This window comes from Myotis daubentonii, chromosome 14, assembly GCF_963259705.1.
Source record: "Myotis daubentonii chromosome 14, mMyoDau2.1, whole genome shotgun sequence".
In the NCBI taxonomy this organism is placed as follows: domain Eukaryota; kingdom Metazoa; phylum Chordata; class Mammalia; order Chiroptera; family Vespertilionidae; genus Myotis; species Myotis daubentonii.
In genome coordinates, this window is record NC_081853.1 from 32,451,679 (window position 1) to 32,595,857 (window position 144,179).

The window sequence follows — 144,179 nt, forward strand, 5'->3', positions numbered from 1 at the left end:
AAGAAGTGACACGGAGGACCTTACGTCTGAACTCAGTAAGTCCACTTAAATGGCCTCTGCCTCTCTCAAGCTTTGGACAAATCCCATGAGATTTTTAAATCTTTTGCACCTAAAAGGAAACACAGGGAAGGGGACTGAGAGGGCAGCCCTGCCTGGGCAGGATGGGAAAGTGTGCAGTAAAGCAGGGTGGACCCCCAGGAGTCCACAAAGTAGACACACTTCAGTGAGCAGGGTAGAAGGCTACACAACAGAAGGCTGCCTCCTCCTCCTCCTCCTCCTCCTCCTCCTCTTTGACAGGAATCAGACACTCATGAAGCAGGCCAAAACCAAACAAAATCACCCAATTTCAAAATTTGGTTCAGGTTTGAAAATCTGAACCAAATCCCAAAGGATCCAAGTGCCAATGTCTGGCACTAACACAGAACCAGCTACAATCTTCACAAACCCAACGCGTAGGCCCTTGGCCCACAGCCAACGCGGAGAAATGTCAGGACAGGGACGCTGGACTGTTGTCGGCCACACCCCCCAGCGATTTCCAAGCTCTTTCGATCGATCGGCACCTCAGCCTGCAAACAGGTCTTTGCTGGCACCCCTGATATACCACAGAGTCGAACTGTCTCACTCACTACTGCCGCTGATATCAAGGCACGGCTATTTTTTTAAAAATATATTTTATTGGTTTTTTACAGAGAGGAAGGGAGAGGGACAGAGAATCAGAAACACTGATGAGAGAAACATCGATCAGCTGCCTCCTGCACACCCCCCACTGGGGATGTGCCCGCAACCAAAGTACATGTCCCTGACCGGAATCGAACCCGGGACCCTTCAGTCCGCAGGGCAGGCCGACGCTCTATCCACTGACCCAAACTGGTCAGGGCGAGGCACGGCTATTTTTGATATTATAGTGTAAGGCCCATCCTCAATGATAATAGATATAATTTTAAATAGTTCTGACAGGTCTGAGTTTGGGAGTCTGATGTCTTGTCAGATCTGTTTTTATGTCAGAATGCAGCTAAGTGTTCACACAGGAGTGGAAGCGACAGCCCGGCCATTTATCTTCTCTGGTTCAAAAGTGCAGGAACTCTAGGTGTTACCTTCAAACTTTGGTTTCTTCGAAGGAACCCTGAAAAGCTACCTGTCCATGCTGTGAGGATTACTTTGGCTAACCTATGTAATAGACTGTGTAAGTCCAGTCCACGAGGGCACGTCACTGCCGGGTGGGCAAGGCTCCCCATTCCCCTCTTAGGACGCCACGCACGCTTGCTGACACAGGGCTGTCGGGCATACAACCCACATGGGAGAGCCAGCACCAATCTGGATACCAAATATTCATGAAGCCACATTCGCATTTTTAGATTAAAAATATAAATACATAAATAAAAGCATGGTGTTTTCTTCCTGTACCTCCAACAGACCATCTTGCACACCCCAATTTGGAGACCACTGACCTAACCGGAGCCTCCACCCCAGGGGCCCACATCTCTGAAAGCCAGCCTTCCTCTCTCAGGAAGGGGACCCAGCAGTTAGCCAAGCCCCTGCATACCAGGCAGGCAGGCCCCTACAACAGGATCAATGCTGACAGCACAGAAAAATCATGGCCCGGTTCAGATTGCTACTGTGGCATCTGCAATTGCCAAGCTCCCCCATACCCCGTCTTGTCAGGTTGGAGGGCACGCAGACTGAATGAAGACTGTGCTGAGGACCTTGGGAAGATGGGGAGGGCCGCATAGGGTTGGAGGACTCCCTTAGGGTCTCTGGTTCAAGCAGGGGCTGCATTCTCAGAGGGCAGCCAGGTTCCTGGGTTGAGCATGGGGAAACAGCGGCCCCTGGTGGCTCAGACACGTCCTGCCTCAGAACCTCAGCACCCCTTCTGCTTTCAGGGTTTCTGCTTTCTTGCTAGGTTGAAAAATAATAGTGCTACAGTGTTAGAACTCTCCTGCAAAGTCCGGTATAGCTTTTCAGCTTGAGGGTGGGCTGCAGCGGGAGAGAAGGACTGGGAACCACCCACCGTAAAAATAAAGCTTCAGTGGAGACATTGTGAGGTCAGACGACAGACTCCTAAAGTTCCAGTCCCGGATTGCCGTGGACTGTTCTCCCCTTTCCAGGCCCCAGCCTTTTCCTGCCTCTCGTCTCTCCCTGACACCCTGGTCCTGCCTTTCCTGGCTCTGCCCTCAAAACTCAAGAAGGAGAGAAACAAAGGAAGGGGCCAATCCGTGGAAAAGGGCTCTTCCAAATTCAAGTCCTTTAAAATTCCTTTGGGAGCGTTTAGAAGGCCTTTGTTAAAGGTACATATCAATCTAAGTAATAACAACAATAATAATCTCCAGGAAAATCATAATGAACATTTTTTATTGATTGATTTTAGAAAGAGAGGAAGGGGGAGATAGAGAAAGAAACAACAATTTGTTGTCCTACTTACTTTTTCATTCATTGGTTGATTCTTGTATGTGCCCTGACCAGGGATAGAACCCACAACCGTGGCATATCAGTATGATGCTCTAACCATCTGTGCTACCTGGCCAGGGCTCATCATGAACTTTTTGACTCAGCCATGAACTACACTCACATATTAATCCCCCACCCCCAAATAACTAATAATTTAACGGGAAATTGGGACATAACTGCGACAGTAGAATGGAGAGAAGGGCAGTGGGGGCATGGAGGTAGTATTAGTGCTAAATCTTCATCTCCCATAAAAGGAAGTCAAAGATAATGCCTAGTATTAAGAATGACAGAAATTCGCAGCAAAAAAAAGAGAAAAAAGCTAAAAAGTTTAATAATGGGTATCAGGAGTAAGACATTGCAGAACAGTGCTATCTGTAAACCGTATAAACCATACTTTATTCACAATGTCACTCTCATGCACTACTTTGATTTTTTTAAAAACCACAGTCATCTGAAAGTGGTGTAAAAGCAAGAGAAATGTCAGAGGCAGTGTTGAGAAACATTTCCGTTAAGGCAGAGGGAAAAGACCACCAGATGGAAGATGTGAGATAAAAACAAAATGACACGAGGACAAATCCAGATGTCTGGATGCAGGGGAACAGCAGAGGCGAGGGGAGAGGGAACCATTGAGGAAGTGACCGGAGGACATTTTCCTGAGGCAAAGAAAGACACGGGTCATTGGGGAAAGATCCCTTGAGGCCAAGAACAGGAAAAAGAAATCCAGATGGCCAATAAACAGAAGAAACAATACCAAGCCATACATCCAGCTGAAGAAATACACATGAAAACACCAATATTTTCATCTACATTGGCAATACTTAGAAAGCTTGAACCTTTATTATCTGTATTATCTTTTTAAAAAGATTTGCTTTTCATAGATAGTATTCACTATATGCTGGTATAAACATTTTTTCCCCTGGGTGGATGGATAACCAATGAGCCAATGTAGATGGGCAGAGGGACTGACTGTAGGTGAGGACAAAAAAGAGTGATACTTTTCATGTTTCACCCTTTGCGTGATATTGTGTAATTTTATGCTTTAAAAGTGTTAATTGGAATAAAATGTTAATTGGGTGGTGACATTATTGCCATCTTTGTTTTCCTCATAATACATTTTGGTATTAAATCAAATAAATGGTCCTGACCGGTTTGGCTCAGTGGCTAGAGCGTTGGCCTGCGGACTGAAGGGTCCCAGGTTTGATTCTGGTCAAGGACATGTACCTTGGTTGCACACACATCCCCAGTAGGGAGTGTGCAGGAGGCAGCTGATCGATGTTTCTCTCTCATCGATGTTTCTAACTTTCTATCCCTCTTCCTCTCCCTTCCTCTCTATAAAAAAATCAATAAAAATATATTTTTTTAAAAAAGCAATGTTTGGTTTTGGTTTTGTGTTATATTAAGGAACCCACTGAGGGCCAATGAGAATGAGTAAAGAAATACCACATTTAAATGCACTTGGGTAAAATTTCAGAAGTTAAAGCATAAAGGGAAAATCATGTAAGTTTACCAAAAGAAAAAGCAGGTTACATATGAAAAAATGAGATTCAGCCTAACAGCAAATTTTGCAGGAAATTCATTTGAATCTAATTCTATCACCAGCCCAATTACCACTCAAAGTGAAGGCAAAATAAAGACATTTTCTGAAATCCAGGGAGTCAGAAAATACACCAATCAAGCACTGCATATGGAGAAATCACTCAAGGAGATGTCCTACCAAAGTCATTCAACAAAGAACAAGAGAGATTTTTTTAAAAATGGAAGCTGAGTGTAAAAATAAATATAAACATAGAAAAAAAATGAATGACACTAGTTTAGACTTTTATGTCTGGAATATGTATTGTCCTTTGACCTACAGATGTTTAGTAAGCAATATAAAGTTATTTTCTTCTTTTATACTACTTGATTCTGCAGCAAATAATATTTACACAAACATGGTAATTATATGTTATAATAATGTTATTTATGTGCAGTTTACTATCTTAGACTCAATCTGCAGACAAAACATGTAATAAACAGAACAGAATGTAAATGGTTTAAACCTTGACAAAGTAAAGGGGAAAACAAAAGTGCTGAAGGCCAGGGAGCTAGAGCCTCTCAATTCCTTTAGCTGCAATTAGTTTTGAAAAGCCACGCCCGGTGCCCCTCTCCTCAGAGAGAGCAGCAGAGGAACCAGGGGGCCTGGGTGTATGGGGACTCCCCCACCCCAACTTCAGTGGGTACAGTAAGAGCCCTCATATACCCGACAACCAGGGGGCATCTTGGGGAGAGGGAGTGAGAGGGACAGAGCTGAGAAAGGCAGTGAGTTTTCCAACTGTGGGAAACCAGCCACACGAGGGAGTTCATCACCAAATGGACGGAATCCTTTGACTGAAAGGAGACCTGCTCAATGTACAAAGACCAGTCTATTGTTAAAAGGCAAGCCCAGGCTTCCCCACTGCACACCACGGTGAGACTGCCAGGGAAGATCCTAATCTTTGCAAGCCTGGATGTGGTGTGCACATTTGCAAGCCTGCTACCCTGGATCCAAGGCACTTTCTGTCTGAAATACCCTCCTTCCTGCTTTCTCTTCCTTCCCTCCATCCCGTAACCCTTGGACACCTGGCTACCTTCTCACCTTTCCACACTCAGCTCAAGTATCTCCTCCCCTAGGAAACCTTCCCTGGATATCTGGGTAAGTGAGGGTCCTACTGCACCCACTGAAGTTGCCAGGGGAGGGGAGTGGCTTATACACCCAGGCCCCCTGGTTCCTCTGCTGCTCTCATCGCAATCTACACCCACCTAATTTCAGGGCAGCACTTTGAGTGACGGCAGGCATAGGTCCACAGGCCAGGAGCCGAGGCCTTCCTGATACTAACTCACTCTCGTTGAGCCCGTTTCTCCATATGGAAAATAGGGGTAATAATAACAGATTCACCGACCTTACAGGATTTTAAAAATTAGATTATGATCCGGTTGGCAAGGCTTAGTGGTTGAGCATCCACCTATGAACCAGGAGATCACGTTTCGATTCCCAATCAGGGCACATGACCGGGTTGCTGGCTCCATCCCCAGTGTGGGTCGTGCAGGAGGCAGCCAATCAATGATTCTCTCTTGTCACTGATGTTTCTATCTCTCTCCCCCTCTCCCTTCCTCTCTGAAGTCAATAAAGATACATAATTTTTAAAAAACAACAATGAATGATTGTTTTTAAAAAATTAGTTTATGAATGGGTACTGCATACACCTAGTGCCATTCAAAAGGCCTGTAAGGGCAGAGCGTGGGAAGCCACTCTCCTCCCCAGGTCTCTCCGCCAGGGTCTCAGGTCTTCTCCAAAGACAATCCCAGCACCAGTTTCTTTAGATTCCCTCGTAGAGACGCCGTGTGTTTTAGAGCAGTCATATTGCACGTCATCACCTAGGCAGCATTTCAGGGGAGAATGCATAGCCTGAATCTGACTGTGAGGACCCATCGGACAAACCTAAACTGAGGGACCTTCTATTTTTTAAAAAGTGTGGGTTACAACGCGTCAATACCACAGAACACAGTGATAGGCTGCGGATGTGTTTGTTCCAGAATGAAGGAGAATGGTAGATTAGGTAAAAGCATTGTATGCATGTTAAATGTACCAAGGTGGATAAGTGTACTGTGGTTATGAAAGAGAATCCCTTTTAAAGGAAACACACACTGACATATTTAGGGGTAAAGGGTCACGATGTATATAATCTGCCCTCATATTCAGGAACAACAAGTGTGTTTGTGTGTTTGTACATGGGAGGGAGGGTGGCCGCATAATTGATAAAGCAAAGGGGGTGAAATCTGGGTAAACTGTTGATGAATATTCATGTACTATTTTTATTTTTGCAGTTTATGTCTAAGGTTGAGACGATTTCCCCTGTAAAGTTGATGTTCATATTCACAGTTTCATATTTGCACATTTGTCTGCTGCTAACGTTTATTTGGCAGCCCCAAATCAATCCTCGGGGCATTTTCTCAGGCGTAAGTAAGCAAACTCGTGCAGAGCAACGAAAAAACGCGAGCCCCCCAGCCGAGGTCAAATGAGGCCACGCTCTGCCTTCCCCGTTCAGCTCTGGTCCTGTAAGTAAGTGTCCTGTTTGCAGTCTATCTAGTGCCACGTTCTTCACATTTTTGTACTTTATGTTGGTTTCGCTGTTTGGAATGGCCTCCAATCATAGTGCTAAAGTGCTGCCTAGTGTTCCTAACAACACGGGAAAGCTTTGATGTGCCTTCCGAGAAAATACATGCGTTAGGCGAGCCTTGTTCAGGCATGAGTTACGTGCTGCTGGCTCATGAATTCAGTGTTAATGAATCAACCTTATATGTGAAGAAAGATGTCTTTAAAGAAAACACACATAAAATAAGGTTATGGATGCACTGATTGGCTGGTGAAAATACTGTGACCAGAACCTCATGGAAGCCCAACCCTGCATTTCTTCTGGGAGCCATAGTTCAGTATCTGCTAATTCAGTGTTCCTGGCAACTTCATAGAACACAACTACCCTGAATAACAACAAACAACTGTGTGTGTGTGTGTGTGTGTGTGTGTGTGTGTGTGTGTGTGTTTCTGCACAAATGATAGAATACAATACCCACTGTCTGTACCTTATATGTTTTTTTTAAATAATTTTAGAAATCACGCTATTAGTTTATATTTATTCTTTTGAACAGATGCCTGGAGTTCCCTGTGTGGATATATGCTAATGGATCCAATTAGTCCTTTAATGACACACATTTGGATTTTATCTTCTCAAAATGCAAATCTGATCAAGTTGCTGTCCTGCTTAATTTAAAGCACTTCCATGGCATCTTCTGGCTCTTGGGGTGAAAATTAAAGTCCTTCTGCGTGACCTGCCAGACGCTCTCACAGCCTCCTGCCTCTGCATTTCTCCCCTCCAGTCTTCTTTCAGGCCCTGGTGTTACCCACACTCCCCCTCACCACAGAGCGTCTGCACAAGCCTTCCTCGTGGGACACTTTCCCCATCTCTCACCCTTGACCTGGTTAACTACTCTTTTCCTTAAAACCTCAGCTTCACAGTTTAGTCTTGGTCCTCCCATCTATCCCTGGGCCTGGAACAGAACTTGGCATCTAGAAGATGCTCAATGTAATTTTATTGAACAATTGAAGGAATGAGGCAGGAGGCAGGCGAGGAGGCACGCCAGCTGGTAAGGATTATGTGGGTCTCTTCTGACCAAACACGTGGTCTTAAACTCTTAGTGGAATAAAAACGGTACAGCTGCCTTATCTTCTCCTCTCGGCCTCTCAGTTCATCAGCACTGAAGTGCTTTCTGCTGAACTAGACAAGTGATGATGATGGGAAATCAGTGAGTCCTGCACAATGACCCTGAGGAGGTTGCCATATCTTTCTGTGCCAGGTCCTGGTCCATGAAAAGAGTGATAATATCTGGATCTGGCTTATTGTGAGTCACGCACCAGGCACTTAGACATGTTTCGGGGGCTCTTTTCCCTCTCTCCATCGCCAACAATCTGTTAGATGTTGACCCTGTCCTCTGAGAACATCCTCAGTATACTGGCTCCGAACAAAAGATCTGAAAAGAAAGATCCAGTTACAGGTCACCATTCCCCCAACCATTCTCCAGCCAAGAGATGTCTGGTAGCTACAGGGGAAGGAACCAAAAAGGAGGTGCCATAGTGAAGTGTTTTGCCATCTCTCCAGAGGCTGACCCCTGGCCCCTGAGCAGGGAGGGCAGAACTCCTTTGGAGCTGTCACCTGGCCTTCGCCCCTTTCTACCCTTGAGTGACTCAATCTATTCTCATGGGTTCTCTAAAACTACATGAAAATTGTGGTAAAACCCATATCCTACCCACATACCAAAAGGCCCCCAGCCACATCCTCCCAATGACCATCACCCCTTTTCCTCTGTTTTTGGGGCAAAATGAATCAAACTAGCTCACATAAAAGGAGAGGGAGAGGGAGGTGGAGGGAGAGAGAGAGAGTGATTACACAGGGGACATCATATACCCAGAATCCAACCTGCTACTTCTCACCACCTACCATCCACCTCCCTGGTCTGATCCACCCTCATCCCTCACCCGGTTTATGGCCACACCCCTAACTGACCTTCCTGCCTTCACCTTGATGTTCTAAATCTTTCTCCATATATAGATAAAATACAGGACACTCAGTTAAATTTGCATTTCAGATGAAAGACAAATAAATTTTTAGAATAAATATGTCATAAATACATGGGATGTACTTCTACTAAAATATTCATTCCTATAAAATGCCAATTTAACTGGACATAGTGAAGTTTTAATTACTAAATCTGGCAACCCTATCCATGTGGAAACCAGAGTCATTCTTTTAAAATGTAAAGTAGCTCATGACATCCCTTTGCTCAAAATCCACCAAGAGCTTCCTATCGCTGAGCAAAGTCCTTACCATGATCTGCCTTCCTCAGTACTTCCTGGATCTTGTCCCCTCCACTCTCTTCTCCACCTCTGGATCCAGCCATACACATGGCTTCCTTGTTGTTCCTTGCACTTCTCCCAGATAGCTGCGTTGCTAGCTCCTGCTTTAGGTTTTTGCTCAGATATTACTTTCTCAGTGGGGCCTTCTCTGACCGCCCTTTAAAAACTGGAGCCACCCTACCTTCTATCACCTCTCCCTGCTTTTTCTCCATCACGTGTGTCATCTCCTAACATACCACCTTCCACATAGTTATTGGTTTGCTCTCTGACTCCCCACTAAAATGTAGGATCCATGAGGACAGGCACTGCATTTTGTTCAAGCTGAATAGCCACACCAGAACCCCGTTTGGTGCATAGTAGACACTCAATAAATATTTGTTGAACTCATGATGAAACCCATAATTTATGGTTAGACACTTAGATTGTTTCTAATTTTTCAATATTGTAAATGTAATTAGCCCTTCCCGGTTTCATCGTGTTTATAGTTGGGGCCACACTGTCATTGTATTGTCAGAGCTGAGTCACCACCCATTCATGCAGTGCCTCAGCTCCTACCCCCACCCACCCAGATCAGCCCCAACTATTTCCCAGAGTCCTCAGGTGGGTGATGACCACTAAAATTCCTTTACCCATTCAGAAATATGCACTGAGTGCTTGTTGTATGCGAGATGCTATGTCTGACATACATCTGAGGACCCAGCAGAAAATGAGACAGATGTAGTCCCCACCCTCACATACTCCGTTTATGCTGTTCTTCTCCGCCCATAGCACGTCTGCTCCCAGGAACGCTGTGGAACGCTGCTGAGAACTCTGTGCCCCGACAGTCTGCTGCTGGTCTGTGGTAGAGGGAGAGGGGAGGAGATGCTCCTATTGCTCTGCATGGCACTCAACCATTAGGCTCTGCAGCTGCACTGTTTGGATGAGGACTCTCATGGCCCTTTTGTTAATTGTGCTCCTTCTGCTTTTCCCATGAAGCAACACCAGCGAGGCAGCCAGTCCTAGGGTGGAGACTCAAACCCTTCCATCCTCCCTGGTCCTCATCTTTATCCTCCCAAGGGAACTTTCCCCAAAGTTGCCAAGTACCGTCAGCTAATGCAAACACACTCTTGTGGAGAGGAGTGCCCCCAGTACCACCCACAAGAAGCATTGTAGGCTCAGGGCCAGGTCTTTCAGACCCCCTTGAGATGACAGTAACACTCAGTGGACATCACCAAGAAGATTGCTTTCTTTTAGATGATTTCCCTAGGATAAAGTCCCAGATGTGGGTCAAAGTATTAAGATACTTTTTATGGCCCTAGCTGGTGTGGCTCAGTGGATAGAGCATCAGCCCGAGGACTGAGAGTCCCAGGTTCGATTCCGGTCAAGGGCACGCACCTCAGTTGCAGGCTTCTGGCCCTGGTCGGGGGCATGTAGGAAGCAACCAATCAATGTGTCTCTCTCACATCTGTGTTTCTCTCTGTCTCCTTTCCATTCTCTCTAAAAATCAATGGAAAAAATATCCTCGAGTGAGGATTTAAAAAAAAAAATACTTTTTATGACTTTTAAGTCAACAAATTGTTTTCCAAGATTTGCATGGAGGATAAGCGCTATCTACGGTCACAGCAGTTTCTTGCACTGTCACCAGGATTAGAAATTGTCGTTTTAAATTTTGTCACTGTGAATGGGCAGCAATCATTCTTTTTCCTTCAGCCTGTACGTCTGTGATTACCACAGGCTTTAATCTGTGCCACATTTGTTTATGGCAATGTTTCTACTTTGGTTTGTCAGCACAGCTGTTGATTCATTATTTATTCCAGCCTTAATTTCTTAAACCAATTTTTATAAATACTTTTATAAGGAAGATGTTAGTTTTCTGGTCATGGTAATTGCCTCTTAGAGACTCCACCCTACCACCCCCTTTCTGGTCTCTTTGACTTTTTATTTCGGTTGTTTTATTTTCATTGCTTTTGCAGAAGTTTTGCATTATTTGTGCAGAAGTTTTACATTTTTATTTAGTCAAATTCATCAGTCTTTTCCTCTGTGGTTTCTTCTTCTTTTTTCTGTCTTTTTTTAAATTTTCACTTCAATGCTTACAAATACATGTATTTCCTGTCCAGAAAATTGATCAATACTTGATTCTATTTTCTTCTAGTTTGCCTTTTATGATTTGGTTTTTTTGATATTTAATTCTTTAACCCAAATGAAACTTACTTTAGTGTTGTGCCATTTGTTTTTCCAAGTAGGAAATGTAAGAATTCCTACAATTCTTTAAGCCAAATAAATACATTTTTTTTAAAAAAAGCACATTAATAAAAAATAAATAAAAGAGCGAAGTTTAATCAAAAATACCTTGGGACATGTGAGGTCTGGGAATGGGCCTGGTTATAGAAATTTCCCTCCCTCCCCACATTCCCTTGTGTTCCTGATGAATGAGCAGTGTTGGGAATGGCCCATCAATTTAACCCCTTTCCCAGCAGAGCACCTCCAGAGGAATGGAATGAACTCCAATTGGCAAAATCCTTCTTTCTTCTTGAGTGTCACATCTACTAGCCATCTCGAACATCTAGACCTATCAAGCCCTCAGCTGACTCTGGTCCCAGCTGTTAGCTGACTGCAACAGCATGCAAAGCCCTAGAAAGAACCATCCAGCTGAGCTCAGCCAACCCCTAGAACTGTGATCAACACAAATAAATTGTTATTTTAATCCACTACATTTTGAGGCAGGTTGTTACAAAGCAATAGGTGTATAGGGCATACCTACACCTCTGAGGCACCCAGAATAAGTTTAGGCAGGGTGCCAAAAGAGTTTCAGATATTGGTAGAGAAGATAATTAAATGAGTCATCAATAAATAGTAAAGAATAAGTGTCATAGGGTTTGGGAGGAAGGAGAAATCACTTCTGGAGGTCAAGGATGGTTTTCCTGGAGAAAGTGATTCTTGAAGGCTGGGTAGGCTTTCAAAGGTAGAGCATAGGGAGAATATATCTGAAAAACATCACAACAATAGTAAACCCAAAGGATGAAGGGCAGATAGGAACTATGAGTAGAATTTGTTGAAAACACTCATTTTTCAAGATTCAGTGCAAGGGTCCCCTCTACCAGGCACAGATAGCCATTGCCTGCCGCTTTCTTCCATTTGCCTACTTTCTGCTCTACCTAAACTGATTTTTCCACTTTTGTCATAGCACTAGGAGTACTTTGCTAATGTTTTTTGGTTTTGTTTTATGTTCCTGATATGATTAGGGTAAAAATAAGTGTCTATACCAAAAGAGTCCCCAAAATACAATGGCTTAAGTTATTTTTCTGTTATTATGGATGTTTATTTTTATAATGGATATTTATTTTTCCCTCCCATATAACAGTTACGAGATGAGATCTGCCCCTCATTGTCATTCAAGGACCCAGGTCTTTCTAAGTCATTGCTCTGCTATCCCCTTGGGCAACGTCAACAACTGCATGATAGAAACTTGGTCCGCATCAGATACAGACTCCAGCCAATCTGGAAAGTGGAGAAGTGGAGGAGGCGCACCTCATGTCCTGGACCTGGAAGTGGCACCCATCACTTCCAGCACAGACCTTTGTCAGGAACTTGGTCATAGGACCTCTTCTGAGCCCAAGGGAGGTGGGGAAATGTAGACCAGTGGGGTAGCCATAGAGAATAGTAATTCTTTCACTAGGGTTGAGGGGGATTTGGGGTGGGCAGTGGCAATCTGTACACATCTCCTGAGTCTGGGGGTGCCTTGGTGCAGGAACCACATTTTTCTCCATCTCTGGCCCCCAGTACTGAGTTTGCTTCTTGACACAGAATGGTGTCCAATCCACACCTGCTTAATGGATGAAGCTGTTGCAGTGGCCTAGGCTGGCTGTGATAAAGGTATAAACCAGAGTTCGGACCTGAGAAAGAAGAGAGGACAGATGTGGAGGAGTTTACTAGGGAAATGCATGGGGCTTGATGAATCTTGCCAGAAGAGAGAGCTTTTAATGTTATGATCTTTTGTGATCTAAGTTGACAGCTCTTTGGCACAAGTTTAAAGAAGTTGAATTGAATACCTCACTTAACAGAAATTTATTGAACACATTCCAAAGTTAAGAAATTCCTCAACTGTTTCAAAATCACTTTAGGAAAAAGCGTGCCTTGAGCTGGATACTTTTAGGGTTCTTGTTCAATACTTGCCTCTGCTACTGTTAACAGGTTAGAGCACCTAGCTGCACATCTGGGCTCTCACCTGGCGGCCATTCCACACCATGGACCACATCTTCCTGCTGCAACAACACCTTTCTGGAGTGAAAACAAACTCCCCACTAAAGAGAAAATGATGTCCAGACACTATCTACTAGAAATCAGGCCCTGTGGCTAAGCACAGTTTGGATCAGTACAGAATGAGTCTGAATTCTGACTCTGCCATTTTCTACCTATTTTGGTCAAGTTACTTAATTTGTAATGGGGCTCCATCACTTGGTGGGTGAGGGTTTAATGAGGTTCGAGGTATAAAGCACTTGGCCTTTACTAACAATAGCTCTTAAACTATTATGACAACTAGGTTTTCAGGCCTCTGTGGCCTCTTGAGTTAAAGGATATTAACAAGTGCAACAGAAATAATAGCCAGTTATGGCCATTCACAAAACTCAAGTGTGCACATCTGAACCTTAATCCTTTCTCATGCTGGCCTTCACTTCTGGCTCTATGGTTCTGTCCTGGCTTCTGGAGGACAATCTGATCCTGATGTATGCTGTCCCACCCCATGACCAAATTTGGGATAAGTCTCAAATTGGAGCTCAGAGCTCCACTTCTACTTCCTCTATTCCTCCCTGGTCTGGCATAATCTGAGCACTCTGGTCATCAGCATAGTCACCACGTAGAGGGAGAAGTGGGTCCCTTTTTGACCTCCTATGCTTCTGGGACCCATGTTCTTGTCAGCGACTGATGTCCTGTGGTCCGTGGCACTCCCTCAGAGAAGACAGTGTGGCAGCTCTGGTCAGAGACACATTCCGTTCCATCTCAAGGAACCCAACCTCATCCTTCCCTCACTTCTAAGGAACAGGCCTGTCCCTCCCTTACCTCCTGGGGCAGGCCAAGCTCATTCCCCAGTCAGGCCAGCTAACATGTGGCTCCCTATGAGCTCATAGAAGCCCTCCAAGCTACACTTGGACCTGTGAAAAACCGGGGCCCACTCATGTCTAAATGCACCACGCCACCATCCCTCTTGCTTCTCTTGTCAGAAGGTGCAAAACCAATCTGAGCCCCTGCAGCTGGGAAACTGAGCCCAAAACCCTTGCCTTCCTTTCTCTTGGATCCCCCTGTCCTTCCCAGAGCAATGCTTTTCCCCCTTCCCTTTCTCCTCATATCAGAACTAATGTTGAGGGGGAGGAGTTCTTCCTCTAGAGTTCTGGCTCCTCTTTCCCCTCCTCTCCCAGCACAAAGCTCTTTTTATGTAGGTGGAAGGGACACACACACACACACACACACACACACACACACACACGATGATAGAAACCAGTTCTCCAAGTTGGTGCACACTTTCCAGACTGTTTTGTCTCCCATCCACCAGAGAACAGAGCGTCTTTGAAATGATAAGCTAACCAGCCTGCCTTTTTCATTGTTGCAGGCTTTGTGCGGTGGTCGAGGGGAGGGAACTCGCTATTTGATGTCTCGGCTATTATTCTGCTGCAAAATAACACTTCATGTTTGAACCTGTCTCCGGAGGTACGTGGCTTTTTACTAAGTTAACGTCGTTGGAAAGAGGTCTGCCGAGCTGCCTAATTCCTGCAGCGGGCAGAACCCCTTGATTGTGCTCCAGTTGACCCCTCTATATTCCATTCCCATTTTTTAATTTAATTTTTATCAAAGTTGTAGACACATGTAGTTTTAAAAGTCAAACAATTCTCTTAAATACCAGAAAAACGGCAGTCTTCTGGCCCCCTCTCCAGTCCTCCACTCCCAGTCTCACCTTAGCTGATTATTTTGATATTTTCTAATATGTTGCTAGAGAATGGGATTGTACTGCTATTTCTTGATTTTTAAGCACTATTTACTGATTTCAAAGTAGAGGAGATGAAATTTTAGCTCTTTTTAAAGATCCCCACACGCTACCTTCCCCTTCGTCCATCGATATTTAGGGTTTGCATTGTTTGGGCAAGGTGAGCCCAAACCCTAGTCACAGGTGAGCCCTATGGTATCCTTTAATTGCCTTTCATTTCTCAGAACAACTTTTTCTTTTCCTTGGAGTTAATAACTGCCCCTTTCCCCCTTTTCTAAATCTTCTATGTATTTATATCTAAATCATTTCCCTCTTTTTGGAGACTGCTTCTCGATCCTTCTATTTAACCATGCAGACTGGCACTCTTTTGGTCGGCAGCACAGCTCTCATCTCATATTAATTCTCTTTTCTCTCCAATTTTCTATCTTTATATTTTTGTTCTACTTTCTGGGATATTTCTTTAACTTTCTATTTCAACTTTTACATTTTTACTGTCATAGTTTATTTTCTAAAAGTCAACTTTGTTTTCTGACTCTAAAAAATCTGTTTTTATTTCATGAATTTTATATTGTCTCCAATTTCTCTAGGAATATTATTACTATCATCAAATTTTAAATATTTTCTTCTATTCTCGGTATTGTCTATTTATAGTGATTTTTTTTTTCTGTTTATTTGGGTTTTTGCGAGAGAGAGAGAGAGAGAGAGAGAGAGAGAGAGAGAGAAAGAGAAAGGGAAGAAGAGAGAGAAACATCGATTTGTTGGTCCACTTATTTATCTATTCATTGGTTGCTTCTTGTATGTACCCAGACCAGGAATCAAACCCACAACTTTGGTGTATCAATATGATGCTTTAACTAACTGAGTTACCTGGCCAGGGAAGTCTTTGCCTTTCATGTTTAAGAATTACCTCAAATGTCTAGTGGCCTTTAATGTCTGTTGCTTTTCCTTTCACTTTTAGGCGAGAGGCTAAAAATTTGATTCTTCACTGGTAACCTTTACCTTGAGTAATAAAGGTGGAAGGGGTACTAAATATCAGTATCTTTAGATATCTTTTTCTGGACTGATCAGATTCCCTGCAGAAAATCTTCCAGTCTCCCACTTGGCTACCAGCATCCTGGGAGGCGAGCGTAGGACGAGGGCTGAAGGTGAAAGGGTCGGGGTTCTTCTCTATTCAGCGTTCAGACTTTCACTGTGTCCTCCTAACTTTAGTACAGTACCTTGGCTCTCATCAGTGCCTGATGTCCTCCAGCCTAAAGACCTCTGTGGTAGCCTTTCCAGATCATAAACTTAAAGCTTTGTGCTTAGGTTGGAGAGAAGACCTGGGCATCTATAGACCTCTCAGAGAGACACTCAATCCATCCCCCGTTCTTAGCCCTTCCTGCATTCCCCTTTCAGAGATACTGGTGCCTCAATCCCCGACTTAGGTTTTAGCTAAGTCAGTTACCACTGTTCATCTGCTTTCAACTTCCAAATGATAGTTGCTATTGTCTTTATTCCTATTTCCCTTTGTCATTTGGGTTTATGCCCTTAAAAAAAAATTCCCTTTCCTTCCATCTTAGTAGGGTTCGGGGAGGCTGCAGAGACAAAAGCTGTGTTCAACCTGCCATCTTTAAGCAGAAGTGTCTCATGTCTCATTCTATTTTATCCCTTCCTGGTTTCACTTGGGAACTATCTAAGCTAGACACTATGACATCGCCTCCACGACCTTGCTTCTTTTTCCTTTCACTGCTCTGAAAGCTTTTTCTCTATCCATCATAATGGCACCACCATCACCTGGTCCTACTTCAAACACTTGGGATTCATCCTTGGCCTTGTCCCCTCCCCCCAGTCTTATTCAATCTATTATCAACCCTACTGATCCTAACCCATGCACATCCTCCTATCAGGTTCTCACTTCCCACCCCCACTGCCCTCTCCTATGCGGTCCCAATCCTCTCTCACCTAATTTATTGGGGGAGGTCATGCTGCCTGGTTTCCCAGCCTCGGATCTTACCATTTCACTTCTAGTCCATCCTCTGAATCTTCACCAAAATGATCCATCTGACATGCTTGTCTGACTGTCATGCCTCTCCTAGGCATATTTAAGCAATAATTCTAATTGTAGCAGAGAGGGAGGAACGCTAATATTTAAAATCATAACAGGCTGCAGCTGCATCTTCCCCTCAGGCATGCATTCCTCCTGAGCACAAGGCTCTTTGTTTGACAAAACACCTGGGTAGATGTGGAAGGTGAGCAGTTGAGAATATAAAACAAAGAGATAGTTAAACTCCTCTGCAGAGGACATAAACCAGAGTTGGGGAGTTAAAAGGCATCCTGAAAAGGAAGAGAACTGAGTAAAGCCTTGAGGGGTGGGGGGGTGAGATACCATCTCACCATCTCCGTGGGTGGCTGGAGAGAAGTGGGCAGTGGTAGGAGTGGGATTATCATGTAGAGGTGAGAGGTGTTAACTTGTCTCTCAAGATTTGGACCCGTCTGTGCTGGTCTAGAACCCCTCCCATTCTTTTTCAACCCTATTTCCCTTTGCTTGACATCTTTAATAAAGTTTATTTCATAAACACTGCCTCACACGATCCTGCAAATGGAGGAAAGGGGTTGTGTTCTGTCTGGACCTGCTCTGTTCAGAAAACTAAGAGCAGAGGTGGAGTGTGTTCCTGGGAATTCTGGGTAGGATGAAATTAGAGCCTACACATCCTAGGAACAAAAGGGCTTTCTTCTTCTTCTTTTCTTGTTGTGGGTCTGGTAAACCAATTGGAAGCAAAGTTCAGTTATATTTAAACTAGAGGCCCAGTGCACAAAAATCATGCACTCAGGGGAGGGAGGGTGTCCCTTAGCCCGGCCTGCACCCTCTTGCAGTCTGGGAGCCCTCAGGGGATGTCTGACTGATGGCTTAGGCCTGCCCCCCCCCACCCCCCAGGGGGAGCAGGTCTAAGCAGGCAGTCAGACATTCTTAGCACTGCTGCTGCACTTGCCAGCCATGAGCCTGACTTCTGGCTGAGCGATGCTCCCCCTGTGGAGCACACTGACCATCAGGGAACAGCTCCAGCACTGAGCGTCTGCCCCCTGGTGGTCAGTGCACGTCATAGCGACGGATCGTTCTGCTGTTCGGTCGATTTGCATATTAGCCTTTTATTTTATAGGATTTCTAAGAGTGTTGCCATTTCTCCTTTGTGTGGTATCATCACTATGGCAGCAATTTCACAGCTACATTTCCTATGGGCCAGGCAACAGGTTGGGTGCCTTGTATGCACAATCTCTTGACCTCCTCTCTGAATCCCAGCTGCAGAGTTGGTGTTAACTCCATTTACAACGAAGGACTTTAACTTGCCTGGGGTCACAGAGCTGGGGGGGGTGGGGGGTTAGGGAGTTGGGTTCTCAGCCCTGATCTGTCTCATTGCTATTTAGTGCTCTCTCTTTGCTCTTGGATAAGCTCTCAGCTGCTCCCATAGGTCTCAATTTTCTAACTGTGGTCAAGTCTAAACAAATATATCAAGTCTATCCACCCTGTTTTGCAAACTAGAGGAGTTACTCCAAAGAAGCACAGTGACCCCGTCAAGGGGCCCAGTAGACTAGGACAACGTTCCCTTCACTCCAAGCCCCATGCTCCTCCCACTGCACCAGTGTCCCAAACTTGGTCTATAGAACTGTTGATGCCAATAAGTGTGCCGTGAGAAACGTGGCCTGGAAATTACTGAGTTAAGAAAAGTTTAACAGGACTTCTCACGATCTTCAATACGTCCATGTGCATTTGATTTTCCCAAGCCAGGCATTGCTGTGCCATGTTTCCCAAACAAACTGGATAAACTCCTAACCTCTTACCAAGCTGGTGTATTGTAGAATAGCGTTTGGGGACTCTGGCCTCCCTTACAGAAAAGCACTTTGAGGAAATGCAGACATTTAGCCTCCACACAGAACCTGACACACTTCCCCTTCGCAGCCTCCATGAAGTTTTCTTGGCAGCGATATACATCCCTCCTTCCCTGGGAACCCTAACCTAGCCCCCAGCGCCACTTCCAATTCATCCAATTTAGCTTCTTTAACCGAGCTCCTGAGAGCACAGATCTGGTAACTCTCTCCTTTGGGGTGAGGAGAGCCAGGCTGACCTTAAGCATTGAAGGAGACCATAAGCTAAAGTTCCTCTTGAACAGGGAGGAAACAATGCCTACTCTTTCATTGGCCGATGAACTCACAGGAGGGACTCCTAACAGCACCATTGAAAACAGAAGATGTTTTTCAAGAATGCATCGTGTCACAAATATATTGTTTATTTGTTATGGTTATATTTATAGTAAAAGAAAGGGGAAAGTTAGAGGTAGTTTCAGTAAAACAATGAAGCCTGGGATGGGAAATTCAGTCCAGTGAAATCCTAGTCCCAGTGGAGCTTCCTGGGTGGGGCTGGGAAAACCATGGAGTGATTCCGCACTGGAGTGAAAATGACACCCTACGGTAGCACTGATGCCCGGAGTGCTGTGTGGCTGAGCACAGGAGTCAACAGGTCATGGACACTGGTTGCTCAACATCCATAACAATGAATAACAATAAACAACCAGACAGAGGGAAAAGGAAGAGAATAGGAAGTCTGGCTGCAATAGTTCATTTTATGTGTTAACTTGTGCCCTGTTGTTTGGTCAAACACCAGTCTACATGCTGCGGTGGAAGTGCTTTATGGATGCGATTAACATTTAAATCAGTCGATTGGAAATAAAGCTGATTGCCTTCCATAATGTGGTTGGACCCCAATGTAATCAGTTGAAGGCTTTACAGCAAAGATTGAGGTTCCCTGAAGAAGAGATTTTGCCTCCAGAACATAGAAATTCTGCCTGAGTTTCTAGCCTGCAGGTTTTGGACTCAAGACTAAAACATCAACTGAATTTCCAGCCTACCAGACTTCTGTACAAATTTCAAACTTGCCAGCCCCCACAATGACATAAGCCCATTCCTTAAAATCATTTTACCTCTACCTCTACTTCTATCTCGTATTGGTTCTGTTTCTCTGGAGAACCCCGACTAATACAATTGGTTACAACCACTAAGAGCAGAATATTCAATAAATACAGTAAATAGTGTTTGAAACAAATGCCTCCCCATATGGAAAAAATAAAATCATGTCATATACCATACATAAATATAAATTCCAGATGGACTGAGGAGCTCACTTTTTAAAAGAGAAAAGTACAAAAGCATTAGGAAAAATATAAAACATTATTAATTGGGAAGTCCTTCTTAAGCAAGACACAAAGTCCAGAAGCCATAAAGAAAAAGATTGGAAGATTGATCTAAAATAAAAATCCAAAATTTCAATTGAGCAAAGGACATCATAACCAAAGTTAAATGAGAAGAGATAGAGTAAAAGAAATTACCTACAAATCGATAAGACACTAAAAACCCACTAGAAAAGTTGTCAAAAGATGTGGACAGTGCCTTCACAAAGTAAACCGAGTGGGCGATAAATATATATGACAAGATGCTCAACTTCCTTAGTGAGGGAAATACAGATGGAACAAGAAGTTATTTTTTTTCCCTCAGACTGTCCAAAGCAAAATGAAGACCACTGATGTTCTGTGTTACCTTGTCTCTTCCATTTATGCCATCGGTGGTGGTGTATATATTGGCAAAGTCTTTGGAAGGGCAATTAAGCAGAATCTATCAACATGAAAAGGTAACTCCCTTTGACTCAGCAATTCCACCTCTGAGAATCTACCCTCCTGATTATCTACATATGTGCACAAAGAAGCATGTGCAAGGATGCAGTCCATCATGGTCCATCCCAACCAAAAGAGCACGGTTGCTGTGCCTCCGTGTGCCCTGTCGTGCGAGTATCCTCACGTCTTCGACTTATTTTGATCGGTGAAAAAAGCAAATTATGCAGACCATTACTTTTTGTCTGATTCCATTTATGTAAAACTGAAAAAAAACTACACATGTGGCATGTCTAAATGCATAGATATGTAGGTAAATGTCTAGATAAAAGGCTAAAGAACATACACCAAACTGGGGGGTTGGGGAGAGGGAGGACGCTTTGTGTCAAGGAGGTTGTTCATATTTCACTCTGTGTACTTCTGTGCCACTTGACTCCTTTGCAGCACAACAGGTTAATATATTCCTTGTGGAGGGAGAAGTTTTAAGAAGTAAACTGCCCTCCAGTACACAGAATAGCATCCCCAACTGCTTTTGGCAAAGGAAGGAGCTGTTTTTAGAACTTAGAGGCACCCCTTTTAGATCCCTTCCCCAGCTGTGAGCACAGTCCAGGTTGGGGATTTTTTTTCCCCCCGGGGCCTTCTGAGCTGGGTGTCTATCCTTGAGGACATGAGCTGGGACTTTAAGAGGGGCATCAGACTCCATGCATGGAACACCCAGTCATTTCTATTATAGCAAAGGCCTCACCCTGCAATGTCCCCCCATCCCTGCCTCCCAAGTGCTCCCACCCATCCACCCTGCTGCATCTCAAACCCAAGGCTGTCCTTTCTTAAGGAGCAGTGAAACAAGCCCTGATGATGCTATTTTCCAGTCCTTCTGAAATTTGACTCCTGGAGGAACAGAATAAGGTCAACCACAGTGAAAACAAAACCAAGAGCAGGGGCAGGGCATAGAGCATGGTGGTGAGTGTGGCCTTCATTTCCTCCAGGCAAAGAAACCTCAGGAGGATGAGGTCAGGGCTTCCCAGCATTTTCGCGCTGAGGCTTATTGGGAAATGTCAAAAGTTGCCACCCACACTTTGGCTGGGAAGGGAAAGGGGACTCCTTCTCCAGGGATGGGTTAGGGGTTGTGGGAAGACCTTGGTGTGAAACCAAGTTACTCTGGAGAGGCAGGAGAGATGGAACCGGTTCCTCCTCCGGGGAGTTCAAGTGTTGGGAAGTTCACACTTTTAATCTTATTTAGAAGTTCACCTTTAAGCATAGATTTGAAGAGGTGAGAGATGAGGCCATGTAGGTGTCTGAGGAAGAGCATTCCAAGTTCAGGGAACAGCAGCGCAAAGGCCCCGAGATAGGATTGTGTCTGGTGTGTTGGAAATATAGCAAGGAAGCCATTGTGGCTGGAGCTGAGTGAGTAGGGGGAGAATAGAAGGAGATAAGATCAGAAAGGAAGAGGAAAAAGGTAGAGTGTGAGCACTGCCTTGATATCTTTTAAAAAAACTAGTTGGTGGTGTACTAGATGTCTTGATATCTTGTAAGGATTTTGCCTTTTATTCTAGATGAGTTAGGGAGCCATTGGCAGTCTAAGAGCCAGGGAGCGACATGATCTGTGATAGAGCCTCCCTTCCCCCAACTGGTGGGCGGAGTATGACGTAACCTGCAGCCTGGAAATACCTGAGTACCTCACCAGGCACCTTATATGGACTATACATTGAACCACCAATCAACACCTGCCAAATACCCTAAGCCCTTGTTCCTATATGGACCATACAGTAAGCCACCAATAAGCACAACGAGTACACTAAGCCCCCATTCCTTCCCATTCCGCCCCTCAAAAGGCGTGCCCACCTCTGCACGAGTTGCTGTCCTCCCCTTGCAAGACAGCCCGGCAGGTCCTTCTCCTCTAATAAAGCCTGTGGCCCTGGCTTTCAGCCTCTGTCTGATTTTTCAATCTGGCTGATGTTTGACAGGATGGCTCTGGCTGCTGTGTTGAGAACAGACTAAAGGAGTAAGGGGAAAGCAGGGAGGCCAGTGAGGTGACAAATGCAGTCGCCCAGAGGAGAGAGAGTGTAGCTGAGTTTTCCATGACAGAGTGGCCAGCATCACCTGGAGGGCCCATGATGCTCTTTGGAGTATAAGGGCTCCTGAGAACAAACAACAAAATATATATGCCAGTTCTTTGTATGTTGCTAACAGAAGTTAGTTCTGTTAGTCCCGGGTGAGGCCTAGGAACTTGCATTTCCACAAGGTTCCAGGTGAGAATTCTGCTTGTCTGGCAACCACAATTTGAGAACCCACTAATTTTTCCTTCAGAGCACTGATGGTAGTGTGCAACAATCACACTATCATGGTACCTCCTCGAGGAAGCACCTTGCTCACCTCTGTGTCCCTGTGCCAAGCGTGATGCCTGGCACGAGTGTATTGAGCTTGGCTCCGGGCCAGATATGGCGCTATATTGAATGGCATTCTTCAGGATCCCTGGTTTGAACCGTTTGGTGGTTACCAATGATGAAACTTTCCAGAAAGTGGTCATTAGAGGGAAGGGATTAATTATAATAGTAATAACAATGGGTGTGACTGACACCCCCTCCAGAGTCTGCCTAGGGGTTTTACTCACATCTTCTCCAAGTAAATCTTGTAAAAGCTCTGTGAGTCCGGCATCATCACCCCTGAGTCTGGCATCATCACCCCGATTTTGTGAATGAGAAAACCAAGGCTTGCAGAGTTTAAATTCTGAAGGTCACACTACTAACAAGTACCAGGCCCCAGCCAGGCTGGACTGACAGCTCTGCTCTGTTTATATCACAGACTGCCTCAAGGAGTCACTGATAAGAGGAGATTGCTTTGCCCACAGGAACTTCCTTTCTTGGGGACTGTGAGCCATATTAAAAAACTCAGGGAACCCTAACTGGTTAGCCTCGGTGGATAGGGCATCCGCCTGCAGACTGAAGGGTCCCAGGTTCGATTCTAGTCAAGGGCATGTACCTTGGTTACCCGCACATCCCCAGTAGGGGGTGTGCAGGAGGCAGCTGGTCCATGTTTCTCTCTCATCCATGTTTCTAACTCTATCCCTCTCCCTTCCTCTCTGTAAAAAATCAATAAAATATGTTGTTGGTTTTTAAAAAAAAAAAAAAAAAAACAACTCAGGGAATACGCCATCCTTTTAAAAAATGCCTCCTGTCTCAATGGGGAGCCCTGTTCACATAGCACACTCCCAGGCCCCATGCTATTCTCGATAGAACCCTGGTCCCCTAATAGGTAGAGCCTTTCCTACCATACTAAGTAGGTATTTTTTTGCTGATCGGTGTGGTTTTGGTCAGTCTCTGGTGGAACAGTTTCCTCAACCCTCACGCTCTGCCCAGCCTCCTCCTGCAGGATGTTGGGTGCAGTATTGTGCTGGGGGGCTGACGCTTGAGTAAGCCGAGGCCAGCTAACCTCTAAAATGGAACCCATCCGTCTCACTCCAGAAGAAGAAAATCAAGTTCCAAGACTTCCGGCCTGATCAGCCTCTCTCTCCCGGTAGCCTCCCCCGAGGATAAAAATAGCCGCCTCCTCCTAGGGCCTCACTGTGGTGGAGCAACTGCCCATGGAAGCCGCCTGGCCCAGGAGCAGCTGCTCCCTCAGGCTCGGGCCAGCGGGAGGCTTGGGGTTTGGGGTCAAACCCGGGACCTGCCCATAGGGGCGAGGTGACCCGGGCCGGCAGGGACGCTTGGAAGCCTCACCGAGAGAGGGACTCTGGTGTAAATTTGACCGCGACGGTGGGTGACTGGCATAATTCATCAGGAGGCCCGGAGACACTTGCGTGGCTTCGCTGGCTGCCTCTGAAAAGGACCATGTATCCGTGATTCTTAACCTTCTTGGGGGACAGGGACCCCCTACAACAAATGATGAGATGTACACACCACTTCTCTGTGTGTGCTCACGCATACACACAGCGTACACAGACATAGCTGTTGTGCACAGACTTAAGCACACGCAGAGACACAGACACACCTTTGCACACAATGTTACATCTTTGGGAGAGGAGGCTGCTAATGCCTGGCGTGGACCACAGGTCAACAACCCCAGATGTTAATAGGGACGCAGAACGACTATAAAAAATAAAAATTTGTAACGTTTAACAAGAGGTGACTGGAGTTTCCTAAGCTCTTTTTTGGAGAATAAATGTATAGAGTATATATGCATGAGAACACACACAGAAATGTTAACGTGGACCTCTGAAGGGGGTGGGGGGGATACAAGGTGATTTACATTTTTCTCCATTTTCCCACTAAACAAAAAAAAGCAACCAGAGCGGCCGGCCGCATCCAGGCATTTCCTTGGAGCTGGGGAGCCCCCTAGGCTGCAGGCGCGGCCCCGGCCGGCCTGGCCGCACTCCCCGCCGCGGTGAGGGTGTTGCAGACAATAGACAAGCAAACATCAGGCTGGTGACAACGTGGGGCGGAGGCGGGCTCCTTTCAGGGTGACCAGGGAGCCCTTCGCGGGCGACGGCACTTTAAAATCAAAGCGCTCCGCGCCCTGCCCGGCCCGCACGGAGCGGACGGTGCCTGCGCGCGCGCGCTCGGGGCGGCGGCGACGCGCACGGGCGCGCCCCCGCGGCCAGCCCCCCGCAGTGGACGATGCCGCCGAGGAGGAGGCGGCGGCGGCGGCGGCGCGCTCCGGCGGTCTGAAGCGGCGGCCGGCTGCCACGGGCCGGCGGCGCGATGAGCTGGGCGGCCGCCCCCGGCTCGGGGCTGTGAGGGGCTCGGGGCCGGGGGTGGGCGGCGGCGGCGGCGCGGCGGGCGGCCAGCGCTCTTTCCTGGCGGCGGCGGCGGCGGTGGCCATGCGCGGGACGGCGCGGCCGGGGCCGCCGTGCCGGGGCCGCCTCCTGGGGGCCCGCGGCCTGAGGGTCCCGCCGCCGCCGCTGCTGCTCCTGCTGGCGCTGCTGCCGCTGCAGCCCGCGCCCGGCGCTGCCGCCGCCCCGGCCCCGCGGCCCCAGGCGCTGCTGCCCGCGGCCGCGGGGCCCAGCGTGAGCCTCTACCTGAGCGAGGACGAGGTGCGCCGGCTCATCGGTGAGTGGGGCCGCCTGCGCCGGGGCAGGCAGGTCGGGCCGGGCCCGGGCTGCTTCCGGCCGTCGGCGGCCCAGTCCGCGCGCGGTGGCCCGTGGGCCGGTCCCCGCCTGGTCCCCCGGTGCTCCGCATCCCGTCCCAGCACCCGGGGTCGCCTCCGGGGCCCGGCCTCTGCCTGCCGTGCTGGCTGGGAGGTGTGGTCCCTGCCTCGCCCCAGCCCCGGGTTAGCCTTCTGGCTTCTCTCCTGCGCCCTGGCTGCTCCGCCACCAAAGGACCTGGGGATACCTTGGCCGCCGCGAAATACCGGGGTTGCACCCCATTCCCTCCTCCACATAGCCTCTCCAGCCCTTCACCCCATTCCCTCGAGTCAAGCACCCTTCCAACTTGTCTTCGCCGCCGCACCAGGTTCCTTTGACCCTTTCTATGCGTGTCACTGTAGGGCCCTGCATTTTGGAGATCTCGAAATCCACGTTTTATGTAGACGAACCCCGTAAACCCTTGGTGGTGGTTTTGATGCCCCCGGAGAGGCCACACCGCTGAGCTCATACTTTCTGGTTATCACGCTTAAAAAACATACGAGAGATTATTACATGCTCATGGCAGTCTCCAGATCTTGCGTCTGAGAGGCATACTTTTAAATAGTGAATGAATCTCCAGGTAGCCAGCGCCTTTTAGCTTCGTGGCTGGGATGTGCTGGAGTTGGACTGATCCTTATTTCTGGGCCACTGTCCTAACTTGGAATACTTGGTAGGGGAAGGAGAACTTGGCTGTGGGTCAGTTGGTTCTATTCTACCTAATTAGCTTTGTCGTTTGGGAATTAATTTTTTAAAAATTAATGGTGTTCTCATGTTGGGACTTTATGGATTTTGGAAATGACCCCTCAGAGGAAGGTCTGATAGAAATGGCCTCGAATGGGAAGTTTTTGATGGTCGCAGATACTTAGACATTTACTTCCTTTTGTGTGTTATTTCATCTCAGGTTTGTGGTGCATCTGAGGGATCGATTATCGGTCAGTTTCTTTCTTTCTTTCTTTCTTTTTTTAAAGTTGTAAGACCTGAGGTCTTTTAAGGAATTGCTTTTAGCGGACTGTTTAGATATTGTTACATATAAGGGTTGGCAGTCTTTAACCAAAGAAGAATGCTGTGTTTTTTATAATGTCTTGCATTCTTAACCCTCTTTTTAGTCTAGCTGAATCAACTGAACTTAGTTTAGCTGAATTAAAATTGCAAATTGGGTTAGTGCTTGGAACATAAAACTAAGGTTTAGGAAAAAGAATGAACACTTATAAATCTGCTCATATAATTAATTTTTTAAAAATTTTAATGTATTATGCATGGTGTTGTAAAGTTTTGTTGTTGTTGTTAAAAGCAGGTATATAATTTGTGACTTTGTTTACATGTCAGAAACCAGTCTGGGTGGGGGTAGAGGATGGGACAACCAGAGGCTGACATATACCTGCCCCTACTTGTTTTATATACATCATTTCCTCTACTTTTCTCATGACCCAGTGAGATAGGTATTATTATTTCCATTTTAGAGATGACTAAAATAAGGCTTTAAGTAACTTGTTCAAGATCACACAATTTATCATCTTTTTAAAAAATCCAATATAGTGATGATATAAGCTGCAAAGTTTTATTGAATGAAATGAAGATATTGTTTATTCTATAGCAGCTTTATGGCATGGTGGAAAAATAATGATTGTTAATTAATACTTGCAATGATGTATTTGTTACCCAGTTGGTGAGCAGGATGGGTTGTTGGGAGCAAAGAGGGAGGTTTGTCTTGCCTGATGAATCCCGTCCACCTTTGGGCCAGAGGGCTCTCCAGCAGTATTTTCTCTAATGCAAACAGAGTTGACCTGTTACAGTAGGTCTCTTGACTATGCACCCTCCCAGATCCAGGTCCTCTCCTGCCAGTCCCCTTCCCATGTCCCTTATACGTTCTACCTTTAAAGTATTCCTTGGCTGCACCTGGGTGCAGAAGAGCAAGTGGGTAGGACTGGGGTGGATACCAGGCGTCCTGAGTTCTTAGAATGCAGTTTCCCACGGAAAATCTTATGGTATTTATGACTACTTGAAATAATACTTTGCACCATATTTTTGTATCCTTATGGGTTAAATGCCTTCAGAAAGCTGACTTGGGAAACCAACCATCATTTTATAATATTTCTAAGACAATGAGTTTGGAATTCTGAGTAGGGAACTTATAAATGAAGTTGATAGTGACAACTTTATAAGTTGAACTGATTGCCTTGATATGAGACTAAGTTGTTGTTTTAATCAATGACTACATGCACATAATTTATAAAATAATCAAAGAGCGCTAGAAAGTTCAAAGTGAAAAACAGCAGTCTCCCTCCTACCTTTGCCCTTAACCCCAGGCTCTACTTTCCAGTGGAAGCTACTATCTTAAACTAGTTCTGCTTATTGTGCCCCCCCCCCCCGTTTTTTACTTTCGTATTTCTAAATCAGTGTATAATAAGTATTTGATTTCCTAGTATCATAACTGAGTACTTGCCCTCTTCTCTTCCCCAATCCCCCCAATATAGTTATGTAACAATTTTTGGTAAAACCAGCAGTCATTATTTACATTATTGTGTATATATTTATTGCTCATTTCTGAGTTAAATAGTGACCCATGATTATATTTTCTTTCCCTATATATTTTTGTTTTTTGCTGGAGCAAGTAATTAATTGCCTTTTAATTTTTTTTATATATATATTTTTTATTGCTTAAAGTATTACAAAGGGTATTACATATGTGTCCATTTTTCCCCCCGCCCTAGATAGTCCCCTAGCCTCCCCTATCCCCCAGTGTCTTATGTCCATTGGTTATGCTTATATGCATGCATACAAGCCTTTTAATTTTTTATATGGTTTTTTTTTTATTGATTTCAGTGAGGAAGGGAGAGGGGGAGAGAGAGAGAGAGAAACCTCAATGATGGGAGAGAATCACCGATTGGCCACCTCCCGCACGGCCCCCACTGGGGATCAAGCCCAAAACCTGGGCATGTGCTCTAGACTGGAATCGAACCCGGGACCCTTTTGTCCAAAGGCCGACACTCTATCCACTGAGCCAAGCCAGCCAGGGCTGCCTTTTAATTTTTTTTAAAAAATATATATATTGCCCTAACTGGTTTGGCTCAGTGGATAGAGCGTCGGCCTGCGGACTGAAAGGTCCCAGGTTCGATTCCGGTCAAGGGCATGTACCTTAGTTGCGGGCACATCCCTAGTAGGGGGTGTGCAGGAGGCAGCTGGTCGATGTTTCTCTCTCATCGATGTTTCTAACTCTCTATCCCTCTCCCTTCCTCTCTATAAAAATCAATAAAATAAATAAATAAATAAATATATATATATATATATTTATTTATTTATTTCAGAGAAGAAGAGAGAGGGAGAGATAGAAACATCAATGATGAGAATCATGGATCGGCTGCCTCCTGCATGCCCCCTAGTGGGGATGGAGCCTGCAACCAGGGCGTGTGCCCTTGACCAAGAATTGAATCTGGGACCCTTCAGCCTGCAGTCCAACACTCTATTCACTGAGCCAAACTGGCTAGGGCAATTAATTGCCCCTTAAACTTTTTGATTAGCTTTTTTTATATGTATCTATGGCTACATTTCCTCAAATATTCCAAGAAATATGTTAAATGCCTTTTGATTTTCCCTCAGGTAGCACATCAGAGCATTTATCAGTTGCACTTGGTTTCCCCTTACAGACTTGTCCTTCCAGAGCCTCCCATCCTCTTATTCCAATCTGGACAGCAGGATTGTTTTCCCTGCGACTTCTGTTCCTTTTCCTTCTTGAAGCCTGTGTTTCCTAGATCTCCTGTCTTCCTTTCTCTTGGTTTGCTTTGTTTTGTTAAAGTGCACCCTCTTTAGAAGGGGTGCATGGGAGGTAAATTATTTGAGGCCTTGCATGTCTGAAGGTGTCTGTCTGTCTTCATGCTTTATAGGTAATTTGGCTGAATTTAGTGTATTAGGTTGAAAATAATCCCCCCCCCCCCCCACACACACAATTTTGATGGCATTTTCACAGTTTTTTGGCCTTAAGGGATTTTCTGATGAAAATTGAAAGCAATAGATTCCTTTTTTTTTTTCTTTGTTTATTTCTTTAAATCTTTTTCTCAGGTGTTCTGAAATTTATAAGCTTTTGTGTGGGTCCTTCCTTCTGTCTGTCTGTCTGGGCCCTTTCAGTCTAGAGAATCATATCCTTCAGTTTTCAAGAATGTTGGTTACTTCTTTGATAATTTCCTACCCTCCACTTTTTGTTCTTCCTTTCTGAGATGTCTGTTGGTTTGGTTATTGAATCTCCTGGAATTGATGCTCAGGTTTTCTTAACTTATGTTGCTTCTTATTTATATTTTTATATTAGAGGTGGTAAAAGGGGAGAATTTCTTAATTTTGTTTCCCAAGTTTTTATTCTTAAAAATTTAATGATGGCCCTAGTTGGTTTGGCTCAGTGGATAGAGCATTGGCCTGCGGACAGAAGGGTCCCGGGTTAGATTCTGGTCAAGGACACAGTCCTTGGTTGCAATCTCTATCCCCAGCCCTGGTCAGGGCATGTGCAGGAGGCAACCATGTGTCTCTCTCACTTTGGTATTTCTCTCTCTCTGTGTCTCTCCTCTTCCCTTCCACTCTCTGTAAAAATCAATGAAAAAATATTCTCAGATGAGGATTAACAAAATAAAATAAAATTTTAATGATGTTTTTAAATTTCATAGCTCTTTTTTAAAAAAATATATATTTTATTGATTTTTTACAGAGGGGAAGAGAGAGGGATAGAGAGTTAGAAACATCCATGAGAGAGAAACATCCATCAGCTGCCTCCTGCACACCTCCTACTGGGGATATGCCCTCAACCAAGGTACATGCCCTTGGCCGGAATTGAACCTGGGACCCTTCAGTCCGCAGGCCTACGCTCCATCCACTGAGCCAAACCGGTCAGGGCTATAAGCTCTTTTTGTTCTCTGTGTCCATTTCCATTTTATTCTTATTTTATAAATGTACTAGAGGCCCAGTGCACAACATTTGTGCACTTGGGGTGGCGGGGGTGGGGGGTGGAGAAGGGGTGTTCCTCAGCCTGGCCTGTGTCCTTTCGCAGTCCGGGAGTCCTCGAGGGATGTCCGACTGACAGCTTAGGCCCGCTCCCCAAGGGAGCCTTAGTGCTGCCGTGGAGGCGGGAGAGGCTCCTGCCATCACCACTGTGCTCACCAGCCATGAGCCCAGCTTCTGGCTGAGCGGCGCTCCCCCTGTGGGAGCGCACTGAGCACCAGGGGGCAGCTCCTGCATTGAGCGTCTGCCCCCCCCCCCCCCCCCCCCGTGGTCAGTGTGCTTCATAGCGACCAGTCGTTCCTCTGTTCCATCAATTTGCACATTACCCTTTTATTATATAGGATTATCTTCCCTTATCTTTGAGGTGTGTGTGCATGTTTTTAATTTTTCTACATATTTAATATGTTTTTAATATCCTGCTTCCTCCAGTGTGCTGTTAATTTCGGGGTTCTTTTTACATTTGTTTATATCATAAATGTCTGGTGACCCTTGGCAGTCTGTTATTAAGAGCGAGATGCTGAAAAGTTGATTAGGTAAGAGAAAGCATGTGTGTGTGTGCATGAGCTCTGGTGGTCTAATTTGACTACTCTTGGGGTGCAGGTGGAATCTACCCCACATATCAGCACTTTCATGTCTTTTTGGGACTAGTGTCTAAGGGAAGACACCTCCAATTTCCTGCCTCTGGTATGTTTGGCGATACACCAGCAGCCTGGGTGTGGGTTAGATTTTGACTTCTGTTTACAGTGCTCCTGCCAACGTGGCTCAGTTTTTTCAGAAACAATTTTAGGTCTCCTGCTGGGCCTGGGGGCCCAACTGCTTTGAATACCTCCTGCAGAAGCTCCCCCTTTGTCAGGCCTTTAGTGGCTCCATTGCTGAGCCCCTCAGGAGTCCTGAGGGACAGTGACCTTTCCTTCAACTGCTTAATTTCTTGCAAAAGTTGTTGAAATGTATGATGTGTCGTTGTCTTTTTTTCCTTTCTGTTTGTCTTTGTGGTTTAATGCCTTTATGCTTTCATTGCTATCATTTTAGGGGAGTTTTGGGAGGAAATGGGGATAAAGGCTAGTGGTCATTCCCTAATGTGTAAGTGGCACTTAGGGTTGGCTTTGACTACTGGAGAACTAACTGGTGCTGTGTAGCAGTTTTTGGGAATAACACTGAAGACCAGTAGTGGTGGCTGAAGTAGCAGCCCACACTTTAGAAAGCTGCTGACAGTGGATCTTTTGTCTGTGTCGGGTCCTAAGACAGTCACCGTGTTAGGTATGTACTGTTATTTCCGCTTTGCAGATGAGGAAACAGACCTGGAGTAGGTATGTGACCAGCCCAGTTCCTTGGTAGTGGACATGCAGTCCTGATGGAAGCCCATTGGTCCAGAGACTCCAAAGCCTCAGGAGCTTTTCATCAGATGTGCCCCAGGGCCCTGCTTCATTGCTCCCATTTACTCTTCTTAACATGGATGCATTCTAGGCATCCATTTCTTCCTTTTACTGATGAGGACTCTGATTCTGGGCCCTTGGGCTAGCGAGGACTCTTGACTAAGTCCTGCCTGAGTCCTGAATCCCTACTGTCGCTTTGTCAACTCTGGGGGAGCTATTACCCAAAATACCCAGAGAGTAGAATCTGCAAGGCTGCTGCCACCTGTGCTTGCTGTAGTCCGGATCCTTATCTGCATCCTCCCATGGTCTCTATAAGTGAGTTTCCTGAAGTCCAGAGCTTGTGCAAGTGGCATGTGGCTGGGGCAGTGCTGAGGTTTAGGAATAACATGCTGGTGAGTGGGGGGTGTGGTATAAACTGGTCATGACAGCAGTATTGGTGGTGATAGGGAATCTGTAGTGGTCAGAGGGACTTCTAAGAATAGACTGCCTCCCACCAATTAGAATTTCGCTTTGGACAACTTGCTTCCCCTGGGAGAGTTAAGCATTCATTGTTGGTATCTTATTTAAAATCAGGTCAGTGCAGTTGAGGTCATTGCTCTCCATATCAGTCCAGCGAAGAATTTTGAAGCCTATATTGTGGTAGAAAATGGTGATTCGAAATTATTAAACTTTTCTTGAGGAACTTAGAATTTTGTAGGGAAGACTGTTATATCTACGACTGTAACACTGACATAAGAGTTATATTGCTGGTTATATAAGTAAGTTATTGTAGATGACTTTTGACTACAGGAGGGAGGGGAGAAGCTTAGAGGATTTCAGGAAAGGTGTTCCAGGAAAGGAGACATTTGAGTGTCATCTTGAAGGATGAGTTAGATAGGCAGAAAAGATAAACAGTTCATGCTAGGCAGAGAAAAGAGTATGACCAAAGCCATAGACCTGTGGAAGCAGAGGTGTGTGAAATCAAGGAGTAGAAAGCCCCTAATGTGATTAAGGATGAAAAAAAATTGGCGAAGTCAGAGAGTGGTAGAATATAACGCTGGGAGGTAGGTTGAGATTGGATTGGGAATTTGAATTTATCTTATAGGTAATGAGGAGCTGTTGAAGAACTTAGGAAAGGAGTGTGCACAGTCAGGACTGAGTTATAGAAAAGATAGCTTTGGCCCCAGTGAGAATGGGCGTTTGTAGACTGAAAAGCTGGATCTGGGAACTGGGACAAAGCCAGCCTTGTGATAAGGGGATCAGCTAGGGCAGTTGAAGGGGTGGGATGGATTTGTGAGGAATTTACAGGGAGTTTGTAGGAGACTTAGTGGAGACCTGAGGGTTAAAGAAAAGGGAGGAGTCAGAGGAATCCAGGGTTTCAGATTTGGGCAGCTGAATGGAAGGACTCTCTCTTTTTGGGAAGTGGTTGAGGGAAAGAAAAATGAGATGAGCCATGTGTTCCTCTTCTCCCAGCATCTTTCTTTCCTCTTCAACCTCAAGCCAAGTGCTCGGTGTGGGAGGGCATGAGGGTGTCCTGTCTGCTGTTGAGTCTGGCAGAACCTACCACTGCTGAAACCCCCAGGAGGTGAGGTGCTGGTGGAGGTGGGTCAGCACCCTGCAGCAGCCTCCTCACCCTGGGCCTTCTGGGTGGGGCTGGTGGCATTGATGCGGCATCAGTTTGAATCCATGTGTTCTTCATTGGGAGAGCAAGGCTGAGTGAGACATTGTGCAATTGTGGGTTTTGAGTTATTTTTTCCTTCTTCGTGCTACACATGTGGGAGAACTCTATCCAATTATAACTAAACCTGTCCCCTATGAGTCACATCCTGAGTTGACTAGTCAGTTCTGAAGGTGCTGCCTAAAATACTTTTCAGATTTTAAGAGTCACTTTAGAAACAAATGAAAACACGGAGGTATTCTTCGAGCACCGTGAACTGAGGAGTTCCACAGCATTACTTTTGGGGTTTTAATGCAGTTATGCCAGTGTGCTGAAAAAACTCGCCAGCTCTACAAAAACTAAAACTAAAGCACACAAAAACTTGGACATGAAACAGAGCCATTAGCTACTCTGAAATTATATCACACTTAAAAGTATGCTTTTTGGGGGTGTTATTCTTTTTGATGTAAATCAAGTATAATATTTCTAATTGAAATGTTTTTAAACAGCTTTCATTTATGTTGGGCCTCTTAAAATGTGCCAAAAAAAGAAAAATGCATGCGTATTGCTGAGTTACATAATACATACTACTTATAGAAGGATTCTTTTTACTGTGCCTAGCGAGGGACAGTGTGAATCGTAGAATATTTCTGACAAGTAATTTCATAGGTCCCATTCGTTAAGAGAAGTAAGTTATGTCTGGTTCCTAAATAAATATGTTCTTGTATAAATACGTCTGTTTTAGTGCACCTCTTGCTGGGTGACAAGTACTTCACGTGTGTTCTCTTTTGTCAACTGTAGGAGTTAGGTGGCATTGACATTTTTGTACAGATAAAGCTGAGGCTCTGGGGAATTATAGAATTTGCTGGAGGTCACAGAGATGTCTGGGGCTCTGTGACTCCAGAGCACATGCTTTCTCTATTGTGCTGCCCCTGAAGGTTAGCAGTTTAGTCTTTTATCTGGCCAGAATCATCTGAGGGACATAAACAAAACGCAGATTCCTAGACCTACCCTGAGCAGTTTGTTTAGGAGATCCGAGATGGGCCACAGCTAATGAACCTTTTGAATGCCATGTTTCATTGATTGTAAAATGTATAGTTTTTCTACATTTGAACATCTCTGAAATTGGAACCATTTTACAGTCAATGGAGAGTCATCAGTTAATTGACAGTTTATTTTTCATTCTTTAGATTAAAGGAAGCTTACACATAATTTTCCACCCCTTTTTTTGGGTGCCTGTTACAATTTCCAGAGTTGCGAAATTCACTGGTGGTATTTATTATTTGCTTATGGTAATGGCTGTGTCTTTGCAGGGAAACCAAATGACTGCAGTGAGATAGTACCATTAGGTTTAAGAGCAAAAGCAGTTCAGTTTTTAGCTAGGAAGTTGCTGGCAAGGGTAATGTCAGTGGTTCTCAACCTTTTTGTGTGTGAAAGCCTTAGGGCCTTTTGCTAGACAAAGGCATGGGTACCCCACATAATAAGCACCTAAAACTTAGTAAGTTTTGTATACTGTGCATGGGATTCTTAGACTTTGGGGGCCTTGCAGGGACACCTGTTGAAAACTTATGGGTGCATCTGAGTCCGACAAAAGCTGGTTCTGGAAGGGGGCATCTGTTACATTCTGTATTTATTCTGCATTCACTGACCTCCTACAGCAAGCATGTCAAACTCGTGGCCCACAGGCTGCATGCGGCCCACAACGAATATTTTTGTGGCCCAGCCAATATAACGGTATGTAAGAAACGTTTTAATAAAAATTTCGTAACTTAATTTTTACAATATCCTGTTATACATAATTATTAATAACGAACTACAACGTTCGCTAATGACTGATTACTATAATCGTGTTGCATTCATTTATCTTACACCCCTTATGCACAGGTGCACCGTTTCTCTCCATTAATACTAGCAGCAAATATTTTAGCACCAATTGCCACATCATTAGTCTTGTATGACTTGTTTGGTGTGCGTAGCAGGACATATTTTGCTTTCGGAGAACAAGAAAAATAGGTTTATTTGCATTGCGCTTATTAATATGTGCAGTTATTCAGTGTCTGATAAACTAAGTTCAAGAAAAAATATTAATTTTTATTAAAATGTTCTATTATTTTATGTTAACGATGACTCATTTATTTCAGCCCTTTGTATCCAGCATGTCTCTATCGAAATAAACCTACGTTTCTATGAAAATTTAAGCTTTTGTTTTTTTGCAGCCCACATAAACTTAAACCTTGCTTATTTGATCTGTGCTAGCCTTTGAGTTTGACATGCTTGTCCTACAGAATTTCTAAAAATTTGCATTCTTTAAGGTTCTTAATGTTTTATGGGTTTTGACAAATGTACAGTGTCATGTATCCACCAGATTATCATACAGAATAGTTTTTCTACCCTAAAAAAAACACCCCTGAGTAGGGGCATTTATATTTATAAATACTCCCCTGATCTTTTAAATAAGTTTGCTTTTAAAAAAACATTCATTATGGAAAATCTCAAACAATAACTCATGGCCAATTTTGTTTTGTGTATACCACTCCACTCCCCAGTCCGCTCCCTTGCCCTCACTTCCCCATCCTTCACTTCAATTATTTTGAAGCAAACCCAGACATAAAATTTTGTAAAACTTTTTATTGTGTATCTCTAAAAGATAGAGACTTTCAAAATTTATAATAATTATTATTATACCTAAGAAATAAACAACAATTGGTACATATCAAATACCTAGGCTGTTCATGTCTTCCTGGTTTATAAATGAATGTTTATATTGAGACTCTTGCCTGACACTCTCCTAACCCTGCCATGTGGTTAGTTATCTGGTGCCACCCTCCTTCTCACCCTGGGGTCTGCATTAGATGGTTGCTCTGCCTCACATACTTTCCCAGATCTTTACATGGTTGGAGCCTTCTTGATCTCAACTGAAAATGCCACTTTCTCAGAGCCTTGCCTTTCTAGGGTTGTGCCATTTTGTTCTCTCACCCTGTTTTATTTTAAGCAATTAATACTTTTGTTGTTTCTATACCCCCTCCCTCCCATAGGAAAGTTTATTTTCTTAGAGTAGAGACCTTATTTATATTTCTACTCTATATCCCTAGCACCTAAAACCTCGTATGTATTAGATGCTCAGTAAAAGATCAGTGAACGAATCCTACCTTTTTTATTTTTTTTATTCACTATCTTATACCTTACTGGGGTCATCATTCTCTTGATCATTTCTCATTGTCTGATAAGTCTCAAAAGGGGAATTGGACTGAACGTATACTTATGAATGGAAGTTTAAATAAATTAGTTTTTAATAGCTTATTTTCTTTGAAGTTGCTTAATTTCTCCAAGACTCTGTTCCTTGTACCCCACTCCCTGGGTAAGGTGCCCCCATCTTGGCTTCCATAGTACTCTATACCCTCTACAAACAAATCCCTGTCACTGTACCCATCACATTCTCTTTCCTCTACTGCAGTAAGGCTACCTCATATCTTGGCACATAGCAGTCTCTCAGGAGACTTGGTACACACTCCAATTAAAGGGTATGAAGTATTCAAGGGAGATTGTGGTCTTTTCCAATAATTAAAAGCTGGGAAATATAATTTCTAATCTTTTCATCTGAAATGCCTAACCTGCTGTTAATTCTATCCAGTGTATTTTTTCACCTCATACATCTCATAACTTTGATTTGGGTCTTTTTATATCTTTCAGGTCTCTACTTAACTTTTGATCATGTGGATTACAGTTATAATAGTTGTTCCAAGTTGTTTAAATGTCCTTATCTGCTCATTCTAACATCTGAGCCAGTTCTAGGTTGGTTTCAATTGATCTATCTATCTATCTATCTATCTCTCAATCTCTCATGCCTGGCAGTTTTTGACTGGATGAGACACATTGTGAGTTTTTCCTGGTGGGTGCTGGATATTTTTGTATTTGTATAAATATTCTTGGCTTTTAAAAAATATCTTTCTTTATTGATTTCAGAGAGGAAGGGATAGTGAGAGAAACATCAATGATGAAAAAGAATCATTGATCGGCTGCCTCTTGCACGCCCCCTACTGGGGGGTCAAGCCCACAACCTGGGGATGTGCCCTGACTGGGAATCCAACCATGAGCCCCTGGTTCATAGGTCGACATTCAACTACTGAGCCACTCTAGCCGGGCTAAATATTCTTGGCTTTTGTTCTAGGACTCAGTTAGGTTACTTGTAAAAAGTTTCATGCTTTCAGGTCTTGCTTGTAAGACTTGTTAGGTAGCACAGGAGCCCTGCTCAGTGTAGGTCTAATTATCCCCTACTACTTAGTCAAGTCTATTCTGTGTCCTTTCTCCAGTGACCTGTGAATCATTAGGCTTTCCAGTCTGGCTGGTGGGAATAGGCAATGTTTCAGATCCTGTGTAGGTGCTACCAGGGGTGGGCAAACTTTTTGACTCGAGGGCCACAATGGGTTCTTAAACTGGACGGGAGGGCCGGAACAAAAGCATGGATGGAGTGTTTGTGTGAACTAATATAAATTCAAAGTAAACATCGTTACATAAAAGGGTACGGTCTTTTTTTTTTTTTTTTTTTTTTAGTTTTATTCATTTCAAACGGGCCGGATCTGGCCCGCGGGCCGTAGTTTGCCCACGGCTGTCTAGACACTTATCTTTTATCCTTTTTCTGTGCTTGCTCTGATCAGTACTCAGCTGAAGGCTGGAGGGTAACCCTGGTTCTTTGTCCTACATATTATAGCTGTCATTTTCTTTATGAACTCCTATACATTTTGTCTGTTTTTTGGTTGTTTCAGATGAGAGGGTTAATCTGGTCCTGTTATTCTATTTGGTCCAGAATTGGAAATGACCAAGGATTATCTTTTTTATTGTTTGCATCTCTCCCACAGTTGTTTAACTCCTTAAATTATTTGTTAAAGGAGAGAATTTAGTCAAATTTAAAGAAAAAAATTCCAAGGCTTTGTATGTATGCATGCATGGGTGCATAAGTATAGGTATATAGTAAATAACATGGTGTGGGACAATATTGGACTTGGAATCTGCATATTGAGTTTTAATTCCATCTTCTCCTACTATTTGTGTAGGCAAGTAATTAATGTTTCTGAGTGTGGGTGGGTTTCTTCATATTAAGATGCTTTTCAACCAACAATAGGATGTGTATTACCATAGTTGCTATGATGTATGTGAAAATGCTACATAATTCTCAAAACAACTTATTTTAGTTATTGGTGGGGGATTTGTATGTTTTTGGATGAAAACTAGAATCATAGAGTGTTAAAAAGAGAGGTCATTTAGATATCACATGGTTGATTGATTGCCTTTAGTAGCAACATTTATCACTCACTCACTGAACAATTATTTATTGAGTGTATACTAGGCTATATTTGGGGAGTATGGGACGTATTCTGGTGAATAAAACAAATAAAGATCTTTGCCTTCATGGAACTGACTTCTAGCAGAGCGCTAAGTGACTTGCCTGAGAAAATAATTCAGGTAGCTTTGGATCTGGACTCCAAGTTAGCACTTTGCAGTGCTTCCTGTTGCTGGCAGGGAGAAATGTGTTTGTGAGTTTTCCATTGTGCTTTGAGACCATGAACTTAACAGCAAACTCTAAGTTACTGATGGCCTCCACAGCTGACTGTGTGGAGCATGCTTCTGTTAGGAGTTGCCTGTGAAAGAAACTGAATGGTGATTATGTCAAACTATGTGTAAATTGCTAAATCTCTGTTATAGGGCAGGAACCACTGACAAATTATTTCCCAGTATCTTTTAAAAATATATATATTTTTATTGATTTCAGAGAGGAAGGGAGAAGGCGAGAGAGAGAGAGAGAGAGAGAGAGAGAGAGAGAGAGAGAGAGAGAAACATCAATCATGAGAGAGTATCATTGATTGGCTTCCTCCTGCACGCTCCTTACTGGGGATCGTGCCCGCATCCTGGGCTTGTGCCCCTGACCTGAACTGAACCGGAGGCCAGTTCAGTCCGCAGGCCAACGCTCTATGCACTGAGCCAAGCCAGCCAGGGCTTTCCCAGTATCTTTTTACCAGATACTGAACCATTCTGGCACTATGGCAGGGCATGCTTCATATTTTATGTTGTAGTGCTGGAGATCATGGGTTATGTTTTTATTCCTTATTATCCTTGGATAGGATTTGGGAATCAACTTTAACATCTGTGCAGTTATGGTACAGATCACATCTTTGTGGGAATTCTTTTATGGGTTTTTAAACAAATGACAAATATATTAATTGGAGGTGAAATCTTGTTCCCTGATCCTGTATTTTAGTGTCCAGCTCTCTCTGTAATTTCTTCTCCAACTGCCGTAGTATTTTCCCATAGGGAAGGTGACAGTGCATCATCCTTGTCATCCATTTGAAATCACAAGTGACCTTGCTTTCCCTCTGATTTCACATAACTTCTTCCAAAGATGATATCACAGGTATTAGGGAGGTGGACAGCTTTGGGCTTCCATTTTCAGGGATCTGAAATGTAATCTCTGGAGAAGAGTGGGGGGTGCGGGGGCGCAGATGCTTGCTAAGTGGATCTTTGCACCCTGTAGCTTGGTTTGTTAATGCAGTGGTAACTATGAGCCACTCCAGTGGATTGTTTTTAAGTGAACTATTGATTTTGACCTCATATCATGTTTTCTTCCTGAAGAGGCCAAGTGAGGAAAGGTGCTCAGTGACTGCAGATGCCGGGCTTTTTGGGAGGATCAGGAGATTCCCTTCCTTGAAACTGACTCCCCATTTACCTCTCAGGGTCTAAAAGGGGGATGGGTCCACTTGCCTTTCCTTTGAGGAGGCTAGTCCAGTCTTAGGAAGGAGATGTGGAGGCCTCCTGGAGGGAGGGCGTGGAGGGGGGTGGCATATTTACCTTGTCTTCTCTTGTTGATCCTGCATATCTTCTTTCTCTTAGAAACTCACTTTATTTCTTTTTTATACTCTCTGTGTGTACATGTATACACCTCAACCCAGCTCTACCAAGGCACTTCAGGTCACCTGAGAAGGATAGGAGGCCAATGCTGAATGGACAGAGGATTACATGAAAAATTGTATTTAATCTACAAGATTATTGTTTAAACAGCTATGGCGATGGAAGATTTATGTGCCTTTTCTTTTTTAGTTATGAAGACATACCCTTTCTAGTTAAATATTAGGTCTCAGCTAATTTTCTTGGTATAATTTGACTACAGATTTATTAGATTCTGATGGACAAATTATTTTATTATATCTGTTTTAGCGTGTTTCTATAAACTAGAAAAAAATTGAAATAAGAGCTCCATATTTATTATCTTTTAGCGACGGTTAAACTATAGAGTATTTAATGATTTCATACGTATTAAGTGATTTTGGCTTTTTTCCCTCTGACTCATATACCGTACTGTCCTCAGAACCTAGATTATTTTGACTAAATACATTTTTTTACTTGAGTTTGACTAGCATTTGGAAACCATGGATGATATCATAGAATAATGGAGTTTTGGCTGACATTTGGAAACAGTGGATGGTATCATAGACTAATAGGATTTTGTGGCTGGGGAGGGACATTAACATCATCTGGTTTACCTCCCTCGTTTTAGAGTTGAGAAAATTGATGCCTGGAGAAGGTGGTTAAATAATTGGTTGCCAAAAGCCACTCGGCTACTGATTAACAAAACCTTGCTTTAGTTCTCTTTCTGTGACATCACTTTTATCTTCTTGCCTTAACTGATTTCTGAATTTAAAAAACACACAGAGAAAATCCATTTCATTCAGTTCCTCAGAATCCATCTTTGATGTAGTTTACTTTTACCAACAGCCAGCCATTCATGCGTCTAACATTTGAGTAGCTACCAGTTCTAAGATTGAACCCTGCTTGTGAGGTATTGGGGAAGACAGACATGTGAACAACTCCTTGGAATGTATTTCGTCAAGTGCTGTAAAGGTCGCTCTTTTTATAAAGGGAGATGGCTTGCTCAGTGACACTCAACAACCAATGTTGTAGCTTTGGGAAATACGTAGTTAACTTTTTTTTTTTATAAATAATTTTTTATATATTTTTTTATTGATTTTTTATAGAGAGGAAGGGAGAGGGAGAGAGATAGAGAGTTAGAAACATCAATTAGAGAGAAACATTGATTCAGCTGCCTCCTGCACACTCCCCACTGGGGATGTGCCCACACCAAGGTACATACCCTTGACCAGATTTGAACCTGGGACCCTTCAGTCCACAGGCCGACACTCTATCCACTGATCCAAACTGGTTAGGGCTATGTAGTTAACTTTTAAGAGCATTTGGAAAAACATTTGAACTATTAAATGATTTGAACTTGAGCTAGACAGGCCAGGTCATGTAGAATAAATACACGCCTGAATTAAGTTTGAACTTAGGATTGTCTAGGGAAAAAATAATTTTTCTTAATGGGTGTTGAGTTTTGCAGGAATAACTTTGGTTTTTCAGCTTGGATTTTGGATGTTTGAAGCTATGAACAAATGTCATATTTTCTAACAAGAGAGCAACATTCCTACTTTGCTGGAATTGGCAGCCTGGTGATGGTAATTGAACAACTAGGTTAGAAGAGAACAGCTCTGTTCTTTCTAATAAAATGCTACCTCGTCAATCCACAGCTGTCCACTCCTGTTCCTGTCTGCCTTCCAGCAGAGGCCTTTCCCTCCCTCTACCCACTCTACCTCACCTGCTCTGTCCTCTTTCCTGCTGGCCTTTCACTATCATCTCTGGAGCTCCAGTTTTGTTTGGAGGTCTCTGACTCTTCACAGTGCTTCTTTTTCTCTTCAGTTTAACTGAAACCTCATTTTCTCTCATAAGTGATAGTTTCCTCATAATCCTTTCACGTCTCTGGAAGCTGGTTTTATTATACTCCCTTCCCATTTATGGGTCAGGGGTCAACCCTTTTTCTTTTCTTTTTAAAAAATAATAATTTTTTGAAGTCAAATTTGCATAACATAAAATTAATCACTTTAAAGTGAACAATTCAGTAACGTTTAGTATGTATATGTGTAGTTGTACAACCACCAACTTTATCAAACTAAAAAACATTTCCAATGCTCAAAGTAAAACTCCTTACCCATTAAGCAGTTTCTTCTCACTCCCCTTTCCCCCAGCGTCTGGCAATGACCAATTTGCATTCTATCTCTAGGGATTTATCTATTCTGTATATTTCATATAAATGGAATCATACAGTATGAGACCTTTTGTGTCTGGCTTTTATTTAGCATAATGTTTTAGAGGTTCATCCACATTGTAGCATGTACCAGTACTTCATTCCTTTCTATGGCTGAATAATATTTCATTCTATATATACACCACAATTTATTTATTCATTTATCTGTCAATGGACATTAGGACTAGTTCCACATTGTCACTATTATGAATAATGCTATCATGAGCACATGTATAAATACACTTGATTGAGTACCTGTTTTCAATTTTGGATGTATATCGAGGAATGGAATTGTGGGTCATATGGTAATTCTTTAACTTTTGAGGAACCACCAAACTGTTTTTCACAGTGGCTGAATCATTTTGCATTCCCACCAGCAGTGTACAAAGGTTCTAATTTCTCTACATCCTCGCTTACACTTGGTATTTTCTGTTTATTTATTTTTATTTTTTTTAATTAACACTATCCTAGTGGATGTGAAGTGATACCTCGTTATGGTTTTGATATGCATTTCCCTAATGATTAATGATGTTGAGCATCTTTTCATATGTTTGTTGGCCATTTGTGTATCTTTGGAGAAACGTCTATTCAAGTCCCTTACCCATAATTGAGTTGTCTTTTTAATATTTTTATTAATTTCAGAGAGGAAGGGAGAGGGAGAGAGAGATGGAAACATCAATGATGAGAGGGAATCATTGATTGTCTGCCTCCTGCACACCCCTTACTAGGGATTGAGCCCACTACCCGGGCATGTGCCCTGAATGGAACTGTGACCTCCTGGTTCATAGGTCGATGCTCAACCACTGAGCCATGCTGGCCAGGCTGAGTTGTCTTTTTGTTGTTGAGGTATGAGTTCTTTATATATTATGGATACTGGGCCTTTATCAGATACATAATTTGCGAACATTTTCCTCCATTCTTTAGGTTGTTCGCACCTTCTTGATAATATTGATGCACAGAAGCTTTTCATTTTTATGAAGTCCAACTTATCTATTACTGTTGCTCGTGCTTTTAATGCTGTATCTGAGAATCATTCCATTGCCATATCCGAAGTCATGAAGCCCTATGTTTTCTTCTAAGAGTTTTATAGCATAACGACTTATATTTAGGTTGTTGATCTATTTTCATTAGTTTTTATTTATGGTATTTGGTAATGGTCTGATTTCATTATTTTGCCTGTGAATATCTACTTCTCCCAGCACCATTTGTTGAAGAAGCTATTCTTTCCCCATTAAATGGTTTTGGCATCCTTGCCACAAATCAGTTGACCAGAAATATATAGGCTTATTTCTGGGCTTGGTGTGCATGTCCTAGTTATGTTGGTACCACAATGTTTTGGTTTCTGTGGGTTTGTGGTGAGTTTTGAAATGGGGAAGTGTGAATTCTTCAATTGTGTTCTCATTTTTCAAGATTCTTTGGCTCTTGGTGGCTACTTGCAATTTCATATTAATTTGAGAATCTGCTTTTCCATGTCTGCAAAAAAAAAAAAAGATGCTTAGAATTTTGATAGGGATTGTACTGATAGATCCCTTTGGGTAGTATTGCCACCTTAACAATAAATAGTAAGTCGCCGAAACCGGTTTGGCTCAGTGGATAGAGCGTCGGCCTGCGGACTGAAAGGTCCCAGGTTCAATTCCGGTCAAGGGCATGTACCTGGGTTGCGGGCATATCCCCAGTAGGAGATGTGCAGGAGGCAGCTGATCGATGTTTCTCTGTCATCGATGTTTCTAACTCTCTATCTCTCCCTTCCTCTCTGTAAAAAAATCAATAAAATTATATTTAAAAATAAATAAATAAATAAATAAATAAATAGTAAGTCTTCCAATCCATGAATATGGCCTGTCTCCATAATTAGGTTTCTTTCCCATGTTATTCTCATTAAATAGTGAGGATGGGTAGTTTAAGAATTTTCTTCTCAATCCTATTGTCAATGATTAGTTTGGAAATTCTTTCTGGGTTTTCATGTTCTCTCTTCAGTTCATAGTGCTTTGCCAAATTTTACCTTTTAGTATATTTGGGTACTTTAAGGGAAAGTTTTAATAACTTATTATTACTAGTGTTAATCTTGATATATCATAGATGTTACCGTTACCAATGTAATGGTGTGATTTTTTTTTTCAATTGTGTTTTGTTGTTTGAGGGTTTTCTCTAGCTCCTACTGGCCTTTATGTATTATTTTAGGCAGTAATTGGATTTTTGTTTAGTTAATTGCTGCAGCTGTATGTGTATTTCTTTAAACTTTTTTGAAAATGATTTTTTTCAGTTAACTTAAAGCTAAGAGAAGAAAAAAACAAAAGCATGCAATAAAAGTAACCCATAATTCACCAGTCATCATTAACCACTGTTAGTATTATTTTGGTATTTCCTTTCTTTTTTGAGAAATGGAGCACACACGTTGTACATATACATATGCTTTTAACTTTAATCCACTGGATATTTATTATTACCTGTTATGTGTAAGAACTATTCTAAGTCAGACATATTAAAAATTTGCTGTATGCAGTTCGTATCTTACCTGTTTTTATTTAATGTTGCACTCTAAGCAAAACCCAGTTTATTAAAATTTATTACAGTAGTGCTGTTCATGGCTTCCTGGCCTTTTTCAGTATTTTTTGGTCCTTAAAGCCTGTCTTTATAGGGGAAGCTCAATATGTCACATAGATGAACAGGGAGGATTTGATTGAAGGGATATAGCAGCTTGGGGTACCATCTCTTCTCCTCCAAAGAAGAGAAACTGTGAAAACTATTGTTCTCTATTATGGATGCATTATAGTTTATTAATCAATGCTCGAAGGCCAGTCATATATATTCTTTCTTTTCTTCAATTTTAAATATTGCTTTGATTAATACCTTTTTATATAAGAATTTGTATCTATATTTGGTTTCATTAGGATAGATTTTTAGAAGTGGAATTACTGGATCAAAGAGTATAAATATTTGTAGAACTTTGATATATATTCACAAATTGCTTACTTACCATACCCTGCCTAACATTTAATATTATATTTAAAGAATATAAGTGTTTCTGTTACTACATCAAATACATTCCTTTTAAAAAAAAAACACGCCTTTAAGATTACTTATTCACTAAAAACAACAGACTTTATGGGAAAAATAAGGTTAAGGGTAAACCACTCAAGACCTCTGCAATTTTCAAACAAGTACTAACAAAAGTATAATTGGTACCTTATGAGATAACTTGGATAGCCCAGTCAAACCACTTATAGTGGCTGAGGCTGCCTCAGAAGAGAGTTAAAGATATTAATACATAACAGGATGGAAATTGCTGGCTTGCATTGCCTTGGAATAGTGCAGCTGAAGGTACCTTTCTAGGCTGCTGGGGCTGCCAGAGAGATGGCACAAGAGGAAATACAGCTTGCTGGGATCCAGGATCCATGCACAGGCTGGCAGTGCTCTGAGCGGGGAGCTCTGGGTTCAGGTGCTCATTTTTAGTTTTCTTCAAATAGGGCTGAGGGGGCTCCTGCCTGCTAGCATCTGAGCCAAGTAAGGGTTTTTCTTTCCCTTTCCCACTGAAAATTGTACTTCTTTACCAGCGTTTCCAGTTCTCCTTGCCTGGGAAAATTCAAATGGTAGCCCACACAATTTCTGTGTTATATGGGCAATTGTTATTTTATTTACTAACCACTTATAAGCCAGTTGGTTTTTACAGGAACCTGTCTTAGGACAGAACAGACTATATTTGCTAATTTGATAGGCAGAACTTTGCATCTCATTTTAATGGTTTCTTTGAAAAAATTCAAACTCTTTCCAACTAGGAGTTAACTACCTTAGTTAATAAAGAATGTTTATTTCAAAACAAATGTCCTCAAAATCTGTAGTCAGAAAACAGCAACTTGTTTAGCAATTGCATTACAATTTCAATACCTCAATTGCAGTGAATTTCAAATTTTCAATATATTTTGGTGGGTCACAGGGCTCCAAACTGTCAGCAGCTTATAAATGTTAATTTATTTGTTGAGGATAGTAGTTATGGTTTTGTACTGACTCTAATTTGTGGGAATGGCTTCATCCAGGATTATGCAGTATTCAATTATACCACCAGAGAAAACACGGAGTAGGGGAATCAAGTCAGTTCAAAATTGGGTGTTTTTATGGTGGCGTATACTTATCTGACATAGGCTGGTGGGGAAAAGTTTCAAGTACTGATAAGTAACTGAAGTAATTGGTATTGAGGCTGGTAAGAAGAAAATGAGAAATAATTGGTATAATACAGAGGTCGGCAAACTCATTAGTCAACAGAGCCAAATACCAACAGCACAACGATTGAAATTTCTTTTGAGAGCCAAATTTTTTAAACTTAAACTATATAGGTAGATACATTGTTATTAACTTAATTAGGGTACTCCTAAGGCTTAGGAAGAGCCACACTCAAGGGGCCAAAGAGCTGCATGTGGCTGGCGAGCCGCAGTTTCCCGACCACTGGTATAATAGAATGGGAGAAACAAGAGGATTATAGACACTGGAGAAATGAGCCTAGAGAACAGCTAGTGTAACAACAATAAAGGGGAGGAGCTAAAGAGCTACTAGCTATTGAGATACACAGTTCAAGATTTGGGAGGTGGAGCAATTTATATATTGTTACTGTTCATAGAAATGGATTGCTTTGGTTTGGAAAAAATTGTTGGCGTTGAAGAATAAAAGGACCATTGAAGGACAGGTTGAGAGGGAGCTGGTCTCAGGGACATTGGAGTCTGTCATATTAAGTCACAGGAGAAGGATGTGTAGAAACCTTATACTAGTAAACTGGTTCCAGAGTCCTCAGGGAACGAGGTAGCTAAGGATAATGGGAGGAGAGAAGGTGGCATAGTTTGATGGCATGTGCCTAAATGGAAACAGGACTTTTAATAAGGGTGCTCAGATAATCATCTGAAGAGGTCATAGGGATCCAGGGCAGTGCCCACCGAGGGTAGGAGAATGGGTCCTTCGGTCTCTACAGCACCAGTGATGCTTCAAGAAGGTGAGGTGATTATGGATGTCACAGTGGCATTAGGGGATGACAGTATACAGAAGGGTCATTGACGAGAAGGGATCATGGAGGGATGACCAGGTAGTAAGCATGCCAGCAAAAGTTGAAGTCCAGATAGGTTTTAAGGTTAAGGAAGTTACAGACTCCAATCTTTGCCGAGCCATCAATTAGAACGTCGTGAAGTTGTTCACAGGTGTTCCAAAGAATGTTTACTAGTTAGGAACCATGGTTTCTATCCAGAGTTTGAGTTGGTAGAACAGGAGAGACCTTGAGCAATTTGGGGAGAACAGATGTCCCCAGGATGTTGGAAAGGGAATTGGCTGTATCCATCAGTTTCACGAGAGGTAAGAATTTAGAGAATTTCAAGTAGGACATAAACCACAAATTATTAAATGACTGAGTGAATGGCTTGAGGATGTGTTCTCCTTTTGTTCTTTATTTCTTTTATACTTACAGCTCTTTTTAACCTAGCTATTTTAGGCAGTTGGATTTACAGAACTCCTATAGGTATGTTCTTGATACTTTGAACTGTGTCTGGGAAACTTAAATATTTACACATTGCTGTTATTATTACCAGTAATAACAATATAACTGCTATTTATTAGGACCAGAGTTCTTTTTCTCTGTGGAAGATGTTTAAAGTATAAATTCGGAAGCTGTTGATTATGTGAGGCTAATTAGTTTTCCTAAAACTTTTATGTTCGTGCTAGTAATATTCTGTGGTATGTAAGCTTGTTAAGATTAGAACAAAGAGGTAAAATCTGTTGTTGACTCCTTTTTCCCCCCTTCTTTTAAAAATTTTAGGCAAACTTTACTACATGTAATGAAATGCTCGGATTTAATATAGCTGTTTTGGAAAATGCATACACTACCCCAACTAGAAATAGAGCATTTCCATCATCCCAGAAAGTTCCCTGGTGCCCCTTTGCAATGAGTTCACCAGTCTTACTCCCACCCCCCTTCCCAGGTAGTCACACTTATCTGATTTCTATCAGCATCAATTAGTTTTTCCTGTTCTAGAACTTTATGTAAATAGAATTATATAGTACATTCTCTTGTGTATAGCTTCTTTCTTCACTCATACAGTCTTTGAGATTTACCCCTTTTGTTACAAAGCCTCAATAGTTAATTTTTATTGCGGAATAGTACTCCATTGTACAAATATACCAAAATTGGTTATCCAACATGGACATTTGTATTGTTTCCAGTTTTGGCTATTCTGAATAAAAGTGCTGTAAACATTCATGTACAAGTATTTTATGTGGACATATGTTTTCATTTCTTTTGGATAACTACCTAGGAGTGGAACTACTGGGTCATAGAATAGGTGTATGGTTTAACTTTATGCTTTTTGTCTTGTCTTAATACATTGGCTAGGACCTCCAATATAAGGTTGAGTAGAAATGATGAAGTGGACATCCTTGCCTTGTTTCTGATCTTAGAAATAAGAATTTAATAAATCAATTATGTTGATTTTTAAAGGTTAACCTTTCATATATACTTGGTCATGATGTTTTATTCTTTTTACATATATTGCTGGATTCAGTTTGCTAATGTTTTATGGAGAATGTTTGTACCTATGTTCATTAGAGATGCCTGTCTATAATTTTCTTATGTTTTCGTTAGGTCTTAATATCAGTGTGATGCTGGTTTCATAAAATGAATTAGGAAGCATTTTCTTCAGCTATTTTCTGAAAGAGTTTATGTAAGATTGGTATTATATCTTTTTTAAATGTTTGATAGAATTTATCCGGACCTGGAGCTTTGAGGAAAGGTTTTTAATTATTTGTATTTTTAATTCTTTGTCAGTTCTGGTAAATTTTGTTTTTCAAAGATTTTTCTATTTTATATGTTATTGACTTTATTGTCATAAAGTTTATAATCTTTTTATATTTTTAACATCTGTAGGATTTGTAATGATATTCCCTCTTTGTTCCTAATATTGGTAATTTGTATTTTCTCTTTGTTTTCTTAATCAGTCTTGCAAAGGTTTTAACTATTTAATTGATCTTTCCAAATAATCATCGTTTGGCTTTATTCTATCTTACGGTTAATTTCTTTATCATGGTATTTGATCAGAAAAGGTAACCTGTGTTATTTCTAGTTAGAACCCATTGTTTTTAATGTGTATGGTCTAATTCATTAACCCTCCTTGTTTCTTGTCCCACATTGTATTGTTCAAATCATATATTCACACTAAATTTTTATCTGTTTTGATCTGTATTCTGAGAGCCTGTTAGTTTCCAACTATTATTGTGGACTTACTTGTCTGTTTCTTCTTGGTTTTTTTTTTTCCTATCGGTTTTTGCTTTCTCTGTTTGAAACTCTTTCGTTAGTTGTACTATTATATCTTCTTATGTTTTTTTATTAATAAGACACTTTTCTTATTAATAAATTTGATATTAATGGATTTATTAATGTAAAGTTTTTCACCTTAAGTTCTAGTTTGTCTCATGTTTATTAATAGTGCCTCATTTACTTCTTTGCTTTTCTTCTTTTTTTTTAACCTATCAATTTATGCTATTTGCAATTATTGTGATTGCTACTGTTTTCTTTGTTCCCAGCTTTCTTGTTGCTTTTCCTTCTTTCTCCCATCTTATCACCCTCTTTCTCCTCCTTTTCTCCCTTTCTGTAGCACCTCCAATCCTCCCTCCAGATGTTTGCTGGCACTTCCTGTCCTGCCAGCAGGCAGAGCCTTTTGCTGAAGACCTCTAACCTTCTCCCATTGCCTTAGGTACCCTCTATAGTAGTGGTTCTCAAACTGTGGGTCGCGACCCCTTTGGCGGTCGAACGACCCTTTCACAGGGGTTTGCCTAAGACCATCCTGCATATCAGATATTTACACTACGATTCATAACAGTAACAACATTACAGTTATGAAGTAGCAACGAAAATAATTTTATGGTTGGGTCACAACATGAGGAACCAGAAGGTTGAGAACCACTGCTCTATAGGATGAATAAAACAGTGCTACCCAGCCAGTGCAGCAGCTTTCCCCTGTGGAAGCCTCAAATCTTATTTCTGAATTGATGATTATATTAGATTTAGTTCAGAAATGAGAAGTTAATTTTATAGGAACAGTGCCTGCAGCAGTTGTTTCTATGTCTCCTCTCTTAGGAGGTGTGAGACCCCCATCTTGACTCCTCTGCATACCTAGAGGTGTGAGACCCATGAATAGGCTCAGTAAATATGAAATTTACATTTCAGTTGGCTTACCTGTATCTTTCCCCCTCCAATGCATGAAATACATATGTCATGCATTACTAGAGGGACACCTGAACACAACTTTAAACAACAATAAATCAACCGAGAGAAAGTTACTCCCTGCTTTTATTCTTTCAGTTATTTTGGATTATCATGGAAAAGTCTCTGTTTGATTCTTTACCTCTCTTAAACACTTGCTAACTCCCCCACCCCCTTTTTGTAAGGGATCAAGCTCACTTCTTTGATGGACACTAGTATTTAGCTAGAATTTAGTAATATTATTTTATTTTTTTAATTGATTTTTTTGGCAGTTACCTTGTATTTTTTCACAGTTATTACTGATTTTTTATTCAAGAAAGTGATGAACTTAGGCCTTTAAAATTTTTGTTTTAAAAATTGAATCAATTTTAAAGAAAAATATTAAATGCATGAAGGATGAAGGAGTATGACAAAATTGGAGAATGTGGTATGTGCTGGAAGTTGGATGTGGCCCTGCTTAAGAAGGTGGTGTGGGAACGAGTGAAATTTGAGTGACTTCCCCAGCATTTCTCAGGCGTCCCGATTATTTCTCCTTTATCTGCAGTACTACTCGTTGTTTAACAAGTATTTGTCGAGCATCTACTTTGCGCAGAAAACTGTGTGAGAATACAAGGAGAAACATGGTTCGCTCCACCTTATAGTCCAGGTAGTGGGGAGGATGTATGTTTGTGCAACAACTGCTGTGAGTGTGCTGTGGTCCGTGCTGCAGAGCCGCCAGGCGTCATGCCTGTGGAGCAGGCTGCAGGCCGAGGTCCTCTCTGGCTGGGGGGCTTGAGGCCTTGGCTCACACCAGTGTTCTCACCCAGGTGCCTTTCTTCCTTCCATGTGACTCTCTTCCTCAATCCCCATCAGTTCTGGGGGGAGAAGGGGCTAGTGTTGGTAGGCCTTACTCTGAGAAGCACTGTGTCCAAAAGGAAGAGTGTTCATTACCAGCGTTCTGGTTCCAGCACCCTGTGTTTAGCCAGATAACTACGTAATTGTTTGGGACCCGTTTCTTCATCTTTGTGGGTGTTGATGGAGCCCGGTGTCTTTCCTGCTTCGTAAGGCAGCACAATGGGAGACATTTGCGATGTGTGTGTACATCAGTTTTATTTTCACTCTATTATTTGTGCTTGAAATACTGATGGTTAATGATTTTGAGAGTATTTTTAGGAGTTTAATTATTTTTTCTTTATTTTTTTTTCTAGGTCTCGATGCAGAACTTTATTATGTGAGAAATGACCTTGTTAGTCACTACGCTCTATCCTTTAACCTGTTAGTACCCAGTGAGACAAATTTCCTGCACTTCACTTGGCATGCAAAGTCCAAGGTAAGAGCGTGGTCAACCAAAGATGCCAAGCTAGCCCCACCTAGGCCCAGGGCCGAGGCAAGGGCTGTATCTGCACAAAGGGTCAGTGGGTGGAGGGCTGTAGCAGTACTGGATCCTTTCAGATTTTTATTTTAAATCTTTAGCCTATTCCTCTAGACTTCCTGAAGTCTTTTAAAATGTGGTAGCCATCATTTATGTGCCTAGCTTATGACAGAACACTTACATCCCTTCAGGCTTTTCAAGCAGGGATGAAGCTCTAGTTTGAAGGGGCATTTGTACCTGCTAATGACTATGCTGTTACGGTGAAGCAACATGAGTGAGGGTGGGGGAATTGGTGAGATAGGTGTTTTAGACATGTTTGATATAATGGATATAGTTCTCCCATCTATGGAGAAACGGTGAAAGTGAGGTGCAGCTGACTCAGGCACCCATGTGTGCTGTGGTTAAGCTCCCTTAACCCTAAGGCACATCTTGCTTGGTTTGCTGAATTATTCACATTTCCCAGACTCCTTGAATACAAGTTTTCTCAAAAGTCAAAGAGCGAGAGTCTCAGTGTGGAGCCCACCTCCTTGGTTCAGCTTTGTAATAGGCTTCTGAGTAGGATTTTATTTGGGAAATAAAAATAGTTTTGCTACTAAAAAACAAATAAGAATACCTATTGTCAGAGTGTGCTTTTTTTAAATGTATGTTTTATTGATTTCAGAGCGGAAGGGATAGGGAGAAAGAGAAGGGGGGAGGGAGGGAGGGAAGGAGAGTGTGAGCGAAACATCAATGATGAGAGAGAATCAACGATCAGCTGCTTCCTGCACACCCCTCACTGGGGATCGAGCTGAAACCTGAACATGTACCCTGACTGGGAATCGAACCCTGACCTCCTGGTTCATAGGCCAATGCTCAGCCGCTGAGCCATGCCAGTTGGGCTGGAGTGTGTGTGTGTTTTTTTAAGTATTGTAAAGTGGTGGCTGTTCTGTATTTTTGCACAGTCTTTTAAATTTGACCACTTTAATATAGATTTTTATTTCTACTTGTAAAGCAATAGTGGTTTTTGGGAAAATTCAAATATTATAGAATTGTTTTAAGAACTTTTAAAACTTTGTAGATCTGTACCCAGAAGTAATAATTGTTTATAGTTTGGTATACTTCAAGGCTCATTTTTCCCCCCCTCTTTTTAAACAAAAAGGGGATTTTATGACACATGTGTTGTACAGTATTTTCCCCCTACCTAATACTATATCTTGGCATTTTTCCATTTCTCTACTTATAGATTTAACTCATTCTCTTTAGTGGCTTTGTAATATGATATTGTAAGGAAGTATGATTTATAGTTATTTAAGTGCCTCATTGACACATGGATCTTTAATAGCATTTTACTATTTCAAACAGTGCTTCCTTTCACTCCTACAAATAGTTTCTTTCACTTCATTTGGAAGGCAGAATCCATGGTAACAGGATGATAAAAACAACTGGTAGTTGCTGTTTCTACCTTTGTTATTGATGACTGTAGAAACAGGAAAAATGTGTGTGTGTGTGTATATGTGAATATATATGTGTACACATTAAGAACATCTTTGTTCAGAAATTTTTGTGCATTTGTGGCATTATTTCTGAATAGTAAATTATCACTAAGAAATGATTAGGTCAAAAATGTTTATGTTTAAAGAATTTTGATTTACAATGCCACATTATTTCTCCCTTCCCTCTCCCAAGATGGTTCCAATGAACCAACATTCCTTACAAAGTGAGTAAGTATAGGTAAAAATGATTATAAAAATAAGCATATATTCTTCTTCTTCTTATATATACTCATGCATACTTTATAGAAACAGTACACACATACAAATACATGCACTAAAACATAGCTGCAGGAATGTCGTGGTTAAAGTTGTTAGTTGGATCCAGGGTAAAACATGTATGCTTTACTGCCTGGGGCACTCCAGCTGTCCAACATTGTTGCCTTGGGGTATTCTAATATGGGGGTTCTTTTTTAAGAGTGGATATATGCAGAAACAGAGGTGAAGAGAGAAAAATTCATGTGAAATAATTAAGGACATTTAGTACATAATAACCTGGATGTGGTATAGATAATTCAGAAAAGGTTCACTTGAGACATTTTAATCTGAAATATGTCTGTTTCAATGAGTGTGCACCTGAATTCTTCAAGGAAAGCCGGCTTACACATTTTTCAGTATTCTTGCATAAAGATTATGTGACCTTATTTGGAGGGGGCTGGTAAACTTAATTTTGATTATTTCAAACATAAAGAAAAATTATAAGTGTAGTAAAAAGAATTCTCATATATTCTTTACCCAGATTCACTAGCTGTTACTGGTTTGTTCCATTTACTTATTTTATCATTCATTCTATATTTCTTTCTCCCCACTCTCATGTGACCACACTTTTCCTCCCTTGACTATGTGGAAGGGAATTGCAAGAATCACATCCCTTTAACCTTAAATACATCAGTGTATATTTTCTAAGAACAAGGAGAGTCTTTACACAACGTGGTCAAAGTCAGGAAACAACACTGATAAACTAATATTATTTTACCACAGGACTCACATTTTGTCAGTTATCCCGATCTTTATAGCTCTTTTTTTCACCTGATTTAGGATCATGCATGCAACTGGTTGATGTCCCTTTAGGCCCCTCTTAAACTGGATATATCCGTGGCCTTTGTTTGTGTTTCTTGACCTTGACGCTTTGGAGACATACAGGCCAGTTATTTTGTGGAAAGTCCTTCATTTTGAGTTGTCTGAGGTTTCCTCTTGATTTGATTCAGGAACGTCTCTGGCTGTAAACACCACAGAAGTGCTGTTCTTCACAGTGCACACACTGCCAGCTTGTCCCATCGCTGGTGCTGTTAACTCTGATCACCCAGTTCACCAGGTTTTTACACTGCTGTTTTCTTCTTTGTGATGGATAAGTAATTGTGGAGAGAGAATTTGAAATTGTATATAAAAAAATCCCATTCCTTATCACACTTTCAACCACTAGTTTTTGCATATCTGCTAAAAATAGGTTTCACTTTCCAGCCATTGTGCTGTCAGGGAGAGTAGTGTGTTCCCTCTCACGGAAAGCAGTCAGAGCTGCACTGGGCAGCCACGTGGTAGAAGTGTTGTAGAAGGAATTCAAGCATTAGTGGAGTGGCGGGTCTTGAATTTTAAGTTTCCCTGCAACTCTGAGATCCAGTTTCTGTGAATTGCTTTCAGGCAGAGAAGCTTCTATGTTCTCCAAAAAAAACTGATAGGTAATCAATCATTTGTTACCTTTCCTATCTTTAATGATGAATATAAAAATAAGTAATAGATGGATTTTTAAAATAGAGACAAATCTAATGAAGTAGTAGAGATTCTATTCTAGGTACTCTACTAACCTTGAACAAGGTGACTATTTCTGGGCCGACTTAGGAAAAAAGAACGCTGATATATTATGAGAATGTTTCCTGGGCAAGTGTATGGGGGGACTGTAGCTAAAAAGACAACGTGGGATGTCACAGTTACAATTGAACTAAATTAAACAGTGGGGGGACGAGGGGAGCATAGTTAATACTTTCAACAATAAAGATTAATATATATATGTGTACACACACACACACACACACACACACACTGATGGTTTTATTTGGAATTAGTTTCAGGGATCTGACATCGCTGTTAGAGTGTGCATGAGGAGTTTTTAGGAGCCTGTCATGGGAGGAACTTGGAGTGGAGGAGCGTAGATAGAAGAAGGAGCTCAGGTGAACGCACGTTTGAATGGGAAGCAGTGTTGGCCGGGGGTACATGTTGCGCAGCTCTATTGTGCATCCATTTTCTTCGCATTGTCGTGTGCAGCATAATTTCTAAACTACTTCTGTGGCAGATACTAACTACTATCATTAGTGCACATTTGGGCTGCTGTTGCTGGTAGGACATCCTTGGTACTGCAGAAGTTCCCTGACTTGTTGGAGGGTGTCACCATCGAGTTACATGGCTAGGCCAGAAGCCCAGACAGGATCCTAGACTTCTCCTCTTAGACCTTTCAAGTCTAGTTGCTTCTTTCTCATAATTAAAACCTTAAATTAATTTCCTCTCTATGTCGGGACCTAATGCCTCATCCGTAGTTTGGACCTTAATTTATTTCTTACCGACATATGCAAATGATCTTGTAAATGGTCTTGCCACTGGGTGGCCTTTTGGTGCACCCAGCACAGAGCTGCTCCAGGTTCTCAGTTGCCACCAGAATCCAGTTAGGAAGCCTTCACGATCTCGTCCCTGCCGTTCTCTTCTGTGTCTCTCCAGCTAATTGGTTAGTGCCATTTTGTCTGTTTGGCAATTTCTTGACTGGCCTGTGCTCTGTTACATGCTGCTATTGGTTCTGCTAGAAATGTACTTTCTTCATTCTTTATCTCATTAACTCCCACTTATCTCATAAAACCATAAGACTTGGTGTCACCTGTCCTTGGCAGTGTCAGTGCCCTTTTCTGTCCCCACAGTACGTTGCTCTTTCCTCCCCCAATAGCCCTCATCACGTTTTAAGAGTGTCTCCCCCATAGCCCTCATCACGTTTTAAGAGTGTCTCCCCCATAGCCCTCCCTCATCATGTTCTAAGAGTGGTCTCCCATAGCCCTCATCATGTTCTAAGAGTGTGTCCCCCACAGCCCTCATCATGTTCTGAGAGTGTCCCCCACAGCCCTCATCATGTTCTGTGTTGTCCCCCATAGCCCTCATCATGTTCTAAGAGTGTGTCCCCCTCAGCCCTCATCATGTTCTAAGAGTGTGTCCCCCACAGCCCTCATCACGTTCTGAGAGTGTGTCCCCCACAGCCCTCATCACGTTCTAAGAGTGTGTCCCCCACAGCCCTCATCATGTTCTGAGAGTGTGTCCCCCACAGCCCTCATCATGTTCTGAGAGTGTGTCCCCCACAGCCCTCATCATGTTCTGAGAGTGTGTCCCCCATAGCCCTCATCATGTTCTGAGAGTGTGTCCCCCACAGCCCTCATCATGTTCTGAGAGTGTGTCCCCCACAGCCCTCATCATGTTCTGAGAGTGTGTCCCCCACAGCCCTCATCATGTTCTGAGAGTGTGTCCCCCACAGCCCTCATCATGTTCTGAGAGTGTGTCCCCCACAGCCCTCATCATGTTCTGAGAGTGTGTCCCCCATAGCCCTCATCATGTTCTGAGAGTGTGTCCCCCACAGCCCTCATCATGTTCTGAGAGTGTGTCCCCCACAGCCCTCATCATGTTCTGAGAGTGTGTCCCCCACAGCCCTCATCATGTTCTGAGAGTGTGTCCCCCACAGCCCTCATCATGTTCTGAGAGTGTGTCCCCACAGCCCTCATCATGTTCTGAGAGTGTGTCCCCACAGCCCTCATCATGTTCTGAGAGTGTGTCCCCCACAGCCCTCATCATGTTCTGAGAGTGTGTCCCCCACAGCCCTCATCATGTTCTGAGAGTGTGTCCCCCACAGCCCTCATCATGTTCTGAGAGTGTTGTCCTCCACAGCCCTCATCATGTTCTGAGAGTGTGTCCCCCACAGCCCTCATCATGTTCTGTGTCCCCCACAGCCCTCATCATGTTCTGTGTCCCCCACAGCCCTCATCATGTTCTGTGTCCCCCACAGCCCTCATCATGTTCTGAGAGTGTGTCCCCCACAGCCCTCATCATGTTCTGAGAGTGTGTCCCCCACAGCCCTCATCATGTTCTGAGTGTGTCCCCCACAGCCCTCATCATGTTCTGAGAGTGTGTCCCCCACAGCCCTCATCATGTTCTGAGAGTGTTGTAGTGATTTCTTTTCTGCATTCCTCCTCGATGCTCAGCACCCCGAGGTGGGAATCCCTTTCATATTTCTCTGTGTCCTCTGTGCGTGGTATGGCACCTGGTACTTAGTTACAGGTGCTCCTTAACTGACTGCAGAAGAGATGCAGGGGGTAAAAGCCACAGGGCACAGCTCATCAGACAGGGAACTTGTGAACAGCAGAGCTTTTTAGAATTACAGTGTGCTCCTTTAGGAGCTGTGAATTTCCTGTTTCTAGGAGCATGAAAACATAGCCTGGGTACATTTGACACCAGTTGAACACATGGGCTTTTTCAGGTTTTTTACTCTGAATAAAGCTGTAAATGTGAATAAATGAATGGAATTCATAGCTTAACTATATAGCTAAACTAATTTCACAAGTTCACCTGTGACAGGTATAAGAATTTAGAGAAAAGCAATCATCTTGTATCGTAAAACATTTTATAATTAAAAAAACCTAAGAAATGTGTATGTGTGAATCTAGTTTCAGGCTTTGACCACCATTGGAGCTCATAATTCCAGTTTTAGGTCATAATCTCTGGCAATTTTAGCACAGTTGGTTAATTGAAGGTTTTTATTTTCAAAATTAATCTTTTGAATATTCAATATATGCTCATAGTACAAAATTCAAAAGGCACAAGGAGGATATAGTGAAAAATAAGTCTCACTCCTTAGTACCACCCCAAGCAATCTAGCCACCTAGTCCCCCTCCCTGTGGCACCACTGCTACCTGATTCTAGCCTCCCCTTCTAGAGATGCTCTGTGCATGGATAAGGGTGGATCTGTGTGTGCATTTTTGAACAAGTAATATACTGCATATTTTCTAATGTATCCCAGTAAAGTGTCTCATTGCTTATCGAGTTGAACTTTTTTCCCCTCTAGATGACTGTATCAGATACTGTTATATGGTTGTACTTTGGTTTATTGATCAGTTACTATAAGAGGAAACCACGACTCATATTTGGGAGGAAGCAGGCAGCAGAGTTGACTTGAAATGGGAAAGTCATGCAAGAAGGCAGGAGGGAATAGAGAAGGTTCTTCACCTGGTCATGTTGGCCCTGGGATGCAGTCATGAGCTTTCAGAAGGAGGGCCATGGCTCCCAAGCTCTGACACTTGATCAGAAGCTCTTGGTTCTTGCCTGTTAAGAGTGTGCCAGGAGATGCAATATTTGCTTCCAAAGATCCCTTAGCTAGTTGGTATGTCAGTTCACATTGTAGAAATTTTAACATTCGTTTTCACACATCAAAGCTTTTGCTCATAGTGCTGTTCTTCAGTGTTTACACAACTCTGTTTTGTCTTGCCAAACAGACTGTGGTCTCCTCGGAGGCTGGAGCTGTATCTTATTTTCGATATGTGTCACATTGCCGTAGTGAGTGGTGGATAAATACCATTGGCTAATTGCATTTCCAGATGGGATGAGAACTCTGATATTGCTTCTCTTTCACAAGGCCACACACTTTAAAAGAAGCAAAAGCTACTGGGTTGTTTTGACAAATAATTAGTTTCTTCTGTATCCCGGAACATTCTCCTATGTCCAGAAAAAAACAAACAAACCCTGCATTTGTTAAGTGTCTATATTTTAGATAGCTGAAATGCAACAATATATGAAAGGGTAGCAGAATACCTCTCCTACACATGCCCACCCATAGCTGTTCTCTGGTTTCAGGAAATTTTCATCATTGTCAGGAGGGTTTGCAGGGAACTCGTACCGAGTTCCAACAGCAGCCCCGGGGAGCAGTCTGCAGTGTCCCCAGCAGAGTGGGGCTTCTGTGAGAAATTCAGAGAAATTAGAAGTCTGTTAGGCTATGGGCAAGTGTATTCACTTTAAATCTGTACTGTGTTTCAGAAGGAAATGGCTTTACTCATCGGTTGCCTATTTGCAGTTGCCATTCATTTCCAAGTAAGGGAAGATTACCAAAAATGTTTATTTTTTAGCTTATTCAAATATTTATATTTTCTCTAGTTTCTTTTCTGAAGTCTTTTGGTTCATTCTTTCTTTTCTGACAACTGCTTTTCAGAATTCCTTTGTTGCCGTAGATTATGAATGTTAGCTGTAGAACAGATCAGTTTCTTCAAAGGATTATTGACAAGTGTGATTCCGTATAGATCAGTACACGCCAAAGTACAGAAAAGGGATTTAACAATGGACAGTTTCTTCCCTGACCCCCAAAACTGCAGTTTTAAATTTTGTATCTTAAAGATTCCAGAGGGAGAAGAGAACTGCTGCCTAATGAATGCCTCACATGTTTTGAGGGGCCCTCAAAAAGGGAGCCAGCAAAAGGCAGGCTTCCACACCTGCAGACTTACTCTGCCAGGCTGCGATTCTGGTAGCAGGGTTGTCCTCAAACCTGTTACTGAGCCCCTTCACCACCTCTCCTCGTGCCCCGCACTCTACCCGGCTCCACTCACAAGCTCACTTCCCTGCCTCTTGCCCTTCTCCCCATTCCTGTCCTGGGGACTGCAGTTATGGCCCTGATCCCGTGTGCTGTTCTTGGCTTCCTTAGGGGTTCTGGTCCCTGGTTAGCTGTGCCTCTGCTTATAATAACTGAGTCCTCCAGTAAAGGAGACAGTATGTGTGGGGAAACATAAGTTTGGCTTTGGATCTGTTAAATTTGAGGGCTATAAGGTTGTTAGGTAGATATGTTTAGTAGGTAATTGGGCACATGAGAGGATTGAAGATAGAGGAGAGTGAGGAAGACTGGTTGGTAATATGAGGTTCCCATGGGCTGGAACCTAGAGTGCTAGATAGAAGGGTTTGTCATTTGTCAGATAGAGGAGAATAGATCTTTCCTTGGGACTGGGTACAAAGGATGGGTGTTCTAACAGATCCTCCTCATGCTGAAAAGAAAGGCAGAAAGGGGGCTCCTCTGTGCTCACCAAAGGAGAAAAGAACGTTGTTGAGCGAGGAAGCGGGCAGAACAGCAGGCGGTGAAGCATGAGGTCCTGTGAGGTTTGGAATGAGAAAACTAGGGAGAGAGAGTTGGTGAGGAGGGACAGCTGAGCAGGATTAAGGGCTTACCCTCAGCCTGGAGTCAGTGTTGTGTGAGAGCACCCTTCTCCCCTGGGAAGTGATCGCCTCTGGCAGTGCTGGGTCACAGGAGTAGAGTGAGGGGCATCGGGAGCTGGGGCTGCCCTCTAAGGGGGCAGGGAGTGAACCTAGGGTGTTGATAGGACAGTGTCAGTAACATTGTCTTTGGTGTGGGAAAGTGAAACCAGGTCCCTGGCTGGGCTGGGAAGGAGGGAAATAATTGGCTATTACATCTCAGCTGTGAGCACACCCCCTGCTTATAAATGTGCTTCATAAATGTTGGCTGAATTAGAGTAGAGACAAAGACCTTGTTATGTAGGAATCAGGTAGTGATGGGATCTTTGATAGAGTGGAATTTTTGCATTGTTTGGTTATGGAGCAAGTTCTTTAGTAGGTAGGAATATTGAATATTGGAGCCACCAGGAAGATGGCAGGAGATAGAGTGAGCCAAGGGCCAAGGCCCCTGCAATGACCTGAGTCTGTTGTTCATGTTGATGGCATGAGGAAGAGCTGTTAGGAGTAGAACTTGCGAGCTTCAGGGTTAGGTGGTTTTGCATGAGGAAGGGATGTCCAGAAAGGACCTAATGATTCTAAAAGAATGCTGCCCCTACTGCCTAGTCCCTGCGGGTCAGGTGTTGTATGAACTGAGTGATGAACGGGAGGACACGACTTCTGAGGAAAGCCAGGTTGGGGGACAAGGTGGGGAAGACGTTTGTGACGAGGCTAAGAGTGTGAGGGCTGTTTAAAATAGTGGGGTTCACAGGGTGGGGGACCAAACAGAAGGGCTGCAGCAGTGATCTTGGCAGAGCACAGGAAGGCTGTCAGGACCTCTAGGGTCAGGAGTAGGCTGGTGCCTATGGGAAGTGCAGCGGGACAATAGGGCAGCTACTCTGGAATAACTGCTGATGCCACTGGACTCTTCACTCATCAAGGGGAACCTGTGCCACACTGACAGATGTGCTGCGTTAATTGTCCTGTTTGATCCTCACAATGGATTCCTTTATCTTCATTTTACAACAACTGAAACTTGGAAAGTTAACAATTTTCCTAAGGATCACATAGTCTAACGGTTCCAAACCCAGTTCTTGCTGACTGCCAATGTGTGCACTTGCTCTCCATGTATGGTCCTGTTCAGAGATAGCATGGATACAGGGATACAGTGAGTGCGTTCTCTCACTGTTAGCCAATGAGAATTGTTGAAAAGCCTGCTAGCACCTCCTGGTGGCAGTGACCCTGTGGTGGTATGCTAAGGTGAGAGTGCATACTTCCTAGCCAAGGTACCACTAAGTCACTTACTGATGTGCAGCAGCAAGAACATTTCCTTTATGAACAGTTGCACTTATCAAATACAGCCGTTAACAGTTATCTGTATACCTCCTGTAACTGCAAAGCAGTAGTTTAACGTTGGCATCTCCCTACAGCATTCAGGGGCTTTCAGATAGAGTGTGAAAGGAGAAACCCAGAGAGTTAAATTCATTGGATTGAGTCCCTTTTCTTATCCATGGGTAGACACCCCCTTTCCTGGAGCCATACCAAAGGGCCAGTCCGTTCTCTTACAGCAGGGGTGGGGAACATCATCCGGCCAGCGGGCCATATAAGGCCTACGAAATCATTTGGTCTGGCCTGCCAAGGCATTAGGGGTGAGTTCATTAAATGTTTGACCAAATATAGCAGGCTAATTTTTAAGTTGATAATTTTGTATAGTTCTTGAATGATGTTATAAATATCCAAATGACCCTTGGCAGAAAAAAGGTTCCCAACCCTGTCTTACATATGGGATGATCCTTTTTCCCAGTTTCCTTTCATCTTTATGATGTCCCATTTCATTGGCTTTTTTCATTAGCATATGCATTGGGAATACCTCCCATTGATAAAAGAAGACAGAAAAGCGTTGGGATTCCACCCCCCCCCCCGCTCCCCCACCCCCCCCCCCCCCCCGCCCCCAGCTACTGCCTGGTTCCAATTCTTCCTCATTGTTTCTTAAACAAGATTTGCAAATTGCCAATTATAAAGGACAGTATAGGGAATGTAGTCGTTAATATCATAATAACTATGCATGATGTCAGATGGGTACTAGACTTATTGGGGTGACCACTTTGTAAGTTACATAAATGTCTAATCACTATGTTGTACACCTTAAGTGAATATAATATTGTATGTTAACTATAATTGAAATTTTAAATTTTTTTTAAAAGAATGGGTTCTTGAACCTCTTTCCTGCTACTCTTTTCCCAACCCACTGCCCCTTGGCTTCCATCTATCCTAGCTATCCACCAAAGCTGCTCTTGTGACCCCTGAATGGGAGCAGGTACTACTAATAGTCTTATCAAGACCCCATGGGCCCTGGCCAGTGTGGCTCATGGCGAGGGCGTTGTCCCACACACCAAAGGATCATGGGTTCGATTCCCAGTTGGGGCACATACTGAGGTTACAGGTTCGAACCCCAATGGAAACAGCCAATTGATGGTGTTCTCTCTCTCTCTCTCTCTCTCTCTCTCTCTCTCTCTCTCTCTCTCTCTTCTCTCTCTCTCTCTTTCTCTCTCTCTCTCTCTCTTTCTCCTTTTCTCTCTCTCTGGATTCAATGAAAAAAATGTCCTTGGGTGAGGATTAAAAAAGGAGAAAAAGGTCCCATGGGCAGAACAAAGACTAATGAGAGATATATGGCCTTATTGCAGGTGGCAGCCATTCTGAATTTCAACTATTGCTTTGCGGTTTGAGCTGTTTCTTCCATGAACATCTTTCTAAGCAGCAAGACTATTTATTTATTGATGCTGGTTGGTTCTTTTAAGTCATACTGTGTAGGGCAGGTATTTGATAGATAAATATTGGTATTCCAGAGATAACGTCTTAATCACCTCTTTCCCCTTTTGGATTCTAACTCACTTGAGAAACAGATTCAGAAGTTAGATGGGCATCCAACCATGAATTTGCTTAATGGTAAAAGTTAGACTAGAGAATGTGGCTTAGATATTCTATTAGAAATTCCTGCCTTGGAATCTGCTTGTAGGAGTGGGTCTGCCAGCCACATGTAGCCCATCAGAACTTGGCTTTTATCAGCCAGAGAAGGCATTGCTGGCTAACCTTGGTCTATGAATTATACATCTCAGGGCCTCTCTAGACTTCCTTTTCAATGGCTGTGTAGTTCTCAGAAGAATTTCTGAAATCTACATGGCAGATTTACAGGATTATGGTGGATAGGAAGTAGACAGTGGCTTACTGGGCTGAATTTTTGTCCAGTTGAAAATTCCTAGGACTGTTTCTATTTGTGTTCTTTAATAGCTAGATTGTACACATGAAAGGCGCATGTATTCATTAATGAGCCAAATCAGTGAAGTCAGGTTATCAGTGTCCTTTCTGATATCACAGGTCCAGTTTGTTTATTTCTCCATTTTACAGGTTGAATATAAGCTGGGATTCCAAGTAGACAACTTTGTGGCAATGGACATGCCCCAGGTCAACATTTCTGCTCAGGGGGAAGTTCCACGCACTTTATCAGGTGAGTCTCAAAGACAATGTTTACCCCACTGATTACAACTGTGTCTCCCGTATCCCAAAAAGAATAATTTATATTCCATACTGCTGTGTGGTGCATCTTACTTGATAGTCATAAGATATACAAGTACTTTGAAAAGTAATTTTTATAAACATTGATGATTTGTACTGTCTTTTAAACCATTCCCTCTTTTCCATCGCCTCCAGAACTGTCTGTGCTCAGCTCTTCCTTATCTCCCTTTCTGCATTGCTGGCATTGGCCTCTGTGTGGTTCCCCGTATTTGGTCTTGTTCCTCTGGGAGTAATTCTCACAACCGTGTCCCCTACCTCCATCAACTGAATGCATCCCAGACACTCTACCCAGCATGCTTTAGGTTGACCGTCTGCCCCTGCCTGTCTGGCCTTGTTGCTGCACTTGCCCCAGTGTTCCAGCAGCTCCACATCCATGCAGTTCTGATACCCACGCCTTTGCATGTGCTGGTCTCTGTATTTGGAACCATCTTTTCCTCTTGTGAACTCCCATTCACGAGTAATAGTCTACAAGTCTCAAAATCTGCACTGTTCTTTTCCTGCCTCCTCCTCTCCCTCCAATTGTTAATGCTTTCTCCTGTTCTTGCTTCCCCATAGAATCTTTATTTCGCTATTTTTGAACAGATATACATTATCTTGTAATTTTTTGTTTGTTTTCTCACCCTGCTAGCCTGTGACCACCCAAAGGGCAGGTGCTGTCTTTTTCAACTCTCTACCCTTGGCACCTAGCATAACATCTGGCCTGGGATAGGCACTCGGGGCTTGCCTGAGTAAATTACTGAAGTGTCATATTTACACCCGTTTAATTACTTTTGGACCAGCCTTTTGAGAAAGGTTCCTAAAGATGTGAAATTTTAAGAAAACGGAAATTATTAAAACTTGGAAGTATAAGCCACAGTGGTGTTGAGGAAGTCTTCCTGGCAGTCTTATTCACTGTTATATATTTTGATTGATTTCAAAGAGAGAATGGGAGAGGGAGAGAGAGAGAGAGAAACATCAGTGATGAGAGAATCATTGATTGGCTGCCTCCTGCATGCCCCTCACTGGGGATTGAGCCTGCAACCCAGACATGTGCCCTGACTGGGAATTGAACCGTGACCTCCTGGTTCATGGATTGATACTCAACCATGGAACCATACTGGCCATGCCACACAGTTTTATATTTAATCTCTCCATTAAGAGCAGTACATATTGAATTCAGGTGGTGAATTGTCTTTCCTTTTTATTAAGTAATGTTTATTGTTGATGTGGCTGGTCAGGTGGCAGTGTTTGCTTTATGTTTCTGTAGCTTAACTATATCACAGTAAGACAGTGGTTCTCAACCTTCCTAATGCCGCGACCCTTTAATACAGTTCCTCATGTTGTGGTGACCCCCAATTTCATTGTTACAAATTGAACATAATTAAAGCAAAGTGATTAATCACAAAAACAATGTGTAATTATATATGTGTTTTCCGATGGTCTTAGGCGACCCCTGTGAAAGGGTCGTTTGACCCCCAAAGGGGTCGCGACCCACAGGTTGAGAACCGCTGCAGTAAGAGAACATATGAGAGACAAAGTGATTTTAATATCATGAGCAAAAGTTGAAAATAATTCTCTCTCCACTTATTTCTTGGTTTGTTCTTTAACACTAACTTTTACGTTTGTAATAAATGAAATAATGTCTCAAGCTGTGTAGCCTGAAGATAAGTCTTCTGAAAGTTTCTGCTTAAAATTTTATGTATTTTTAGTTTTATTAAAACAAAAATCAAATAATTTAAAGATATTTGATGGGCTTTAGTGTTGAATTTTAGAAAACTAAAATAAATTTTCTTTTTCTTTTTTTAAACAGTGTTCCGGGTTGAGCTTTCCTGTACTGGCAAAGTAGATTCTGAGGTTATGATTCTAATGCAGCTCAACTTGACAGTAACCTCTTCAAAAAACTTTACAGTCTTAAATTTTAAGCGAAGGAAAATGTGCTACAAAAGTAAGGAATTTATTTACCAATTTATGTATTCTATATAGATTGTAAGAAGGTCAAAAATAGATTTTGTAGTGTTTTTTACAGATTTGTAACCAAATCTCTATTATAATTGTAAGTGAGGAAAGGAAGAGCACTGCCAAATGAAATTCCAAGGTAATCGCCAGGTCATCTTCTAGCCAGGAACGAGGCCCCCCTCAGCCCCTGCTTTCTCAAGATCTTTTGCCAGAATTGCGAGGGAATCTTATATTAGGAATGCGAAATAGCACTGTAGTAATTGAAGACTTAAAGAAATCAGGTGATTCTGACAGGGGCCCCAGTAAAGGAGTATTTATTGTATTTCTCTTATAAAGTTACTACTATACAGAAGCATTGCCTGAGGTCAGAGAGACCAGGGTTAGAATTATGGCTGTGCTCTTGGCAGAAGGTTGGGACAAATTACTTAATCCAAATCTCAGGGGTTTTTTAATCTATAAATTGGGCATACTAACCTGTTTCAGAGGTGTGTATTGTTTGTTTTAGATCGAATCTAGCCTAAAGCTTAGAATACCATTTGTGGGTACTTAAATATTAGGTGTTTTTGCTTTGAATAATTTGTTACTCAAATTATTATGCTTATAATGTTCCAAGTACTTTACAGCATTAAACCCATTTATTTTATCATTTTTAAAAAGTATATTACATTGATTTTAGAGAGAGGAAGGGAGAGGGAGAGAGAGAGATAGAAACATCAATGCTGAGAGAGAATTGTTGATCGGCTGTCTCCTGCGTGCCCCTTACTGGGAATATAGCCTGCAACCTAGGTATGTGCCCTGACTGGGAATTGAACCATGTCCTCCTTGTTCATGGGTCAACACTCAGCCACTGAGCTACACCAGCTGGGCACAGAAACCCTTTTTCATTGAGCATCTATCTATAAGGATCACCCTTTGGTTAATGATGATTATAGTGATGATTACCAGAATAATAATCTAGCATTTATTATGTTTTAAGCAACTTTTAAGCAAGAATTCATATCACATTTCAAATGGTTATAATTTAAGTGTGAACGTGAAATACGTGTAAGATCTTCATCTCTTTAGCAGGTTAGAAACAATATCTTAGTATTATGTTTGCAACAAATATCTTAGTTCAGGCAGTGTTCTGCTATAACATAAAACTATGTTAGAGAAAATTTAGAAAATGTAATTATAATATTTAAGGATGTTCACAGAAAATAATTTCTGAAGCATTTTATATCTCCTTTTTAATTCAGAACTTGAAGAAGTAAAAACTTCAGCATTGGACAAAAACACTAGCAGAACTATTTGTAAGTGTTTCTGTATTATCCTTCTCCTTCATTAGGAATGAAAAATGGTGATTGGAAATGAACATGATTACATGAAGCTTGGAGGCCTTGTGGTTTCCAGTTTGTCAAAAGATAAACACCATGCTGTTTAATTTGCTGTTTTGTAGATTGGTATAGTCAGATGAAATTACTAGAATACTAAACATTTCCAGAAATAAAATTCATATCCTATATAATAAAAGCCTAATATGCTAAGTGTCCAGTTGTCTGGTCGGCTGTTCAACCAATCAAAGTGTAATATACTAATGATATGCTAAGGCCACTCAACCGCTCACTATGATATGCACAGACCAATAGGGGGCAGCCAACTGGTTGACCAGTTGCTATGACGTGCACTGACCACCAAGGGGCAGGTGCTTCAACTGGTAGGTTAGTTTGCTGCTGGGGTCCGGCTGATCGGGACTGAGGGAGACGGACTGGACATGCCCTGGAGCCCTCCCACGGTCCCTCCCTGGCTGACCAACCTCCTGCGTCCCTCCCCAGCCCTGAACGTGCACCGGTGGGGTCCCTCAGCTTGGCCTGCGCCTTCTCGCAATCCAAGATCCCTCGAGGGATGTCGGAGAGCTGGTTTCAGCCTGATCTCGCAGGCCAGGCCGAGGGAACCCACTGGTGCACGAATTTGTGCGTCAGGCCTCTAATATATTTCATAACAAGTGATCTAGAAAAACTTTTAAGCAAGAATTCATATCACATTTCAAATGGTTATAATTACTAAAGTGTGATGGTGAAATACATGTAAGATCTTCATCTCTTTAGCAGGTTAGAAAATCTGATTTGTGACCTGGACCTAACCCTCAGCTAATTTCTTCCAGGTGAAAGTATCAGCTTAAAGACAGATGCTATGTTATTTAAACCTACAGAGCAGAAACTCAAAGTAGATTTTTGTTTTTATGGTAATGGTCGTATTTAGATAGTAACTTAGACTTCCGTTTTCCTTTTCTGACATGGACTCATCATTGAGACTTACTCTCCCTGAGGTAGTTTTAATAGCAGTACCTTAAAAGGTTACTAGATTGTACTTGTGCAGTCAGGTCTGGAGGACCAAGAAGCCATTTGGTCTCTTTGTATTAATCTGTTCGGATTTATTGTGTGTGGACTCCAAGTGTAAGTTTTAGAAAGCAGTGTTTTCCCCAACGGCTTGAAAGCTCTAACTTTTACCTTTGGGCCTAAGTTATCCCCACACTTGACAACGTCACATAGATGCGCACGAAGTATTCTCGGACAGGACAAAGCTCTGGGTTCTCCTCCCCTGGCCTGCTTCCTCCTTGTCTTTGTAGACGTGCCATTCTCCACCTGATTCTTTAAGCCAAAGCTTTGATTCCTCTTTTTCTTTCTACTTTAGTATAATCCACGAGCAAGGCCTGTTAATCTGCTTCCCAATCCATTCACTTCTCTCTCCACTCCACACTCTTGCTCCAGCCTCTGCTGTCTCTTTCTTGGACCCCTCACTCTCTCCGTGCATCTGCTCTGCTGCCCCCACAGCATTCTCTACACAGCGTGCAGTCAGTCGTCTTTGTTTTTTCTTCAACTGTGATAATGTGTGTCATTCTTTTGCTTGAACCTTGCGATGATTTCCCATCTCACTTGGGATAAAACCCAAATTCTTCAGGCTTTATTCAGGAGAGTTACTTTGATGAAGTACTCATCAAAACTTACTTAAATCTCCAATCACACCAGTTCTGTTCTCTGTCTTCCACTCTGTTTCTCATTTTTCTGTGTCTCTTTCTCAGTTTGCTTCTGTGTGTGTGTCTCTGTCTTCTGAGTTATTTTCTCTATTGCTGTGGCTTCCTTCCTTTCTCTCTCCTTTTTGAATAATATAACGCGGAATATTATTTTATTTCATGATTAGTCTTGTTTTTCTGCTTTTATCTTTAAAAACAGATAAGCAAAATAATTTGTTGTTCTCAAAAGAGAAAAAGGTTAAATGCTTATTGTTGTTTTTAAACATATGGGTTGCTGTGTTGAATATTCCTTGTCCTGGGAGCAGGGTGGTTGGCTGATCTGCCTACTTCAGCATCACTGCTGAGGGAGTATGAGGATCTAGAGATCTGTGCTGTCCAATATGATAACTCCTAACCATATGCAGTTATTTAACTTTAATTATAATGCAATAAAAGTAATTCTTCAGTTCCTCAGTTGCACTAGCTATGTTTCAAGTGCTTAGTAGCCACAGGTGGCCAGTGGCTGCTGTATTGGCCGGCTCACGTAGGACATTTCCATCACTGCAGGTGGTTTATTATATGGAGCCACTGTGACTTTTATACTCATTAACCAGAAGTTCTATTTAAAAATTTTTCTAAAAAGCTACAACAAAACATTTAAAAAATTGTGTGAGCTTACATCAACACACTACCGGTAACTGATCTTATCAGAGAATGGACACATGAAATGAAAATCTTTTTTTACAAAGAACGGGATTCTTATAGTACATATTGGGTCACAAAGCAATTGGTGAATTTGTTTAAAAAGCTTGATGTGCTTTTCATTTTTATTTCAGATGATCCTGTACATGCAGCTCCCACCACTTCTACGCGTGTGTTTTATATCAGCGTAGGGGTTTGCTGTGCAGTAATATTTCTCGTAGCAATAATATTAGCTGTTTTGCACCTTCATAGTATGAAAAGGATTGAACTGGATGACAGGTATTGTACATATTTGGGGAAAGTAAGGAAATAAAAGCAGTTATCTGCATTTACCTGGTAGCCCACAGACACCCATGCACGCTGGTGTACAGTGGTGCAAGGGAGGGCGGGAGGATGATCAAGTCCCTAAGCAAAGGAAAAATTACTGTCTTTGTGATTGCTGTCTGTGTTTCTCTAATTTTTTTTTAATTTGTGAAGTCAGAAATTACAGTTTATTAGTTGGTAGAGAAGTCGAGATCCAAATTTCCGCCTCAGCCACTTTGATGTGACCCTACAGCAGACTCTTGGTACCTTTTAAAAATAGCCCTGTTTCTTCCTCCTACTTAGTTCCTCCATCATTATCCATCTGTCCATTCATCCATCTACCCATCCATCCATCCAGTAACATTTCTTTAAAAAAAAGATGTTTTTATTGATTTTAGAGCGAGAAAGGGATAGAGAGATAGAAACATTGGTGAGAGGGAAACATTAATCAGCTGCCTCCTGCAGGTCCCCGACTGGAGATTGAGCCCACAACCCCAGGCACGTGCCCCGACCCGGAATCAAACTGGTGACCTTTTGGTTCATGGGTCGACGCTCAACCACTGAGCCCTTGTGGCCCGGCCCCTGTAAACATTTGTTTGAGAACCTGCTATAATTTAAACCATTGGTTCTCAACCTGGTTGCACGTTAGAATCATGGATAAGCTTTTAAAACATGCCAGTCCTTAGGTCCCACCTTCTAGAGAGTCTGACATAATTGGTCTGAGGTGGTGTTTGGGCATCATTTTTTTTCTTAAAGCTTCCTGGATGATTTTAACGTGTAACCTTTAAGATAAACTAGGTCAGTGGTGGGCAAACTGCGGCTCGCGAGCCACATGCGGCTCTTTGGCCCCTTGAGGGTGGCTCTTCCACAAAATACCGACTTCTGCGCATGGGCCACGAAGTTTCAATCACACTGTGCATGCGCGCCCGCACGTGGTATTTTGTGGAAGAGCCACACTCAAGGGGCCAAAGAGCCGCATGTGGCTCGCGAGCTGCAGTTTGCCGACCACTGAACTAGGTTATATATGCTAAGTGCTGGGAATAATAAAATTAATGATATACCCCTTAGCTTCAGGTATTTAATCTTTGACATGAACCCATAATTATGAAGTTTTATGAAGTTGATGATTATGGTATGTGAATTATAGTGTGGGATACAAAAGGTGCTGGTCCTAGCCTGGGTGAGTCAGAGATGACAAGGAAGACATTACCACCAGGATAGGGTGAGAGGTCAAGAAGGAATGATAGACAGTTTTATTTTTCCAAGACACGATTCTTGTTTCCCGCCTCCGGGATTCCCAGTTGCTGACTGAAGACATCCCCAGCTGCAGGGGTTGGCTGTCAAAGCCCTGCTTTATGCAGAGATGTATCTCCCGTGTTCCTTGAACCTTTCCCCCTTTCTGTCCATGTTCTTTCCAGCTGCTCTGGTCAGGTGATTATTGTCCCTCACTTCAGCCCTACACTCTGCCCTTTGGGACTTTTTTTCACAGTTTCCTTTTATCCACCAGGCTCCCTACATTTCCACGAGTCCAAACCCTGTTCATTCTTCACATTTCAGCTTTATTACCATCTCTTTCAGGAAGTCTTTTCTAAGCCTCACAACTACCCATTTCTCTCTCCCCCCTCTCTCTCTCCCCGTCCCTTTCTGTCTCTCTCTCTTTGGGGTAACGATTCCTATACCTTTTCTTCCTGAAATCATTTCTCTGTGTACTTGTCTCTCCTACTAGCATGTAAGCTTTTTCCAGTTAGAGAGCAGTGCGTGTTACTTATTGCCGAATCCCCAGGCCTAACTCAGTGTTGTTCATTTGTTGGGTAAGCACATTTGTGGCACAGACAAAGCCCCAGGGGACGGGGAGCCTGGTTGAATTCAGCACCTGCCCTGAAGTTCGTTCTGTTCCCATTGTTTTCCTTTCTTTACCTGACTCGAGAAAAAATGAGAAAGGAGATGCAAATGAAAAGAGAAATACATGGGTGGTGTGTTTCAGAATATGTTTTGTATGTATGGTAGTGTTGAAGTTTAGACTTCGGTTTTATAGAGGAAGAAGTGGTCTTTAGAAGCACCGAGGGAGAAATGAGGTGAGGGAACAGGTAGAGTTAGAGGGCAGTGAAGAGCATGACACTTAGAGGTCAGTCTCCATGCACACATTTCCCTTGAGTGCTTGCCTGTGTGCCAGGGGTGGGAGCCCACATCGGCCAGAGCTGTGCAGGCAACTTCCAGATTCCTCGGGGCATATACCTCTGCCTGCGGAAATAATCTGTTACCACCCATGAATCGGTCCCAGTTCTCTCTAGCTTTCAGGTAGATGTTTCCAGACATTGCCTGAATAAAAGCAACTTACACTGCCACCTGTTTTCAGAGCATAGCTTAGTAGTTAAGAGCTTGGCCTCTGGAGCCAGAGCGTCTCTGAATTCTGGTGTCCTGCTTACTAGCTTTCTGGCCTCAAGTATGTTATGTCGCCTCTTTTTGTGTCAGTTTTCCTTGTCTCTAAAGCAGAGATAATAGTGGCACATACTTACTGGGGATGTTGTGAACTTACATATAGTAAGTGCCATTATTACGATTTTTGTTTTCAGAAAGGTTCGGTGTGTTAGTAGTGATGGACTAATTCCTTCTGCTTTTTTCTGTTCTGTTAGCCACTATTTATGATGTGCCTGGCAAGCTAACAGGGGTGACTAGAAAGTTCCCATCCAGTAATCCAAGAGCATTTAAGAGACACATACTTCCCTCTGCACAGGGCCTACTGAGATGGCAGTGGCTGCCGCTGTATTGCGTGTTTTCTGTTCACCAGCACTGTACAAGCACTTCACATGTATTGTCTGATTTGACACTCATGTCACCTACGGTGTGAAATTGTCCTCATTTTAAAGATGAACACACAGGCTTAAAGCGATTAACTTTTCCAGGATAGCAGTGATAGCACCAGGACAGAGCAGCAGGAGACTCATTATTGCAGTAGCTCATATTGTAACTGTACAAAGCATTTGCTGTGTGCCAGGCGCTGTTACACATGCTTGACCCCCAGTAGTTCCCCTAATCCTCGCAGCAGCCCTGTGCGGTTTGACGGGACCCGTGGCTCCATGGAATTCCTGGGGCAGAGGTGATGGAGAGTTCCTCGATTCCAGGCAGTCAGGAGCCAAGTCCTGCTACACACAGAGTTTCTTTAGAGGCAGAGAAGGAAACTCCCTGGGTCCCATGTGTGTAGCTGTCCCTGTCCTGACACCCGAGGTGATCTTTCCGTCTCAGTGCTATGCCAGGTGAGACTGTCCTGAGAGGCTTCTCACCACGTTCACTCCGAGGCCCTGCCCCAGTGGGTGCAGAGCATCCCACACTGTGGTCTTCCCCTGTTCGCTCATGACTGCAGGGAAGTTCGTTCCTCGCTTGTGGGTACTTGAACTTGCTATTTTGCAATATCTTCATTTTCCATTATCTCCATTACCCCACCACCTCACCATGACTAGTGAGTGACAAGGTTACCTGTATTTCTTTTTGTTTCTGTATCTATTGCCTAACAGGTCTCAGCTGAATGAATGTCGGATGAAAAATCTGTTGATCGAAGAATGAGTAGAGAGAGGCAAAAACCACGCTGTTATACCAGGGGTGGGGAACCGTTTTTCTGCCAAGGGCTATTTGGATACTTTATAACATCATTCATGGGCCATGCAAAATTAACAACCTAAAAATTAGCCTGCTATATTTGGTCAAGCATTTAATTAACTCACCCCTAATGCCTTGACAGCACTGAGGGAGAAATGAGGTAACGGGAATGAGGCAGGGCCAGACCAAGAGATTTCTCGGGCCTTGTACTGTCGCCCGCGGCCTGGATGTTCCCAACCTCTGCGTTATACCAATAATTCTTTGCCTCTTTCGGTATATATCACCAACTCATGTCAGAAGCAACTGTTCTGTCCTTTTGTTACAAGGAAGTATGGTTTTCTCTGCTCAGTGATTGAGTCAGTAGTTGTTCACTGAGCTGTTGTCACTGAGGCTCGGTTGGGCCCCCTGGGCCTGCAGTGCCGGGTGCTGGCTTCAGTGCTGGGGAGGAAGGAGTGAACAGGCAGGCGCTCTCCCTGCCTCAGGGCCTGATAGCGGCCTGGGCAAGGCGGATAGTGAAGAAGAAATCCCTGCTGTCCAGCTTCACGAGGGGGGTCTTTGTATATCATGTCTTTCCGGGTCCCCAGCACCCAGCACAGCATCTGGCATGTAGTAGACACTTAACAGGTATTTGTGGAATGAATAAATAAAGTTACAGAGAAGACAGAGAAACACAAATTGTAGTAAGTGCTGTGAAGGAAAATGATGCTCTTTGCCCTAACTCCTAACTTCAACTCTGAAGCAGAGTTAATATCCCCATAACTAATCTTACTTGATTATGAAAATCAAATTAGGTAATTTATTTAGACTGGTTTTAAACTATTAAGTGCTAGAAAGCGTACATTTTTATCCCATTTTCTACCTCATGTGATACAGGTATATGTAGGTTATGGGTTTAATAGTTACCAGGGGTGGATCCCTGACTGCTGCCCGCCTCTCATTTAACAGTAAGTCTGGGGTTTAAAGGTTTGTTTAACCACTTAACCTAGTGCTTTACTCATTGTAGGGACTCACTAAATATCTGCTGAACAAACAAAATATTGGCACGGACATACTCATAACATCTTGGTATGCCCACAGTAGTTTCAAGAATTCTGAGTTGGTGCAAGAGTGCCACCTACTGGAGATAGTAAATAATTTGGGGTCTGAGCATTCTCCCACTAGTGTATGTTGGTAGCAAGGGAATATTTAACTAGTGTTTTCATCTATATTATACAACTTGAGCCTCACGAAGTCCTGGGTGTAGGTTATTTTTCGTTTTATTTTATGGGAAATAAACTGAAGTTCCTTATTTCCCCCCTTTTGGGGGGTGGGGATGCTTCTTTTCCCTCCTTGTTATTGAATCCTGGACTTTTAACAACTTTGTTTTCTGGGTGATCTTTGAGTAGTACTCCAGAAATGGGTGTCTTGTGCTTCCTTGTCATTCTAAGGCTTGGGGATGCTAATAACAAAAATAATTAGTAATGATAATTTGTAAATGCTCTGTTATTCCCTCATCTGTATGCCATTTGATTTTGGACCATCATTAAAAGAGACCTATCTTTCTATTCCTTTCCTTAAAAACAATCTAATTGAATGGCATGGGTTCTTTTCATAAGGTGATTCATAGTTCCATAACATACTGTTTATCATTGTATGAGGTTCAGGACAGCTATTATCTGTGGTGTCTTAGGACTGGCACCTACATTTCTGAATGACTTCGATAGGTGAACCTGCTTGATGATTGTGGAAGCAGAAGGGAAAGAAAAAATCTAGCTTTACATTATGAGGTAGTTAAAATTTTCAATATGAAACATTCGTGATGGAGATCCATGCATTATTGCCATCTCTGTCAGGACTTTAAGCTAGTTATAATGTCTACATGCTTTTTGTGTGATTGGAGAAAGGACATTTCTCATTGAAGATGACATGCCAAATATTTCTCTTAATTGTTTACAGCATCAGTGCCAGCAGCAGTTCCCAAGGGCTATCTCAGCCATCTACCCAGACGACTCAGTATCTGAGAGCCGACACACCCAACAATGCAACTCCTATCACCAGTAAGAGTTAATTTAATTCTAAAGTTGATTTACTAAAGTTGTCCGTGGTCTGTCTGTCAGTGGTCCTGTGTGGTTAGTTACTTATGGGACAAGTGTACCATACTACGTACATAGTGTCTGGTGGCAGAATTAGGCTTGGTCCTCAACTTTTGCTTTCTGGAGCATTGAATGAAACATTCTGGAATTGGAGCATGAAAATAAAATTTACGTTTAATTGCTATATTTAGTTTCATGGAGATTTCCATAGATTAATTATATTAAAGAGCTATAAAATCACTCCTATAGGAATTCGGAAGGAAGGTTTTCAGGTATGTAGGTAGCCATTGAGCTGCATGAAGACAGACTTAGATTTTAATACATTGTTTGGTGGTCTGATGGGCTATGGTAAGGACTTTCCATTGTTTCCTAATCTGGATAGGACACTAGCTGCTATTAGAATTGAGAGCTCGAGATCTGATTTCCTGTTTTTTGAATAAGGGTTTTGTTTTGTTTCGTTTTGTTAAAGTTTACCTGAGGATATTTTTAGGGAGAATGGAGGAGGAAGGGGGGAAAAACATTGATGTGAGAGAGAAACATCAGTTGGTTGCCTCACACACACATCCCAACCAGGGCCAGGTATTGAACCTGCAACACAGGTACATGCCCTTGACCAGGAATTGATCCCATGACCCAACAGTGTGTGGGCCGATGTTCTAACCACATAGCAACACTGGCCAGGGCTTGAACAGGATTTTGATAAAAGTTCTTATACTGGAACATGTAGATGGGAAGTTATCATTCACAGAGTATAATGTAGACAGAGAGGAATCAGTCACCGTACAAATAAGGAACAAGGCAACATCAAGATAGACACTAGGTCACAAGTCAGGGCTCCACTCATTGGTGCTGTTGATGAATTAGGTTTTTATAGGCATTAACTGTTACCTTCCTTGGGCTAGCATTTTTCTTTAATAAAATAATACTAAGAATATCTGTTCTTCACCCACTGCCCTATTGTGGTCTTTCAATACCGTTTCCCAAAAAAAGAACCGGAATTCTTTGACAAAATGCTTGGTTCCAGAATTTAATCAGGAATGGACCAGATAAAACTGTTGCTGAGCCAGAAATCAAGGGAGCTGCGAAAAACTTGAAGAGCTCCCAAAATGGGCCCTTTTGAGCATCTAAAACGATGATGACTGCAATGGATTTTAACATAAACTGTATAAATCCACGGGTTCATAATGATACCTTTTTAAAAAACTGATCATTTTCAGGTAACTAAGGCACCAGCAATACCTTACTTTAATAGCTGGCTCCATGACGGTATTTCAGAGTAACCAGATAGTGCTGGTTCATGAGGAAAATGTTTCTTCACAGAAGACTCTCAGCTGATAAATATGGAAGAAATGGTAGAGTTAGAAATTATATTTGTAATCCCAATAAAATGTTTGATTCAGGAAAAGTTCATCAATATTTAAATCCCTGTGAACAAAGGGAAATGGGAACTTTACCATTTGAGGGATCAGATTGTCACACCTGAATCCACTCATGAATCCAGCATCACAAAAAGCAGGACAAACAGAGGCTTCGTTTTCACGGTTGTGACGCACCGGCCCTGGGCTTGTTTCTCCTCCCACCCTCAAGAGTTACCTGGATCTACCAGGTCTGATGGAGGTGATAGAACTGATTTACAATTTACAAGAAATACAGAAGTTAAATGATATTCGAAAAGGCAGATGCCAGATATTCTTTGGAATAACTGACCGGGTTTCTTTAATAAGATCGTGGCAAGAATAAAAGCGGCGGGGGAAAGTAGAGGGGGCAATCTAGATGAAAATAAATTTAAAAGAAATCTTAACAGTAATTGCCATCACCATCAACAAAAGAATGAAATAATGCTCTTCAGGAAACATGATGATGAATGTGAACGTAGTCCAGACTATTCAGCATAAACAAAACATTGTTTTTAATGTTCAAATGTCAAGCTTTGCTCTTGGGAGTCAATATGTGATTGTGGATATAACCTTAAAGAGGCAGATAATTCAATTATTGTATAAGCTAAAAGCAAAATGCTTTTTAAAAAAGTCAGTGGGAATACATTTATTTATTAAAATACTTTTTTAGTTACCATCAATAGAAAATTTCCTTTTTTTATGGCTATAACCTTAAGTAGATAGATTATTTATTATATATGATAAGACGAATACTTTTTGAAAAAACTCAATGGAAATACATTTGTTTATAAATTAAAAAAAGAAAAGAAAAAGGAGCAGAAAAAAATATTTGAAGACATAATGGCCAAGAGTTTTCCAAAATAACAAAACCCAACAGACCACAGGTCCAAGAAACTCAGAGAACTCCAGGCAGGATTAAACAGATACAGATACTCACAACTAGGCATGTCTTGGTCAAACTGCTGATAGTGCAATCGGGTTGTCAGGCTGATCCATCCATCATGAAGTTCCCCAAAGCCTTGCATGTCATTCTTCTAGCAGCCATTGATGACCACTTCTGGGATTTTCTTCCCAGTCTCTCCCAAAGCAAACAAACCATTGGAGATACCATTCCAATTTCCCCCTGCTAACACTGGATCTTCCTTTTATTCTAACTTTTTTGGGGGAGAGGGGGCATGAAAATTTTAATTATGGCTAGAATTTTTTTGCTGTCATATTAAAAAATGAATGAGAGTTAAAGGTACTGAAAAACAAATATGAATATCACAACGGTAGGACTAGTCTCTATGGATATCAGAATGATTAAACTGAGTACACATTTTGTTAGACATTTTTACAAACATCTCTTCCTTTGAAAAGTTCTTTTGTTAGGAGACTATATTAGAAAATCTTTTGGGAAGCAAAGAGTCTATAAGATGGATTAAATTGAATTCCATGAATCAAAGTTTGTTTCATTTGGCTGGAAGGCAATTGAAGTGGCAGTAATGGTAATATTATTTTTAGTGTTTCTTATTTTAATTCTTCATTTTGAGATTTTGAGGTAGGTGGAAAAGTTTTTCTTTAAAATTAAGTATGGCCTACATAAATGATTTCCCCTGTTCGTGTGTGTGCACATTCGTTCATTCCTGTGACTTGAATCCTGAGGTCCTAACCGACCTACTTGACCGTGATGCCATACTAAGGGTATTTATATTTCTTGGTTTGGCTTTGTTGGCTCCTCAGGTTATCCTACCCTGCGAATAGAGAAGAACGACCTAAGAAGTGTCACTCTTTTGGAGGCCAAAGCTAAGGTGAAGGATATAGCAATCTCCAGGGAGAGGATAACTCTAAAAGATGTACTCCAAGAAGGTATTTATTATCTCAAAGTCGGGTTTTCACAGAAGATTTAATGTTAGCACTAACACATTTTTTGTTTGAAATTTTAAGAACTTGATTTTATGTCTAAGGATAGAAAGCAGTGCATAATTTATTTCCTTTTTAAAACTGATTTTATTTTTCCCTTCTTTAGATCTTTAATTCGACTTAGTACGGCTTCGGTGTAATTCTTGATTTTCAAGTATATTAAAGCGCTTATATTAATGCTTGTTCCCTTTAAAGTATATTTTCTTTCTGTTTAGTTCTTGTTTAAAGATTATCACAACCTAGTAGGCCTCTTTGAAATAGTCTAAGTAATTTTCTCTGTGGCATACAGTGGGGTTCTAGCAGAAGGAGCGTGCATGGGCTTTGGAGTTACACCCAACTTCCAGTTCCATTCCTACAACCTTGGAGAAATCACTTCATATATTCTGTGTCCAATTTTCTCTTCTGTAAATTTGGACTACCCGGTCTACTCTTAGGCTAGTTACAATGAAATGATGCACATTAAATCAACTAACACATTTAGGTGTTAGATAGATATTAGTACCCTTTCCTTCCCCACTTGTTGGTCCTTGCTTTGAGTTTTAGGATATTGATTGGAGAGATGGTGAAAGAGGAGGACAGAAATTAATAATAAATACTTTGTTGAGCTCTTCAAGTTGTTAAATACAGAGTTACTCTCCGCCCCACCGCCACCCCCCTCTGTAATTCGGTTAGGAATGTTTTGGATGCATGAGGCATTTGAATTTATCTGTTGGTTGGGATGCAATAGGTCAATCACAGCTAATTGGGGATCTTGAACTGTCCCCAGTGGCAAATAGTAATTAACCGATGCAGATTTTTTGTGTCTGTTTTTGAATGTGTGAGAATAGTCCATTTCTCCTTTGTCATTGTGTTGAGGCTAAGCCCAGAAATTCAGATGCCTCTGTGGATACCCCACTGCTTCAGTGCTCCTGGCTGTATCACTGGTTTATTTAGGATAATTCAGAAAGAATTCTCATGTACTTGTGAGATCTGGTATTTCTGAAAGCAAATTATTTCTTTCTTTTTTTTTAAATATATTTTATTGATTTTTTACAGAGAGGAAGGGAGAGAGATAGAGAGTTAGAAACATCGATGAGAGAGAAACATCGATCAGCTGCCTCCCGCACATCTCCTACTGGGGATGTGCCCGCAACCCAGGTACATGCCCTTGACCGGAATCGAACCTGGGACCTTTCAGTCCGCAGGCCGACGCTCTATCCACTGAGCCAAACCGGTTCCGGCAAATTATTTCTTTTTTAAAAAATATATTTTCATGTATTTCAGAAAGAAAGGGAGAGGGAGAGAGATAGAAACATCAATGATGAGAGAGAATCATTGATTGACTGCCTCCTGCATGCCCCCTACTGAGGATCGAGCCTGAAACCTGGGCATGTGCCCTTGACCGGAATCAAACCTGGGACTCTTCAGTCCGCAGGCTGATGCTCTATCCACTGAGCCAAATCAGTTAGGGTGAAAGCAAATTATTTCATAGTAACAAAGAACTTCTAACAGTCATTAAAAAAGCAAAGATTTGGGTCTTCTTACTCCAGGGCTATAGTATGTTGTTGATCACATACACCCTTGTTATGTTTAAGTTATATTGGCAGAAAGTTTTGTACTTATAATTTTATGAAGGTTATTTTATGATCTCTCATTTCTTTCCCGTTTAGGTACTTTTGGGCGTATTTTCCATGGGATTTTAATAGATGAAAAAGATCCAAATAAAGAAAAGCAAGCATTTGTAAAAACAGTTAAAGGTAGGAATTTTTTCCATACTATTTCCATAATGCTTTCCTGTTTAAGGTGGCTCATGCCAGCTAAATTCTGCCTTAAATTCTCAGTGTGTGCCAGACCTTTATAAATCAGTCCATGTTAATTTAGCTCATATGAGACTGTTAAGGAGTTTTGGGTAGTTCTCATTAAGGTATAGAAGTCTAATAAATTAAGACCTTAAACATTTATTAGATATTACTCAGGCTTTTAGTTAAACTGCATCCACTTGACTTCATTATTGCTACATATACTATTGTGGTTTTCCTACATTAAAAATCTTTGGTTTTCACCCTTAAAAAAACATTGTTAAAGGTGGTGAGGGGGAGTAGAAGAGAGCATAGGGGTGATAAATGTTGCCAGGAGACTTGACTTGGGGTGGTGAATATATTGTACAATATTCAGATGATATGTTATAGAATTATACACCTGAAACTTACATCATTTTATTAACCAGTGTGACCCCAATAAATTCAGTTAGAAAAACAACATTGTTAATAGTTTTCCCTCCTCTCTCTCCACCTGCCCGGTACTGAACACTATAAAGAACAAAGATGAGCCCTGGCTCAGTTGGTTGGAGCATCGTCCCATATTCCAAAGGGTTGTAGGTTTGATTCTCAGTCAGAGCACATATAGCAGGCAACCAATTAATGTTTCTCTCTCCTTCTCTCTTTCTCTCTCTTTCTCTTCCCTTTCCTCTCTCTCTAGAATCAATAGAAATATATCCTCAGGTAATGATGTTTTTAAAAAGGGATGACCCACTGTACCTTATGTGAATTTCCTTCCTACTGCCCCTGCCTTTGCTACATAATGCTGCAGAAAATATCCATATCCATGTGGCCATGTGTGGGCATGTCTTGTTATAGTTTTGCATGTATAGCCGTAGTTGGACTTGGCTGCCCCAAGAGGTATTGCATTTAAAATTTTGAACGATATTGCCAGATTGTTTTCTAAAAGGTGTAATACTAGTTTATATTTTCATGAATATATTAACCACCTGGAGAAATGTGATACCTACTTTTTCAATTATTGATTTATATCAACATTTTAAAAGATTTTTTTTAATTGAAATTTTTTAGAGAGGAAGGAAGAGGCAGTGAGAGAAATATTGATGTGAGAGTGAAACATTGATCATGCAGCTGCCTCCTGCACAAATCCGACCAGGGATCAAGCCCAAACCTGGGCATGCGCCCTGACTGGGAACCGAACTGACCACTCCTCAGTGCATGGAATGGTGCCCCACCAACTGAGTCACACCGCTAGGGCATGATTTACATAAATTTTTTAGTTAGAGATTTCCTAACAGAATATATTAGAATATTATTTATATATGGCTTATTCCCTAATATAAATTAAATACTAGTAAGACTTTAAAACATTCGAATTTTAATTATTTATAATTGATGTTTCTAAGAACTTAAATAATTCTTAGTATTTAAGAGAAAGAAAAATGTGGTCATTTATAAGGTGCTTAGTGTCTGACACTGATATAGATTGAGATGATAAGATAATAATTTTGAAAAAACAAATTTAGCATTTTGAATGCAGAAATTGAGGGCAAAATTAAATTCAATTTTATGAGTAGGAGGTGACAACTTTATGAAGTTTACAAGGTTAGTTTGTAAGAACATGTTTCTAAATTTACTTAAAGTGATTCATGGAAACATGTTTATTGTTTCTAAAAAGTTGGGTTGTACTAATCTAACAGAAATTCTTTGGGATTTGATTTCTTTGAATTTAGCAAAATTGCTTGTTTAAGGGTGGGTCAAACACACACTAACACTTTTTATCTTTTCTAAGTAAATGGTTTAACTCAGTATATTGTTCAGTACTTATATTATTCACCCACTTTTTCTAGCCCCAAAATAATTTTAAAGGTTAACATTTAAATCAGGTCCCACCAGATTGTCTGCCTAGTTTTGAGGGATAGTGTACATAGTACTCTTCATAAATATAAACTCTGAACTCTAAGTTTAATAACCACTGCCTTTGGTTACACTTTCCCCATTTTTTAAGGAAACATTTCCCCTTAATTCTAGTATTTCTTCTGGGCTTTATAAATATTATTTGGACAGTTTAGCCTGGGCTGTTATTAATTTGTCCTGAATGAATCTTGAATTAACAAAAGAGATTTCTGTACAGAATTGGGTTGATATAGGGTTGGAAGGGGAGAAAGAAGGAAATAATAGTGATAAGGAAACACAATGTGGATGCTGGGACTGTTTCACAAGATAAGGCTTCTCTTTCCGTATACACTTGAATTGGAGTCACTTGCTTGGTTCTACGCCTAACCACTGTGATGGCAATGTTCTCTTTGAGCCAGGCGGAAACAGAAGAAAGCACAGTGAGTCCTTAGCCAATATATGGTCATGATTTGCTTGGAAACAAAGAGGAAGTGCTTTGACCACAGCCCTCGCCTCCAAATTGTTAGATAACTTCACATGATTTTCTCTGAGATTTATTTTTTTACAATGTTATGTTTATTTCTTAATTAAGCCTATATATAACTGAAAGTACTTTCACAAATCTCTATGCTTTGTTACATGCCACATAATTAGAAGTGCAGCTTAAATGCAAAAATAGTATGTTTTGAAATAATCATTGACCTTTACCTTAGGGCAAACTTTGGCTTAAAAAATTCATAGTTTTGCAAAGACACTTAATAGATATTCCATTATAAATTTCTAGAGGTTAAAGTCAGGAATCTGAATATTTCACACAGGATTATGAGATTGAATTTAATAAAATAAGTGAATTAATTTGAGTTTTTTTGTGTGTTAAGTCCTTATTTAATAGCTAATCTTTTGTGAATGTTTTTTTATATCATTTTGTTCTCTCGTAGTTTTTACAATGCGAATTATTTTATGATATTCTTTTCAAACATATCCATCTTGAAAATGGATCTTTCAGTATTTAAAATTAAAAGACTAGGACTAGACTGGAAAAGGGATTCAGAAAAATTATTTTTTTCTTAATAAGTGGGTAAAATTATTTTTTCTCCAATACAATGTTTTCTTAGATCATCATCCAGTTCAGGTATCTCTTACTTAATAGAACATGTTTATATCAAAGTTAAGAACTGGAAAAATACTATGCATAAAATGACACATCCTGAAATTACCTTTTGTTCTGTTTGGGTCTCTGTACCGGTTAATGGGAAAGTGGTATACGCTTACCAACTGGTGTGGCCCTCCAATGATTACTAGTTTTTGATCCTAAAAACATCCTGCCAGCCCCCAAATAGTCTGGCTATCATTTTGTTAAAAATTATTTAGATTACAGAAAGACTAATAATAAGGCACAGCCTGTCGTTTACTGAGTGATCCTAAATGTTTAGCAGTTTTTAGACAACTAGAGTTTATTTCACTGGACATTGGTGTGGATCACCGTTTCCAAAGAAGTACCAAGTGTTCCACATCCTTGGCTTTCTGTCCGCGTATTTGACATTCCGACAAAAGTCTTAACTAAGTGAAGCTCCCTGGAAAGGGACACTAATAGCAAGTCGTGGGAGAGGGAAGTAAATCAAACATCTGTTAGAGTTGGAAGTAAATGAAATTTGCAATTTATCAGCTTTAAGGAGTGAATGTGACATGTAATCCTAGTGCCTGAGATCAGTGGTCCAGATTTTACTGTTGGTTTTGCATTTTACTAGGTAGGGCTGGATTGTGGATCTTGGCTTTGCCAATCTTTATATCTTCTCCTCCCTCTAATATTGCATTGGTCAGAAGCTTTATAAATTATTATTACTATTTTTACTGTTGTTATTACTATTTTTACTGTTGACAGTAAAAACTATTTTTATGGTTTCTTTGAAAGTGTTTTTAAGGATATACTCATGTTTTTGGCATCTAAGACCTTTTTTAAAAAATGACACTCATTTTTAATTTTATAATGAAAATATACTTTTTGCTTATTGGAAATGTTCTTTTCAAAGAGTGGAGAAATGCCTTCTCTTTAATTTTTTTTTCTTATTGATTTGTATAAGCTCTTTAAAGAAGAGGGACAGAAAGGAAAAGGAAATTAGCCCTTTGTGTGCCTTATGTGTTGCAGATATTCTTCCAATCTGTTATTAACTTCTCTACTTTGTTTATAGAACCTTAATTTCTAAGTTTTATGTAGTCAGATTTATCTTTAATGACTTCTGTTAGTGTTGACCTATTCAACAAGACACTACCTACTGCAATAGAATTTTAAGCAAGACCTATTTAAATTTACTTGAGACAATTATTTACTAAAAGCAGAGAATAGTAATGCCATATGTATATACAGTATTGTCATTCAAAATAATGTCTTTTTCTTGACGTAGATCAAGCTTCTGAAATTCAGGTGACAATGATGCTCACTGAAAGTTGTAAGCTGCGAGGCCTTCATCACAGGTGAGAGGAAAAGCCACCAGCACTTGTTAAGCATGGTGGCACTGTACTTCACATCTTCATTTTAAGAACATTGTGATGTGTTCTGAATTGAATAGTGTCTTTTTGGATAGTTTGGGTTTTTTCTGAGTATAAAAGGGAAAGGCATGCTCATAGCATAAAATTTAAAAATGTAATCAAGTCTATACAAGAGCATATAAGCCCACATCTGGATAATCATAGCTAAGCATTGGAGAGTTTATACATATTTATGTGCATATTTCCCTTTAAAAATAGAATAATGATAATACATGTGCTAAAAAACTTTATGAAATTTTTGAACCTAGAGAATGCTGAAGTCAAGAATAATAAACACGAAAAGTTTTTATTCATTGTTAGTTATTAACATCTTGCCATTTTTATTTGCATGTGTACATTTAAGTGTATGTGTAACATCTGTCTAGATAGATGGTATTAGCTCTAGAATTACCACAGTTATCCAAGTAGGAGAGGAGGATAAATGCACGCATCCCCCCGCGAGGGGGTCAGCGCCCGTCGGCATGTATTAGCTCTAGGTAGATAGATGGTAGATATTTGTGAGTGTGGAAGTATTTTAAAGTAAATTGGACATCTTAACACTTTTGATTCATTTAAAGTATCTTTCTATATAGTCATACACTGTTATTATCCTTAGCAAGGTTAACATGCTTCTTGGTATAACAAAACAATATCTAACTTTTCATGTCAGTCACTATAAATTCATGACCACATTTAAAAAGGCTACTTAGTAGTTCATTAAATCAGTGTACTACCACATTTCATTTAACCAATCTCTTGTTAGGTCATAGTATGATTTTCGTTGTTGTTGTTGTTAATCCTCACCCAAGGATATTTTTCCATTGATTTTTTTAGGGAGAGTAGAAGAGAGAGGGAAAGACAGAGAGAAACATTGATGTGAGAGAAACACATCGATTGGTTGCCTCCTGCAAGAGCCTCGACCAGGGCCTGGGCCAGGGAGGAGCCTGCAACTAAGGTATGTGCCCTTGACTGGAACCGAACCCAGGACCCTTCGGTCCGCAGGCCAGCGCTCTATCTACTGAGCCAAACTGGCTAGGTCAGTCATAGTATGATTTTTAAAAAGATACTTGTAGTTCTATATGAAGAGCTTTTAAAATATATGTTTTATTGATTTTTAGAGAGAGGGAAAGAGAAAGAAAAACATTGGTATAAGAGTAGAACATGATCAGCTGCCTCTGGAATGCCCCCTGCTGGGATCAAACCTGAAATCTGGGCATATGCCCTGACTGGGAATCAAACCAGCAACGTTTTGGTGCACGGGATGACCCAACCAACCGAGCCACACCGGCCAGGGCTAAAGAGCTTTTTTAAAAGCTTGATATTAGTCTTCTTCATAGAGCTATGACAAAAAGCTTTTACCTTCTGAGCCAACACAATAGCCGTTGGTGTGAATGAATCAAAATTACACTTTTTTTTTGGTCAGATCAGCAAAAAGTGTTTTTTGGGGGGTGCCGTGGAATTTTAGTACTTTATGTGTGCCGCGAGATGAAAAGGCTGAGCATCGCTGCCTTCCAGCTCTGACTCTGCAAGGACACTCAGCAAGACTGAAGGCTGGAGGCAGTTCTCGCCCAAGTTCCCACACAACCCACCCTTCTTCCACCGTGTTCTTCTCTACGGCGCCTGCTTCTGCTCTCCTCCACCCTTCTTAGATCCCAGACCTTCCTCCTTGTCCTCCTTTACTTTATGAAATGGGTGGAATGAAGAGCAGCCGTTTGTACCTTGAGACATTTTCATGCCGCTTGTTACCTTTCCCAGAGGGGATTTTAATCCTCTGATGATAGAAAAATGATGTGATCTCCTCTAGCAAACTTGCTGTGCCTGGATAAATGCCTTAAACTCTGCTGAGGGAATTTCAGTCATGAGGAAAGGAGCAGAGGAATAATTTTGGGGGAGGTGGTGGTAAAGAGCTTGGGCACCTCTTCACATCCCCCCTGAAATGCTCACTTAATCCTGAGGGCAAACTTGCTGTAGTCGCTTTAGTGTGCATGGCACTTCCAGGAGTTTTCATCTCCCCTGTGCTCCCTTTTGTTCCCCTGGGAGGAAACGTCCCGGGGAAAGCGTGAGGGTTTTGGAATCAGATGAAGATTTGCTTTTTATTCTTTGTGTACTTGCTTTTTGACCTTGACATTACCTAACCTCTCTCTTCACTTCTGCCTGTGAAGTGGGACTCATCGTCACTGCCACTCTCAGGCTGCAGAAGCCTTATGGAGAGGTTACCTCATACAGGTTTACTTACCTGAGCCCACATTTCCCCAGCTCCTCGAGCCAGTGCTTCCCCTCTGGGAACTCCTGCACACACAAGGGGAGCCCACAGCTTTCACATGCACACCGATGGTCAGGCCACAATGTGATGGTGGGTTTAAAAGAGAAACACGTATGCTCAATTGAGACAGTTTAGGAAGTGCAGAAAAGCAAGTTAGAACTGATCCAGAGTCCCACAACTCAACACAACAACTCCTTAATCGTGGCATCTTTCTGTGCAGTTTTATCCCTCTCTCACCCCCCATGACTGTAATTATCCTGCAAACAGGTGACTTTTGTGTCTTGCTTTCCTACGAGATCAGCTTTTACTCATGTTCTCGTAACAGCTCTTCTTTCCTTACTTGTTGGACATTCAAGTGGTTTGCAACTTTTTGCAATTAATAGTAATTGTCCTTGCTCTCGTAGCTTTTTTCCTTATTGAACATGTTTGGAAGCAGATTATGCTCAGTTAAGGAACAGGAATGTTTTTAAAGCTATATTATTTCTGTGTTTATCAACTATTAAATGCTTTCTGTGATATAAAATATGAGGCATTAGGTGTAAAAATAAGAGTCCGTGTTAGTTTTTGCCTTCTAGGAGTTTTCAGCTTAGTGGGGAAGATAAGGTAATTATATAAAAAGTCACATAACTGTGGGAAAAATTAACGGTTATTTCCAGATACCAATTAGGCAGTAGGGTGAAATGTATTTATTGTGCCATAGAAATGAAAAAAGGAAAAAGATTGTTTACCACATGCTTAATTTTGCATGTTACAGCAACGTCTTATGGTTGGTGGGATTCCTATGTTAGAGGTATGGAAACTAAGGCCAAAAGAGATGGTCGCACAGACAGTTAATGGTAAATTATAGTTCTGGAAATTGGATTCTAAATCCCATGCGACCAGCTAAGACCGTCTTGGCTTTTGCGACAGTTTCAGCCTCTGAAAGGCCTTCTTGACTGTCACATTCTTGTCCACCGTCTGCATCCGGCCTTTTTAAAGTGTGATGATGGACAGAATCGGATCTTATCATAATATTCTCATAGTCAAACATTTGTCTCTAATTATCCTTTAGAGTAAAGATGGAGTGTGGCCAGATGTGTCTCCAGAGAATTCCGTCCATAGGAAGCAGCTTTGAGTTTATAACTTTCCCCATCGAGAGAGTGCATCTATGGGAAATGTTAAAGTCTACTTTAAAGGAGCATTTATATTTTATGTTTTTAATGGTAATCATGTTTCTAAGTACATATGTTAGAGATAATTCTTATTTTATTTTAGGTTTTCTTTATTGTATTGCTGTTTATTCCAAGTAAGCTCCTGAAGTTTTAAGTTTCACTTGTGTTTCGCCTGATTTCTGATTATTTTATAGAAATCTTCTTCCTATTACCCATGTGTGTATAGAAGAAGGAGAAAAGCCCATGGTGATATTGCCTTACATGAACTGGGGGAATCTAAAATTGTTTTTACGGCAGTGCAAATTAGTAGAGGCCAATAATCCTCAGGTGAGAAAATTCGCCAAGTACCAGTTATTTACCAGTAGTTTCTGATATTGTCTTTGAAAGCAGATGTTTATATTCTTAACTATACTCTGTGTGAAGGCCTGCAAAAAGAAAAAGTGAATCAGAAGGTATAACCTATTGGTCTAGAGCAGTGGTTCTCAACCTTCCTAATGTCGTGACCCTTTAATACAGTTCCTCATGTTGTGGTGACCCCCAACCATAAAATTATTTTCGTTGCTACTTCATAATGTAATTTTGCTACTGTTATGAATCGTAATGTAAATATCTGATATGCAGGATATATTTTCATTGTTACAAATTGAACATAATTAAAGCATAGTGATTAATCACAAAAACAATATGCAATTATATATGTGTTTTCCGATGGTCTTAGGCGACCCCTGTGAAAGGGTCGTTCGACCCCCAAAGGGGTCACGACCCACGGGTTGAGAACTGCTGGTCTAGAGGAAGATTGCTTTATGATTCCTGCCTAAAGGTGTATACTTTGCTGATGCTGAAGTTTTTCCTTGTCTACCCATTGTGTGTTTATTTAGAATCACCTCCAAATCTCTGTAACACCCTCCCAGTCATTTCACGGCTGTACGATGTTAGTCATCTAAGCATTTCTTTCTCTGCACTGCTTGTGCCATAGCTGTGAAGCATTAGTCACATTGCAAATGCATCGTGATGGTAGTGGTGCCAAAACCTAGTAGGTGTTTGCTGCCACCGTATCTTGTAGCCCCATTAAGTTTGTTTCAAGATGTTATAATAATGTCCTTACTACGGTTGCCAGGAGAACATGGATTCAGAGGCTGCATTGAGTATTTGGCTTAATATGTTTGACATGCTTTGTAAACGGACAGGATTAAAGCTGGTTCCTAACCAGTGGTTGGAGGCTGAAGCCCCAGCATCACTTGGGGAGGAAAGTCATTCCTCTGCCCACAGAAGTGGCATCCTGGCTCCAGGGAGCACCCCAGCGAGGAGAGAGCTGTAGGCTTGTAGTCGTTTGAAAATGGCCCTAGGGGATAATCTCCTACTAAAAACTATTTGAGGAGAAAAGAACTGGTTATTGAGTAATAAGCATCTGAAATATTACCTTGTGTGTTCAGCATTGAGCAGACACTTACGAGCAGCTAGCTGCTCTGTGTGCTGGATGCTGGGGAGCTATATACCTAACAGATGAGAGAAGGAAATGGTAAATTATTTTACAGAGTGAGGACCATAGTAGATAGAAGGACAAGGAATATATTCTTAGTCAAAAAGTAGCTTTAAACAAAACAAACAGCGTGTAAGTATTAAAAGTATTTTGGGATAGAGTGGGATTATGGAATAAAATAAGCAGCTGCCATCATATTTTTTGTGCTAACTGCAAACATTGTCATTTTATGTTCCCACAGGCAATTTCTCAGCAAGACCTGGTGCACATGGCTATTCAGATTGCCTGTGGAATGAGCTATCTGGCCAGAAGGGAAGTCATCCACAAAGACCTGGCTGCTAGGAACTGTGTGTAGGTGCCACGGGCTCATCACTGTCAGCCGATGTTTAGTGTTCCTTGGATTTGGGGTTCTTTCCAGAAATCGCAGTGGGAATTACGTTGTATTTAAGAGTAACTGTGACCTATATTTTTTAAATACTCTGATTGCATTTGATATTTGTATCTTTACTTTTCAGCATTGATGACACACTTCAAGTTAAGATCACAGACAATGCCCTCTCCAGAGACTTGTTCCCCATGGACTACCACTGTCTGGGGGACAACGAAAACAGGCCAGTTCGGTGGATGGCTCTGGAAAGTCTGGTTAATAATGAGTTCTCCAGCGCTAGTGATGTGGTAAGTGCTGGGGCCCAGATTTCAACAAAATGGAAACAAGGCTTTCTGTTTTAAAATAATAATAATAATTACCATTATTATTATTAATGAAATCTAGTAACTTTTCCCTGAAATTTCTCATTGAGAAAGCAAGTGTAGTTAGCTCAGCCACCCAGTTTACAGAGAGAAGCTGTGACCCAAACTATGGTCCATCGTTGTATGGCATCTCACAATAACCACATGAGGAGCACTGTTAACACTATGGGATAGCTAACTAACTACTATTATCTCAGTATTAAAGGTGACAACATTGAGGCTTAGTGAGGTGACAATATTATTTTTATTTTCTCATTGAAGTCTCAGAATGACTAAGTGGTTCCAAGATCACAAAAATTTACTGTTTTCTTTTTTAAAATGACCTAAGTATTATGACCTGTGTAATTTATAATTTCTCAGATGTCACTCTTTCCCTCTGTCAGCTTCTGGGTGGTCTGCCCACTCGAGCAGATCATGTAGTGGGATTCTTTATACTTAGTGATATTCAGTTTCAGAAGTCACATATACTTATGGGTATTTTGCAGGCATTTTTAAATTCTGTCACTTTTTATTCTGTTTTGAAAGATGAATTTATTTTCCTATCTCTTACTGGACTTTATTGTAGTGAATATTCAGAGGTTAGCTTAAACTGCAGATAAGGTAGGTATAAGTACAGGGAGCTATGGAAATATATTTTTAGTCACAAAGTAGCTTTTTGAAACATTCAGAGTGTAGGTATAAAGAAGTATTTTGGGATAGAATGGGATTGTGGAATAAAATAAACAGTTGTGCCTGGCTTGTGTGCCTCAGTGGTTGAATAGTTGACCCATGAACCAGGAGGTCATGGTTCGATTCCCGGTCAGGGTATATGCCTGGGTTGGAGGCTTGATCCCCTAGGGTGTGCAGGATATAGCTGATCAATGATTCTATCTCATCATTGTTATTTCTCTCTCTATCTCTAAAATCAATAAAAACATACTTTAGAAAAGAAGCAATTGCCATCATAATTTTTGTGTTAACTGCAAACACTGAATGATCACTGATATCTGTTAGTGTTACATGTAAAATCTTAATAGAGTAATTTGTTTCAAAGTTACAACTGTAAAAAATGGGCTTACTATATTACTATATATTGTGTCTCATTTTATTTGTAGTATCGCGTTATCCTTTTACTTCTACTGCTAAGTGTGTGTGCTGTAAGGATTACTCTTTTAACACACTCTTTCCCTCAGTGGATTAGCGTCCTGTGGCCACTGTAACGAATTACAACAACCTTGGTGGTTTTCAATGACAGAGATTTATTCTCTCAGAGTTGAGTTCTGGAAGCCAAATGTGTGAAATCCAGAGGCAGGCAGGGCTGTGCTTCCCCCAGAGGGTCTCAGAGGCAAACCCTCCTTACCTCTCCCACCTCCAGGGGGCAGTTGCCCTTTCCTGGTTTGGGGCTGCCTCCCCCTGCTGCATGTTCAGATCACTTTCTCCTCCCTATGCCTCTGTCTCTCAAAGCTCTCTCTGCCTCTCATAATGATGGATAGGATTGTATTTAGGACCCAGCTACATAAGCTAGGATAAGCTTCTATTCTCAAGGTCTTTAACTTAATCACTTTTTTTTTTTTTGCCAAATAAGGTAATATTTACAAGTCTCAGGGGTTTGAATATGGACATATCTTTGGGGCCATCTTTCAACGTACTACATTCAGTAATTGAAATTAATTAAGACTTCTGTATTGAAAACTTGATATTTTCATTTAAAATCCTTGACATTAGAATGATTTGATAAGGGGAGAAACCCTCTCTTGTTAATTAAAATCTAATTACCTTTTTTTCTTTTTCAGAAGCAAGGTTAGCGATTTGATAATAGGGTGCCTTTTTTATATACCAAGTGTCTTGATTAAATGTGTTCACTTGATGTGGGTGAACAATTTACTTAGGTTGTCTTTTGCCTTTTTTTCTGTTAATTAAAGTCTTCTATTGTGCATATCTTCAAAAGACTTTGTTTTAACTTAAAATCAACCACTCTCAGGGAAAAAACAACAACATATCTGACACTTGTCATACAGGCAGAGTAAATATGAGTGATGATGAGGAAGGGAGGTTTTCCTTTAGGAGCAGCTGCACAAGTTCACAGTGGATAAAAACTTGTTGCCATAGCTGTTCCCAGCCAGAGGCTTGGGTGGGGAAATACATCTAGTCTCTTAGATCTGAACCCTAAGGGCTCAGCTTGTATAGCAGTGGGGAACTAGGCCTCTGTTTCCTCAGAGCTTTCAATAATAGAATAAAACTTCTCTAACATTGTCAAGAAGTTACAATTTCAAGTAAAACAGTACAAATATGCACAGCATCTAAAGAAAACCTGGAAGCTTTCTTTAGGGAGAAGGGTTGCTTTTTTGTTTTTGATTTTTCTCAAATAATATAAAAAGAGAAAACAGAATTGGAGTTTTAGGCCAGCACACAGCTACTGTATTAAATGACAGTAAGGACCAATTGTTCTATTTGATAGGGTGCTTTTTTTAGGGTATAAAAATCTTTAGTCAGGAGGCCCTAACTGGTTTGGCTCAGTGGATAGAGCGTTGGCCTGTGGACTCAAGGGTCCCAGGTTCGATTCCGGTCAAGGGCATGTACCTTGGTTGCAGGCACATCCCCAATAGGGGGTATGCAGGAGGCAGCTGATCGATGTTTTTCTCTCATCAATGTTTCTAACTCTCTATCCCTCTCTGTAAAAAATCAATAAAATATATTTTTAAAAAAAATCTTTAGTCAGGAGTTCTGAATCGTAGCTGGAATTCTTCACCAGTTTCTACATTAAGCAAAGCTTTGTTTTAGGGTGTGGGGAAAACAGGTTTAACTTTGGTTTTAAAATACAGTGTTCTTGTTTTTTTAAATATATTTTTATTGATTTCAGAGAGGAAGGGAGAGGGAGCGAGAGATAGCAACATCAATGATGAGAGAGAATCATTAATGGGCTGCCTCCTGCACGCCTCCTACTGGGGATCAAGCCCAAACCCAGGCATGTGCCCTGACTGGGTATCAAACCCTCCCAAATTCTAGTATCTTTTGCCTTAGATAATTGAGGTTTAAAGGAAGAGGAATACCCTTTTGTTTCCTAAGACTATGATGTTGCTGTTAGTGTAAAAATCCTGCTTTTCAATTTTATAGGATTGAATATTTTTTGAATTCTTAAATCAGCTACATCAATGATAATAATAATAAAAATTACTTGATAAAAAGGAAAGATAATTCACCACCCAAATGCAATATGTACTACTCTTAATGAAGAGGTTAAACATAAAGTTTTGTGGCCTGTCTGGTTTAGCTCAGTGGTTGAGTGTCAGCCCACGAACCAGAAGGCCACGGTTTGATTCCCAGTCAGGGCACATGCCTGGGTTGCAGGCTCGATCCCCTGTAGAGGGCATGCAGGAGGCAGCTGATCAGTGATTCCCTCTCATCATCGATGTTTCTATCTCTCTGTTCCTCTCCCTTCCTCTTAAAAACATTAAAAACACACACCATGATTTAAAAAAGAAAAATGTGAAACAAATGAAACAGAAACACTCTCATAGATACAGAGAACAAACTGATGGTTCCAAGAGGGGGAGGTAAATGGGAGGATTAACAGAAAAGGGGAAGGTAATTAAGTACAAAATTCCAGTTATAAATGTTTGCGAGTGTAATGTACAGCATAGGGAATAGTTGCAATAACAGCAAAGTTATTAATATTGTAATAACTTTGTAAGGGACAGATGGTTACTAGACTTATTGTGGATCACTTCATAAGGTATACAAATACTGTATACTAGAGGCCCGGTGCATGAAATTTGTGCATGGGAGCATCCCTCAGCCCAGTCTGCACCCTCTCCAATCCAGGACCCCTTGGGGGATGTCCGAATGCCGGCAGTTGGGCATCTCTCTCGCAATCTGGGACTGCTACCTCCTAACCCAGGGGTGGGCAAACTTTTTGACTCGAGGGCCACAATGGGTTCTTAAACTGGACTGGAGGGCCGGAACAAAAGCATGGATGGAGTGTTTGTGTGAACTAATATAAATTCAAAGTAAACATCATTACATAAAAGGGTACGGTCTTTTTTTTTGTTTGTTTGTTTTATTCATTTCAAACGGGCTGGATCTGGCCCGTGGGCCGTCGTTTGCCCACGGCTGTCCTAACCACTCACCTGCCTGCCAGCCTGATCCCCCTAACTGCTCTCCCCTGCTGGCCTCATCACCTCTAACTGCCTCTGCCTTGGCCCAGCCACCATAGCTTTGTCCGGAAGGACGTCCAGAAGATGTCCGGTCTAGTTAGCATATTACCCTTTTATTAGTATAGATAAATACTGCATCATTGTATTGTATACACCTGAAACTAATATAATACCGTATGTTAACTATAATTCAAAATATATTTAAAAGTAATAGTATAAGTCAGGAAAACGTATAGGTATAATCATTACCCTTTTTTTCTTTATGGATGGAGTTGGGAGTTTAAAAGCTATACTTAATTTTCTGTTTTGGGGCTGAAAAACATCATGCAGATTCACATGCAAAACAAATAATATAACCTCACTCCCACCAGAGTCCCTATACATGTAAAATACATATTTTAGGTATAAATGTAACAACTAATTATATTACTGCCTTGGAGGGGACATTTTCTTTGTCCTTTTAACATTTTTGTTTTTTGGTTTTTTTTTAGTTAAAAACTCTACATGATTTTTTTAGGAATATACTAATGTTTTCCATTGTACAAATAATACATTGTATCTCTGGGTTGTGTTTTCCCAATTTTTAATGGAAAGATTCTATATTTCAATATGTCAAGATTCTTATAAAGCTAATATCAGCTTTTAACTGTTGAAGTTAGGAAATGCGCACAACTAGATTTGACTAGTTATAAATCTCCTTCAAACATTATTTTAAGATATGATGTCATCATGGGCATTCTTAAGAATTTCTGGATATTGTTTTTATTCTGTTTTATCAGATGTGAATTCCATCATAGATTTTTTTTTGGTGACTTTCTTTTCCTTTATTTGAAAATAATTTTTTGATTTATATCTTCTTTGAATTCTTTAGCTAATTGTAGCTAACAATTCTGCTGTTAGAAGACTATCTTTTATTAAGAGACTAAATGCAATCAAGAATGCACAATTAAGAGTTTTGTTCTTGTTGGTTTTCTTGTCTTTATGGTATTACATTGTGTTTAAAAAGCATTTTCTTGGGATAAACAAGTCAAGGAAATGGTTTTAATGTAATCACATCAGTGTGGTTTATGGGCACAAGGAGATGCTTTAAGACAGGGGTCCTCAAACTACGGCCCGTGGGCCACATGCAAATACAAATATTGTATTTGTTCCCGTTTTGTTTTTTTACTTCAAAATAAGATATGTGCAGTGTGCATAGGAATTTGTTCATAGTTTTTTTTAAAACTATAGTCTGACCCTCCAACGATCTGAGGGACAGTGAACTGGCCACCTGTTTAAAAAGTTTGAGAACCCCTGCTTTAAGATATTGGAACAGTTTTTAGGGTGCAGGGCCTCTGTACTGTTTATTTTGTAAACATGAAGCATTGCCTGGAGGAGGGAGATCTGTGAAGTTATCTGGGTAGGACATTTAAAGGAGAGGGCTTCTTATTACCTGTAAACACTGCCCCTTGGAAAGTCATTGCCACGCCCTGAGCAGACCTGAGCAGGAGAAACTCACATTCATAACTTACCCCTGAGGATTTTGACCTAAAACTACTCTACTATCAAAGATAAAACTGTACTTTTCAGAGAATCCTCCCCCCGCCATCACCATTATCTCCGCTATACCCTTTTCCACCTCCCCACCCCACGCAGTCACCACACTGTTATCCGTGTCCATGAGCTCTTTCTCTTTTTTTCCTCAATCCCTCTAGAAAACTTTTTGTTTTATGTTTTATCTTCATTATTAATTTTAGAATAATGCTGAGATTCCTAATATGTATTTGCTGCCATTATGGTTGCAGATTTTATATTATCAATCATCTTAGACTTACTGTTTAAATATGAAATTCAGGTTAAGAGGAATTGATATAAAGACATTATGGAAAAGCTAAAGAGATGCTAGTATTTTTCAGACACTAGGAAATAAAGATTTGAAGTTTAAAATTAAGATACTGTTTAGTTTTATTTAAAAGTATTTATTATCCCTAATATTTCCTGGGAATGAGGAATAAATGGGTTTACTTCAAGAACAGTTAATATATTTTCAGAGGTGACCAGTTGCTATTTTTTGATTGAGTAATTGCCTTGATGTATTTCCTGTGTTTGGCTCTCCCTAAGAATAGATATTTTCCTTAAGAGATCTTGTTAGCATTCCTGCCCTGCCCTTTGTATGTAACATTCCCTTCAGATAGACCCAGTGTTCTGGTGGAGCAGTGTCTTGGCATCTGGGACAGTGGAGGAACATGCCATGAATAGCAGAAATGTATGACCGCCTGGTAGGCATCCAGTGTTGGCTCTTCTGTCTTCCCTAATCACAGAGCCTAGGACAGATTTTCAGCAGAAGGAGTATCTTTTCAGTCACGTGTAATATTATGCCTAAAGATAGCTGATTTTTAAAGTTGTGTTAGCAGCACGTATGAATTTGATATGTGATGCAATCAATGCATCTTATATAGTCATTGTACATCTGGATATGTTTGTTTAGTTGGAATAAAAAAATATTAGCCACAGTGATAAAGTCTGGAGGAGTATTAAGAGTTTTAGTTAATAGTTAACATTGAAGAATTATTAAAAGGACCCGATCCCTTCAAGGGTTACTTGTATAAATTTATTGGATCTTAAAGTTTAAGTAGTAAAACTTTTTTAGAGTAACATAATCCTGTAGTGGTATATTTCAGTTACAGTTATTAAAAAGGCCTAGAAAATGTGTCTGAAAAATTAAAATTCACAGAATAATAAAATCTTAAAAAACTGGATATTTAGAAGGGATATATACTAATAAAGCCTATATCTTGTGCACAGTGGAGTGTCAGTTTTGAAAACTTGTGAAAATTGCTTAATGTTAATAAGTCTAGTAAATGTAATCTTCCACTGCTAGGAATATTTCTCCATGAATATTTCTTCAAAGTGAAGGCTTAAAGGTCCAAACTCCTTCCCCTGTTTTTTTTTTTTTTTTTTAATTAAATCTTTATTGTTCAGATTATTACATTTGTTCCTCTTTTTTTTCCCCCCCCATAACTCCCCTCCTCCCAGTTCCCGCCCCACCCTCCGCCCTCACTCCCCACCCACTGTCCTCATCCATAGGTGCACGATTTTTGTCCAGTCTCTTCCCACATCTCCCACACCCCTTTCCCCCCCAAGAATAGTCAGTCCATTCCCTTTCTATGTCCCTGATTCTATTATAATCAACAGTTCATTCTGTTCATCAGATTATTAATTCACTTGATTCTTAGATTCACTTGTTGATAGATGCATATTTGTTGTTCATAATGTGTATCTTTACCTTTTTCTTCCTCTTCCTCTTCTTAAAGGATACCTTTCAGCATTTCATATAATCCTGGTTTGGTGGTGATGAACTCCTTTAGCTTTTCCTTATCTGTGAAGCTCTTTATCTGACCTTCAATTCTGAATGATAGCTTTGCTGGATAAAGTAATCTTGGTTGTAGGTTCTTGGTATTCATCACTTTGAATATTTCTTGCCACTCCCTTCTGGCCTGCAAAGTTTCTGTTGAGAAATCAGCTGACAGTCGTATGGGTATTCCCTTGTAGGTAACTCGGTTTCTTTCTCTTGCTGCTTTTAAGATTCTCTCTTTATCTTTTGCTCTTGGCATTTTAATTATGATGTGTCTTGGTGTGGTCCTCTTTGGATTCCTTTTGTTTGGGGTTCTCCGTGCTTCTTGGACCTGTAAGTCCATTTCTTTCACCAGGTGGGGGAAGTTTTCTGTCATTATTTCTTCAAATAGGTTTTCAATATCTTGGTCTCTCTCATCTTCTGGCACCCCTATAATTCTGATGTTGGTACCCTTGAAGCTGTCCCAGAGGCTCCTTACACTATCCTCGCATTTTTGGATTCTTTTTTCATTTTGCTTTTCCGGTTGGATGTTTTTTGCTTCCTCGCATTTCAAATCATTGACTTGATTCTTGCGCTCCTCTGGTCTGCTGTCGGGCGTCTGTATAATATTCGTTATTTCAGTCCGTGTATGCTTAATTTCTCGTTGGTTCCCCAATATAAGATCGAGGGTCTTATTAGTTTTCGTGTAGATCTCATTAAGTTTATCGACAGCTTCTAAACAGTTCTTGAGGGACCTTAAAAGTGTGGTTCTGAACTCTATTTCTTCCATTGACAATTTTGTCCTGTTTCTTTGTCTCCGCATTTTGTTATGCTTCCTTGGTGTACCCCCTAGTGGTCTTTGTTCGCAGTCTTATAGTTAAATCTTGATTGTTGTAGCTAATTCCAGGGAGGGTTTGACCTCCAGGCCAAGTGGCTATGAGAATCAGCTGTGTCAGCAGTGAGAGAACTTTTGTCCTCTAGGGAGGTGCTAATCTAGCCTTTGCCTGAGGCTATCCGGCAAATGCCTCCGTGCAGGGCTTGGGCGGGGCGGGTCGCACAGGATCAACAGGGTGGGCCGGAGAGAGCAGTTATGGCGGCTCTCAGTCCTGTCCCCAGGGGCTCTGCCTCTCTGAGTCCCAGCACCCGCTGCAAAGCTCGGAGAGAAAGCTGCACTCGCTCTGACCGAAGCCAGACAGTCCCGCTTCTCCCGTTTGAGTCTGGGTCCCTAAAGACTCGCCCGGATCTGGAGCTCAGAGTCTGCGAGTCCCTCCCGATTGAAAACAACAACCGCGCCCTCCGCCGCCAGCCCGCTCCGCGCACTCCGCACCTCAGAATTTGACTTCAGCACTGCGCCTCCTCTGAGTGTCCGTGTGCGTTTCTCTTTCCTCCTAGTTGTAGGACTTCCACTCAGCCAGCGTTTCTGTGGTTCTGGGTGATGTCCGTTCCGTGTTTTAGTTTCACTTTTGAAGTAGTTGTTCAAAGCAGCAAACTCCGGCGTTAACCTATGCCGCCATCTTGGTTCTCCTCTCTCCTTCCCCTGTTTTTTAGAGCTTCTATTCCTTAATCTCATTGTCCTTATCTTTTTCAGCTTCATAAAACCCCTGTACATTTCCTTATATTCTGCATGTCAGCAAGTCTGGAATTCCTGCTGGTTCCAAACATACCAAGGCCTTTTATGATCCTTTTTTAATCCTCACCTGAGAATGTTTTTCATTGATTTTAGAGAAACATCAGTTAGTTGCCTCTCGTACTCTCCCCAACCAGGGATCAAACCTGCAACCTTTTGGTGCGTGGGACCACGCTCCAACCAACTGAACCACCTTGCCAAGGCCCTTTATGACCTTTGATTTTGTCTTTTTTCGATTCCCCAGAGATTTTTGTACCAACCTAATATCATCTATCACATGCTACCTCATATATTTATGGACAAGTCATTCTCCCCAGAATGGGCAATGGGAACGCTGCCTTAGTTATTTTCCCTTAGCAGATGTTCCATAGTAACAGAATTGAAGTTGACATCCATATATATGCCTTTGGGGTCATTTATTTTAAGAACAGTCTCAGCCAGCAGTACTGATCTTATCTTTGGAGAGCTGTGTACTTGACTGTGTAAAAGAATGCTGAATGGCCTTACATTGGCCTCTTCTCTCTATTTCCATGTTGAATCCTCACATTTCTCCTTGTCCCACTCCCATAGACTTCCCATCAGATATCCCATTTGTTCTCTTGACCACAGTTATTATCTGAGTAAATGATTTATTAATTTACCTACCCTTTTAACTATTAGATCTATTGCATAAATGTCTACTGTGCTTTTTTACTCGGGGCCCATGTTTCTGGAAACTTGAGTGCAATCTTTGATTTGTACTTTTATTTAGTTATGCTGTTGCAATAAATCCTAAGCCACTGTGAAGATGCAACATAATTGAAGACAGTGGGTAGAATATCTGGTTTGGGGAAACATGATTAATTTGATATGGGGCATGTTGAGTTTAAGAATGCGGGTCTGGAATTCTGTAAAGGCATAGAAGCAAGATATTAGAAACTGGACATTAACTTCCTAAAAGTGGTGATTGAATGAACTAGAGCATTTGACCCCAGAGGTAGTGAATATCTAGAGAGAAGAAAGCCAAGGGAATAGGGAATGTTTACTTTTAATTAGAAAAGAAAGAAAATGGAGAGATAGGAAGAGAATCCAGAGAATGCTGTGTCATAAAAGCTGGGGAAGAAAATATTTTCAAGGAGAATCTAGTCTGTAAACATATTTGCATTGGTCAGAAAGAATGAGGAAATCATTGGGGGATAGGGGGAGTGAAGAAAGAGGCTTTTGAACAAGCAACTTTAGTAAATCATTAAAGATAGATGTTTTATTTGACACTGTGGAAGGTGAAAACATGGCGGCAATAAATATATTACACTTTGAAGTTCAGCTGTGAAGAGAAATGAAAAGATCATAGCTTGATGGGATGGCAGGATCAAGAGAGGCTCTATTTTGTTATTTTTTGCGTTTTGTTTTTATTATGTTGGGCTGTTTGGTTTGTTTTTAGGCCAGGGGAGCAAGCGGGAGAAAGAGGTTGGAAATGTGGTTATTGGAGGGGAGGTCTAAGAGATGATGGGTGAGTGCGCCCAGGAGTCCAGGTGAAGATACAGTCTTGGCACAGGAGGAGGTCCACCTCCCTTCTGAGATGGAAGTAAAGCAAGAGATAGGAGAGAGAAGATACAGAAAACTCCTGAAGAAGAATCTCTTACTGAGCTGGCAGACAGCTTCAGTTTGCTGAATATATGTGTAATTGTGGTCCCCAAGGACATGAGTGGAGGGTCGGGTGGGTAGAAAGAATACTGAAGAAGTAACCACTGAAATTTTTCCAAATTTTGGGAAAAATATAAACCCATAGATCTAAGGACTCAGCAAACCCCAAACACAGGAAACCTGAAGAAACTAAACCACAGCACATAGTCAAATTGCTCAAAACTAGTGATAAAGAGAAAATATTAAAAGCAGCCAGAAAAACAAAAATACATGTTAATATGTTTAACAAAGGGACCAAGGAAAGGGTGGCAGCATATACCTCATTGGAAGCAATGCAAGGGAGAAAACAGTGAAGCAACATTTTTAAAGCACTGTAAGAAAAGCTATGAACATAGAGTTCTATAACCAGGAAAGTATCTTTCAAAAATGAAGGAGAAATAAAGACTTTTTCTGAACAAAATAGCTAAAAAAATTCATCACCAGCAAACCCACACTACAAGAAATGTTGAAGGAAATCCTTTAGGAACCAATGATACCATGTGGAAATACGGATCTATACAAAGGAACAAAGGGCACCAGAAATGGTAACTGCATGGGTAATACATAAGTTTTTTTCTTATTATTTATATCTCTTTAAAAGATTATTGAAAACATTTCCAAGCCCTCTCAGGAAGTGACCAAATAGAAAGTCAGTAAGTTGAATGACAGTGTCAACCAACTAGATCTAATTAACAATTATAGAACACGCCATTCCAACAGCAGCAGGATGCATATTCTTTTCAAGAGCACATGGAATATTTACTAAGCTAGACCATATTCTGGGCCATAAAACAAGTCAGTAAATTCAGTAAAAAAGATTTAATTCATAAAATGTAGGGTTTTGTGAATACAATGTAATTGATTTAAAAATAAGAACTAGGAATCTAGAAAATCCCCAAATATTTAGAAACTAAATAATATACTTCTAGATAGTTCATGTGTCAAAGAAAAAAGCAAAAGGGAAATTATAAATTATTTAGAATTGAATTAAACACATTTCAGAATTTGGGGATATATACTAATAAACATCAATATTAGAAAAGGAGAAAAGTCTCAAATTAGTGATCTTAGTTTTCACCTTAAGAAACTAGAAAAAGAACAAATTAAAAACCAAGTAAGTAGATAAAGGAAAATAATAAAGATTTAATAGAAGACAGTGAAATGCAAAACAGAAAAACAAGAGAGAAAATCATTAACAATAAATCTCTTTCCAGACTAAGAAAAAAAAAGAGGTTACAAATTAACAATATAATGAATAAGAGATAATATCATTATAGGTTCTCATAGGTATTCATTAGTAAAATATTATGAGCAACTGTTTCCCAATAAATTTAGACACAGACAGATTCTTTGGAAGATAAGAACTTTCAAAGCTCACTCAGAGTAGATAATTAGAATAGCCCTATATACACATTAAATAAATTGAGTCTTTAATTAAAAGCCTGTCCTAAAAGAAAACTCTAGGTCCATAGTGAATTCTAGGGCACTGTTGAGTACCTCCAAACACTCCAGGAAAAAATAATACATATTCTATATAATTTTCAGAAAATTGAGGAAATACTTTCTAATTCATCCTGTAAGGTTAGCATTACCTGAAACAATACCAGACAAAGATGAGAAAACTATAGGTCATTATTTCTCATGATCCTAAATTTTAACCTAACGTTTAGTAAATAGAATTCAAAAATATATTTTAAAAATAATATGACCACATAGGCTTTATCCCAAGAATACAAGTTTGTTTTACCATTTCAAAATGGTAAATTTTCTGTATTAACATGCTAAAAAAGAAAAACCAGATGATCATCTCAATAGATGCAGAAAAGTATTAGAAGAAAATTCAAAGTTCATTCCTAATAAAATTTGCTAGCAGTCTAGGAATAGAAGAGAACTCGCTCAATCTGATGAAGGGCATCTACAAAAACCAAAATCTACAGCTAGCATCATACTTCCTGTTGAAAGACAATGCTCTTTACCTGATAACAGGGACAAGAGGGATACCCACTCTCATCACTTCTCTTCAGTATTGTACTTGAGGTTGTACTTGCCAGCACACTAAGGCAAGAAGAGGAAATAATCGGCAATAAAAGATAGGACTGGGAAGTCTGTACTTTAAACAGGCACCCCAGATAATTCTTCTTGTTAGTCAGGCTTGGAAAGCACTTGGCCCAGATTAAATTAATTGCACTTTGGTGATTGGAACCCATTTCCACTTTCCACGAGAAAGGGATGTTAGGTATCTAGAGTTAACAGAAAGGCCTAGCCATAGAACACTTAATTATGCTCTTATTGTGGTCAGATAGAATAATCAAGAATTTGACAACATTTTTTTCTCATCCATGTAGTATACTGAGGTCAGCCTTGCATTTTAAGTTCCTGAAGTAACAGCATGGAAATCTCTTAGTAGCCCCACCGTTAGTTAACATGACATAATAGAGTAAAAAATAATTTTATCTATACAGTTTTTGACAAGTCACATCAGAATACATTGTTAGTTGAAAAGAATGCTTTATATCCTGTATATTAAAAATCTATAAGATAAGTTGTGAGAAGAGGAATAAAATGAATAGAATTTGTTATTCTCTAAACATTCTTTAAGTGGGCATAGTGTTACCGAACTCAAGGGGTTCAGGGCTGTTGGTAGTTTTATTTTCTTTCAGCAAGTGACAAAGATGGGACTCGCAGCCATAGCTCTGCCTCTCTGCAAGGAGGCTTAGGCCTTGCTTATATACACTATGTGGTCAAATACATGTTGATTTCTTCATTGTGATTGGCTTTCCTTATCTGGTTGAGTTCCTGTCAGCTCATTCAGTTTACAGCTGCATCTGCAAAATACTCAACCACATTTTAACATTTAGTAAGAATAGCACTGAGTAAGAATGGCCCAGACTTTGAGACCCTTCTAACAGTAGCCGCAGCCTTTTATAAAACTCTGGAAAAAACAACTTGACCTTCTTATCACTCCCTTTCCAATGACGTCAAACAAAAGGAAATTATAGAATAAGTCTGTCTGAGTTTTAAATGGTTCAGTTATCAGAAGACTTTCAGAGAACAAGTTTTCCACAAATCATCCTTGTGCTATTGGTCTTGATTTTTTTTTTGAAGGGTTGGTGAGCCAACATGTAATTAATCACTTGTTGGCTTTTAAGGAAATGAAACTGCAGTGCACCCTTTGGCTTTATTGTCCTTTTTTGGCATTTATTAGCATTGCAGTTTTTAATATGAGAACCTTGCATGAATGCTCAGCAATAATGTGGACAAAACAATGCAAAAGAAGTAATTTTTAAAAGTCAGTTTCTACTCATTGAACTGTTGCGGTACCTGTGCGCACTCCGGGTCTCAGACACCGCTGGCATGACTGTGAAAGTCCCTTACCATCCGAAGTTGTTAGAATGTTCCTCCCTTGTCGGAATGGAGCTATTCCCATGTACAAAGTGGCAATATCCATATGTTATCGCTTCCTACCGTTTCTTCCTCCAAACTCTGATTGGATTGATTATCCTTCCCCACAGCTGCTCCAGGGGTGGGAAATCCCTTCTAACCAGTTTCCCTTCTTTGGGTTCTATTCTGTGTAGTGCACTACCTTCCTGATGGAAGTTGGGCACAATTTTAAGAATTTAGCATCATCTGTACTAATCAGTGTCAGTACTAAAAGTTCATGGAGAGGAAGGTATTAAAGTAGACAAGTAAATACCTGTATGTAAGCATGCAGCTTCCTTTAACTTTTATTAACCTGACAGCATTTTTCATTTTTTAGGTGGAATAGAATGTTCCCCTTAAACCAGTAGGCTCTGCTTCTGTGGAGATTTAAAATGTATACATCCATCTCCATCAATTTCCTGTCGCCCCACTCCAGCACCACCAAAAAGCACAGACCTCAAGGATGGGCATTGCTGCTCCCAAATGGTCACTGTTAATGAAAAAGATACTGAGTTCCAAAAGGCTGAACGCTTGGGTTTTGGTGTTTCTTGTAATGCTGGCCTCAAAATGAGTTGAGAAGTGTGCCCTCCTTCCGGAAGAGTTAGTGTAGGGTTGTGTTGTGGATTGAATTGTGTGTCCCCCTCCCCCCGACACACACACAAAATAGGTGCAGTACCTCAGAATGTGGCTTTATTTGGGAATAGGGTCATTGCAGTAAAATGTTAAGATGAAGTCATACTCATTTCGGGTGGACTATTTAATCCAGTATGACTAATATCCTTATAAGAAGAGACACCATTCGGGGGAAGAATGTCGCTTGAGAACAGGCAGAGATTGAAATGTTTCAGCTGCGTTTCACCGAGGATTGCCAGCAAACCACCAGAACTAGGAGCAGGTCAGGAAGGATGCTCCCCACAGGCTCCAGAGCGGGCGTAGCCCTGCCGACACCTTCGCGCTGGACTCCTAGCCTGCAGAGCTGTGAGAAAGTAAATTCTGTTAAGCCGCCCAGTTTATGGCACTTTGTTGTGGCAGCTCTAAGAAACTAATACAGATCTGTTTTTTGTTTTGTTTTTTCTTTCAAGTTGGATAGAATTCACCCAGTGAAACTGTTTGGATATATAGTTTTTTGTGTGTGGAAAGATTTTAAATTATGAACTCTTTCTTTAATAGGTATAGGGCTATAAGTATTTTCAAGTTGTTCTTGTGTCTGTTTGGGTAATTTGTGTATTTCAAGGAATTTGTCCATCTAACATTACATTTATTGGCATAAAGCTGAGTTCATAGTATTTTTTTTATGTCCATAGGATCTGTGGTGACATTCCCTCTTTCATTCCTGATATTGGTAATCTGTGTCTTTCTTTCTTTGATCAGTCTACTTTAGTGTTTCTCAACTGGGCGGGGGGGGGGGGGCAATTTACCATACCCCACACCCCCAACCCCCAGCCAGGCGACCTTCCGCAATGTCTGGAGGCGTTTTAGTTATCACAACTTGGGGTGCTGTGCAACATCCTCCAAAGCACAAAACCTCTCGTGGCAAAGAATTCCCCACCCCAGGGTATCGGGAGGGCTGAGGCTGGGAAACCTGTGGTAGGGTCTACAATATAGACCTACTTTCAAATAATACTCTGCCACTTCATGTTTAATATAAGCAGCTTGCAATGAAGTAGTTCCACTCACCCCGTCCATCCTAAGTGTCATCATGGGCATGCATTGTACTTCTCTAGGTATTATAAACCCCACAATGCAGGGTTGCGGTTGTTGCTGTAAACAATCTAGTGAGGACATTTTCACAAGAGGAAAAAATACCTAATTGTTACTGGTATGTTTTCAGCCCTCTCTCCATTCTTTGTGCTGGTCCACGTTTCCATCTCGGGTTCTTTCTTTCCACGTGAAGAGCTGCTCTCCTGGGTCTTGCAGTGCAGGCTCCTGGTGACATTCGCTCAGCTTTTGTTCGTCTGAAAAACTGTAGTTTGCTTTCATTTTTGAAGAATATTTTGATTTGGTATAGTATTCTCCAGTAGCAGTTTTTTAAATATTCTGTAAGATATTGTTCCATTGTTTTTTTGTTTACAAAGATTATAAGAAATAAAACTTTTATTCTTTAATATAGGCTTTTTTTAAAAAAACAACCTTTATATTTTAGGAAGTATTTCAAGATTATGTTATTGAAAAAGTAGTAACATAAAATTTAATGCACTATGCTCAGATTTTGTAAACAGACTTGTTTTTGTCTTGTGTGTTTTTTCCTTTTATTTTTTTCCTTTTTTTTTTTCCTCCTTCACTCAAAAATTTTTGAGGCAAGTTATTTCTCAGCCTCAGTTTCCCCACCTGTAAAATCAGGCTGCCAATGATTCTCACTGATTTGTTGTGAAACTTAAGTGAGATACAGGATACACAACTTCTAGAACTTGAAAGGACATAAACAGGATACCAAGGTACACAGGTGTCCTCTTTTGTGCCTCCTTTCTGACCTTGGGGCTCACATGTGGCAGCAGATCAGTGGGAGCCCCCTCTGTGCGTCCTTCCCGGCCAGGTGGCAGCAGCTCTGTGTAGACACCTTGCCTGCCCTCCACGCGCTCCCAGGAGCCACGGGTAGCCAGGTGACCAGGAAGGAGTACTGTGGCCTCTGCTTAGGAGTTCTGCTCCTGTCAGTAGTTGACACGTTACTTTTAAATAAATCTGATCTTTTACTCAAGCAAGGTTGGGAGATATCTTCTTAGATACTTGTTAATTTAAATTATGTGAATGTAGTAAAAAAAAAAAACCCATGGCATTCTATATTTTACATATTTTGCATATTTCACTGATTCAGGATGCTCTTCCCTCCAGTTAGGCTAAAGTTATATTCATTTTCCACTTCTCAATTGTGGATACGAGCTACAGTATTTAAAGTAACAAAGTTTCATATTAGGAAAACCTAATCAAATCAACAGTAAAAACAATTTTTTCCAATGCATCTAATCACCTTAGAATACCCATTGATATTCACATTAAAGGATGAATCCACAAATGCTTTTTTTTTGTCCCAGCAAGATAAACTAACTGGGCGTGGTAGATAATATTTTGCTTTCCCTAAGAGTTGGTGAATCTGCTGTTTTGGGTCTGTACCTGGCTACAGGCAGCAGCACTCTGACAACTGTTCTAAATACCCCTCTTGTGCTTTCCTTCTCCTCAGTGGGCCTTCGGAGTGACGCTGTGGGAGCTCATGACTCTGGGCCAAACGCCCTATGTGGACATAGACCCCTTTGAGATGGCTGCGTACCTGAAAGACGGTTACCGAATAGCCCAGCCTATCAACTGTCCTGATGAACTGTAAGTTTTTCTGTGCTTGAAGACATGGGTTTCATTCCTTTCACGATGTTGGGATAAAAGAAAAGCAGCAGGTGTCCAAAGGCTTCCCTTTGAGAATAATGACTCTTCAGACATGAGTTAGACTCTTCCAGAGAACCACAGGGTCAGCCAGGCTCGTCCACTCTTTAACGCATTTGACGTTAGGACTTTTTGCATCTTATGTTTGTAGCGCTTAATCCATCCAAGAGACTAATGTACATAGTGAGAAAACACTGAACATTATGTGGGTTACTCTATGCAGAGTGAAGGATGACTTTTATTTATACTAGTAGAGTCTTAAGGACATATCTATTTATACATAAGGCTAACATGCTAAGTGTCTGACCATCTGACTGGTCGCTATGACATGCACTGACCACCAGGGGGCAGACGCTCAATGTAGGAGCTACCATGACACGCACTGGCCATTTAGAGAGAAATGGCACCATGGACCTGGTGTCCACAAAGCAACACTCGGCTTCCCCCAAGTGGGACACAGGCCCCATCATCACCCCAGAACAACAGCCCACCAAATCGCAGCAAACGCTGCCAAGACCCCATGGCACAAAATGTGGCTCACAGCCCAGTCCAGCCCGGAAATGGTCACTGTGGGCACTGGATAATGATGTCACATAGCAACTCCCGGCTTCCTCTTCCTAGCAACTAGCCTCCTTGGAGTTTCTTCAGCCCAGGAACCCAACTTGCTTTATAGCCAGGTGGAAACATTTCACACTGTAACCAAATGTCTATGAAGCATTTTTCCGTGCCTCATCTCATTTGATCCTCACAGAAGTCCTGGAGTAGGTAGATAGGAGACTCAGTGAAATCCTATTTTCATTAGCCAGAAAACAGAGATTTAGAAAGCTTAAAACTTGACCCAACTGAAAAGAAGTAAGAAATGGTAGACCTTGAAAATGACTTCAGGTTTTCTCACTGCACAGAATATAGACAAACACTGCTGCAGTTAAATATTTTACCCTTTGTTCTCCCTGCGTGATCTACAATAATAATCTGCTTCATATTGAAATTTATTGCTGTGTTGCTGACAGTTACCTGAAAGCAAAGTTGGGGTGCTTCACTGGGCTGGAAAAAGTTTAGCTAAATCAGAAAGCAGGTCTAATTAAGCAAGTTTATTCTATGTATATAAAGGGCTAGGTTGACTCATGCATGCACGATACATATAAAGCTCTTGCTGGCACCAATCGCACATGTGTGTTTTGATCTGTCACTGTTGATCATGAATTTGGTTGACACTTCTGTTATAAAGAACGGGCGAATAGTGATATTAAAATATTTCTTCTAATTAATTTCCTTTCGATGTGCACGAATTTGTGCACTGGGCCACGAGTTTAATTATAAAAAGGCTTTCTTGTTGTCCTCTTGCTGTGCCAGTTGGTGTCAATTGATGTATAAAGATGTTTTGAGCCGGCAAGCGAAATAGTTCCTGTTTCCTGCTTTTATCACATAGCTCAACTTCCCCTGTAATGGGACTCGGTCAGGGGTGATTGAGTGCAGGGTTAACTGTCATCTCGTGCTAGAATCCCCTGAGGTTTCTGCATCACAGCAGGTGACAGCGTTTGCCCTGATTTTCCTGAAGACCCAAGGTTCTTAGAGCTTACCTAAAGCTTCCTCTTCCTCCAGGTTCTTTCTCTCAGAACATACATTACAGGATGACACAGTATTTACATGAAGTCTCTGTATCTGCTGATATATTTTGGTATGCTCTCATGAAGAACTGAAATCCACATGTAAAATTCACATAACTCCTTTTAGCTTTTTTTCGTTGTAGTGTTCCCAACAGGTAGTAACGGTGATTGATTTTTAATATGTCATCCTCTCCACACCCATATGTGGACAGAAAACATAACTGGCATCAAATCTACTAAAAAATTCGGAGTACTGCATCGTCACTGTACCATCTCTGTCACTCTGCAGATTTGCTGTGATGGCTTGTTGCTGGGCCTTGGATCCGGAGGAGAGGCCCAAGTTCCAGCAGCTGGTACAGTGTCTCACGGAGTTCCACGCAGCCCTGGGGGCCTATGTTTGACTGTCACATCCCACAGCATCCAGGCGGAAGGTGCCCGCCTGGCTCACTGGGAGCCAGCCATGGACGCTTCACCCACCCCGCGACGCCCGCAGAAGCACATTCGTCTTCCAGAACACTGTGCCTTAGAAATGCATTAGACTCTGAACTTCTAAAGACAGACTTAATAATGGGGAATATTTTCTAGATATCACTTTTATTAGGTTGAACTGAAAAGGTTTTTGTAAATTTTTTGGCCAAAAACTTTTAAAACATAGTTACTTTGGACTAGGGGTACCTTCTTACAAAATAAATAAACAGTTTTTAAAATTGTTTAAACACTTGGAATAGCCATTTTAGTGCCAACTGCTTTTTATTTTTATTTTTTTTACTTCATCAAGGTAAAATGTAGGTGATTCACCTTTAAAGTTTTAAAAATATTTATCACTAGTCTTGGGAATGGTTTGTCTTCGAGATGAAGTACTTTTTCTTAGGAAAAGAACAACAGCATACAAAGATGTCTGGTTTGTCTGGGACAAGAAAAGGCAATATTGGAGGAAGAAAACTGAAAAGCTAGAATGAAAAAAGAAATAAAAAAATACTTATTAGAAATGGAAACTGCCCTTTCAAGAAAAATTGTTTTTTATTTTTTTAATGAAAAGAAGTTCTGTTTTTTTATTTTTGGGGAAGTAGGAGTTGAGTTCATTGAAACATCATAAATTTGGCAGATATTAGCTTTTCCAGGAGCCAGAAGTAGGTTTGGAGCAAGTCAGTAGTAAAGAATGGTGATTTTATTTATTTTCACTCTCTGGAAAAGGTGATAATACAATTTCAGAGAGTGAAGTCACATTTTCTAAGGTTAGGAATCCCTTTGTAGCACCTAGACTAGTTCTATGCACAGAGTGGGTGCTCAAGTTGTGAGTTAAAAAAATGTAAACTGGTAAATTTTGTGCTTATCTTCAAGGCTGAGAAGTATAAAATTGTTTTTTAGAACACTTGAAAAATTAAAGGATTTGTTTTCTGTCATGGCAGTATTGAAAATATCGTTCCTAGTCAATGATTGGTTTGAACATGCAGCAGGTAGATAAGATGTTGTATTTCATGAGTGTTTTGCTAAGGCCTTCAGCCCCTGATATAATTACAGCTAACTCTACTCAGCCTCCAGGTTTCAATAAAAAGCTGGAATTATGGTTACAAAGAAGTGTCACAACCCTGACACTTTTCTCCAGAACCTTTAAATTAGGGGTGTGTGTGTATTGGTGCTTGGTTTTAGTTGGCCTAATGCATAGTTGAATGGGCCTCCTAGATGCTTAGGCCTAAAGGTGCCTCCGCTACTCCCGTCCTCATAAGTGTACAAGGGGGAATGCGTAGCAGTTGGAGGCCTTTGCTGTTGCTAAAGAAGCTTTATGAATTAGCAGCACATCTGGAAAAAATAGCTCACACAGTCCATCCTCTGTCACAAACAGGCCAAGAGCATGGTTTTTCTATGTACGATTTATTAACACTGGCTCTTTGGTTTTGTGGTACTCAACACCCTGAATGGCCAGTTGTTAAAAAACTCTTTGAACTCTTTGTAAGTTATAGATGTTTTCATTCACAACCTGCAATCTTAGAAGGCATCCAATCAACACATAATTGTTTAGCACTAACTATGGTATTATGTACAATGTTGGCTTCCCTTCCAACATTCAGCGCATTCTTTTTTTGTGTGTTCAGGTTAGTGCACTGTTTAGAAGTCACAGTTCTATGTACAAGGTCAGCTCAAAAGAAAAAGTAATGACATCTGACTTCTTTCCCAAATTAGCGAGTAGTAAGAGGTGCTGTCCATTAGCTGGGCTGGTGGTGGTTTTATCCTTATGAATTTGATTGCAAGCTGTTGTATGTATGTATATTTGTTTCATAGTAGGTGGTTTAAGAATTTAAAGAGATTGTTCTTGCCAGCCTACGTGGAGTCATTGCCATAGGAAGAAAAGAGCAGTTAGATTTTCCCAGCTGGTCTCCCAGTTGTTTTGTCGTAGATTGTGAGCAGAGCAGACTTTGCAGAAAACGATATTTTTATAGGAAAGAAACAAATTGACAAAGCACTGACATGATATTATAAGCTGGCTTTAGTCACCCCTCTGTCCTTTCTTGTAACACCGCTATTATAAGAATATTTTTATTTGTAGAAGCAAGGAGGATTGGCTGTTTATTCAGTATGTATGTATGGAGTGCCCACTGTATATTTGGCTCTAAGATATGCAGGGAACAAGACAGATGAGGTTCTGCCCTTTCTAGGGCTTATATTCTAGTTAGGAGAAGCAGATAATAAACTTTAGATTTTGGTAAGTGCTATGAAAATAAAGTAGAGTGGTATTATAACTTTAGATGTAGTATTTAGCCAGGCTTCTCTGAGCAGGTGGCATTTGAGTTGAGATCTGAATGCCAAGAAGACAGCATTGAGAAGGGACATAATTGCAGAGGACTTAAAGCAGGAACGAGTGGGCCTCCAGGCTCAGCCCTTCCTGTTTATCCTCCAGCGGCTGCTGCTGGAAGAAGAGAACAGAGGCCGGTGTGACCGGACTGAAGTCAGGGAAGGGCGGGTTCCGCGTGAAGTCTGGGAGACATGCACGGGCAGCAGGGCCTTACAAACTATTGGGCATATTTATATTTTATTTACATACAATGAAATTTTAAGGATTTTTTTTTTCAGTAAGGGATTGACTGACATGAGCTGATTTGTCATTTTAAAAAAGGTTATGCCAACTCTTTTGTGAAGATTGCATTGTAGGAAGACAAAGGTAAAAGTCACGAGACTTTTAAGAAACTGTTGCACAGTTTAGGAAAGAAAGGATAGTGGTTTGGGAGATTGGAGGGACAGATTGGAGATACGTTTTGAAGGTAACAGACAGGGTAGAGTGGAGAAGGAAAGAGTGATCAGGGATGACTAATTTGGGGCTTGAGCATCTGGCTGTATGGCTAAGCTACATACTGAGATGGAAAAAACCCTAGGAGGAACAGGATTTTGCCGTGGCAGGGGGATCAGTAATTTGTGGTAGGCTGTGTTTGGTTGCCAAATGGAGTAGATATATGAGTGTATAGCTCAGGGAAGAGGTCTCATTGAACATGTTAGTGGAGGAATGTAATGTGGTTGATCTTTAAAAGCCATGGCACTGGATGAACTTGCTTCAGGTAATGGTGTAGATGGAGAGGAGGTCCTAGGCCTGAGTCCTAAGCACACCGGCATTAATGGTCTGAGAGGAAGCCACTGCTGTTGGAAAAAGCAACAACAAAAACAGGAAAATGAGATGTCGTGGAAACTCAGGGAAGAAAACGTTTCCAGTGGAGAGTCTTGTGTGGGACTTGGCATTTGAAAGGTACGAGTATTGACAACACCAGCAGGGATCAGAGCAGGTTGAGGTGTGAACACGTGGGAAAGGGGAGATTCTTCTGTCGTCAGTGCTATTGGGAAATGGAGTGGTAACTAGGGAAGGTCAAAGAAGTGTCCTGGGAGGGTTTTTTTGGTGGGAGTTGGGGACAGGGAGGAGAGCGTGTTTGTTTTCCAGATGAAGATATGGGTACCAGAGAATGTTTCTTTCACAGGCTAACGGGAATGATCCAGTAGAGGGAGAAAAACCCCTGTGGAGTGTGGGGCATGCCTCTTGCCCTTTGGTCCACAGGCATAAAGCCTCTGCCCTCCACCTCCCAGTCCCTTTGGTTGTAGTAAAGGTTATGGTTTTAATGGGGAAATAATGTGAGGGTGAGGGGAGGCGGGAAACAAAACTTGAAACATTCCCACTGAATGCCATTCTATTGAGTTGACTAACCTAGAACCTCAGACCCATCACAGTGTCTGGCTAGCTGCCATCTTTTCCCTGTTGCCTCTGTAACTGCTAACCGCTCTTGGCCCTTAATCCTTCCAGCCAACCTCTGCCAGAGTAACGCTTCCCACACTCCCACGCGGAGCTGCTGCGTTCCTGCTCGACACTCTTCAGCAGTTTCCGGAGCCTTCAGGGTGGGAATGAGAACTCCTGGGTGCAGTCTCTGCAGTTCCCTTGCTTCTCCACCGGCTGGCTCACTACTGCTGTTCCACCTGTTCCTTCTTTTGCATGTGCTGCTGCTCTTAGAATGCCAGGCTTCGGGTTAGATTGCCCGGCTCCAGGAGGCTCCTCTGACACCTTCCCCTGCCCCTGCAAGAGCTTTTCAGCCTCTTTCCTGGGTGTGCACGCCCACAGGTAAGACGGGGCACATGTGGTTATTTATTTTAACCACTTGGCTGTGCATTCTCTGAGGATAGAAACTTGTGTTTCCCTGAGTTCTCAGTCTCCATTGCTTAATTAGCACTTGACATATGGCAGGCTTGAATATTTAATGCATTGATGAGTAAAAATATCTAAATTTACATAAGAGAGCAATTAGAGGCTTAAAAGAAAAAAAAAATCTAATTCCTTCAAAGGATTATCTCATATTTAAAGTATTGTGTTTTAACACCGGTAATATTTGTATTCAAATTGAGAGTTTTTTTATGCAATATAAACCAAGAAGGCATGAAATAAAAAGAGACAGATTGGCGGGGAAGACCATATCCCACTGCAGTGCTGGCTTAAGCACCCCCCCTCCTCATTTCCCAACACCCTTTTTACTTTATTTTCCTGCTTTGTCTTTGGTCACAGGAACACAGTAGGTCCTCAGGTTACGTCGGAGATCCGTTCCTACTGCGCGATGTAATGTGATTTTCGCTGTAAGTCGGAACCCACCTACATAAGCACCTACGTCACTCACATGGAGCACATACACAGCAGTATGTAATGAAGTGAAACAGTAAAAAAAATTTAAAAGAAAGATAACAATTCCTGACCTTTACTTGTGGTAAATAAATAATAAAAAACATAAAGCACATATGTACATACGTTGAAATGACGGAACTTTTTTTTATATATAAATAAATGGGAGATGGTGACGTCACCACAAAATGACGTGTGTCGAGTCCGACATAACCCGAGGACTGCCTGTAATTAAGCCTGATTGCAAATTCTGCTCCATGCTTCTCTACAAGGCCAACTTTGTTTGGAGTTACACATGACGTAACTCATTGACGTTGAAGATTGTTTCCCAGGTGTTATTCTCCCATGCCCCTCACTCACGCCAACACCATACGATAAAAAAGGAGGTGATACAATTTATGGGGCTAAAAAGAAAAATTTAAACAGTTGCTTATTAATAATTTTTGTTTCTACATTCATTTTCGCCTTTAATATTTCAGGACAACATTGAACTTAATTTTCTGGGACACAATACAGTTATCTTGTATAACTGTATTGAGTACAGTCACGTGCCACTTAACCGACAGAATACCTTCTGGGAAAAGTGTCCTTCGGTGACTCCGTTGTTGTGCAAATATTATATGACTGGCAGCGCAGTAGGCTTGTTTACACCAGCATCACCACAAACACATGAGTAATGTGTTGAGCTACATATGACCTTAAGCTGCTGTATTACTAGGAGTAGAAATTTTTCAGCTCCGTTATAAACTTATGGGACCTCTTGTGTATGTGGTCTGTCGTGGATAGAAATGTTATGCCATGCCTGACGGTACATTTTATATATAAGTAAACTGAATCTGTGGGTTCTGTTTTCTTTCCGAGAGTGATGTTCTTTAAGTAATTCAGGCTAACCAGGCCTAGAGGGTTTAGTAGAAGATGTCTCCTAACCCTTTAAAGAACAGATATCAATATTTATTTTTTAGCTCTGCCGGTATTGTTCGGTGGTTAGAGTGTTGGCTCACTCACTGAAGGGTCTCAGGTTCAATTCTCAATGTTTCTCTCTCACCTCTCTCTCTCTTTCTCTCTCTCTCTCTCTCTCTCTCTCTCTCTCTCTCTCTCTCTCTCTCTCTCAACAAGATACTCCAGAGACTGGTGGACTTGAGGAAGAATTGGTCATGGGCCCTGGCAACAGAAAAGCACCAGGGTTATTTAATGTCCTGAATAAACTTCCTCTAACGCTGACTTTCCTCAGGCCAAATGGGTTTGACTTGACCTTAATCTCTTCATCAGGAAGTGCAGTGTCTTGCTATTCCTATAGTTTAAGTTTTGTGTTGGAATCTCTAGGCAGTGTCCCTCTGGCCTTTGCCCTTTTGTTTTTTTTCTTTTTTCTTCCCGAGAAAGACCCACAGATGACTTAGCAGAAAGAAGGGCGGCTTTCTTTGACCTGATAGACATTCTTGGTCCGCTAAGCAGACGCTTGTCTTGTGTGAAGGGCTCCCCAGGGTCCTGCTTGCCCCTTCTGGGAAGGCAGGAAAAGGAAGCCCTGGCGCTGCTGGGCTTTGTGGAAACCTGGTATTGCCTCCACCCAAGGGCCTTCCCCTGTCCCCACCGTCCTCTGGCCACTGGGAACTTCTTCCTGTTCTTCAGCATCCCTTTATTGCCAGCCTCACCGTCTGGCTCATGTATTGCATGTCCCTCTTAAAGGAACCTCATTTCCTTTCCACAGGATGTGATATTTCAAGTTCATTTTAATAATATAATATGATTTAAAAGGAGCTATTAAAATGTTTTTTTCCCCCTCTAGCCACCTTAGCATAGCATTGCATTTTAGAGCTAAAAGGAGAGTAACCTAATACTTTTACCATTAAGGAAACTGAATTCAGTATCACTTTCTAGACACAAGATGAAAAATAGGCTCTTTCTCTTTTAAGGAGGTAGGTGTTCCTTCCCAGGGAGAGGGATTAGTTATTGGAGTGTGCTCCATATAAACTAATGCTCCAGAAGTGGACATTTTAATTCACAGCTGTCGAATTAGTGAACATTGATTTGATTTGATTATTTTAGATCTGTGGGCAGTTTGGTATTATTGGAGCATAGTATTCAAGGCAGAGAGTGGCAAGAGAGAAGATTCAGGAGGCAAAGGGCAGATGTGTCGTGAAGGGCCTGACATGCTGAGAAGTTTTAGACTGTTTTGTAGGTGATGGGATCAGTGGAGGGCTTCCATCAGGTAGTGGTGTGGTCACACTTGTTATAGCAATGTTAGTGACAGGTGGCCATTGCTTGCTGTATGCAAGGCATTGTACTGCTTACTTTACCTGTGTTATCTCATTTAATCCTTGCATGCCTTTTAGGAAGCGTTGTCATCATCTTCATTTTACAGTAGCAGGAAGGGAGGCTGAGGTAGGTTGCACAGGTAGTACATAGTGGAGCTGTGATTTTAATCCAGGGAGTTTGTCCAGAGCACAGAGAAAACACCTTTACCAACAGGACTGCAGGAGGGGGTGGGATGGAATGGGAGACCCTACTTGGTGGTCTCAACATTTGTAGAAATGTAAGGAGTTGGGTAGACCTCGGATAAACATCATGAGAGTTGGAAGCCTTTATTGGGGGCAGTTTGCAAGGGAGCTGAAGATCAAACAGAAGTGGAACTGAGCTGAGGTTGGAGATAAGAAATGTATGGTGGTATTGTCCTATTTGGTTATGGCACTTTCTCCACGGATTTGACTACAATAGAATCTGTTACAAGGAGTGGATTATATAAGATATATGTGTATTTCTCTCTCACCTTATAGTCCAAGGCTGGTAGAGTAGCTCAGTTTCCAGAACCACTCAGAGTCCTAAGTCCCTTCAGTCTTGTTCTGCCATTCCGTAGACTATGGTAACATGGCTGCCTGGCCAACGCTGGGGCTCTGAAAGGAGGTAAGAGAAGTGGAAAGCAAATAGTTTCCTTTTAGGTAAGAGAGAAAGAAGTTGTACACATCACTTCTGCTCATATTTCATTGGTGAGAACGTAGGCACCTAGCACAAGGAAGTCTGGGAAATGGGTCTAGCTGGGCAGCCACGTTCCCAACTAAAACCCTATTACTATGGAAAAAGAGAATAGATTTGGGGGACCAGCAAGCAATCTGCCACAGAAGATGAAGGTAACTGTAGGTTGGTGGATGAAGGGTTGAGTTTTTCTGGACAGGTGTGAGGATAGCAGTGCAAGAGAGTTTAGGGGGTTGAGGTGTATGTAGTTCAGAGGGTCAGCTAAGAGCTCCAGCCGGGCAAGGTAGTTAGGCCAGGATATTGTGGGCCTTGGAAGCCTTGAATCCAGGAGGTTGCAGAGTAGATGTGAGACTAAAGGAGGAAGTGGTTGGGATTGGAATTAGTTGTTCATGGTTAGAGCAGGAGCTGGGACTGGATGTAGAGGTGGCTTAGTTCTGGGAGATAAGGCCTGTGGTGGAGACATGGGTGTAGGAGGTTGACATGGTGAGGTGGGGGTTTGCAGAGTTGAGGCAGTCACAGGGCATGTTTGGTGTACCCTGCACAGTGGTCAGACCTCCTGTCTGGGCACTGAGTACCCTTCACCAGCTGGCCCCTGGCTGTCTCACCTTCTCTCCTCCCTTCCTCGCTACCTAATACTAAATCGGTGTTCATACCCCCCTTCCCATCAATCCAGATTCCTCCCCTCACTTATAAAAACCACCCCATGTGTCATCTCTCCCAAAGGCCGTCCTTGATCCCTAGCCTCTTACAGTCTCTCTGTTTCTGTCTGGATACCAGCTGTCTTCTTCCTTTGCTTAGTTATAGTTTGTAACTTAACCTTACATTGAACCAGTTTGGCCTTTCTAACCTATTATATATACACTACATATCTACTACTCACAGGCAGTTTCTGTACTTATTTTTGTATCAGATTTTTGAGGTAATCTGATTGGCCCATCTCTTCTCTTCTTTTCACACTGGACCATAGCTGTCCTGGATGTGAGCTACCATCAGCTGGTCATGCATGTGCAGGGGAACAGAATGGGCAGATCAGGACACTAACCCGGCTGCTTGCCATGCTGGTTCAGTGCCGAGGCTGTGACCTGTGGGGGCAGAGCCGTGGGAAGGAATACAACCCCATCATTGCTGATCTTCCTGCCAGGCCTTGGGGGCGGGGGGGAGATATAAGTTGGCTGTTTCTCCTTATCATCAGGAACAATAAGTTTATACTGTACCGGAGGGATCTGGTCTTTGGTCTGTTCATTCAACTAGAACAGCTAAGACACTCTGCCAGGCCCTGGTAATGGGAAGGCAAGGAGGCCATCCTGTCCTCATAGTCGGTAGTGTGGGGAGGGCAAAGGGGCACCTAGGGCACATAAGCAGGAGTTACGGTGACGTGTGTGTGTGGGAGGAAAGGCTCTGGAGCTGTGGACACCCCCAGGTTCCAGCCCCAGAGAGCCGTCTTCAAGGGCCTTGTAAAACCCAAAAGTCCCATTTGGGGAGGGCATCTCCAAAGACATGAAGGGGCAGTGCCCCTGGCTCTAAGGAGGAATGGCTCAAACCATTGCCCATGAGTGGCCATCACTTCTGTCCTTGAGTTTGGTTTCCTAATTGGCACCAGTGGGGTGAGGAGAAACTGCATCTATGAACTTCAAGCCCCCCTTCCCCAACCCTTGCCCCTCTAAACCCAGGGGCCAGACCACCCGGTCCCAGGGTGTAACCCGGTCCCAGGGTGTGAGGGCCTCGTCCTCACAGTGAGGAAACCACTGCGGCATCAGCTGGAATCAGTCAGGCTGCTTTCCTCTGTTCCCCACCTTCCTATTTTTATTAAAACTTTTACTTGTAAATCCAGCCCTTTCTATCCAAGAATCTGTTTCTTGGAAAACAAATACTCCATTTCCCAGAGGTAAAAAGTGAAAAATGCTCGTTTTGTGGAAAGCTGCATCACATAGGTCAAGGGGGATTTCTCTTCTCAGGATGGTGAGGAGTCTGGCCAGGCCCCCAGGCCCTGACTGCATGGCTGCCCCGGGCAGGAGCTGGGAGACGTGAGGGGCAGGCCTGAGATGGTCTCAGCAGGCTGGACCTCCCACAGCCGCCCTGGAGCTGGCTCAGAACCTCTGGCCCCGAGTCTTTGCGGGAAGTCCCTGCTGAGGCTGGACGTGAGGAGTGGCCCCTCTCACGCTCCCATCCAGTCTCCCCGAGGTCCTCCTCCCCTCTCAGGAGAGCAGACATCTCTCTCTTCCCTGAGGTTTCCCGGGAGGGAAGAAGCACTCTGAGCGGCCACACAGTCACCTACTACACTTCTGACTGCCGCCAGATGACAACACTCCACGCCACTCAGTCAGTAAGAGAGACCAGCCTCGGTTCCCCTCTCTCTCTCATCCCCTTACCCCTAAAATGTGTCTCTGTGTCCCCCACTTCACTTCATCACCACCCCCTCTGGCTTTCACCTGGACAACTACAATCTCTTCCTAACGGGCTGCCTGCCCTCCAACCTCCCCCACTTCAGTCCACTCTCCTCACAGCTGCCCGAGCCATCCTGTGACGGGATCTTCCTGGCCAAGGACCTACCTGGATCACCGCAGTGGACAAGTATGGCACAGCTTGGTGTTCCAGAACAGCTGGAGACCCCACAAGCCTGCACAAGAATTCCAGAAGGAATTGCACAGGAAGCATCACCTCTCTACCCTGGAAACTGGGTGAGGGGAAAGCCCCAGGAAACAAATCGCGGCCAGGGTGGTTATGCTAGACAGGACTACCTGGGCTTTCAGAGAGCTTTCTCGTCTCTCCCTCTGGCCAACATTGCTGTCCCCTGTCACCCTGGATCCCCTGGCCTTTGTTCTATTTATGGTCTGTGGGTGTGGGACTAGCCAGTCCCCTGTCTTCGCCCCTCCTACCAGTCTCCATGCGGCTGCTTCTTTATTCCCTAGTTATGGGACTTCCATTCAGCCATATTTCAGGCAGTTCAGAATGATGGTTTTTCGGTAGTTTGGTTGTAATTTTGATGTGGTTGTGGGAGGAGGTGAGTACCACATTTACTCACTGCGCCGTCTTGCCCAGAAGTCTCAAAGACATGAATTTTTTTGGTCTGTTAGGTTGTAAGCTCCCCAAGCAAAGAAGAACCACTCCACCTTCTCCTTTGCAACTTCTTTTAGCACTTAGGGTTTATTAAGTATATGATTTCTTGGAGCAAAGAGTAATTTTACTGACCAAACAAAGGTAGTCTTCCCACATCCAATGAGAAATACAGATATGGCATTCATTATTCCCAGAGTTCCTACTGGCAGGAAAAAAATGTAAATGTATGTAAAATTCTTAGAGAAAGGTATGCCAGAGATGGTTTCTAAGACACATTCCTGAAAGAAACTGGGAGGGAAGGAGTAAAGGAGAGAGAGAGCCAGCCAGATAATCATTAATGTTGACCTACAGGGTGAGATGGCCATGTATAGGGAGTTTTTACATGAACTCCACTGATTATATGGGTACCTTTCCTCTCCCACATCTGTGTCCCCACGATGCTGAACAGCGTCTGGTGCATCTGTTCATACATCCACTCATATTTATGCACCTACACAATCTATTTAGCTAGAGTGACTAGAGTTGCTTTTCTAGTAGTGGCAACAACTTCGGACCAATGGCCCTGACCTGGGGACCCAGACCTGAGACCACAGGCGCCTACTGGGATTGGGCTGCTGCCTGTGGCCATGAGCCACTAAGGAAATGACCCATGACCTAGACATCACCAACTCCCTGCTCTAATTCACCAGCACAAACACCACCTAGAATGTCCTTCGGAAGACTTGATACTGTTGGCTGACCTACCGTGACAGGGAAGCACTGGCAGCTGCCGTGGTGACTTCATGACAAATGGCCTTCCCACCTTCCTGCCCCAGGATTGATTTATTCCTTTATTTATTTATTTTTTATTTTTTTATGCAGCGAAATTAGAAAGTGCACAGTACTTTTGTTACACACTTTCTCATCTAGCCACAGATACCAGGAAGTGGCTTTGGAATTGTTTTTGAAGATCTAAGGAAAACGTATTTTTTATAACGTGTACTTGCTACATTAAGCATTTGCTTAACTTCCTGTTGTCTCGGAGGAAAATGCCAAGCTGTAGGTTTAGGACTAGAGTTTACTGTCAGGTTAATTAAACCCTAACAAAAAGGGGGAGAGAAAATATTTTTGAAGGGGGATGTTGTCGCTTCATGTTCTATCTTCTGTCTCTTAACCTCTCTCTAATATTTCCCTCATTTTAACTTGGGACTGCACTCTGGGTAACATTTTGTACCCTACCTTCTGATTCATCAATTCTTTTTTTTTCAGTTGTGGCTCTTCTACTTTTTAATGGGTTTGGGTTTTTAAAGTTTAATAGCTGTGTTTTTCATTCCCAAAAGCTTTCTTTCCCTTGTAAAACATATATCTTTTTTTCTAAGTAGTTGCTTATGTTTTCCACTGTATCTTTATTTTTTTAATCACTGTACGTATGCCTTTTTAATCTAAATCTGTTAATCCCATTTCTTAAAACTGCTTGTGCTTTTGCTGAGTCTCGATTAGAACTAATAAAACTATTAGACAAACTATTAGAACTAATTTTTAAAAACAAAAGGCCTAATAAAGAATAACTTACTGTCAATAAAGGAAAAATACCACATGATCTCACTCATTCATGGACAATAGAGACCATTATAAACTTTTGAACAATAATAGATACAGAGGCAGAACTGCCTCAAACAGATTGTCAAACTGCAGCGGGAAGGCCGGGGAGGGTTGGGGGGCAGGAGGTAGGGGGGTAAGAGATCAACTAAAGGACTTGTATGCATGCATATAAGCATAACCAATGGACATAAGACACTGGGGGATAGGGGAGGCCAGGGGACTGTCTAGGGCGGGGGGATAAAATGGATACATATGTAATACCCTTTGTAATACTTTAAGCAATAAAAAAAAAAAAGAATAACTTACTGGAATCATTAGCCTTCCAATAAGCCGTAATAACTGTTTATAGCAGTTCATTATACCCAGTACATCATGTCTAGCTATCAAGAAAAAAAAAATACAAGGTATACTAAAAGGCAAAAAACAATTTGAAGAGATAGAACAAGCATCAGACCCAGACATGGCAAGGATGTTGGAATTATCAGACCAGGAATTTAAAGCAATAATGATTGATATGCTGAGGCCTCTAATGGATAAAGTAGATAGCAGGCAAGAGCAGTGGGCAGTGTAAGTAGAGGAAGTAATGCTAGAGCTCAAAATACTAACAGAAGGAAGAATTCCTTTGATAGGTTTATTAGACTGCTATGGAAAGAATCTGAGCTTGAAATCATATCAATAGAAACCTCCAAAACTAAAAATCAAAGGCTGGGAAAAAATAAATGCCCAAGGACTGTGGGACAACTACAAAAGGTGTAACTTATGTGATATGGGAATACTAGAAGGAGAAGAAAGAAAGGAACCTAAATACTTAAAACATGACTGGAGGTTTCCCCAAATTAATGTCAGACACCAAATCACAGATCTAGGAACTAGGAAACTGAGAGAACACCAAGAATGATAATCAGACCCCGACCCCTCCCCCCCCCAAAAAAAACACCCATAGATTTAAGCATATCAATTTCAAACTATAGTAAATTAAAAAGAAAAATTCTGAAAAGATCCAAAGGAAAAAAACCTTACCTTTAGAGGAACAAAGATAAGAATTATATCTCACTCATCAGAAACCATACAAGCAAGAAGAGAGAGGAATGAAACTACAGTGTTGAGAGAAAAGAGAATCCTACCAACCTATAATTCTTTATCCTGCAAAATTATTCTTCAAAACTGAAAGAGAAATAAAGACTTTCTCAGACAAATAAAAATTGGAATTTGTTGTCAGTAGATTTCCCTTGCAAAAAATGTTCAAAGAAATTCTTTAGAAATAATGAGGAAAATAATATAGGTCAGGAACTCAGGTCTACATAAAGGAATAAGTGAATGTAAAGTAAAAGGAACTTCACAAGCTTATTCTAAAATTTACTTGGAAGAGAATGTGCAAGACTATTTCTGTTGAGAAATCAGCTGACAATCTTATGGGAGTTCCCTTGCGGGTAACTGTCTTTCTCTTCCTGCTTATAAGATTCTCTTATTATCTCTACCCTTTGCTATTTTAATTATGATGTGTTTTGGTGTGGACTTCATCTTGTTTGGGACTTTCTGTACTTCCTGGACTTGTATGTTTATTTCCTTGACCAGGTTAAGGAAATTTTCAGTCATTATTTCTTCAAGTAGAGTCTCAATCCCTTTCTCTCTCTCCTCCTGCTGGTAGCCTTATGATGCAAATGTTGTTATGCTTGATGTTGTTGCAGAGGTCCCTTAAACTATCATCATTTTTTAAAAGTCTTTTTCTTTTTGCTATTCTGAATGAGTGTTTTCTGCTACCCTGTCTTCTAAATTGCTGATTCGATCCTCTGCTTCATCTTATCTGCTATTGACACCTTCTAGTGTAGTCTTCATTTCAGTTATTGTATCTTCATTTTTGACTGGCTCTTATTTATGGTTTCTATGTCGTTTTTAATGTTTACTATCTCTATTGAAGTTCTCATTAAGTTTCTTGAGCATCTTTATAACCAGTGTTATGAATTCTCTATCTGGTAGACTTACTGCATCCATTTCATTAAATTCTTTTTCTGGATATTTCTCCTGGTCTTTCTTTTGGGACATGTTTTTTTGTCTCCCCATTTTGGCTGCCTCTCTGTGTTTGTTTTTATATATTAGGTAGATCTGCTACCTTTCCCAGTCTTGGCAGGGTGGCTTTATGTAGTAAGTGTCCTGTGGGGCCCAGTGGTGCAGTCTCCCTGATCACCTGGAATGTCCCTTGTGTGGGTTGTATGTGCCCTCTTGTAGTTGAGCCTTGATTGCTATTGGCACATCAGTGGGATTGACCTTCAGGCCGACTGGCTGTGAGGTTTGGCCATAACCACAGTGTAGGAGCTACTGTGTTGGGGCTGACCCTACAGAGGGATTCACCACAGTGGGGTCTTTACCTACTGTTACCTCCCTTTGGGTGTGCTGCTTTGTGGAGCTAATTGGGCGGCGGGTTTTTTTGTTTGTTTGTTTTGTTTTTGTGGTCTGAAACTAGCCACTGGGTGTGTTGGTTCTGGAGTATCTTGGGAGGGAATCCCATGTAGTCAGTGTCAGATGCTGCCTGTGACTGGCCCGGGGCTACCAGTTAGGAGCTGTGAAGTGATTCTCAGTTGATACCCGCCTTTGTTGGATCTGGATGGGTGTGCATAGGAAGGACCATGCTGCAGGAGAGGCCAGCTGCCACCAGCACTAGGCTTAGGGCCGGTCAGCAAAAGGCCCAAAGCACCCTAAGACCTGCTGCCACCTGCTGGCTGCCATAGGGATCAGCTGTTTATAGAGCCCCTGGTGGCGTGCAGGTTGGATGAGACAGAGCTCAGGGAGTTGTCAGGGTGAAGGTAATGGAGATCACCAAGCTAATGCAGAATTAGGTTTGGCCGTGTGGGGGAGGGCTCAACACAGGGACAATGTCAGCCATCCCTCCAGCCCTCACCCCAAAGCCACATAATTCAGATTCTCCCTGTATTTCTCTGGCATGTATTTCTTCTTGGCATTTTTTTAGTTTGACAATTACATTTTTAATTTTCAAAAACATTTTATTGTTTTTTTATTTTCTCTTTCATGACTTTTTTTCTTTGTCTACAAAAGAAAAACTTAGAATTTCTTTTTTTAAAATATATTTTTATTGATTTAGAGAGGAAGGGAGAGGGGGAGAGAGATGGAAACATCAATGATGAGAGCGAATCATCGATCAGCTGCCTCCTGCACACCTCCTAATGGGGATTGATCCCACAACCTGGGCGTATGCCCTGACTTGGAATTGAACCATGACCTCCTGGTTTATAGATCGAAGTTCAACCACTGAGCCACACCGGCCAGGCGAAAAACCTAGAATTTCATAAGGATGCTCAGTAGATGTTTTAGAAATTATTTTCTATTCCCATAGGTGGCTGGTATTGGTCTTCTCTACCATCATATTGATCTATTTCTTCAATAGCCCTGTGCTCTAGGCGGGAGGCTTGGGCAGGACTGACTGGTCATTCTTGACTGGCAGGATTTCATTTAGGGCCCATGGTCAGAACACACCCCCCACTTGGTACAATGGGGGAAGCCTTTTCTTGGAGCCCCATCCTTCCCCAGAGATCCTGTCCAACTTCTTTTATGGGGCACCCTCTGGTTCAGCCATACCATGTTGGCTTGTTGTTCTTCCTACTCAAGAAAGAAGCAAACCCTGGCTGGAGTGGCTCAGTAGTTGGAGCATCATCCCATGCACCAAAGGGTCATGGGTTTGATACCTGGTCAGGGGCACATACCTAGGTTGCAGGTTCGATCCTCTGCCCTAGTTGGGGCACATGCGGGAGGTAGCCAATCCATATCTCTTTCTTGCATTCATGTTTTTTTCTTTCTCTCCTTCTCTCTCTCTCTCCCTCCATCCCCCCCCCCCCCTTACACTCTTTCTAAAAATCGATGGAAAAAATATCCTCGGGTGAGGATTAAGAAGAAAACATAGAGTGAATGTGCTCTTGAACACAACTCTTTCCAGACAGACCTAGGATTCACCCTGATTTCTCCCCCTATTGGCTCCTGCCCTCTGTGCCTACACCTTTGAACCTCAATGTCTTCCCAGACCCCCAGTGAGCAATGGTTTTCATCTCCTCTGGTTGTCTCCTCTCCTCTGCTCTGCCCATCAGAATGGTTCCATGTCATGTTTTCAGACTCCGCCAGTGGCCCCCTTTTCCATGCTTAGTGCTGTAATTTTTATTTTCACTTGCCATTTGTCACTAAGTGTAATCAATGTTGAAATGGGACTCTTTCTGTCCTGTTCAGTTTGACTGAGTCAACAATGTGAGAGACAATCAAATTCCAAGCAAGTCTGAGACAGACTACCACACGCATAATTTACAATGAAAAAGGCCGAGGAATGTTTCATTTAAGAATGAGGGAAGAGCTGGGAAGAAAGCATTTCGGAGAATTTCTTTGGAGGTAGTCTTATTCTAACACCGCCCCCGCCATCTACCTACCTACAGGCCAGCCCCAGAAGGGCTGAGGCCACAGTGAGAAAGAGCGAAGTAAGGAACAGAGAAAGAGAAGCTGACCAGCCCTCTTACCCTACTCTTTCCTCCTGCTGGTCAGCAGCAGATCTGGGAAGCTGGTGATCCCACCCACCTAATGTCTGCTCTCACAGGAAGCCTGTGGATCTGGGTAGCTTGCCCTTCACCTTCTCTCCTCAAACGTCCTCTGTCTCTGGTTCTCTACCTTCCCTTTCTCTCTCACCCCGCCTCTTCCCTTTTCCTGCTTTCATTCTTTACCTCTTTCTTCATTTGTTGCTGATAATACCAACCTCACATTAGTAAGTTCTCATCACTGTTTATAAAGGACTGACACTCCTCCCTTCCTCTTTCTTTCTGTTTATTCAGCAAACACCACTGCAGAATGTGATGGTGGCTCTCAAAGGACAGTAAGAACATACAAGCACAGTGTGGTGAAGATCCAAGAGAGGGCAGCGTGACGGCGGGGTCCCACATTCAGCACTGGGGTGTCAGGAAGGCTTCCTAGGAGCGATGTTTTGAGGAAAAGTAGGGTTGCCTCGGGGGAGGAGATGTGGGCGGAGTGTTCTGGCCAGAGACAGCAGTGTATCCAAAGTTCTGGAGCAGTGTTTCTCAACCTTCCTAATGCCATGACCCTTCAATAGAGTTCCTCATGTTGTGGTGACCCCCAACCATAAAATTATTTTTGTTGCTACTTCATAACTATAATTTTGCTACTGTTATGAATTGTAATGTAAATATCTGATATGCAGGATATATTTTCATTATTACAAATTGAACATAATTAAAGCATAGTGATTAATCACAAAAACAATACGTAATTATATATGCGTTTTCCGATGGTCTTAGGCAACCCCTGTGAAAGGGTCATTCGACCCCCAAAGGGGTCGCGACCCACAGGTTGAGAACCGCTGTTCTAGAGACACACCACAGGGCCCCACATGCTACTCCTTCCCCCATCCTCAGGACCACTAGCACCGTCACCTTGACCACTGCCATTCATTAATGCTCATTCCATGCTGTGCTGTGGGAAGCCCTTTCCAACCTCAGCTGGCTTGTCTCTGCTCTCTTGCCTGTTCTAGAACTCTCTGCTTTCTATTGGTCTATGTCCCTACCAGGAAGCCCACATTTGTCCCTTGTTTCCCAAAGTAGGACACCTCTGTCAGTAAGCTTATGTCCCCTCCCCCCTTTAGGAAGAGACAAGCACATTCCAAATGCATGACACCTTTGCATTGGATTAAAATGCCAAACACCTGGTTCCACTGGTTTCTTTACAAATTTCTGTACAAAAATTGTCAGCATACCTAAAGGAACCATAGGCAGCCCTTCTCTCATTATAGTTCAGTGAGCAGTAATCATTCAGTTATCACACATTGAGGAGCCTTGTCCAGAGAATAAACTGTTTAACCAGTTAGTAAAAGGCTATACCTTGTCCTACTTGCCTCCCCCTGTGAAAGGTCCATCTTACTGTTGGGGGCCAAGAAGGAAGGAACATTTCCTGGTTCTCATGTCAGGGGATCTATCACACTCTCTGGAGAGGCTGACGCAAAGGCCCTGGAGAGAGCCAGTGGGAAGGCTCTCCACCTTAGCCTTCAGATGCTGTTTCCAGGAACTGGGAGAGTTCCTTGAAGTGTTGTTTTCATTTGAATCTGTGTTCACAGGGCTCTGCAGTTACGCAGACTGGCTGTAAGCCAGTGAGTTATTGCGGCGTGGCCTTGATACTTCCCATCATAGGTTATCACTGTTATTTGTTTAGTGTGCCTTATGTTCTTCAGCTTGGGTCTCTTCATATTTTACTATGTGTTGTGAAACTTGCATTTTAACCAGTCAGGTGGAGGTATAGTGGTATCTCATTAGGGTGATTACTAATGAGCTTGAACGCCTTTTTGTCTCTCATTTGGGTAGCGTCTTTTTAAAAAAATATATTTTATTGATTTTTTACAGAGAGGAAGGGAGAGGGATAGAGAGTTAGAAATATCGATGAGAGAGAAACATCGATCAGCTGCCTCCTGCGCACTCCCTACTGGGGATGTGCCTGCAAACAAGGTACATGCCCTTGACTGGAATCGAACCTGGGACCCTTCAGTCCACAGGCTGACGCTCTATCCACTGAGCCAAACCTGTAAGGGCTGGGTAGCCTCTTTTAAATACCTGTTCACCCCTTTGCTCATTTTTAAATTATTTGTCTGCCTTTTCTTTATGAATTATAGGAATTCTTTAGATATAAGATATACGACCCTTTGTCAGTTACATATATTGAAAATATTTTCTCCCACTCTGCTTGCCTTTTCACTGCTTTGATGACATCTTTTGAGGAACAAATTTTTTTCCTTAATGTAGTCAAATTTATCAACCTTTACCTTTGTGGTACTGGTTTTGTGCCTTATTTTTAAATAATATTTTTATCCTATAGTTAGAAGATATGCTTCTACACTATCTCCTAAAATCTTTATTGTTTTGCATTTTACATTTAGGTCCATAGTCCACCTGGAGTTGACATTTGTGCATGGTTTGATTATAGGAGTTAAGTTTCATTTGCATTTCTTGTGGGTATTTTTTTAATAAGGCTTTATTTTATTCATTTTTGTTGAATAAATTTGACATGTAACATTGTATGGTGTAAGCTTAAAGTGTATAGCATGTCATATCGATACTTTTTTCTTCTCCATTTTATTTTTAATCCTCACCTGAGGACATGCTTAGAGAGAGGAAGGGAGGGAGGGAGACAAAGAGAGAGAGAGAGAGAGAGAGAGAGAGAGAGAGAGAGCGAGAGAGAGAGAGAAAGAAACATCAATGTGAGAGAAACATCATTGTAAGACGGAAACATCAATGTGAGAGAGAAACATCGCTTGCCTGCCTTCCACACACTCCCCGACTGGGGATCAATCCTGAAACCCAGGTTTGTGCCCTGACCGGGAATTGAACTGGCAACCCTTCCATGCACAGGATGACGCTCAACTAACTGAGCTCCTCTGACAGGACTCATATGGGTATTTTATGGTTCCAGAGTAATTTATCAGAAAGGCCACCCATTCTCCCTGTTCTGCAGTGCTACCATTGTCCTGAATCTAGTCTATTTATGTGTGTTTATGAGCTATGTATGCACACGTTCTGTACTATAATAGTTTTGTCGTGTCTTCATATCTGTTAGGGCAAGTTTTTCCATTTTGTTTTTCTGGGCTCTTAGCTATTTGTATTTTTGTATATATTTTAGAATCAGCTTGTCAAGTTCTAGAAAAAAACAAAATAAAACCTATTGTGTATTTGGTTGGGAATGCATGGAGATCAAATTAGAGCAAATGGACATCCTTTCACTTCACATTATTTCTTCTGTGTGTTTTTTCTTTCTCCTTCCGGTATTCCTATCACACATATGTTACCCCCTTTGTAACTGTGCCACAGGTCTTGGATATTCTGTTTCTTTTTTCTCTTTGCTTTTTCATTTAGGTAATTCCTATTAACATATTTTCAAATGCACTGATTGTTTCCTTGGTCATGTCCAGTGTACTGATGAACCAATCAAAAGCATTCTTCATTTCTGTTAGAGTGTTTCTGATTCCTAGCATTTCTGTTCGGTTCTATCTTAGAGTTTCCATTGCTCTAGTTACATTACCCATCTGTTCTATGTTGTCCATTTTTTTCCCATTAGAGCCCTCAGCACACTCATTATATTTATATTAAATTTTCACTGATAATTCCAAAATCTCTGTCCTATCTGAGTCTGGTTCTGATGCTTTCTTTGTTTCTCCAGGTTGTGTTTTTGCCTTTTAGCATGCTTGGAATTTTTTGTTGAAAGCTGGACATGAGGCATAAAAGAACTGATAGGACACGAGTGTGAAGTTTTATGTTTATCTGGCTAGGAGTTGGCTATGCTTACTGCTTGCTGTAGCTGTGGTATTAGAGGCTCAAATTTCCTCTAGTGTTCTTGTTTGTCTCTGCTGCCTTTGGGTTTCTTTACAGACCCTTTCTTAAATAGGAGCTGAGGCTTGCAGTCTTTTAGCTGTAATCTCTGTTGCTGTACAGAGTTCTAAGTTCTGGGGGACCGGGTGGGGGGAGCACTCTGTAGTCCTGTGATTAGGTCTCAATCTTTTGGTAGGCCTGTGTCCCTGAGCTTACAAGTGCTTCTGAGTTCCCTCTCCCTTTAACAGACAGGAGGCCTGAAAGCGGCTGGAGTTGGAGATTCCCCTTTCCACAGTTGGTTAGGCTTTGGTAAAACTCAAGTCAGTTAGGCTCTAGTAAAATAGTTTCCCTTGAGGGCAAGTCATGTTAAGGAGAACAGAGAGGTCTGGACGTGTTCCAAATTGGTTCCTTTCCCCCTTCCCTACCTGAAGCACAAGGGAACCCTTCTCCAATCTTCACAGTGAAAACCTGGTTGGTTCCGGAGGTAAAATTCATAAAAGTGTGGGGGATCCCCAAGACGGCCCCCTCCGAAGTTTTTACTGTCAAAACCATCTATGCTGAGCCTCCGGCAATTTGGCAATTTTGTTGAAGTGTTCCTACCATTCCTGGCTCCAGCTGCGGGCATCTGCTCCTGGAATTCTCCAGGTAGGCTGTCTATTGCTCCAGGGTATGGGGCAGCTGTTTGCCCTATGACCTTAACTCTCTGTAGATCTAAGATGAGCTGTTGGTTTTCAGTTTGTTCAGCATTTTTCTTCTGTGAGGATGGGGATGATAAACTCTCTACATACCAAATCAGAAACGAGAAGTCCATTCTTTTAATATGAATTTTTGAGCCAGTGATCATGAAATTTCTTTTTAGGTCTTCTGATTTTCTCTTTAACAAAATTTATCATTTTCTTAGCGAGGTCTTGCCAATGTTCTGTTAGATTTATTCCTAGCTACTTGATATTTGTTCACGTTATGGTCAATGCATCTTCTTCTGCTTTTATTGCTGGTATATAGGAATATTGATTTTAACAGCTTTATTGAGGTATTTGCATAACATAATGTTCATCTGTTTAAATAATAAATATTAAAACAATCCATGATTTTGCTATAGTTACAGAGTTCTGCAGCTATCACCATAATCTAGTTTTAGAACATTTTCATAGTTCCAGAAAGAAAACTTGTACCTGTTAGCAGTCATTCCCCATTCTCTTCTCCTCCACACAGGCAACCACTAATTATTTATTTATTTTATCTTTACTGATTTGCCTATTCTGGTGATTTCATACAAATGGGATCATATCATATGTGACTGGCTTCTCTCACTTAGCATAATGTTTTCAAGGTTCATCTATGTTATAGCATGTATCAGTATTTCATTCATTTTATAGTTGAATAATATTTCATTGTATATGCTATACCACCCAGTCATCATTTAATGGACATTTGGATTATTTGCACTTTGGGATATTATGAGTAATGCTTCTATAAGCATTTGTGTGCAAGTTTTTGTGTGGGCATTTTATTTCTCTTGGGTAGATATCTAGGAGTGGAATTGCTGGGTTATGTGGTAACTCTTTATTAAGTATTTTGAAGAATTTATAAACTATTTTCCAAAGTGGCTGCACTATATTACATTCCTACTAGCAATACATAAAGGTTTCAGTTTCTTTCTATCCTTGAAAATGCTTGTCTTTTTTTATCTGTCTTTTTTTTTTATCATAGCCATATTAGTGGGTATAAAGTGATATCTCATTGTGTTTTTGATTTTCATTTCCCAAATGACTAATGATGTTGAGCATTTTTTTTCAAAAAATGTCTCTTCAAATTATTTGCCCGTCTTTAAATTGAGTTATATGCCCTTTCATTATTGAGTTGTAAGGTCTGTTTGTTGTTGTTGTTGTTGTTGTTTTTTTAAATATATTTTATTGATTTTTTACAGAGAGGAAGGGAGAGAGATAGAGAGTTAGAAACATTGATGAGAGAGAAACATCGATCAGCTGCCTCCTGCACATCTCCCACTGGGGATGTGCCCGCAACCCAGGTACATGCCCTTGACCGGAATCGAACCCGGGACCTTCCAGTCCGCAAGCCAACGCTCTATCCACTGAGCCAAACCGGTTTCGGCGAGTTGTAAGGTTTTTAAAAATATATTTTCTTGATAGTAGACTCATATATGATTTGCAGATATTTTTTTCTAGTCTGTGGGTTGCCTTTTCACTTCCTTTTTTTTTAAATACTCACCCAGGATATTTTTTCCATTGATTTCTAGGGAGGAAGGAGCGGGGTGAGAGAGAAAGAGAAGAGCATCAATGTGAGAGAGACATATCAATTGGTTGCCTCCTGCACACATCCCTACCGGGTGGGGGAATCTGCAATCAAGGTATGTGCCCTTGACCAGGAATCGAATCCGAGACCCATAGGTCCCCAGGCCAATGCTCTAACCACTGAGCAACAGGCCAGGGCTTTACTTTCTTGATAATGTTCTTTGAGGAACAAAGTTTTTTAGTTTGATGAAGTTTAACTTACCCATCTTCTTTCTTATTGATTGCGCTTTTATGCTATGTATAAAAAAAAAAAATCATTGCTTCACCTATGATTGCAAACATTTACTTCTGTGCTTTCTTCTAAGAAATTTATAGTAAAATGATAAGCTTTTTAAAATAAAATAGAAATACTTAATATTTACATTTGTGACCCACTTCAAGTTAATTTTTATGGTGACCTGAGGTAGGGGGTCCAAATTTATTTCCTTGCGTGTGGATATTCAGTTGTTTCTAAACCATTTGTTGAAAAGAATATTCTTTTCCCATTTAAATTTTTTGGCCATTTTGTTGAAAATCAATTGACTATAAATCTTAGGGTTTATTTCTGGGCTTTCAATTCTAAACTGTTGATCCATATACCTATTCTATGCCAGCATCACACTGTCTTGATTACTATAGCTGTAGTAAGTTTTGAAATAAAAAAGTCTGAGTCTTCTAACTTTATTCTTTTTCATGATTGTTTTGGATATTCTGGGTCCCTGTATTTCCACATGAATTTCTAATTATCTTTTGTTGTTATCAGTTTCTAGAATAAGTTCATAGTGGTCACAAAGCATGCTCTGTAGTTTTCATTCCTTTGAAATTTGTTTTATGGCTTTATGGTAAATTTTTGTAAATGTTCCTTTTATGCTTGAAAAGAATGTGCATCTAAAGTTTTTAGGTGCAACAAATACATCCATTAAATCAAGTTTCTTAATAGCATTGCTCAAATCAGCTAAAAAATATTGCTGCTTTTAGTGTACTTATTCTATCCGTTCCAAATAGAAATATATTAAAATTGGCTAAGCCAGCTTTCTTTTAGTTAGTATTTTCATGATCTATTGCCCTCCTTTTTACTATAAACCTGTCTGCTTTTTTTTGCTCTTGTTGTTAATCCTCACTCAAGAATATTTTTTTCATTGACTTTTTTTTTTTTTTAACAGAGAATGGAAGGGAAGGAAAGACACCGAGAGAAACATGGATGTGAGAGAGAGACACCTATTGATTGCCTCCCACACTCTCCCTGGCCAGAGCTGGGGATCGAGCCTGCAACCGAGGCACATGCCCTTGACCAGCATTGACCTTGGACCCTTCAGTCTGCAGGCTGATGCTCTGTCCGCTGAGCCAAACCAGCTAGGGCCTGTCTGCTTCTTCTTAAATATAGCTTGTAAATACTATCAGTTGTATTCTGTGTTGATTTAAATAGTCTGACAATTAATTGCTAATATGTTTCCATTTAATTCATATCTATGTGCTTACTGTTTGTCTCAGGGCTCCCATACTTCTTTCTCCTTTCTTATGTGTGACTAGCTATATATTTTAACATTTTTATTTCCCCTCAACTAGCTTCTAAGTATATCCTCTATTTTTACTGTTAATAGTTCACCGGGATATCATAACATTCACTTTCTGATGTTCCCAAAGATTAATGTTAATACCTTTACCCAGTTCCTGGACAATGGAATGACTGTAGGACACTTTAATCCCATGTATTCCTTTCCCATTGTTATCAAATACAGACTGTTCCACTAATATGTTTTTAAAATGAGGATTAGCTCATACATGACTGATAAACAATGATGTCAGCATAATGCTGAGATTCTGCTAGTGTGTATGATTTTCTCCAGCACATGAGTGTAGTGAAGTGTGTTTTCTCTAGCATGAGAAAGCAAGCTTGCTTATAATGAAAACAAAGCCTAATGCTATGTGAAGATGTTTAGAAAAAAAGCTAAACATTCTGCAGAATGCTAACTTTCGGGCAAAAACAGGCTGTTTTAGTGGATTTCAGAAGCCCTAAAAATAGTTTCTCCCTAAAAAATGGTTTCTCCATAAGAAATGGTGCATCATTGATGTTCTATTCTTCCTGTTTTCAAGATTCTTTTCCTTGTCTTGAGTTTTCAGCAGTTTGATTATGAAGTATTTGGCATGGATTTCTTTGGATTTATTATCTTTGGGATTTATTTAGCTTCTAGAATCTGTATGCTATATCTTTCACTAAATTTGGGAAGTTTTCAGCCTTTTTTCTTCGTGTATTTTTCCTGCACTACACTGTTTTCTCCATCTGCAACTGTGATAATGCAAGTGTTTCACCATTTGATATTGTCCCACAGGCCTCTTAGGCTCTGTTCACTCCCCTACCCCCCAGTATTTTTCTCTCTGTTGTTCAGATGAAGTAAGTCATATTGCTGTATCTTCAAGCTCACAACTATTCCTCTGTCATCTACATTGTTACTAAGACCATCCAATAAGGTTTTATTTTTTTTTTTACAACTATTTTTTAAATAATTCTTTATTGTTGGAAGTATTACATATGTTCCCCTTTTCCCCCCATTAACCCTCTCCAGCCTGCCCTCGCCCTTTACCCCAGGCTCTCACCGCCCCATTGTCTGTGTCCATAGGCCATGCATATATGCATAAAAGGTCCTTTTTGATTACCTGCCACCCACCCACCCTCCCCCACCTTCCCTCCTAGATTCCAATGAGATTTTTGTTTCAGTAATTGTATTAGTTCTAATGTCCAAGTGGTTCTTCTTTGTAGCTTCTATTTCACTGTTAAGGTCTCCTTTCCTTTTATTTAACAACTAGAGAGACCCAGTGCATGAATTTGTGCATGGGTGGGGGTCTGGCTGGCCTGCACTGATGGGGGCCAATAGAGGGTGGGGCCGGCCAAGGGGAGGGGCCGTGGGTGGTTGGTGGCCGAGCGGGGGCTGGCTAGCGGGGCTGGGGGGGCGATCAGGCTGGCTGGCTACTGCAGTGCGCATCATAGCCACTGGTCTTTGTGGCCACTGGGTCAGAAAGTTCTGCCGTTGCGGTCACTGGGCTTTTATATATATAGATAGCTATTTTAAAGTCTTTGTCAGATAATCCCAATATTTAAGTCATGTTGATGTTGGCATCTATTGACTTTTTCCATGAGAGTTGAGATTTTACTAGCTGTGTTTTGTGGGGGTTTTTCTGTATGCCAAGTAATTTTGAATTGTGTCCTGACAATTGTGAATATTATGTAACAGTATTCTGGGTCTTGTTTGAATCCTATAAAAAAATGTTGATTTTTTTTTTTTTTTTTTTTTTTTAGAGGCAAACAACACTTGAGTTCTGGCTGCAAGTTCCAGCCAGCCTTCTGTGGTTTGTGGCTTTAAATGAATTCCATTTTCAAACATCTGCAAGTGCTCTTCAGATCTGTCCTGCATGTATGACGTGCATGGGTCCTAGGAAACAGTCTATCTCTTAGTTTAGCTCTCAAATCCTTCGGTATGCTCTTTGGAATTAGACCCACACATGCACATGGTGAGTCCAGGACTTCATCAACTTCCTGAGTTGTTCTCCCAAGCTCCTGCTGTTCTGCAGCCTTTCCATGCTGATTCCCTGTGGCTCCCCATTTTGGTCCTCTTGTCTAGGAAATTAAAGCTGGTGCTTTAGTTACTCCACTTCCCACACTTGTCCTCATGTCTTGGGCCAAGTGGCAGAAGGACAGAGGGGTAAAAATACCAACAATGGAAGCTTGAGTTACCCTTTGGGGACACTATTGAGACTACAGATACTCTTATAAAAAGCGTAAGGTTCCCTCTCTCTAAGTTTTAGGTCCATCTGTATTTCCTTTCTGGGAATTGCCTGTTCCTAGTTTTTGCCCACCTTTCCATTGGATAGCTTATCTTTTTTTCTCTTCTTTTCACTATAGTTCATTATATATTCTGGATATTATTTACTGTTTGATATGTACTATGCAAATATTTTTCCCAGTTTATCACTAGTTTGTCCACATTTTTTTTGGTATGGTCAACTTCATTAGTGTGGTGTTTTTTTTTCCTTTTGTAGTTTTTGCATTTTATGTCTTAAGAACTCCTTCTTATCTGCTAATTTTATTTTATTTATTTATTTAATATTTTTTTATTGATTTTTTACAGAGAGGAAGGGAGAGAGATAGAGAGTTAGAAACATCGATGAGAGAGAAACATCGATCAGCTGCCTCCTGCACATCCCCCACTGGGGATGTGCCCGCAACCCAGGTACATGCCCTTGACCAGAATCGAACCTGAGACCTTTCAGTCCGCAGGCCGATGCTCTATCCACTGAGCCAAACCGGTTTCGGCTTATCTGCTAATTTTAAACATATCAGCCAAAATTTTTTCCTAGTACTTTTATAGATGAATTTATATTTATGAAAGGGTAAGGTAACTTTATTCTGTTTTCCCCCTTCACATTATATACTTAATTATTCCCAAATCATTGTTTGAATAGTTCATCACTTTAAAAACTCCTTTGTAATGCTCAGTTCCTGTGCATGCATGGATTTCATTCTGTATTCTCTATTCAGTTTAATTATTTACTTGTTTTACCTGAATCAGTAACTTTTTGGTAGAACTCTCCAGTGAGCCCTCAGGTCCTGGATTTTTTTTGTGGGGAATATTTTTGTTTACTGATTCAATCTCCTTATTTGTTATTAGTCTACGCAGATTTTCTATTTCTTCTTGATTTGGACGTGTTATGTTGTATGTTTCTAGGAATTAATCCATTTCTTCTAGGTTATCCAATTCATTAATATATATATAGAATTCTTTTATAATTTTTTTTTACTTCTATGGCATTGTTTATAATACCCCCTCTTTCACTTCTGATTTTAGTTATTTGAGTCTTTCTTTTTTTCTTAGTTAATCTAGCTAAGATTTTGTCAATTTCATTAATCTTTAAATAAACCAACTCAATTTCATTGACTTACAAATTGTTTTTTATTCTCTATCTTGTTTCTTTCTTCTCAAATCATTATTTCCTTGCTTCTGCTAGCTTTGGGTTTGTTTTTTTTTCTAATATTTCCTAGGTATTTAAGTTGTTGATATCTTTTTTAATATACATGTTTACAGCTATAAACTTAGCACTGTTTTCATTGTATCTCATAAGTTTTGGTAGGTTGTGTTTTCATTTTCATTTAACTCAAGGTATTTTCTAAATTTCCTGCGCTTCTTCTTTGACCCATATGTAGTTTAAGAGAGTGTTGTTTAATTTCCACATATTTGTGAATTTTCTATTTCCCTTGTGCCCTTGATTTCTAGTTTCATTCCATTTGTGATCAGAAAAGACACTTTGTATAATTCAATCTTGAATGTGTTGAGACTTGTTTTATGGCCTCTCATGGAGGATGTCCCATGCGCACTAAAGGATGTATGTTCTGTTGTTACTGGGTGGAGTGTTCTGTGTATATCTGTTAGATCAATTGATCTGTAGCATTCAAGTTTTCTATTTTATTACTGGCCTTCTGTCTGATTTTTCTATTCATTATTGAAAGTAGGCGTATTGAGGTCTCCTACTATTATTGTATTGCTGTCTACTTCTTCCTTTAATTCTGTCAAAGTTAGCTTCAGATATTTAGGAACTCTGAGGTTTAGTGGAAAATATTTATAATCTCTCTATAAAAAAGCCTAAGCGACTGGCCAACCAGCTGACCGTTCAACTGTCTGACTGGTCACTATGACACACACTGACCACCAGGGGGCAGACGCTCAACACAGGAGCTGTGGTGACTTGGCAGCTGCGGTTCTCGGGTGACGAGCCTGATTCCAGGGTGCGTCACCCAAGAACTGCCCTCTCTCAATCCGGGGCCCCTCGGGGGATGTCGGAGAGCCGATTTTGGCCCGATCCCCATAGGCCAGGCCGAGGGACCCCACCAGTGTACAAATCCATGCACCAGGCCTCTAGTTGTTATACATTCTTGGTAAATTGACCCCTTTATCTTTTAATATACTTCTTTATGTCTTATAACAGTTTTTGACTTGAAGTCTCCATTGTCTGATGTTAGTGTAGCCCTCCTCTCTGTTGGTTCCCATTTGCATAGAATATCTTTCCATCCTTTCACTTTCAGCTTTTGTGTGTCCTTAGATCTAAGTAAGTCACTTGTAAATAGTATATAGGTGGATCCTGTTTTTAATCCATTAAGCCAATATATGTCTTTTGATTGGGGAGTTCAATCTGTGTACATTTACAGTAATTACTGATAGGGGAGGACTCAATATTGTAATTTTGTTAATTGTTTTCTATATGTATTGTGGCTTTTTTGTCTTTCCTTTCCTACCTTACTCCCTTCCTTTGTGTAGTAGTGTGTTTTGGTTCTCTTCTCATTTCCTTTTATGTATGTTCTACAGATATTTTCTTTGTGACTACCATTGCAATTGCATAAAACCTCCTAATATAACATTCAACTTTACACTGACAACATAAGTTCAATTGCATATAAAACCTCCACTTCTTTATAGCTCCACCCTCCCCAACTTTATGTTATTGATGTCACAGATTGCATCTTTATATATTGTATACCCATTAGCGTAGATTTATAGCTTTAAAGAATGTCTTGTCTCAATCACATATGTATATAAACTCTGTGCATCAGGATTACAGAAGTACAGGTTATATCTATCCATGTATTTAGTTTTCTCTGATACGATTATATTTTCAAACAGCTTTATGCTGCTCTCTACCATCCTTTGTTTCAGCTTGAAGGACTCTCTTTAGCATTTCTTGTAGAGCAGGTCTAGTGGTAATCAATTCCCTCAGCGTTTGTTCATTTGAGAAAGTCTTAATTTCTCCTTCATTTTTGAAGGACTTTTTTTTTTTTTGCCAGATAGTATTCTTTGTTGACAATTTTTTCTTCTTTCAGCGCTTTAAATATAGTAGCATCCCACTTCCTTTTGGCCTGCAAAGCTTCTGTTGAGAAATCCGCTGATAATCTTACGGATTTCTCTTGCTGCTTTTAAGATTCTCTCTTTGTCTTTGACTTCAGACAGTTGGATTATAATGTGTCTCAGTGTGATTCACTTTGGATTTATCCTAGTTATCCTTTAATCTTCTTTAATCTGTCTGTCCATTCCTTTCTTCAGAATTGGGAAATTTTCAGCCATGATTTCCTCAAATAAACTCTTTGCCCCTTTCTCTCTTTTCCTTCTGGGATCCCTATAAGGTGCATGTTGGTGTCCTATACATCCCTTAAGTTCTCTTCATTCTTTTACTCTCTTTGCTCCTCTGACTTAATGATTTTAAATTGACCTTTCTTTAAGCTTTTTTTTCTGTCTGATCAAGTCTGCTGTTGAACCCCTCACTAGTTTTTCATCCCAGAATTTTTATTTGGTTCTTTTTATAGTTTCTGTCTCTTTGCTGATAGTCTCATTTTGTTCATGCATTGCTTTGTTTTGTTTTCTGTGTGTATTCACTTTTAGTTTATCGAGCATCTTTATAACACTTTTTTTAAATTCTTCGTGAGGCAGCTTATAGATATGCATTTCTTTAGGGTTGTTTTCTGCAGTTTTCTTTTGTTCTTTTGATTGGGTCATGTTTTCCTATTTCTTTGTATCCCTTGTAATCTTTGGCTGAAATTTGGGCATTTGAGAAAACAATCACCTCTCCCAGTCTTTGCATACTGGCTTCATGCAGGAAAGACCTTCAATGACAAGCTCGGCCAGAGGTTCTAAGACCTCAACCTGTTCTGATGGCTTGCTGTAGCTGGTGTCTGCTCTGTCAGTGCAGCTCTAATGTGCTGCTTGCCTCTCTTTTCAGTGGCTTCCAAACTCTGGTGCTAGACTGTCTGTGCTCCAAGTCAGGCAAGACAGAAATGAGTTCCTTGGCAAACCAGAATGTTGGACACACAATCCAATATTTTGTTTCTGTCCCAAGGAAGGGACGCCAGAACTCAGGGTTGTTCCTGGTTGCTCCAGACTATGCTGCATAGCGAAAGGGGCATGAATGGACCCACCAAACATCACACATTTTCCTGTCCCATTCACTTGGTTTTACAGTAGCCTGGTGCTGTAGCTTCTCGACTGACTTCCAGAGTTCTCACCGAGGCATTCTGGCCCATATGTTCTTTTTAACTCAGTGTCTCTGTGAAAGGGAAGAGGGCTTGTAATTTCCTAGTTTACTGTCTTGCTTACATGACACCTCTCATTCCTACATAGTTTTATAGTCTGATTTTGTTGGGGTTTTTGGTAACACCCCAAGTAATTTAGAGAATTGAATATTTTTTCCAGGTGTGTGTGTGGGAACTCTTGGAGCTTCTCTTTGTGGCTTCTACATGGTACAATTTTGTGAAAATTTTATGTGTATTGTGGGGTTTTTTATTTTGTTGTTGTTTGTAGTACAAAGTCCTAATTTTATCTTTGGGGATCCAGCTCCTTACTTTAGTTTTTCTTTGCTTTCTAAATTCTGTATAACATTGCTTCTTATTTTAAACCACATGATCTACCAATTTCTGAAAGAAATTTAAGAGAATCTGATGAATATTTCTGGGCCATTTGTAGCTACCAGTTTTTATTTAATATATTGCAAAACATGTTGTTTAGTGCATAATGGTTCATAGCTGCCATGTTCTATTTTTAATAAGAGGGATAGTCTTCTTATCACAACTCTTATCCAGTATCCTTCTTTGTCCCAGTTTGTGATTTTTACTTTGAATTCTGTTTTGACTGATACTAATACTATATGCCTACTTTCTTCTTCTTAACATTTGCATATATCTTTACGTATAGTCTACTTCCTGCATCATTTTAGTATGCTATGTTTTCTTAAAAGAGAATAATTTTTACTTTTTAAAATGTAATCTGGCAAGCTTTTAAAAATAGATGAATGTATCCCAGTTACATTTATTGTGATTGTTGATATCTTATCACAGTCATTGATTACTACCAGCCAGAGACCACCAGAAACATATCTGTAGTCAAATAAACTTGGGTTTATTGGTACTTATTGCCAAGTTCCTCCTGCTGTGTGGTCTCCCTTGTTTCAACAAAGACCAATAACTTTGTTTAACTCATGATCTTTGACATCAACATAGTAAAGTGCCGTGTGTGTGTGTGTGTGTGTGTGTGTGTGTTTCTCTTGTTCTGTCTCTATTTCTGTCTCTATCTTTGTCCTAAATACATGCCATCTCTCCAAATGTGTCTTACTGTCTAGCTACCATGAGTCTCTGTTTCTTTTTCTTTTTTTTGTCTTTACCTACATAACTGTTTATGTCTCTATGTGTTGCTCTGTCTCTGACTCTCACACACACCGACTTAATTTTGCCACAGTTAGTTCAGCCAGATTTACTGGCCAGAGCAATGCTTGCTCTCTGAGTCTGGGAGTGGGCACTTGAGAGGAGAGATTGTGGACAGTAACTTAGCTGAGCAAAGAAGCTATTTTAAGAGTTTTCCTTATATGGAAGTAAATAATGGTCACAATAAGAACCATCTCCCATCTTGATTATTCTGGATCGTTGATGACCCTATATACTCTTATTGCTTGGATGAGATTGACCTGTGTAATTAAGATCAAAACAATGTACTTTTTTTCCTACTTCCACTTCCTTCTACAGCTCTAGACCTCAGGTGTTCCAGAGCCAGCACTTTTACTTGTGATCTTTGGAACAACATTTGCATGGTAGATAATCAGAGTTAGGCTGCAAAGAATCGGATGGAGCCCTGGTCAGTGTTGCTCAGTGGTTAGAGCATCAGTTCAGGCACCAAAGGGTCAGGGTTTGATTCCCTGTCGAGGTCACATACCTGGGTTGCAGGTTCCATCCTGGGATCCAGATGGGGCATGTGCAGGAGGCAACCAACCGATCGATGTGTCTCTCATATTGATGTTTCTCTCTCTTGCCCCCTCCCTTTCTCCTTCCCTTCCATTCCCTCTAAAGTCAATGGAAAAAATATCCTCGGGTGAGGATTAACAACAACAACAAAAAGAAGAGGGTGGAGACTTGGGGGAGATGAGACAGAGGCCTTGGACCAGAAATCAAATGTGGAATGACTTTATTAAGCTCTCCCACCCATATTCCAATCATCACTAAAAAATGCCTTCCATCTACACTGTACACTCACAGATACTATCTCTTTTGCTTATGGAAACAACCCTGTGAGATAGGGAAAATATCAATGTATCCTTTTCACTGATTGAGAATTATTGTTGTGATTGGATGCATGCCTTGTCCATTCATTATGTGGGCCTACTGTGTGCCTGGTTATGACCAAGCCTTATGAATTGAACATGCTGGCTCTCTGGAGGAGACAGGCATGGTGAAGGAGGCAGACTGTCAAAAGTCCACAGGAATGATCAGGGCTAATGCAGAGGCCAGGAATGCCTGGAGGAGGGCATGGTGGTTGA

The 144,179-nt window shown here is 41.3% G+C and overlaps 1 protein-coding gene and 1 long non-coding RNA gene across 4 annotated transcripts in view; both read left to right on the forward strand.

The window, feature by feature from the left end:
• LOC132215543 (uncharacterized) overlaps positions 1-3,756 on the forward strand; it is a 17,345-nt gene extending 13,589 nt beyond the window's left edge. For both annotated transcript variants that reach the window (XR_009448539.1, XR_009448540.1), the window contains 2 exons: positions 1-35; positions 1,414-3,756. The exon at positions 1-35 is cut by the window's left edge and continues 1,495 nt beyond it. This is a non-coding gene — a long non-coding RNA (uncharacterized LOC132215543). The remainder of the gene's footprint in view (positions 36-1,413) is intronic.
• A 21,311-nt stretch (positions 3,757-25,067) lies between these two features.
• RYK (receptor like tyrosine kinase) lies at positions 25,068-111,855 on the forward strand. Of its 2 annotated transcripts, none has more exons than XM_059663899.1 (15): positions 25,068-25,509; positions 52,117-52,238; positions 64,436-64,535; positions 66,393-66,527; positions 67,777-67,830; positions 70,367-70,511; positions 76,065-76,165; positions 79,312-79,446; positions 81,150-81,236; positions 85,556-85,625; positions 89,288-89,420; positions 90,815-90,924; positions 91,089-91,248; positions 108,654-108,790; positions 110,744-111,855. In XM_059663899.1, the coding sequence occupies exons 1-15, from the start codon at positions 25,281-25,283 to the stop codon at positions 110,853-110,855; spliced, it is 1,830 nt and encodes a 609-aa protein (XP_059519882.1). In that variant the 5' UTR covers positions 25,068-25,280; the 3' UTR covers positions 110,856-111,855. The 2 variants fall into 2 exon arrangements, with proteins under 2 accessions (XP_059519882.1, XP_059519883.1); XM_059663900.1 differs by having other exon boundaries at positions 79,321-79,446.
• The last annotated feature ends 32,324 nt before the right edge of the window (positions 111,856-144,179 follow it).

Excerpts from the sequence above, each read along its gene's own strand:
- RYK (XM_059663899.1), top strand. The coding sequence starts at position 25,281 with ATGCGCGGGACGGCGCGGCCGGGGCCGCCGTGCCGGGGCCGCCTCCTG. Across the intron at positions 85,626-89,287 it reads CTGCGAGGCCTTCATCACAG|AAATCTTCTTCCTATTACCC; the intron begins GTGAGAGGAAAA and ends ATTATTTTATAG. Across the intron at positions 89,421-90,814 it reads TAGAGGCCAATAATCCTCAG|GCAATTTCTCAGCAAGACCT; the intron begins GTGAGAAAATTC and ends ATGTTCCCACAG.